Genomic DNA, 144179 nt, shown 5'->3' on the forward strand with positions numbered 1-144179 from the left:
AGAGATCGGACCATAGGTGGCGCAATAACAGTAGAAAAGGTCTCAAAACACAAGATTTATATGGTAAATGGCCTCAAATTGTTTGGAAATGCTCATATATTCACACAAACGCTAGATCTTCATATCATATGATAGATCTCCTCATTCTGAACAACTTTGCCTTTGGGACCAATGTTGTCAATAAAGCTGTTAATTAAATATTCAAGATTAGTTAAAAATGTTACTTTGGCAAATTAGTCCAAGGCTTTAAGCTGAATATCAATAAAACCACTGAAGTACAATTCTCTAGACTCTGAAGGTCAATAATTATCAAAAACATGTTGAACAATTGCATTTGGACAACTATAAACCAGTAATTTTATAATATGTTCTTGTCATAGTGCACACAAAGGCCTATTAATACAAAAAGAAAGCCCACAAATGATCAAAACTGTGTAAAATGATGCATAATTTCATTCTAAACAAGCATGCAAAATTTAAGAGAGATTGGGCAAAAAAAAATAACACTATAACAGTTATGTTTAAAAACACATTGTTGTTTGAGTAAATGCAATTTATAACCACTAGATGGCAGCGGAAGACCAATAATGGGCTCATTCAGCTAAGTTAAACAGTACTGTTGAAAGGATTCATTAATTCATGCCTAAACAATCAAAAAACACTGTTACAAAATTTTAAATCTCATTGAGTTAAAGTTTTCCATTTTGTTTATACATATATATCAGTTTTTAAATGTTTGCCACATTATGATTACAGTGAAACCTAAAAAGGACATCTAAACTCTGAAAAACTAGTTTAATCATTTAATTTCAGTGCATGTGTCTGACTGTGACTACCTCAGAGGCCTTAAATGCTTGAACCCCGGTAAATGCTGCTTGCAGCTTTAATTATTATTATTATTATTATTCTTCTTCTCCCCTAAAACTGAACGTGCAGCCCAAACCGTAAGGCCTAGAGACTTGAAATTTGGCCAGATTGTAGAGCTCAATTTGGGGAGAACCTATCAAAGTCTCAGCCCAATCGGCCAAAGGGGGGCGCTACAGCGCAAAAAACAAAATTTTCAGACATTTCTGGCCATAGATCGTAAACCGCTTGACGTAGACTCAAAAACTATGCATCGTTGTGATCCTTGGGTAAGTACGGAAAAAATTGTTCTGTGCCTTTTTTTACTCTACGACGCACCGTTTTTCCGCAAAATGGACCTAAAGCTCAAACCTACTTTTGCGAACTAGTCCTAGGATTTTCAACCAATCGGAACCAAACCACTGCAGAAATATTCCCTGGACCATCAATATCAATAATTATCAAAAAAAAGTTGAAATTTCGATTCTTACGCGAAACAGTACGCCAAAAAGCATGTATGCTAACGTTAGCCAAATGTTATTTTGACTATAACTCTTGAACGAAATGAGATATCTTCACCAAACTTAGTACACATATGTATGAGCTGAGTCTTTGGTCAAATAAAAAAAATTGCGCCTCTCTGCCACTTGGGGGCGCTCTAAGGTAGAAAAAACACATAAATGGCTATAACTAGGCAGCTGTTGATTCGATCGACTTGAAAATTGGTTTGCAGTGTCTTGGTCTGAAGGGGCACAAGTACTTATGAGGACATTTGCATATCTCAAAAAACATGGCCGCCATTGGCCAAAAATTTTTAAGCACCTATTTGAAGGGGTTAACGGAAGTTGATCGGAACGAAACTCACTGGGTACGTTCGACTCATGAACCTTAAGGTCTGTAAGAATTTTGAAAGAAATCGGCCACTAGTTGGCGCTAATGAGATTTTTTGGCTCAGTAATCACGTGGCGTAACACAGATTCACACAATATGCATATCATTTGATAGATCTCCTCATTATGCACAAATTTGCCTCAAGAACTATGGCTGTCAATCAAATCGTTCATTAATTATTCACAAATATGTTAAAAACCTACTTTTGCGAACTAGTCCTAGGTCTTTCACCCAATCAGAACCAAACCACTGCAGTAACATTCTCTGGACGCTGTAGATCAATAATTATCAAAAAAATGTTGAATTTTGTCCTTTGGTTAGCTGTAACCAGGTCATTTATAAAAAGGGGCGTGGTCACATACAAACAAAAGCCTATAAAACCTCAACAGAAACTCAAAACTTTACGAAACTTGGAGAAAACATGTAGCGGATGTCTCTGAACAATCATGCAAAGTTTCATGGAGATCAGGCCATAGGTGGCGCTATAACAGTATAAAAGGCCTCAAAAACACAATATTTATATGGTAAATGGCCTCAAATTGGTTGAAAATGCTCATATATTCAAACAAACACTAGATCATATGATAGATCTCCTCAATCTGAACAACTTTGCCTCTGGGAGCGAAGATGTCAATCAAACCGTTCATTAATTATTCAAGAATATGTTAAAAACCTACTGTTGCGAACTAGTCCTAGATTTTTAGCCAGATTGGAACCAAACCGCTGCAGTAATATTCTCTGGACTCTCTAGATCAATAATTATCAAAAAAAATTGAATTTTGTCCTTTGGTTAGCTATAACAGGCTAATATAGAAAAGGGGCGTGGCCAAAATACCCAAAAGCCTATAAAAACTAAACGAAAACTCAAAACTTTATGAAACTTGGTGAAAACATGTAACAGGTGACTCTTAACAAGCATGCAAAGTTTCATAGAGATCGGAACATAGGTGGCGCTATAACAGTAGAATAGGTCTCAAAACAAAAGATTTATATGGTAAATGGCCTCAAATTGTTTGAAAATGCTCATATATTCACACAAACGCTAGATCTTCATATCATATGATAGATCTCCTCATTCTGAACAACTTTGCCTTTGGGACCAATGTTGTCAATAAAGCTGTTAATTAAATATTCAAGATTATTTAAAAAAGTTACTTTGGCAAATTAGTCCAAGGCTTTAAGCTGAAAATCAATAAAACCACTGAAGTACAATTCTCTAGACTCTGAAGGTCAATAATTATCAAAAACATGTTGAACAATTGCATTTGGACAACTATAAACCAGTAATTTTATAATATGTTCTTTTCATAGTGCACACAAAGGCCTATTAATACAAACAGAAAGCCCACAAATGATCAAAACTGTGTAAAATGATGCATGATTTCATTCTAAACAAGCATGCAAAATTTAAGAGAGATTGGGCAAAAAAAAAATAACACTATAAAAGTTATGTTTAAAAACACATTGTTGTTTGAGTAAATGCAATTTATAACCACTAGATGGCAGCGGAAGACCAATAAGGGGCTCATTCAGCTAAGTTAAACAGTACTGTTGAAAGAATTCATTAATTCATGCCTAAACGATCAAAAAACACTGTTACAAAATTTTAAATCTCATAGAGTTAAAGTTTTCCATTTTATTTATACATATTTATCAGTTTTTAAATGTTTGCCACATTATGATTACAGTGAAACCTGAAAATGACATCTAAACTCTGAAAAACTAGTTTAATCATTTAATTTCAGTGCATGTGTCTGACTGTGACTACCTCAGAGGCCTTAAATGCTTGAACCCCGGTAAATGCTGCTTGCAGCTTTAATTAGGGGTTCAAGCACGCAGTGCTGAAACCCTATTGTTTTTGTTAGGATTTTTAGGGGTTCAAGCACGCAGTGCTGAAACCCTATTGTTTTTGTTAGGATTTTTATTATTATTATTATTATTCTTCTCCCCTAAAACTGAACGTGCAGCCCAAACCGTAAGGCCTAGAGACTTGAAACTTGGTCAGATGATAGAGCTCAATTTGGGGAGAACCTATCAAAGTCTCAGCCCAATTGGCCAATAGGGGGCGCTACAGTGATCGAAAATGCGTTTTAGCTAATAGCTCCTAAAGCGCTTGTGATAGAGCCAAAAATTTAACATTTCTGGAATCCTTGGGTCATGCGAAATGAAAAACGGTCAATCTGATTTTGGGTCTAGGAGGCCTCGTTTTTTCGCAAATTTGACGTATGTCCAAAACCTACTTTTGCGAACTAGTCCTAGGTTTTTCGCCCAATCTGAACCAAACCACTGCAGAAATGTTCTCTGGCCAGTGAATATCAATAATTATCAAAAAAAAAGTAGAAATTTCGACTCACTGTCGTAATGGGATGCCAAAATGTTCGAAAGTCGAGGACCAATTTTACGCAACAGGCTATAACTCATGAATGAAATGAGATATCATAACCAAACTTGCTGAACATTTTTATGAGCTAAAACTTTGGTCAAAAAAAAAAAATTGCAGACCTCTGCCACTTGGGGGCGCTATAAAAAGAAAAAACACATAAACGGCTATAACTAGGCAACCGTTGGCTCGATCGACTTGAAAATTGGTATGCAGTGTCTTGGTCTGAAGGGGCACAAGTACCTATGAGGACATTTGCATATCTCAAAAAACATGGCCGCCATTGGCCAAAATTTTTTAGGCACCTATTTGAAAGGGTTAACAGATGTTGATCGGAACGAAACTCGCTGGGTACGTTCGACTCATGAACCTTAAGGTCTGTAAGAATTTTGAAAGAAATCGGCCACTAGTTGGCGCTAACGAGTTTTATGGCTCTGTAATCACGTGGTGTTTCACATATCAACACAATATGCATATCATTTGATAGATCTCCTCATAATGCACAACTTTGCCTCAAGAACCATTGCTTTCAATCAAATCGTTCAATTGTTATTCACAAATATGTTAAAAAGCTACTTTTGCGAACTAGTCCTAGGTTTTTTGTTCGATTGGAACCAAACCACTGCAGTAATATTCTGTGGACTCTCTAGATAAATAATTATCAAAAAAATGTTGAATTTTGTTCTTTGGTTGGCTTTAAAGGGGTAATTTAGAAAAGGGGTGTGGCCAAACACACCCCAAAGCCTATAAAACCTAAACGAAAACTCAAAACTTTATGAAGAAAACTTGGTGAAATCATGTAACAGGTGACTCTTAACAAGCATGCAAAGTTTCATGAGGATCGGACCATAGGTGGCGCTATAACAGTAGAAAAGGTCTCAAAACACAAGATTTATATGGTAAATGCTCTCAAATTGTTTGAAAAAGCTCATATATTCACTCAAAAACACTAGATCTTCATATCATATGATAGATCTCCTCATTCTGAACAACTTTGCCTCTGGGACCAATGTTGTCAATAAAGCTGTTAATTAAATATTCAAGATTATTTTAAAAAGTTACTTTGGCAAACTAGTGATAGGGTTTAAGCTGAAAATCAATAACACCACTGAAGTACAATTCTCTAGACTCTGAAGGTCAATAATTATCAAAAACATGTTGAACAATTGCATTTGGACAACTATAAACCAGTAATTTTATAATATGTTATTTGCATAGTGTACACAAAGGCCTATTAATACAAACAAGAAAGCCCACAAATTATCAAAACTGTAAAATAATGCATAATTTCATTCTAAACAAGCATGCAAAATTTAAGAGAGATTTGGCAAAAAAAAAAAAACACAGTTACAAAATGTTAAATCTCATTGAGTTAAAGTTTTCCATTTTGTTTATACATATATATCAGTTTTTAAATGTTTGCCACATTATGATTACAGTGAAACCTGAAAATGACATCTAAACTCTGAAAAACTAGTTTAATCATTTAATTTCAGTGCATGTGTCTGACTGTGACTACCTCAGAGGCCTTAAATGCTTGAACCCCGGTAAATGCTGCTTGCAGCTTTAATTATTATTATTATTATTATTCTTCTCCCCTAAAACTGAACGTGCAGCCCAAACCGTAAGGCCTAGAGACTTGAAATTTGGCCAGATTGTAGAGCTCAATTTGGGGAGAACCTATCAAAGTCTCAGCCCAATCGGCCAAAGGGGGGCGCTACAGCGCAAAAAACAAAATTTTCAGACATTTCTGGCCATAGATCGTAAACCGCTTGACGTAGACTCAAAAACTATGCATCGTTGTGATCCTTGGGTAAGTACGGAAAAAATTGCTCTGCGCCTTTTTTTACTCTACGACGCACCGTTTTTCCGCAAAATGGACCTAAAGCTCAAACCTACTTTTGCGAACTAGTCCTAGGATTTTCAACCAATCGGAACCAAACCACTGCAGAAATATTCCCTGGACCATCAATATCAATAATTATCAAAAAAAAGTTGAAATTTCGATTCTTACGCGAAACAGTACGCCAAAAAGCATGTATGCTAACGTTAGCCAAATGTTATTTTGACTATAACTCTTGAACGAAATGAGATATCTTCACCAAACTTAGTACACATATGTAGGAACTGAATCTTTGGTCAAATAAAAAAAATTGCGCATCTCTGCCACTTGGGGGCGCTCTAAGATAGAAAAAACACATAAATGGCTATAACTAGGCAGCCATTGATTCGATCGACTTGAAAATTGGTATGCAGTGTCTTGGTCTGAAGGGGCACAAGTACTTATGAGGACATTTGCATATCTCAAAAATCATGGCCGCCATTGGCCAAACAATTCGCTGAAAATCAATAAAACCACTGAAGTACAATTCTCTAGACTCTGAAGGTCAATAATTATCAAAAACATGTTAAACAATTGCATTTGGACAACTATAAACCAGTAATTTTATAATATGTTCTTGTCATAGTGCACACAAAGGCCTGTTAATACAAACAGAAAGCCCACAAATGATCAAAACTGTTTAAAATGATAAATAATTTCATTCTAAACAAGCATGCAAAATTTAAGAGAGATTGGGCAAAAAAAAATAACACTATAACAGTTATGTTTAAAAACACATTGTTGTTTGAGTAAATGCAATTTATAACCACTAGATGGCAGCGGAAGACCAATAATGGGCTCATTCAGCTAAGTTAAACAGTACTGTTGAAAGGATTCATTAATTCAGGCCTAAACAATCAAAAAACACTGTTACAAAATTTTAAATCTCATTGAGTTAAAGTTTTCCATTTTGTTTATACATATATATCAGTTTTTAAATGTTTGCCACATTATGATTACAGTGAAACCTGAAAATGACATCTAAACTCTGAAAAACTAGTTTAATCATTTAATTTCAGTGCATGTGTCTGACTGTGACTACCTCAGAGGCCTTAAATGCTTGAACCCCGGTAAATGCTGCTTGCAGCTTTAATTATTTATTATTATTATTATTCTTCTCCCCTAAAACTGAACGTGCAGCCCAAACCGTAAGGCCTAGAGACTTGAAATTTGGCCAGATTGTAGAGCTCAATTTGGGGAGAACCTATCAAAGTCTCAGCCCAATCGGCCAAAGGGGAGCGCTACAGCGCAAAAAACAAAATTTTCAGACATTTTTGGCCATAGATCGTAAACCGCTTGACGTAGACTCAAAAACTATGCATCGTTGTGATCCTTGGCTTAGTACGAAAAAAATTGTTCGTGCCTTTTCTACTCTACGACGCACCGTTTTACCGTAAAATGGACCTAAAGCTCAAACCTACTTTTGTGAACTAGTCCTAGGATTTTCAACCAATCGGAACCAAACCACTGCAGAAATATTTCCTGGACACTCAATATCAATAATTATCAAAAAAAAGTTGAAATTTCGATTCTTACGCGAAACAGCACGCCAAAAAGCGTCTATGCTAACGTTAGCCAAATGTTATTTTGACTATAACTCCTGAACGAAATGAGATATCTTCACCAAACTTGGTACACATATGTAAGAGCTGAATCTTTGGTCAAATAAAAAAAATTGCGCATCTCTGCCACTTGGGGGCGCTCTAAGATAGAAAAAACACATAAATGGCTATAACTAGGCAGCCGTTGGCTCGATCGACTTGAAAATTGGTATGCAGTGTCTTGGTCTGAAGGGGCACAAGGACTTATGAGGACATTTGCATATCTCAAAAAACATGGCCGCCATTGGCCAAACAATTTTAAGCACCTATTTGAAGGGGTTAACGGAAGTTGATCGGAACGAAACTCGCTGGGTACGTTCGACTCATGAACCTTAAGGTCTGTAAGAATTTTGAAAGAAATCGGCCACTAGTTGGCGCTAATGAGATTTTTTGGCTCAGTAATCACGTGGTGTAACACAGATTCACACAATATGCATATCATTTGATAGATCTCCTCATTATGCACAACTTTGCCTCAAGAACTATGGCTGTCAATCAAATCGTTCATTAATTATTCACAAATATGTTAAAAACCTACTTTTGCGAAGTAGTCCTAGGTTTTTCACCCAATCAGAACCAAACCACTGCAGTAACATTCTCTGGACGCTGTAGATCAATAATTATCAAAAAAATGTTGAATTTTTTTCCTTTGGTTAGCTGTAACCAGGTCATTAATTAAGAGAGGCGTGGTGACATACAAACAAAAGCCTATAAAACCTCAACAGAAACTCAAAACTTTACGAAACTTGGAGAAAACATGTAGCAGATGTCTCTGAATAATCATGCAAAGTTTCATGGAGATCGGGCCATAGGTGGCGCTATAACAGTATAAAAGGTCTCAAAAACACAAGATTTATATGGTAAATGGCCTCAAATTGGTTGAAAATGCTCATATATTCACACAAACACTAGATCATATGATAGATCTCCTCAATCTGAACAACTTTACCTCTGGGAGCGAAGATGTCAATGAAACCGTTCATTAATTATTCAAGAATATGTTATAAACCTACTTTTGCAAACTAGTCCTAGGTTTTTAGCCAGATCGGAACCAAACCACTGCAGTAATATTCTCTGGACTCTCTAGATCAATAATTATCAAAAAATTGTTGAATTTTGTCCTTTGGTTAGCTATAACAGGCTAATATAGAAAAGGGGTGTGACCAAAATACCCAAAAGCCTATAAAACCTAAATGAAAACTCCAAACTTTATGAAACTTGGTGAAAACATGTAAACGGTGATTCTTAACAAGCATGCAAAGTTTCATAGAGATCGGACCATAGATCTTCATATCATATGATAGATCTCCTCATTCTGAACAACTTTGCCTTTGGGACCAATGTTGTCAATAAAGCTGTTAATTAAATATTCAAGATTATTTTAAAAAGTTACTTTGGCAAATTAGTCCAAGGGTTTAAGCTGAAAATCAATAAAACCACTGAAGTACAATTCTCTAGACTCTGAAGGTCAATAATTATCAAAAACATGTTGAACAATTGCATTTGGACAACTATAAACCAGTAATTTTATAATATGTTATTTGCATAGTGTACACAAAGGCCTATTAATACAAACAGAAAGCCCACAAATTATCAAAACTCTGTAAAATAATGCATAATTTCATTCTAAACAAGCATGCACAATTTATGAGAGATTGGGCAAAAAAAAAATAACACTATAACAATTATGTTTAAAAACACAGCGTTGTTAGAGTAAATGCAATTTTATAACCACTAGATGGCAGCGGAAGACCACTAATGGGCTCATTCAGCTAAAGTTAAACAGTACTGTTCAAAGGTTTCATGAATTCATGCCAAAACATTAATAAATTAACTGTTATAACATTTTAAATCTCATTGAGTCAATGTTTTCCATTTTGTTTATACATATATATCAGTTTTTGCAACTTTGCCACATTATGATTACAGTTTAACCTGAAAATGACATCCAAACTCTTAAAAAGAGAAGACTTGCAATAAGTTTATTGTCACCTATCACTTATTTCAAATACCTATATCTGCAACAGAATGTGTGTGCATGTATATGTGTGTCTGTGTGTATGTGTGTGTGTGTGCATATGCTTATAGAGTATTAATATATTAGTCTAATCATTTACTTTCAGTGTGTGTCTGTCTGTCAGCCTGTTCTCCATTTTGGATGTGTTTAACTGTCTTCCATACATCCAGGTTGGCTCAGACCACCTCAGAGGCCTTAAATGCTTGAACCCTGGTAAATGCTGCTTGCAGCTTTAATTATTATTATTTTTCTTCTCCGCTAAAACGCGTTGTGCAGCCCAAACCGTAAGAGCTGGAACCTTGAAACTTTGCCAGATGGTAGTACAAAAGTCGAGGAGAGATTCAGAGAGTATGACCCCGATTGGCCCATAGGTGGCGCTATAGCAACCAAAAGCGCTAAACTGGTCATAACTCCTAGACCGTGTGTCGTAGGCTCAAGAGTCTTATATCAATGGAAAGCTGGCTACCTAAAGATCAAAATGTATATCTCCTATTTCATTTCTGGTATGCAAATTCTTCCACCATTTTGAATTTTGTTTAAAACCTACTTTTGCGAACTAGTCCGTGGTTTTTTGCCCGATCGGAACCAAACCAGTGCAGAAATGTTCTATGGAGTCTGAACATCAATAATTATCGAAAAAAAGTAGAAATTTCCATTCACGGACGCTAGGGGGCGCAAAATTACCATTGTGGGAGGAGTCTATTTTACTAAAATGGCTATAACTCCAGAAGTCAATGAGATATCTTCACCAAACTGGGTACAAATGTAAATGTGTTCAGTCAGGGGTCGCAGTAAAAAAACCGCATGGTGGCGCTATAACATAAAAAAAACTTAAAACAGGCTATAACCACTTGACCGTTAGTCCGACTGACTTGAAAATTGGTATGCAGTGTCTTGGTCCAAGGTACCATGTGTATCTATGAGGACATTGGCGTATCTCAAAAAGCATGGCCGCCATCGGCCAACGAACTTTGAGCACCTATTAGACAAGGTTAACGGAGGCCAATCGGAAAGAAACTCAATGGGCATGTTCAACTCATGGCCCTAGAGGTCTCTAAGAATTTTGAAACAAATCGGCCACTAGTTGGCGCTAACGAGTTTTATGGCTCTGTAATCACGTGGTGTTTCACATATCAACACAATATGCATATCATTTGATAGATCTCCTCATAATGCACAACTTTGCCTCAAGAACCATTGCTGTCAATCAAACCATTCAATTGTTATTCACAAATATGTTAAAAAGCTACTTTTGCGAACTAGTCCTAGGTTTTTTGTCCGATCGTAACCAAACCACTGCAGTAATATTCTGTGGACTCTCTAGATCAATAATTATCAAAAACATGTAGAATTTTGTACTTTGGTTAGCTTTAAAGGGGTAAATTAGAAAAGGGGTGTGGCCAAACATACCCCAAAGCCTATAAAACCAAAACAAAAAGTCAAAATATTCTAAAACTTGGAATAAACATGTGACCGATGACTCTTAACAAGTATGCAAAGTTTAATGTAGATCGGTCCATAGGTGGCGTTATAACAGTAGAAAAGGTCTCAAAACACAAGATTTATATGGTAAATGGCCTCAAACTGTTTGAAAATGCTCATATATTCACACAAACACTCGATCTTCATATCATATGATAGAACTCCTCATTCTGAACAACTTTGCCTCTGGGACCAATGTTGTCAATAAAGCTGTTAATTAAATATTCAAGATTATTTTGAAAAGTTACTTTGGCAAACTAGTCCAAGGCTTTAAGCTGAAAATCAATAAAACCACTGAAGTACAATTCTCTAGACTCTGAAGGTCAATAATTATCAAAAACATGTTGAACAATTGCATTTGGACAACTATAAACCAGTAATTTTATAATATGTTCTTTTCATAGTGTACACAAAGGCCTATTAATACAAACAGAAAGCCCACAAATTATCAAAACTGTGTAAAATAATGCATAATTTCATTCTAAACAAGCATGCAAAATTTAAGAGAGATTGGGCAAAAAAAAATAACACTATAACAGTTATGATTAAAAACACAGTGTTGTTTGAGTAAATGCAATTTATAACCACTAGATGGCAGCGTAAGACCACTAATGGGCTCATTCAGCTAAGTTAAACAGTACTGTTCAAAGGTTTCATGAATTCATGCCAAAACATTAATAAATTAACTGTTATAACATTTTCAAATCTCATTGAGTCAATGTTTTCCATTTTGTTCATACAGATATATCAGTTTTTACAATTTTGCCACATTATGATTACAGTTTAACCTGAAAAAGACATCTAAACTCTTAAAAAGAGAAGACTTGCAATAAGTTTATTGTCACCTATCACTTATTTCAAATACCTATATCTGCAACAAACTGTGTGTGCATGTATATGCGTGTGTGTGTGTATGCTTACAGAGTATATTAGTCTAATCATTTACTTTCAGTGCGTGTGTCTGACTGTTAGCCTGTTCTCCTTTTTGGATGTGTTTAACTGTCATCCATAAATCCAGGTTGGCTGAGACCACCTCAGAGGCCTTAATGTGCTTGAACCCCGGTAAATGCTGCTTGCAGCTTTAATTAGGGGTTCAAGCACGCAGTGCTGAAACCCTATTGTAATTGTTAGGATTTTTATTATTATTAGGGGTTCAAGCACGCAGTGCTGAAACTCTATTGTAATTGTTAGGATTTTTATTATTATTATTAAGTTGGCTTGAGAAAGCCAACTTACTGAAATCCTATTTAAACTTCTTCTTATTATTATTATTTTTCTGACTGCAAATTTTTGGACACTAACTCCTCCTAGACCGTTCAAGCTACATACTCCAAACTCGGGTCAGACCTTCATACTGTTCTGACTTGGTGTGCTATATCTTTTCAGACTGGTTTGAGTTACGGTTTTCTTACCTAAAAATCATAAAAATCCCATAGACTTTCATTGACAGGATGTTCAGATGACCCAAGCTCCAAATCCCATTAGACTCACTCAAGCTTTGATGCTAATCAATTTAAACTCATTCAAACTCATCTAATCTATCTATCTATCTATCTATCTATCTATCTATCCTAATAATATGCTAATCATGCTAAAATCATGTTAGCAACATGCTAGTCGCATGCTAGTCATGCTAGAAACATGCTAGCAACATGCTAATCATGCTAGAAACATGCTAGCAACATGCTAGTCGCATGCTAGTCATGCTAGAAACACGCTAGCAACATGCTAATCATGCTAGAAACATGTTAGCTACATGCTAATCATACTAAACTTATGCTAGTCGCATGCTTGTCATGCTAGAAACATGCTAACAACATGTTAATCATGCTAAAATCATGCTAGCAACATGCTAATAATGCTAACAACATGCTAGTCGCATGCTAATCATGCTAGAAACATGCTAACAACATGCTAATCATGCTAAAATCATGCTAGCAACATGTTAGTCGCATGTTAATCATGCTAGAAACATGCTAATCATGGTAGAGACATGCTAGCGACATGCTAGCAATATGCTAATCATGCTAAAATCATGCTAGCAACATGCTAGTCGCATGCTAGTCATGTTAAAATCATGCTAGCAACATGCTAGTCGCATGCTAGTCATGCTAGAAACATCCTAACAACATGCTAATCATGTTAACAACATGCTAGTCGCATGCTAGTCATGCTAGAAACATGTTAATCATGCTAGAAACATGCTAGTGACATGCTAGCAATATGCTAATCATGCTAGAAACATGCTAACAACATGCTAATCATGTTAAAATCATGCTAGCAACATGCTAGTCGCATGCTAATCATGTTAGAAACATGATAACAACATGCTTATAATGCTGACAACATGGTCATGCTAGTCATGCTAGAAACATGCTAATCATGCTAGAAACTTGCTAGCGACATGCTAGCAATATGCTAATCATGCTAGAAACATGCTAGCGACATGCTAGCAACATGCTAGTCATGCTAGAAACATGCTAATCATGCTAGAAACTTGCTAGCGACATGCTAGCAATATGCTAATCATTCTAGAAACATGCTAGCAACATGTTAGCAATATGCTAATCATGCTAGAAATATGCTAGCAACATGCTAATCATGGTAAAATCATGCTAGCAACATGCTAGTCACATGCTAATCATACTAGAAACATGCTAACAACATGCTAATCATGCTTAAATCATGATAGCAACATGCTAATCATGCTAGCAACATGCTAGTTGCATGCTAATCATGCTAGAAACATGCTAGCGACAGGCTAATCATGCTAGCAACATGCTAGTCGCATGCTAATCATGCTAGAAACATGTTAACAAAATGCTAACAACATGTTAATCATGCTAGAAGCATGTTAGCGACATGCTAGCAACATGCTAATCATGCTAGACACATGTTAGCAACATGATAATCATGCTAGAAACATGCTAGCAACATGCTAGTCGCATGCTAATCATGCTAGAAACATGCTAACATCATGCTAATCATGCTAGCAACATGCTAGTCGCATGCTAGAAACATGCTAGCATCATGCTAATCATACTGTTCTGACTTGGTGTGCTATATCTTTTCAGACTGGTTTGAGTTACGGTTTTCTTAAAAATTAATATTAAAAATCATAAAAATCCCATAGACTTTCATTGACAGGATGTTCAGATGACCCAAGCTCCAAATCCCATTAGACTCAATCAAGCTTTGATGCTAATCAATTTAAACTCATTCAAACTCATCTAATCTATCTATCTATCTATCTATCTATCTATCTATCTATCTGACTATTTCTATATATCTATCTATCTATCTATATCTGTCTATCCTAATAATATGCTAATCATGCTAAAATCATGCTAGCAACATGCTAGTCGCATGTTAGTCATGCTAGAAACATGCTAGCAACATGCTAATCATGCTAGAAACATGCTAGCAACATGCTAGTCGCATGCTAGTCATGCTAGAAACACGCTAGCAACATGCTAATCATGCTAGAAACATGTTAGCTACATGCTAATCATACTAAAATAATGCTAGCAACATGCTAGTCGCATGCTTGTCATGCTAGAAAAATGCTAACAACATGTTAATCATGCTAAAATCATGTTAGCAACATGCTAATCAAACTAGCAACTTGCTAGTCGCATGCTAGTCATGCTAGAAACTTGCTAGCAACATGCTAATAATGTTAACAACATGCTAGTCGCATGCTAATCATGCTAGAAACATGCTAACAACATGCTAGTCGCATGCTAGTCATGCTAGAAACATGCTAGTCGCATTGCTAATCATGCTAGAAACATGCTAGCAACATGCTAATCATGCTAAAATCATGCTAGCAACATGTTTGTCGCATGTTAATCATGCTAGAAAAATGCTAATCATGGTAGAGACATGTTAGCGACATGCTAGCAATATGCTAATCATGCTAAAATCATGGTAGCAACATGCTAGTCGCATGGTAGTCATGCTAGAAACATGCTAGCAACATGCTAATCATGTTAAAATCATGCTAGCAACATGCTAGTCGGATGCTAGTCATGCTAGAAACATGTTAATCAAGCTAGAAATATGCTAGCGACATGCTAGCATTATGCTTATCATGCTAGAAACATGCTAACAACATGCTAATCATGGTAAAATCATGTTAGAAACATGCTAACATGCTAATAATGCTGACAACATGCTAGTCGCATGCTAGTCATGCTAGAAACATGCTAATCATGCTAGAAACTTGCTAGCGACATGCTAGCAATATGCTAATCATGCTAGAAATATGCTAGCGACATGCTAGCAATATGCTAATCATGCTAGAAATATGCTACCAACATGCTAATCATGGTAAAATCATGCTAGCAACATGCTAGTCGCATGCTAATCATGCTAGAAACATGCTAACAACATGCTAATCATGCTTAAATCATGATAGCAACATGCTAATCATGCTAGAAACATGCTAGCGACATGCTAATCATGCTAGCAACATGCTAGCAACATGCTAGTCGCATACTAATCATGCTAGAAACATGTTAACAACATGCTAGCAACATGTTAATCATGCTAGAAGCATGCTAGCGACATGCTAGCAACATGCTAATCATGCTAGACACATGTTAGAAACATGATAATCATGCTAGAAACATGCTAGCAACATGCTAGTCGCATGCTAATCATGCTAGAAACATGCTAACATCATGCTAATCATGCTAGCAACATGCTAGTCGCACGCTAGAAACATGCTAGCATGATGTTAATCATGCTAGCAACATGCTAGTCATGCTAGAAACATGCTAACAATATGCTAATCATGCTAGAAACATGCTAGTCATGCTAGAAACATGCTAGCAACATGCTAATCATGCTAGAAACATGCTATCAACATGGTAGCAAACATTCTAATCATGTTAGAAACATGCTAACAACATGCTAATCATGGTAAAATCATGCTAGAAACATGTTAGTCGCATGTTAGTCATGTTAGAAACATGTTAGCAACATGCTAATCATGGTAAAATCATGCTAGAAACATCCTAGTCGCATGTTAGTCATGTTAGAAAAATGCTAGCAACATGCTAATCATGCTAAAATCATGCTAGCAACATGCTAGTCGCATGCTAATCATGCTAGAAACATGCTAGCAACATGCTAAACATGCTAAAATCATGCTAGCAACATGTTAGTCGCATGCTAATCATGCTATAAACATTCTAGCAACATGCTAATCATGCTAGTTGAATGCTAATAATGCTAGAAACATGATAGCAACATGCTAATCATGCTAAAATCATGCTAGAAACATGCTAGTCGCACGATAGTCATGCTAAAAACATGCTAGCAACATGCTAATCATACTAGAAACAATGCTAGCACCATGCTAATCATGCTAAAATCATGCTAGCAAAATGCTAGTCGCATGCTAGTCATGCTAGAAACATGTTAATAATGTTAACAACATGCTAGCGAACATGCTACTAACTTGCTAATCATGCTAGCGACATGGCTAATCACTTGCTAATTATGTTAGCGACATGCTAGCAACATGCTAATTATGCTAGAAACATGCTAGTCACATGTTAATCATGCTAGAAACATGGTAATCACGCTAGCAACTTGTTAGTCGCATACTAATCATGCTAGAAACATGCTAGAGACATGCTAGTAACTTCGTAATCATGCTAATGACATGGTAGTCACTTGCTTGTTATGCTAGCAATATGTTAATCACTGTCTTTTTTAAACTTCTTAAACTTTTAAATATTTTTAAACTTTTCACATTTTCAAACTTTTCAAACATTTCAAACTTTGTAAACTTTTCAAACTTTCTGGTCAGGCTTTCTCAAGCCAACTTAAAGTTTGTCTTGACAAACTTTTTTATCTAGTTCCCATAATGTGATATATGTAGTTTTTTCAGAATAACAAATAAATGGGTATAAATTAATTGTTGCCATATGGCAACTCTGTACCATAGAGGGTTAACTTATATAATGTTACAAACTAAAGCCTTATTGAAAAGTGTTACAAGAATTATATATATATATATATATTGTTCTTTGTGTGTGTGTGTGTGTTTTTGTGTGTGAGAGAGACTCACATTAATAAATGCCATAAAATTATTGTTTGTGTAAATTAATATAATTAATTTCAATAACTGAAACCTTATTGAAAGTGTCACCAAAGTTTTATGCTGGGTGTGTGGGTCTTGATGGTTTGGATTAACCCTTTCATTGCTGTATCCCTTAAATCGAATCTGCTAAAGCGTGCCCAATCCTGTTCCTGGCAATCGACTGTTCTGCAAAGTTCAGCTCCAATTCAAATCAATCAAACCTATCTTTAATTTTCAAGCGATCCTGAAGATCTTAATTAGTTGCTTCAGGTGTGTTTGATTAGGGTTGGAGCTAAACCTTGCAGGACAGTTGATCGCCGTTAACAGAGTAGGAAGAACCTGTGCTAGAGGGTTGTTGTGTATGTTCCCGCTGGGCACAGTTTTCCTGATGCCACCGGGGTGGCGTTTATGCTGACAGTTCGGGCCCGCCATCACTGCCTGCAGCTTTTACGTGTTCAAACTAATTTCGGAAATTTTAAATACAAGTAACAATGATGAAAAATATAATAATAATAATAACAATAAAAAAATATATATATGTCTTAATGTTAAAAACATTAACAAAACATTTCTTAATGTTTATTTTAATGATGACACACATCAGAAGGCATTCATCTTTGTTTAGAATGGCAATGTGGGAAGAAATGTAATTTTGCTTATTAAATACCTCTAAAAATGTGAGTTTGCCTTTGAATTGAGTTCTAAATTGTTCTAAATTTAGTTGCTCTAAATTTCTTATTTCCTAAAATGTTTTTCTTTTTCCCCCTCCATTGGCTAATACAGAACCACTTTTTCTAAACTCTTCTCATAATCTGCAATACAAACATAAATCTTGACCAAACGGTTAATCTAACTTCCAAAATGAACTCAAACCCCCATTACATAATGAACTTTTATTTTATTTTTTTTTGTTTAAATTATTATTTTTACATAAATCTGTACATCTTTAGAGAATATGTGTATCTTTTCACTTTATTGTTATGTAACATACATTAAAGCATAGATAACAATGAATATGCAAATTGGTTGCATATCAGTGCAAATAATTGTAAAAAAAAAAAAAAAAAAAAAACACCTGAAATTCCAGAGCTGCAAATATAACAAATATAAACAACATGTAAATTATAATGACTCATACTGTATGTACTGTACTATGAGGGTTCTTGTACTCTGTCACTCTTTTTTTTCCTTTCCCCATCCGTCTTCCTTGATCAACATTTTCAAACAAAAATGTGCTGCACCTTCACCTGTGCTGTTTCATGTGAATTATGAAAGACAAGTAAAAAAAAAAAATAAAAAAAAAAATAATAATATATTTTCTGATTTAGGGAGATGGTAATTTAAGGCAATTTGTGTAGTAGCAATTAAAAAATATTCACAGTTTGGTCCGCACACACTTCTTTTTCACTATGTTAAGAGTTTTGAAATTATGACTTCTGTATGAATTAAACTATTGTGCATCAAAATCATGTATTAACCATTTTAACCAGTATAATAATCGATTTTCAACAATTTATTGTTTCTGTGAACATGAACTCAGGGCTTACTGTTAAACCATTGTTATCATTAACAGTGACACATAACTCTCACATGCCTTTTGTACATGTTACAAAGTCTTGTGCTTTCCTAGAAGGCTATTTGGCAAATGCAGTGATTTTCTGAACATCTTGATATGACCGAGTGTTATCAGTGCAATGATCAGACAGCTGCTGCAGTAAAGTGCCAACACAGTCCTCTCCTCTGGCAAAAAACACTTTGACAGCCGGATGTCTGACCTGGAGAATGTGCCCTAGAGGAAGTGACAGAAATACAATAACATTAAATAAATATGAAAATTCATGAAACTTAAACTCTAAAAACAAATATTTGCTATTTTAATTAAAAAAGCAACAGAATGAAGAATCAGTTAAATTATATTTCACTTTTTTAACTTTTCATGTCAACTTGAAAGGGACTCTGTAACTATGTAAAATGACAGACCTGAAAATAAGTTTGAACTTAATTTTGTGGAAAGTGTATCAATTCTATGAAATGTCCAGTAAAAAGAATTGTAAACTTGAGAAAACTTAATCTGAACCATTCTGTGAAGTCTGGAGCTAATTGATCTGAAATTAAACAAATAATTGTTGTGTATAGAACTACTTACAGAATAATTGAAACATTCTCAACTAAAAGATATGAAACTTATAAAACGTAAAAAACATCTGCCACAATTGGAGATTGGGTATCTCGCATAGATCATATCAAGTATGAATGAATGAATGAGTAATTTATATAGCATTTTATTTCGTATTGCTGTACACCCAAAGCTCTTTACAATCATATGGGGGGTGTGCAACATCAACTTGGATGATGCAATGGCAGCCACAGTACAACGGCACCAGTGTGCTCACCACACACCAGCTACAGGTGGAGAGGAAAGAGTGATAGAGCCAATCTAGCTTTCCCAGGAGGTCTCCCATCCAGGTGCTAACCAGGCTCAACCCCTTTTTAGCTTCAGTGGGCAAGCAGTGTTGGGCTGCAGGGTGACATGGCTTCTGAATTCATTTAATACATTTGGTATATTTTCTACCCAGCAATAATGCTTGAGACTGGGGAGTATATGTCTAAAGGGGAAAAATACACACCACAGAGAACAAATAATCTCTAGATAACTTTCTAGATTTGCTATGGTATTTAGCATTCCCCTGTAAATAGCATCCAGTGGGCATAATGGTTAAACATTCATGTTCATAGTCATGTTAAAGAGAGTTGAAAGAGCACCATATGACAGAAATTTGATTGATTACCCCCTCATATAAATTCTATACGCCTCCACCACCCTAACTGGACACCTGATCATGTACATCCTCCGCCCATTTAACTAGACATCTCTTTGTACATCTATTTATCCATCCCACCTATTCAAATTCATTTATTACCCCTCATATTGTTTGGGAATGTGTTCTTGTGCAGAACATTGAAACTTTTCAAAACTTTGTGCTTTCAACTTTCAAATGTTCAATGATGTATTGGTTGGTAAAATTGGGTTGATTATTTAAAGTTTTTAAACAAGTTTTTTTTTTTTTTTTTTACACACATTTGAAGAAAAACAGCAATATAAATAAAATTAAAAAGTCAAGACAAGCATTTACGTATTGTTGAACGGAAAGAGTTGAAATATCTAAAAGACAATGTATCAGACACATTCGTTAAACAACAACACACAGCAGTTGTCAAAATCTTGTAGCCTAACATTACAATTGTAAAAAGTTAGAGTTTATTACTGATACAAAGTTAAATAAAATAAAATAAAAAGAGCCAAGTAGCCTATCTTATGGTGATCTAAAACAAAATGCATCAGACATGCTCGTTAAACAAAAGCATATGGTAGTTGTTAAAATCTTGTAGTCTAACAAATTATTATTATTATTATTTTAAGGTAGAGTTCGTTACTGATACAAAGTTAAAGAAAAGAAAAATAGCTGAGCACCTTACGCTGACCTACACCAAATGTGGTAATACTTTTTAGCATACAAGAACACATAAGTATAATGCATTATAAGCAATCTAGTAACTATTAGTATCTAACAAGAAAATAGTAAGTGATAGTGCTTAGTCAACTGTGGTAGTTCACAATTAGCTTATCAGTAACTAATATTTTTTAACTCCCCAAGAACTACAAAGAACTACTACTAAGAACTACTATATACTGGTTCATAATTAGTATTAATAATGTATAATGTATCATTTATTCTAAAATGAAGGTCATGGTAGCCCACTAGTAATGACTCCAGTATTACCAAATTCTTCACAAGAAATTACTAATTATTGGGATCAATAATTAGTATTGGGTTTATTGGGATTTATTCAAGTATTCTAAAAGTGACTAACGTGCTTAATTCTCTAGTAATGACTGAAATCATTGTAAGCTTTTGAGGGTTTTGTAAAGTTTTGGATAGTAATTATTCAGATGTTATTACATCTTTCTAAATGAATTAAAAACCATGATCTTCACTTTAGAATACTGATCCAAATAATCAGCAATTAATTTGGAAGGATGTAGTAAAACTTCAGTCATTATTATCCAAAACCTTACATATATCTCAAAATCTTACAATGATGTTGGCCAATATAAGGGAGTTGTCATGCTTTTCACTTTAGAATACTGATTCAAGTAATTAGTACTTCCTTTAGAAGGATTTGGTAATACTGCAGTCATACCTAGTGGGTTACCATGATCTTCAACTTAGACAGTACTTTAAGTGGACAAAAAGAAGTGCCGGTACTCACCCCCCGATTTATTTATATTAATTATTAAATTATATTAAATAAGTACTTTTCAATAATGTATGGACCACAGGGAGATGCCAAAGACCACTAAATTACCTGCATTTAATACTATACCGATCCATGCAGAATCGCAAAATTTCTGACCACCGCATAATCAGTGTTCATTATAACACTTTTGCGTTTAAGCCAAATACACGCTGAAAATAATATTTTTTACTGACATCTAGACATAAGTCACTATTCTCTCCACAATCACTCATGAAATCGGCTGTGTTTTCTCTGCATTAGCACCATTTTGACATTACTGTTGGAATTTGTTTACTGGATCCTTGGACTTTCCAGGAGTTTAAAATAATCTGATTGCAAAAGCATGCTTCTAATTTTAAGATATTATTTTCATTATAAAGTACTAAATCAAATTAGTAATAAGTAATTATTAATAGATAATTAATATTTGACTGCTCTGCACATCTCCCCTGCACTGTAAAAAGTGTTTTTTTTTTACTTGTAAATAAAGATAGCATCAGTTAAGTAAATTTTACAAACAAATTCTATTTTATCTTTTTACTTCAAAATATCACATTTAATTCAATAAGCTACTTGAGGTTTAGTTTTTATTTAATTTACTTAAATACATAAGTAAACTCAAATTGAACTGCCTAAGTAGAAATTAAAGTTTAAAGTATATTTTATTTGGAACCGTTTATGTTTACAAGGATTCTTTAAGTAAATATCAAAGTTATGATCCCATATTTGAATGAATAATTAAAAATGTTTCACTGTTTTATGGTTGCTTGTGTTGTTGTGATGAATAATGAGAGGATGCAAGATGCAAGTTAACAAGTTCATGATAAAAATGAGAGTTAGAGTGAAGACACAGGCCGGGGACAAACAATCAGGTGGTGGTGGTGAAGCAGGGACGAGATGATGATCCGGTGGTGGTGCGGTGAAGAGCGTGAAGAGAAACCCAGGAACCGTGGAACATCCAGACGACCCGAGGAATTGACGAAATCCAAACGACACGAAGAACTGACGAAATCCAACGGAGAACTGGGCTTGACGAGACACAAGAACAGGACGCACACCAGGGAACAACCACAACGATCTGACAATGTGAGAGGAAATTTACTGATATATATATGGAGGTGAAATCAACGACAGCTGGTGACACTAATCAACACAACGAGTAACCACACCCACACAATTACACTCACACAGACACCTCAGTGTGAGACAGCCGATTCATGAACCGTGACAGTACCCCTCCCCTTAGGAATGCCTCCTGGCGTTCCCAGACAACCTTACCTGTTGATTGTAATCATCAATAAAGGAATGATCCAGAATGTCCCTAGCAGGAACCCAACTTCTCTCCTCCAGACCGTAACCCTCCCAGTCCACCAAGTACTGAAATCCGTGTCCCCTCCGTCTCGAGTCCAGAATGCGGTTTACCAAATACGTGGGTTCCCCATCTACGGGTCGCGGTGTGTGGGGGGGGGGGGGGGGGGACCGGGGCATGCGGATTAATGGGAGAATAAAACACAGGCTTGATTTTAGACACATGGAAGGCGGGGTGAATTCTCCTGTACGCCGGAGGTAGTTTGAGTCGGACTGCCACCGGACTAATAATTTTGGTGACAGGAAACGGGCCAATGAATTTGGGAGCTAACTTGTTAGACACGGAGTGTTGAGGAATATTCTTAGTAGAAAGCCACACTTTTTGACCCACGACGTAAATGGGAGGCTTTGACCGGTGGCGATCGACCTTGGCCTTCATGCGCCCCCCTGCTTGGAGTAGAGTCTCACGGGCTCTAGTCCAAGTACGGCAGCACCTCTGGACGAATGTGTGCGCGGAGGGGACCGCGACTTTGGATTCCAGACTCGGAAAAATTGGTGGCTGGTAACCTAAACTACACTTAAATGGCGAGAGGCCCATGGATGACACTGGCAACGAATTGTGGGCGTACTCCACCATAGAAAGCTGTTGGCTCCAGGATGAAGGATTCTTGGCAACCAGACATCGCAACATTCTCTCGAGTCCTGATTGGCTCGCTCAGACTGACCATTGCTCTGGGGATGATAGCCCGAGGACAGACTGACCGTGGCCCCCAGTAATTTACAAAATTCTTGCCAAAATTTGGATGCGAATTGGGAACCCCTGTCAGAGACCACGTCCATCGGGAGGCCATGTAACCGAAAGATGTGATCTATGACTGTGACCGCTGTCTCCTTGGCTGAAGGTAATTTGGGCAAGGGGATGAAATGTGCCGCCTTCGAGAACCGGTCCACTATGGTTAAACCAACTGTCATGCCATTAGAGGGCGGGAGGGCGGTGACAAAATCTAGAGCGATATGGGACCAGGGTCTCGAAGGGACAGGCAGTGGTCGAAGTAACCTGTCTAGGGGTCGGTTAGATGTCTTACCAGTGGCACAGACTGAACAAGCCAAAACAAAATCGTGAATGTCGCGAGCCATAAGTGGCCACCAGAATCGTTGCTTAACTAGAAAACTAGTGCTAGTCACTCCTGGATGACAAGCCACGTTGGAACAATAACTCCATCGAATAACGTCAGACCGTAACCCCTCCGGCACAATCAAACGACTCCGCGGGCCACCAGGCGGGGGCGTTACCCCTTCTAAGGCTGTCTCGACCTTCGATTCGATCTCCCATACCAGAGTGGAGATGACAACTTTCTCAGGTAAAATACACTCGGGAGTGACCGGGCATTCGGATGGATCAAAAATACGAGATAAAGAGTCAGGTTTGATGTTCTTAGACCCCGGGCAGTACGAGAGAGCAAAATCAAAACGTCCGAAAAAAAGAGCCCACCGAGCCTGCCTGGAGTTGAGTCTTTTAGTTGATCTGATGTATTCAAGATTCTTATGGTCGGTCCAAATGATAAAAGGTACCCCAGAACCCTCTAACCAATGACGCCACTCCTCCAATGCTAACTTAACTGCCAACAACTCTCTGTTACCAATGTCATAATTACGTTCGGCAAGCGATAATCGATGAGAAAAAAACGCGCAGGGATGCATCTTATCGTCTGAGGAAGCACGTTGTGAAAGCACTGCTCATACTCCCACCTCTGACACGTCGACCTCCACCACAAACTGATGTGTGGGGTCAGGGGTGACAAGAATGGGAGCCGAAACGAAGCGACTCTTGAGGTTGGTGAACACTGCCTCGGCAGTGTTCGACCACCTGAACGTCGTTCGGGGGGAGGTCAAGGCAGTCAGAGGTGCGACTAGTTGGCTGAAGTTCCGAATGAAATGCCAGTAAAAATTGGCGAACCCCAGAAACCGCTGTAGGGCCTTACGGGAATCTGGACTTGGCCAATCTACCACAGCCTTAACCTTGTCAGGGTCCATGCGCACTCCCTCAGAAGAGATGATGTACCTTAGGAAGGGAACATACTGTGCATGAAACGAGCATTTCTCCGCCTTGACAAAAAGCCCATTCTCTAAGAGTCTCTGGAGCACTCATCTGATGTGTTGAACGTGTTCCTGCAGAGACGAAGAGAAAATCAATATATCATCAAGGTAAACATATATGAATTGATCTACCATATCTCTCAACACGTCATTCACGAGTGCCTGGGCTGTTGGAAAGCCCGAAGGGCATAACCAAATATTCAAAGTGCCCCCTGGGGGTATTAAAAGCGGTTTTCCATTCATCCCCCTTCCTGATGCGAACCAAATGATATGCATTGCGTAAGTCCAGTTTTGTGAAAATGGATGCTCCCTGCAACCTCTCGAAAGCTGAAGACATCAACGGCAAAGGATAAGAATTCTTTACCGTGATGTTGTTCAGCTCTCGGTAGTCAATGCAGGGCGAGTTCTATCAGTCCGTTCAGTGTCTCTGGTAAATCCATGGCGTAAATCTCCTTATAAACGCGGTCAGCCAGCCCATGCAGGAACATATCCCACTGCGCTTCCTAGTTCCAACGGCACTCTGCGGCCAGGGTGCGGAACCGAATGGAAAAATCAGCCACCGAGCCTTCTCCCTGTCGCAGTTCGGCGAGTAATCTGGCCGCCTCCTTACCTGCCACTGCCCGATTGAAAACTCTCCTCATTTCTTCGGAGAGTGCCTGGAACGAGGTGCAGCAGTTGTGTCCGTTCTCCCACACCGCCGTTCCCCAAAGCGCTGCTCTTCCTGACCGCAGGGTGAGTACAAACGTTACCTTTGTCTGTTTGCTCTGAAAAGTACGTGGTTGTAAAGCAAAATGCATGGAACATCTCGTGAGGAATGCTCTACAAAATTCAGGCTCACCGGAATATCCCTCTGGTGTGGGTAGGCGTGGCTCTGGTCCTTCCACTGCCGCCGGCGCTGGTGGTGGGGGAACGGGCGGCGTTGGGAGAGCAGTGGGAGTCCGTAGAAGCTGTACCTGTTGGGTGAGCTCGGACACCTGCTTCACGAGTGCTTGTACCGCTCAACCTGTGCCTGAGATATTTTCTTCCTGTTGGTCCATACGTGAGATACTGTGAGCGATGAAATCCTTGAGCTGAGAAGTGCTTGCTGCATCCATGTTTGGTCAGATCGTTCTGTGATGAATAATGAGAGGATGCAAGATGCAAGTTAACAAGTTTAATGATAAAAATGAGAGTCAGAGTGAAGACACAGGCCGGGGACAAACAATCAGGTGGTGGTGGTGAAGCAGGGACGAGATGGCGATCCGGTGGTGGTACGGTGAAGAGCGTGAAGAGAAACCCAGGAACCGTGGAACATCCAGGCGACACGAGGAGCTGACGAAATCCAAACGACACGAAGAACTGACGAAATCCAACGGATAACTGGGCTTGACGAGACACAAGAACAGGACGCACACCAGGGAACAACCACAACGATCTGACAATGAGAGAGGAAATTTATTGATATATATAAGGAGGTGAAATCAACAACAGCTGGTGATACTAATCAACACAACGAGTAACCCCACCCACACAATTACACTCACACAGACACCTCAGTGTGAGACAGCCGATTCATGAACCGTGACAGTTGTTAGTTGCTTAGTTTAGTTATTGTTTGTTTTAGTAACATACTGTTTTGTGACACCTGGAGTATATTTTTTTTACTCAAATGACCCATTGATACTCAAATACTATTCACTGATTGTTACCGTCATTGTGTGCGGTGTACCAAGTATTGAAGTCTCTGTGTTCAGTTGGCTGTTCATTTTATTGAGTGGGTATATTATCTTAAAAAGATAACAGCCTGTCTACATGCTTTCTTGCATGTTTGCAAGTGAACCACTTTAATAGCATGGTGGTTTTCCAGTGTTACCTTGTTAGAGTAATTTGTAAACTTGCAGATTTTATTTAATTCTATGCTTTAGTTTTACTTAAAATATGAGTGCAGAATTTGCAAAAGAAGTAAAAAAAAAAATCACTTTTTTTTTACAATGATAAGCATTAGATAACGTAATTTATATATATATATATATATATATATATATATATATATATATATATATATATATATATATAAAAGAATCAACAAAATTAAATGGGAATTTCCAAGTAAACTTAACTTAAAAATGTCTAATTAAACCTACTTATAATTATGTTTAGGCTTTTACTTGGCAAATGTTTGTAAATTTATTAGCCTTTTCTGAGTGAAAAAAACTTTCCAAGCTTTTTTCAAGTAAATCCTACTCCATATTTTTTACAGTGTGCTCAAAAAAAAAAAAAACACACACAATAACACATATAATGATAAGGTTGAAAACAGCGGAGTAGATTTTTTTCAGGTTTCTTTGATAAGTAGAAAGGTCAGAAGAACAGCATTTATATGAAATAGAAATCTTTTGTAAAATTACGTCTTTATCATTACTTTTGATCAATTTAAAGAATCCTTGCTAAATAAAAGTATTAATTTCCATAATTGTTTTTCCAAAAAATAAAAATTATACTGACTCTAAGCTTTTGAATGATGTAGTATATAATGTTGCAAAAGCTTTTTATTTAAAAAAAAAATGCTGATATTTGGATCCTTATATTCATCAAAGAATACTGAAAAAATGCACTCATATGTTTTAAATATTGATAATCAGCAAATCAGCATATTATAATGATTTCTGAAGGATGAGACATTGAAGACTGGAGTAATGATGCTGAAAATACAGCTTGGATCACAGGAATAAATTAAATTGTAAAATATATTAAAATAGAAAACAGTTATTTTAAATAGTAAAAAAAAATCACAATATTACTGCTTTTGCTGTATTCTGGATCAAATAAATGCAGGCTTGGTGAGCAGAAGAGACTTCTTTAAAAACATAAAAAATCTTACTGTTCAAAAACTGTTGACTGGTAGACTATATATATTATGTTATATTTTAATTTTTATATTATATTGTAATGTTTATATATATATATATATATATATATATATATATATATAATTTCCGTCCCCCTCACTTCTGAAAAGATGGCTACGCCCCTGCATTATAGCCTACTGTTTTATTGTTGTTGTGCTTTTTAATAATAAAATAACAATGAATCAATCTTTTGTTTTAGTATTAAAAAATGAAAAGTGTATAGATATAAGCAAAACAGACGATTATCTTTTCTTGTAAAATGTGACACCATGATCGCGAATTCAAAGTCAAGTTCAAGTTCAAGTTGAGCATTTAGTCATTCTGCTACGTGTGGACATACAGTGGAACAAAATGTTGTGCCTCCCAGGACCATGGTGCTACATAAATACAGACATACCAGTTACATACGTGTCGTCCGCCTGTTGTCCATGTTGGATATACCTGTTGTGTAGGATTAATAAAGACTCTCTCTCGATTATCATCGAATCTGTGTTCCTTCTGGCAGCGTATTGTGACAGAAGACCTGAGGTACAACTGTTTCATTTCCGGTTTTCCTTAGTCCTTTTTCTTTCCGTTGTGTTTTATGGATCCCCTCCTTCACCCCAAATTCCATCTGCTCCTGCTGGAGCAGGAAGGACGTTCTCTCGAGGACAATATGAGACCTACTGCTAGCTAACACCACCAACTACCCGGACGATGCGCTCTGCATGTTCTATAACATCAGCCTGAACTGAGTGCAGAGCACTGTTGTCCGAAGAAGGTCCTCGGGAGGAATTTGCCACATTCGTTGAGTGGACTCTGGTGAGAAACGGGTCACATCTCACCGTCTGCCTGATGGAGGATCTCGCCAGGTCCACTCCGGACCTAGAGCCCAGCCCACCATCTCTGCTGGACCCGTCCAGCCCTCCTTCACTCCAGTGAATGTGTCCTTCTGCGACTGCTCCTCTAGAATGTGTCCTCCTGTGGCTGCTCCTCGAAAATGCCCATCCTCCCACCAGCTCCTGCCTCCTCCACCGCTGTTGTCTGGCAGCCACTCTGATTGCCCTCAGCCCACCACCATTGCAGTATGAACTCCGCGGGACTGCAATCCTCCGCCTAGGACCTCCAGATCCTTCCCATCACCCTAGCTTTCCATTCTATGTTCTCTTAAACCCAGTTTCTGTCTCCCGAGTTTGGTTAATTGACTAGTTCCCAGGTGTGTCTGGTTTCTTTCCTACGTGTTCCATGTCCCCCCATTAATTTAGTGACTCCATGCACCTGTCTGCCCTTCATTATCCTTTCTTTAAATACAATAGTCTTTAAGTTTAGTTTTGTCACAGAACGATCTCACCCTCATGGAAGCAGCGAGCACCAATACCCTCACGGACTTCATGCACCACAGCGTCAAAAGAATGGATCAGCAGCATGAGAGCATCTCGAACACCAGACGCGCTGTCCAAGCGCTGGTGGCACAGGTGTCCGAGCTCACCCAGAAGATCCATCAACTAACATCTCCCACTGCGCCCATCGCAGTGCCAGTGGAACGAGGCGGCGCAGTGGGATCGATACCTGCATGGGTTAGCCGACCGTGTTCAGAAAGAGATCTACCTCCTCGAGCTGCCCCCCACTCTCAACGGACTCATAGAGTTGGCTCTACGGGTCGACGCACGGATTAATTGCCTGGGTCGCCAACCCAGTTCTTCTCGCCCCACCATCTCTCCTGCTAGGGGGCGCTTGAGTCAAGAGAACACGGTTGGTTCCGTCGGCGACCACGAGCCCATGCAGGTGGGTAGAGCTCGGCTGTCCCGGAGGGAGAGGGAACGGCGGAGGTCCCAAGGACTGTGTCTGTACTGTGGAGGTTCTGCTCATAACACCTACTCATGCCCGGTAAAAAGAGCCAGCCCGATAGTAAATTTGAGGCTACTATCGGGTGGGATCTCCGCTGAGAAGTCCTCATCTACATCATCGACCCTCCTTCCGGTGAAACTGCGGTGGAGGAATCAATATCACGAATGTCACGCCCTTCTGGACTCCGGAGCCGAAGGTAACTTCATTGATTCTTCACTGGCACATCACTTGAACATTCCTGTCCTTCCTGTGTCTCTCCCCATCCATGTCACTGCACTCAACGGCCAGGAACTGCCTCACATCACACACCATACAGAACCCATCACACTGCTCACGTCTGGAAACCATCACGAAACCATATCCTTTTTCCTCATGGACTCCCCTGTTGCTCCCATTGTTTTAGGTCACCCCTGGTTAACCAAGCATAATCCACGAGTGGAAAGGGGTTCTAACACTGTCACATTGTGGAGTGAAAGATGTCATGAGTCTTGTCTGGTTTCTGCTTGTCCTGTTGCCCCTGTTTCTGTCTTTCAGAAGGAGAACATGGTTTTGCCAAACGTGCCCGTTGAGTATCTGGACCTGAAAGAAGTGTTCAGTAAGTCCCGTGCTGCTTCTCTCCCTCTGCATCGTCCCTACGACTGTGCTACAGACTTAGTGTCAGGTAAGTCTTTGCCTAAGGGCAAGTTATACTCTCTGTCTATTCCCGAGAGGGAGGCCATGGAGAAATACATTTCTGATTCCTTAGCCTCTGGGTTCATCCGTCCTTCCTCTTCTCAAGCGGGGGCGGGATTCTTTTTTGTGGGTAAGAAGGATGGTTCTCTGCGACCTTGCATTGATTACCGAGAGCTGAACAACATCACGATAAAGAATACTTATCCGTTACCACTCATGTCTTCAGCTTTCGAGAGGTTGCAGGGAGCATCCATATTCACAAAACTGGATTTACGTAATGTTTATCATCAGGAAGGGGGATGAATGGAAAACCTCTTTTAATACCCCTAGAGGGCCCTTTGAATACTTGGTGATGCCATTCGGGCTCGCCAACTCGCCCGGGGTTTTCCAAGCACTCGTGAATGACGTGTTAAGAGATATGGTAGATCAGTTTATATATGTTTACCTGGATGACATACTGATTTTTTCTTCATCTCTCCAGGAACACGTTCAACACGTCAGGCGAGTGCTCCATAGGTTACTTGAGAATGGGCTTTTTGTCAAGGCGGAGAAATGCGTATTCCATGCACAGTCTGTTCCTTTCCTAGGGTATATCGTCTCGTCCGAGGGAATACGTATGGACCCTGACAAGGTTAAGGCTGTGATAGATTGGCCATCTCCAGACTCCCGTAAGGCCCTACAGCGGTTTCTGGGGTTCGCCAATTTCTATCGACGTTTCATACGTAATTTCAGCCAACTAGCCTCACCTCTGACAGCCTTGACCTCTCCCAGTACTCTGTTCAGGTGGTCGGACACAGCTGAGGCTGCGTTCGCTTACCTCAAGAACCGCTTCGTTTCGGCTCCCATCCTTGTGGCCCCTGATCCCACACGGCAGTTTGTGGTGGAGGTCGACGCGTCAGAGGTGGGGGTAGGAGCAGTGTTGTCCTAACGTGCTGCTTCGGACGATAAGGTACATCCTTGCACGTTTTTCTCTCATCGACTATCTCCTGCCGAACGCAATTATGACATTGGCAATAGAGAGTTGTTGGCCATCAAATTGGCATTGGAGGAATGGCGTCACTGGTTGGAAGGTTCAGGGGTTCCTTTTATTGTTTGGACCGATCATAAAAATTTAGAGTACATTAGAACTGCCAAAAGACTCAATTCTCAGTACTCAGGCTTGGTGGGCACTTTTTTTCGGTCGTTTTGAGTTTACCTTATCGTACCGCCTGGGTTCCAAGAATGTCAAACCCGACTCTTTATCACGTCTTTTTGATCCCTCCGCCCATCCGGTGACTCCCGAGTGTATTTTACCTGAGAGATTAGTGGTCTCAGCACTCTAAGGGAGGTCGAGTCGAAGGCCAAGACGGCCTTACAAGGGGTAACGCCCCCGTCCGGCTGTCCACCGAACCGTTTATTTGTGCCGGAGGAGTTAAGGTCCGAAGTTGTCCAGTGGGGTCATTGTTCTAATGTAGCTTGTCACCCAGGGATAAGTAGAACTAATGGGTTAGTTAGACAACGATTCTGGTGGCCACGTATGGCTCGCGACGTCCGCGATTTTGTTTTGGCTTGCTCAGTTTGTGCCAGTGGTAAGTCATCTAACCAACCTCCTGATGGGCTTCTTCAACCACTGTCTGTTTCTTCGAGACCCTGGTCCCACATCGCTCTAGATTTTATTACCGCCCTCCCGCCCTCTAATGGCATGACGGTCATTTTGACCGTAGTGGACCGGTTCTCGAAGGCAGCACATCTCATTCCCTAGCCCAAATTACCTACAGCCAAGGAGACAGCGGTCACTGTCCTAGATCACGTCTTTCGGCTTCATGGTCTCCCGGTAGACGTGGTTTCGGACAGGGGATCTCAGTTTATATCCAAATTTTGGAAAGAGTTTTGCAACTTGTTAGGAGCGTCAGTTAGCTTGTCTTCGGGTTATCATCCCCAAAGCAAGGGACAATCTGAGCGAGCCAACCAAGATTTAGAGAGGATGTTGCGATGTTTGGGCTCCAAGAATCCTTCTTCCTGGAGTCAACAACTCTCTATGGTGGAGTACGCCCACAATTCGTTGCCAGTGTCAGCCACGGGCCTCTCTCCATTACAGTGTAGTGTACCAGCCACCAGTCTTTCCCAGTCTGGAAACTGAAGTCGCGGTCCCCTCCGCTCACGCATTTGTACAGAGGTGCCACCTCACCTGGACCAGAGCCCGCAAGACTCTGCTCCGGATGAGGGAGCGCACTAAGGCCAAGGCTGATCTCCACCGGTCAAAGCCTCCCGTTTACGTCGTGGGTCAAAAGGCGTGGCTTTCTACTAGTAACATTCCTCTGCGTTCCGTTTCTAATAAATTAGCTCCTAAATTTATCAAAGTGTTTGCACTTTGTGGTGAAATCTGTGTGTTTCTTGTCTGCACTGATTAGCTTGTGGGCGTCTCCGTTAATTGTCATCAGCAACAGCGGTCACTCATTACTCATCCACTATATATTGGCTTGTCTCACATCTTGTGTTTGTGAGATCGTTGTTTAATGTCAGTTACCCTGTTTGTTGGCTTTAGTGTTGTCTGCGTTGGATGTCTGTGTTTTTCCCCAGAACCTCATCCACTCTCCGCACATCCACTCAGCCACGGACACTTACCTTCGGCTCTATTCCCCGCAGTTCCTGTGCCATCCTCTCCTGCTGCCTACTCACCGTCCTCATCCAGACTACTCACCTGCTCTCCGCCATCAGCCGGATTCCTCACCGCCTCACCACCACCACGGAGTATCGTCTTCTCAGCCTCATTTGTTCCTGTGTGTCGTATTGTTCATCTCACTTCATTAAAACTGTTAACTCGCATCTGTTTCCTGACTCTCCTTCACCCCACCGTCACAGTATGTTAAGTCAAGTCAAGTCACCTTTATTTATATAGCGCTTTAAACAAAATACACTGTGTCAAAGCAACTGAACAACATTCATTAGGAAAACAGTGTGTCAATAATGCAAAATGATAGTTAAAGGCAGTTCATCATTGAATTCAGTGATGTCATCTCTGTTCAGTTAAATAGTGTCTGTGCATTTATTGGCAATCAAGTCAATGATATCGCTGTAGATGAAGTGACCCCAACTAAGCAAGCCAGAGGCGACAGCGGCAAGGAACCGAAACTCCATCGGTGACAGAATGGAGAAAAAAAACCTTGGGAGAAACCAGGCTCAGTTGGGGGGTCAGTTCTCCTCTGACCAGACGAAACCAGTAGTTCAATTCCAGGCTGCAGCAAAGTCAAGTTGTGGTTTTTTGATGAGAGGCTTAATAACAGCCAGTTTGAAGGTTAGACCCCTATACCATCTAAGCTCCTAAAAGAGGTGCTTCCAGAAGTCATAGATCCTCTTCTGACTATTATTAATTCCTCATTGTCATTAGGATATGTCCCCAAAACCTTCAAACTGGCTGTCATTAAGCCTCTCTTCAAAAAACCACAACTTGACCCCAAAGAACTAGTTAATTATAGACCAATCTCGAATCTCCCTTTTCTGTCCAAGATAATAGAAAAGGTGGTATCCTCACAATTATATTCCTTCTTAGAGAAAAATGGTATATGTGAGGATTTCCAGTCAGGATTTAGACCGTATCATAGTACTGAGACTGCTCTCCTTGGAGTTACAAATGACCTGCTCTTATCATCTGATCGTGGCTGTATCTCTCTATTAGTTTTATTGGATCTTAGTGCTGCGTTTGACACAATTGACTACAACATTCTTTTGCATAGACTTGAACACTTTGTTGGCATCAATGGAAGTGCATTAGCATGGTTTAAATCATACTTATATGACCGCCATCAGTTTGTAGCAGTGAATGAAGATGTATCATATCGATCACAAGTGCAGTATGGAGTACCTCAAGGCTCAGTACTAGGGCTGCTACTCTTCACGCTTTATATGTTACCCTTGGGAGATATCATCAGAAAACATGGTATTAGCTTTCACTGTTATGTTGATGATACTCAGCTCTATATTTCTTCGTGGCCCAGTGAAACACACCAATTTGAAAAACTAATGGAATGCATAGTCGATAAAAAAAACTGGATGACGAGTAATTTCTTACTGCTAAATTCTGAAAAAAACAGAGGTGTTAATTATAGGACCTAAAAACTCTGCATGTAATAACCTAGAACACTGTCTAAGACTTGATGGTTGCTCTGTCAATTCTTCGTCATCTGTTAGGAACCTAGGTGTGCTATTTGATCGCAATCTTTCCTTAGAAAGCCACATTTCTAGCATTTGTAAAACTGCATTTTTCAATCTCAAAAATATATCTAAATTACGGCCTATGCTCTCAATGTCAAATGCAGAAATGTTAATCCATGCATTTATGACCTCAAGGTTAGATTATTGTAATGCTTTATTGGGTGGTTGTTCTGCATGCTTAGTAAACAAACTACAGCTAGTCCAAAATGCAGCAGCAAGAGTTCTTACAAGAACCAGGAAGTATGACCATATTAGCCCGGTCCTGTCAACACTTCACTGGCTCCCTATCAAATATTGTATAGATTTTAAAATATTGCTTATTACTTATAAAGCCCTGAATGGTTTAGCACCTCCGTATTTGAATGAGCTTCTTTTACATTTTAATCCTCTACGTCCGCTACGTTCTCAAAACTCAGGCAATTTGATAATACCTAGAATATCAAAATCAACTGCAGGCGGCAGATCCTTTTCCTGTTTGGTGCCTAAACTCTGGAATAACCTACCTAACATTGTTCGGGAGGCAGACACACTCTTGCAGTTTAAATCTAGATTAAAGACCCATCTCTTTAACCTGGCTTACACATAACATACTAATATGCTTCTAATATCCAAATCCGTTAAAGGATTTTTAGGCTGCATTAATTAGGTAAACCGGAACCGGGAACACTTCCCATAACACCCGATATACTTGCTACATCATTAGAAGAATGGCATCTATGCTAATATTTGTCTGTTTCTCTCTTATTCCGAGGTCACCGTAGCCACCACATCCAGTCTGTATCCAGATCAGAGGGTCACTGCAGTCACCCGGATCCAATACGTATCCAGACCAGATGGTGGATCAGCACCTAGAAAGGACCTCTACATCCCTGAAAGACAGCGGACACCAGGACAACTAGAGCCCCAGATACAGATCCCCTGTAAAGACCTTGTCTCAGATTACCACCAGGACAAGGCCACAGGAAACAGATAATTCTTCTGCACAATCTGACTTTGCTGCAGCCTGGAATTGAACTACTGGTTTCGTCTGGTCAGAGGAGAACTGGCCCCCCAACTGAGCCTGGTTTCTCCCAAGGATTTTATCTCCATTTTGTCACCGATGGAGTTTCAGTTCCTTGCCGCTGTCGCCTCTGGCTTTAGACTTTACCCATTTAGATATTTATAAGAAACTCAAGAAAGCACAAATGTCAGGGCATGACAAAACTTCTCCAGGCCCCAAAAATACCCTTAGACTTCAGAGGGTTAAGGGATAACTGTGTAGGCCAGTATTGTTTTGGCGGAAACTTTAAGCATAGAGTAAGTTAAACTTACTAAATATTGTTATTTATCTAGTTATTTAATCACTCAAATGTTTACAATCTTTGGCTTGAAATACTTAAATTATGCCATTGTTTTTTTTATTTTGTTTTACATTTATAATAATATTTTAATTCATAACTTGATGTTCAGTCATGACATATTTTGTTTAATTTATAAAAATGTTAAAGTTTATAAATAAGAAGAGTGTTTATTCAGTCATGGCTTATTGTTTTGTTATTTAACATTTTAAAATTTAATCATTTAGCGGACGCTTTTATCCAAAGCGACTTACAAATGAGAACAATAGAAGCAGTCAGGTCAACAAGAGAACAACTACAGTATACAAGTGCCATGACAAGTCTCAACTAGTCTAGTATAGAACACATAGCCATGTTTTTTTATTTTTTATTGAAAAGACAAGAAAAGGAAAAGTGCTAGTGTTAGTTGGTTAAGTGCAGGCGAAAAAGATGAGTCTTTAGATGTTTCTTGAAAATGAGTAAAGACTCAGCTGTACGAATTGAGATTGGGAGGTCATTCCACCAGCTGGGCACAGTCCAGGAAAAGGTCTGTGAGAGTGATTTTGAACTGCTTTGGGATGGCACCACAAGGCGTCGTTCACTTGCAGAGCGCAAACTTCTGGAGGGCACATAAGATTTAACCAGTGAGTATAGGTAAGTTGGTGCCGTGCCAGTGATCGTCTTGTAGGCAAGCATCAGTACCTTGAATTTGATGCGAGCGGCTACTGGTAGCCAGTGTAACCTGATGAGGAGAGGAGTAACGTGAGCTTTTTTCGGCTCATTGAAGACAACCCTCGCTGCTGCATTCTGGATCAACTGCAGAGGCTTGACAGTACATGCAGGAAGGCCCGCCAGGAGAGCATTACAATAGTCCAGTCTGGAGAGAACAAGAGCTTGAACAAGAAGTTGGGTTGCTTGCTCTGACAGGAAGGGTCTAATCTTCCTAATGTTGTATAAGGTATAACCTGCAGGACCGGGTCGTTGTAGCAATGTGGTCTGTGAAGCTTAACTGATGATCCATCACAACTCCTAGGTTTCTGGCTGTCCTAGAAGGAGTAATGGTTGATGAACCCAGCTGTATAGAGAAGTTGTGATGAAGCAATGGGTTAGCTGGAATCACCAGGAGTTCTGTCTTCGTAAGGTTAAGCTGAAGGTGATGGTCATTCATCCAGCTAGAAATGTCACTCAGACAGGCTGAAATGCGAGCATCTACCGTCGGGTCATCTGGCTGGAATGAGAAGTAGAGTTGGGTGTCATCAGCGTAGCAGTGATAAGAAAAGCCATGCTTCTGAATGACAGATCCTAATGATGTCATGTAGATGGAGAAGAGAAGTGGTCCAAGTACTGAGCCTTGAGGAACCCCAGTAGCAAGGTGGTGTGACTTTGAAACATCACCCCTCCAAGACACACTGAAGGATCTGTCAGAGAGGTAGGACTTAACCCACAGGAGTGCAGTTCCAGAGATGCACATCTTTCTGAGGGTGGACAGGAGAATCTGGTGATTAACAGTGTCAAAAGCAGCAGACAGGTCCAGTAAGATGAGTACCGAGGATTCTGAAGCTGCTCTTACTAGTCGCAGGGCTTCAGTAACCGAGAGCAGAGCAGTCTCAGTTGAGTGGCCACTTTTGAAGCCAGATTGGTTGCTGTCCAGGAGGTTGTTCTGTACAAGGAACATAGAAAGCTGGTTGAACACAGCTCGCTCAAGTGTCTTTGCAATGAATGGAAGAAGGGATACCAGTCTGTAGTTTTCAAGAAGTGCTGTATTTAGAGATGGTTTCTTGAGCAGTGGGCTTACCCGAGCCTGCTTGAATGCTGAGGAAAATGTTCCAGAGTGAAGAGAGGAGTTGATAATGTGAGTAAGCGAAGGTATGACTGAAGAAGAGATCGCTTGAAGGAGGTGAGTGGGGAACGGATCAAGTGGATAAGTAGTAGGATGATTGGACAGGAGAAGTTTGGAGACATCTCTGAGAGTGGGGAGAAGGAGTAGAAAGAGTGTGCGTCGGTCATTGTGAAGTTGTCCTCAGTCTGTGGTGTGGAGAATTGGTCACTGATGGATCTTGTCTTATTTGTGAAGAAAGCTGCAAAGTCGTCCGCTGTAAGAGTCGATGGAGGAGGTGGTGGCGGCGGATTAAGAAGAGAAGAGAAAGTCTTGAAGAGTGTCCGAGCATCACAACAGTTGTAAATTTTGTTGTGGTAGTAGAATGTTTTAGTCATAAAGACATTTGCAGAGAAGGAAGAGAGGAGAGACTGATACACACTGAGGTCGATAGAGTTTCTTGATTTCTGCCATTTCCTCTCTGCAGCCCTGAGTTTAGAGCGATGTTCACGGAGAACCTTGGACAGCCAGGGGGCAGATGGGGCGGTGCGTGATGGTCTAGACAACAGTGGGCAAAAGTTGTCCAAGCAAGATGTTAAAGTGGAGCAAAGAGTGTCCGTAGCGCTGTTCGTGTCCAGAGCAGAAAACTGAGAGAGTGCAGGAAGTAAGGATGAAACCACAGAAGATAGGCGAGATGGAGAGAGTGAGCGTAGGTTCCGTCGAAAGGTGACCTGCGTTGGAGTGTGAGGAACTTCAGGAGTAAGTGCTAGGTTAGCAGTAATGAGGAAGTGGTCTGAGGTGTCTAGTGGAGCAACTGAAGAGTTTTCCACAGAGCAACAGCGCGTGTAGATGAGGTCCAGTTGGTTGCCTGATTTGTGAGTCGCTGTAGTAGACACTAGCTTGAGATCAAATGAGGTGAGCAGAGTTTTGAAGTCAGCAGCCTGGGGCTTATCTAGGTGGATGTTGAAGTCACCAAGCAGTACCAGAGGAGTACCATCTTCAGGAAAGTTTGATAACAGCACATCCAACTCCTCCAAGAAGTTTCCCAACTGACCTGGGGGACGATAAAGGACCACAAAGTGGATTTTAACAGGGTGGGTTACAGTAATGGCATGTGATTCAAATGAACCAGTACCTGTAGGTGATGGCTGAAGATCAAATTTTCCATTGAGTTTTCTTTATTTTCATGACTATGAAACTTGTAGAGTCACACTGATGGCATCAAGGGCTATTTGACCAAGAAGGAGAGTAATGGGGTGCTGCGCCAGATGACCTGGCCTCCACAGTCACCGGACCTGAACCCAATCGAGATGTTTTAGGGGTGAGCTGGACTGCAGACAGAAGGCAAAAGGGCCAACAAGTGCTAAGACCATTTCAGGTGACTACCTCTTGAAGCTCATCAAGAGAATGCCAAGAGTGTGAAAGCAGTAATCAAAGCAAAAGGTGGCTACTTTGAAGAACCTAGAATATGACATATTTTCAGTTGTTTCACACTTTTTTGTTATGTATATAATTCCATATATAATTCCACATGTGTTAATTCATAGTTTTGATGCCTTCAGTGTGAATCTACAATTTTCATAGTCATGAAAATAAAGAAAACTATTTGAATGAGAAGGTGTGTCCAAACTTTTGGTCTGTACTGTATATATATATATATTAAGTCTCTGCACGGCTCTAGTTCTCAACTAAACGTGTGGGAAAAGCATCACTAAATTAGGCCAACTTGATAAAATTTACATTTTTTTACATCAATTTGTGCTTTTTCAAATGTTTATTAAAAGTACAAACATTAATGAACAAAAATCTGAAAAGAAGAAAATATTTCACTTTTTCGGCCAGCATTTTGTGTTTACTGTTCTAATTGAAATTTTGGTTTTCAGCATAGCATTTAAAAACACCGTTCCGTTTTTTTTTTTTTTTTTTTTTGTCATGCTTAAAAAAGAAAAACTAATTGACACAAAAGTACACGGACCCATAAATTATGCCTTGACTTGTTTTCTAAAATTGTGTAACAACACATAAATGTTAATCTTGACTTGCTTTACTGTTTCTGGAAAAGGCAGCCATTACACTGAATCGTTTGCTTTTATGATAGATGTTTATTTTTTTTATTTTTCTTTAATGTGTATGAAAATCTTCCCTTGATCACACTCGTTTTACCAACCAATAGCCTACACCATTTCACATTTTAAAGTTTAAAGCACATGGTTTTTGAGTAGTTCAAAACCACATTCCCAAACAACATGAGGGGTCATAAATTCCTTTGGATTGGAGGAGAGGTGGGTGCATGGAATTTTTATGATCAGTCATCAATCAAATTTTTGTCATGTGGTCCCCTGTAAAGTCTCACGTTCTGCATTAAATAAATTTGCACTTTGCACACTAACTTGATATGACTACTGAATTTGACTACCGGATATGCATAAACTGAACTGAGCTGACTGAACTAATTCCAAATCATGTAAATTGAAGTAATGGTTGGTTTAATGTTACATAATGTTTAATGCTTTCTGGAATACTCCCTGGCTTTTTCTTGTGAAAAATACAATTGTCTGTTTGTTAAATGCATTTAGCAGGGTTGGGTCTTGGTCTGATCATGTTTGGATTAATTGAATGACTGATTAATAATTGATGTTTATTGGCTACTACCATAAAGGTCATATGGATTTATTTAATACTTTATTGTTCTTTGTCTTTCTTGGAGCTTGAAAGCCTTTTGTCATTAAAGAAAAAAGTGTAATTTTAACATTTTACAAAACTTCTCCGTTTGCATTCCATGGTAGAAAATAAGAGCTCTGAAACAGCATGAGCGTAAACAAAATGTAGGCTTTATTTACCAGGATGAAGCTGGGGTTGTTGCGATTTCTCCAGCTAAAGGATGGGATACTGATCTCAGGATAGAGGTTTTCATGCAGTATCTCACAGCCATGGTGAGTGTGGCCACTGAGAATTAGCCGGGGCTTGAACCACCACAAGAGCTGTTATTGGAAAATATTGTTGGCTTTTAATGTTCATATATGTAATGTTCATTTATGTAATGATCTTAATTTTTAAATAGATTCATTATGTAGTGTAGCCAGAAGTAAGGTCAAAATGTAGAACATAACTTTTAAAAGTATTTAAAAGTTTGTGTTTACTGAGCATTGTTGTTTTACCTTTTTGGAGGCATTCTTAGATATAACATCATAACGCTCCCGAAATAGCTGGTACCGTTCATCCAGAGGTGCTGCGTCTACACCTGTACACATGGCATCACTCACTCTATATAGAGGGTAATGCTGGGATCAAAAATACCATTATTACAGTGAAGAAAATATTACTGCAATTTCTAAAGCAATGCATTTATAAGAAATACCAACTACATGTGCATAATGCATTACCCTGATAGATACAGAAAAAACACACACAGTCTCACCTGTAGTAGAACAGGTGCTGCTGGGGCAAAACTCTCTGTGTTCTTGCACTGGTCATAATGATGCTCACCCTAACAAAGTAAAGAGAGTTAAATGTAAACAAGTTCAACCACAATGGAATCAGTTAATGCATACAACATACCATCAAAATAAAAAAAATGGAAATTATTCTAGAACAGTGGTTATTTATCCTGTGTCACGCTGTCTAGTCTCTGTTTCCCTGGGTGTCCACTAGTGGGCTAACTTCCCCTTAGGCACTTCACCGTAGGCACTAGAATTCCTCTAGTCTGGTCCTGTCTTCACAGTAATTGCACTCCTGTTAATTGCACCAGGTGCAGTCACTTGATTGTCATTAGCCTCCTTATAATTACCTGTCTTTCCCTGTCGTTTGGATGGAGTCCTTACCCTTCGTGTATGCAGCATTCTCGTCATCCGAGTTTCCCCTTCATCTTCTCGTCTCCCGAGATTGACCCTAACCTCTCGTCTTCCGAGTTCCCCTTTCTGTTCCCTCCTTTGTTTATTTGTTTGTTTATTTTTTGGACTGTCTGTTTGGCTTTGACCTCTGCTTGTTTGACCACGAATTGGATTACCTTGTATTAATAAATACCAGCAATTGGATCTCGCTCTCTCCCCGTGTCTCTCTGCTGCACGAATCGTCACATCCTGGTCTTGGGGACCCCCGCTCTGCACAGTTATCCCTTACCTGACACATTCAGTTCAGTTTATGAAGCTCTCTCTTAATGAGCTAATAATGTCAATCAGATGTGTTAAAGGAGATATGCTAAATTTTGCAGAGCAGGGACCAGGATAAAGAGCCACTGTTCTAGAATTATGATTCAGAAAAATGTTAGTCTGTGCACCTTGTAGATATGCATTAGGACCATCCTGTCAAGTTTGGGGTCTCTATGATTTAGTCTATTATGACAGTACCAAAAAAAAAAAACCCCGAAGTGAGAGAGAGAGAGAGAGAGACAGAGAGAGAGAAGTGAACCAATATTGCCTCAAGCAACAATGACTGTGTACAATCTGCAAATCAGAAAAAAGCACAGCAATGAAGCAGTTAAAGGGGTCATGAATTGAGACCAAAATTCCCTTGATCTTGAGACATATAAGTGGTCATTATGCTTTAAAACATCCTGCAAGTTTCAGAACTTAAAACTTTCTTGTTAGTCTAAAAACATCATAAACTGAAGCCAATCTTCCAAAATGACAGTTTGTGGAATATGCCAGTTTATGATGTAATAGTTTGGCTAACACTTTATTTGCAGAGAAAGATCATCGTCTGCTTCTACAGGTGCTGGTCATATAGTAAGAAAATCCTCAAATTAAGAACAGGGATACCATGGTTCTTTAACCAGGTACTGGTAGATTTGGCACTGTGTGCAGGTGTCAAGTCCTGTTGGAAAATGAAATCTGCATCTCCATAAAGTTGGTTAGCAGCAGTGGTGGAAAGAGTACTGAAAATTTGTACGAGTACAAGTACTGTTACATTGATGAAAAAAAAATCAATTACAAGTAAAAGTACTGGTGTCAAAAAAGTACTTAAGAAACAGTAAAAATTACTCCTCTCAAAAAATACTTATAGTGCAAGTTACTTTTTAGCTGGCAATATTTAGTTACCAAAAAATATTCAAAGATCTATGTGGATGGACAATAGCAACTTTGAACAAAACCCAGTTTTATCTTATTGACAAAGTATGTTATTTAGTGGTCATAATTTCTAACTTCAATACCTTGGTTGGATATGAGTGGTTAAAGGTGTCCTATTATGCTCTTTTACAATGTCTTGAATTTGTTTTGTGGGTGTACTAGAACATACTGTCATGCATGGTGGTTCGAAAAACACATTATTTTTCACATGATTTACATTATTACAATACATTTCTCCCCAGCTTGGCACAAATGTCTCGATTAGTTCTGGGTTTGATGAAGACCTGCCTTCCGAAAAACAAAATGTGTTGTGATTGGTTAGCTGTCCCAGTGTGTTGTGCTTGGAGGATCTCCCTTTGGAGTGGACTTTGAGATTTGTAACTTTGTAGATCTTTGTTATGCCCAAACATACACACTACACATTGACTAAAATTCAAAAAGTGAAAAGCAAAATAGGACCCCATTAAGAATATCTGTTTGTTACATCTGAGATCATCCTTCACCACTTCTGGGACCTAATGCTCTAATGTTGCCCCCTAAAAAACAACAAACTGATTCAGCTAAAATATTAGTGTTTGATTTCATGATGTAGAATCATTTTCAACACCATTGGCAAAACTACCACATACTGTATACTGCCATATACCTGTAGATATATATATATATATATTGTCCATCCATTTTTTAAGGCACTCATTATTTCAAGCTTTGAAATTGGTTTAATCCATGTCTTCAAGTACACAGTCAGTAATAAAATTCTAAAACAAATGACCTCAATTCAGTTTGAGGTATTCAAAATATGCCCACACTGAATTTTTACAAGCAAAGATTTAAGAGCCATATACAATATGTTAGGCCTATTTTTGTAGATAAATGGAACATCAGATGGCTTTGACCTGCAATGACTACAATGTAGTGATGCAGTAGACAGGATACTTTGACTCCCTGACTGCGGGTGTCGCTGTTGGACAGTGTTTTCTCTGCTTCCTGTTTGCCTGCTGGCCTTGCTGCAGCTGATCATAGCTCTGTGTAGCTGTTTTTTCTCTAGAGTCTTTATCTTACTATTACTCTCTATTGTTGAAAATGTGATAAAATATAACTTAATTCACACCATATTTCTGATATTATCAATCTTATCAGATTCATTTTGATTGTTCACTTTTATTTTATATCCGTGAGTGCTGTGCACCTGCATTGCGTTAGCACTCATTAGCTTGTCATTAGTGTTTTCATTCGAACCTATCGCTGTTTTCTTTTCTCCTCTCCTCTCTCTCGCTCCAGTTTTTCACAAGTTCATCAAACAACTGTGGTAAGAATATTTCATTAAGCACGATGAGTAATGGCTTCTCCTGCTATTGTTATTTGCACCTCTTGCCACATGTACAGTTTATCTATCTCCAGGGCCGTCGCTAGTGGGGTGAAAGGTGGTGACGATTATAGGGGACCACGGCGATCTCAACCGCCTGGCTGCTGCGTGTCGTTACGAAAGCGTATCATTTTCACATGTTATTAAGCATTGCCACTTGCCAATTTAACCTTTCAAAAGACTTTAAAGCATTCAAACACAAGACGCAGAAAAGCTGAACTGAGTAGCTGGTAACTCGCGCCCTGTTTTCGGTGCCCATGCGGAGAGAGAGCCGCGTCTCACAGACAGCAACACTGAACCAAGCTCTCCTTTGTGAAGTTCTCCTTTAAGTTCCTCCTGCACCTGAACGTACAAATACAAATTGCATTTTAAACAAACTGAAAAGGATGTGTAAGAGCCCAATTCAGCACCGCGGTGTTCTTGTGTTCAGGCTCACGCAGAGAGAAGCATCTCTTAAAACACTTGAACACCGAATTTGTCTGTTTTTGCTCTTGCACCAACAAATATATAAAAAAATATGTTAAAATACCCGTCTTGGATAGTATGTGTGAAAAAATTGCCGGTTATGTCTTAAATAAAAGTAAACAGTTGAGAAAAAAAAATTATATGTGTATTATATTGGATGCATTCATTGTGTTACTGCCACATTTTCGTTTCTATTCATTTTCTGTATTTTTATTATTATTACCGTTAAGTGCCACTAGGGGGCGCTGTAGCTTAAGAGTGAGCTTTGTATGCAGAGAAGAGGTTAATTTCCGCAGAAGAAGCGATCTCTCAAGAGAAAGAAAATGCATGACTAAAGCGTGGTCACTAAGCTAAGTCTAAGAGAAATAAGAGAAACAAAAAGAAGAAGAAAAAGACTGAAACTAATTCCTCTCTCGGTACTCAGCCAACGAGGTATGTTTTTGTATGTTGTATTTGTCAAAATAGTTTTATCTGTCAGATTTCTTTCTTTAAGCTAATTATTGTTTGTTCTGTGCTTTTAGTTTTCACGGTGTGTTTATGATCCTGACTAAGCTGGATTCAATAAATCCATCAGTATGAGAAAGCCACTTGTGTCTGTTGGTACCGGGAGGAATTACAGTGAAAACTCGGACTGATCTGCACGCGGGTGGAGGCGAGGCGGCATGATCAAAGGAGCAGCAGTCTTGCCACAGCGTGATCGACACGTGCACAGAGCGGGGAGCGCGCACGGGACCAAAGCACACGATTTGAAGAGCAACACTTTAAGATAAGGCCATAAGATGTGTCGACACTCATAAGTTAAGTGTTTGTCTAAACAAGGAAAGCAAAACACAAGTTCAAGGTTGATTAATCAAACTGTGAAAAGTGAAAGTAACGTTTTGCTATTCCTAGTTTTTGTTTATTAAGCCACAGTGTAAGTTCTAAAGCACCTAAGTTTAAGCATCAGTACTTTTGTTTTATTGGGCTATTTGTAACAGTAATGTGAATTCTGTATTTCATGTGAACAGTTTAAATGTGAATAACTCTTATTTGAATACGTTTAAGTTGAGAGTAATTTAAGTTACATTCATATTACTGCATTAAGATTCAGTGTTACATTTTTATTTTATTCTGCCTTTATATTTTAACTGCCTGTAGTACTGCGGTGACTTTTAGTTAACGTAAACGTTTTGCTGTTTAGTGACAAGTGACAAGACGTTAAAATGACTGATCCAAATACACCACTAATTAGTGCAGAACCCCAGAGGGAGTCTGAAGAAACCCAATGTACTGATCTTAGTGAGCAGCAAGAATCAGTACAACTAAGAAGTCAGAGAGTGAAAACACTCACAGAAAAGGGAAGAGAAATGCAGGATGAGAGGATTAAAGGACTCCAGCAAAGATTTAACTACAACTATGAAAAGTGGAGAACACGTGCAAAAGCATCCAAGCTACCCCTCTCTCAAACAGGACCCTTGAATAAAGACATACTTGAAGATATTATTGGTGATGTTAGAGGTCTTTGTGCAGATGTCACAAAAGTTTATGAAGAGTTACGTAAGCTCACCCCACCGGATCAGGAGTCACGTCGCAGAGTAGATCTGTGTGTGGAGATCTCAGGTTTCCTCATGAATAAAGCAACCAGTCGAGTGGAAGGAAAAGAGGAACAAGATTGGCCGGAAGCAGGCTCCCTCTTTCAAACTGCAAGCAGTAAGTTAAGCTCCTTCAACACCACTAAGAACTCATCTGAGCATTCACATAGATCCTCTATAAAACGTCAAGAAGCCGCAGCAGAAGCAGCAGCGAGTCAAGCTGTTCTAAAAATATTAGAAGAACAAGAAATGGAACAGCAAGAGATAGAAAGACTAGAAGCTGAAGTCAGGAAAAAAGCAGTAGAACAAGAAACATTGATTAGACAAAAGCGCTTAGAAAGAGAGGCAGAAGAAATTAGACTAAGAATGAAGAGAGAAGCAGATGAAGTAAAGTTTAAGGCTCAACAAGAAGCAGAGTATGCAGCTCTGCAGAGAACACTTGATGAAAATAAAAGAAAAGTACTGCACCTGGAAAGGTCAAAGATCTAAAGGCAGCACAAGCAAGGATGCAGGTTTATGACCAAATGAGTGCAGTAGAAGCACAAAAGATCGATGTAACAAAGATTAACACAGAAATGAAAGACGCTGAACATGTAAGCTTCCCATCTCTGTTTGAACAAGTCATACCCCAAGCTGCAGCCACTCCTATAAGTGATAGTACATCAGATCTTGTTAAAGTGCTACCAAGTGCACTAAGTGCTAGCCGTATCCCTGTTCCGGAACCTACTGTGTTTTCTGGGGATCCCTTAAGTTACAGTAACTGGAAACTGTCATTTCAAACGCTGATAGACCAAAAAAATATCCCGGACACGGAGAAAATATTCTACCTTCGGAGATATGTGAGTGGACCGGCTAAGAGAGCGGTTGAAGGATACTTCCTGCTTGGAACTGAATCTGCATATGCTGCTGCATGGAAGTTTCTGGATAAAAGATATGGAAATCCATTCACAATCGCAAAAGCCTTTATAGACAAACTGCATGCATGGCCCAAAATGACCTCAAGGGAACGTTTCGAACTAAGAGACTTTGCAGATTTCTTGAGCAGTTGTGAAGCTGCTACAGCTCACATCAAGTCCTTAGAGATCTTGAATGACTGCAATGAGACCCGAAAGATACTTTCCAAACTTCCAGACTGGCTTGCTGCTAGTTGGAACCGCAAGGTTATTGAAATTGAAGAACAAACAAATCAGTTTCCCACTTTCAGCCAGTTTGTTGAGTTTCTAACGAGAGAAGCTAAGATTGCCTGTAATCCTGTTACATCTTTACAGTCACTAAAACAATGTGAGCCTAACAAATCAGACAAACCGAAACTTACAAAACAGAAAGAAATTGGAGTTAAAACACTGATGACGACTTCACAAGAAAAGATACAACTGGTATGTGTATTCTGTAAGAAGCCTAAGCACAGTTTACACAAACGCAGAAGTTTTCTGGAAAAGGCTGTGTCAGACAGAGTCAGCTTTATTAAGTCAGAAAGGCTATGTTTTGGTTGTCTCAAACCAGGCCATCATTTGAAGAAATGTACCAACCGCAATATTTGTGAAAGGTGCAGTAAAGGGCATCCAACTTGTCTTCATGAAGATAGTTAAAGACAAAGGAGAACAAAGGCAACCACTAGCTAATCAAAATCCAAGCAACGAAAGGTCAAGTCAAAGCCACCGAGCTCAAGAACAAGTTACAGCCATGGCTACGACTAACCGAGTCGCAAGTCAAGAAAATAACCTGTTAAACTAGAACTGTCTACTATGTCTTCCCAGACTACAGTTGTTCAGTCCGACAGACTTCAAAATCTTCAAGTTCGTGGCCTTAACTCAAGCAAAAGAATCACTTTACCTCCTACATACACACGAGAATTCATTCCAGCCAACAAAGCTCACATTCCAACTAATGAAACAGCAGCCATATGGCCGGCAGCCATATCACCCTGGAGGCCAAGACCGGTTTCCCACTGAAGCTAAGCAGGGCTGAGCCTGGTCAGTACCTGGATGGGAGACCTCCTAAAGAAATCTAGGTTGCTGCTGGAAGAGGTGCTAGTGAGGTCAGCAGGGGGCGCTCACCCTGTGGTCTGTGTGGGTCCTAGCGCCCCAGTGTAGTGATGGGGACACTATACTGTCAACAAGCACCGTCCTTCGGATGAGACGTTAAACCGAGGTCCTGACTCTCTGTGGTCAGTAAAAATCCCAGGATGTCTTTCGAAAAGAGTAGAGGTGTGACCTCGGCATCCTGGCTAAATTTGCCCATTGGTATCCGACCATCATGGCCTCCTAACAATCCCCATATCTGCTGATTGGCTTCATCACTCTGTCTCCTCTCCACCAGTAAGCTGGTGTGTGGTGGGCGTTCTGGCGCACTATGGCTGCCGTCGCATCATCCAGGTGGATGCTGCACACTGGTGGTGGATGAGGAGATACCCCCTGTCTAGGTAAGCGCTTTGAGTGCCTAGAAAAGCGCTATATAAATGTAATGAATTATTATTATTATTAAAGCTTGGCCACATCTGGAACACCATCAATCAGAAATCGCACCTTTGCAAGATTGCGAGGTAGGATTGTTGATCGGATACAACTGCTCACAAGCTCTTCTCCCGAGAGAGATTGTGTCAGGCAAGGAAGGCGAGCCATACGCTCAGCGCACCGATATTGGTTGGAGTATAGTTGGACATACCAATCCCTGCCTAAACTATGGAGATGCGATTGGAATTAGTCATCGCATTATTGTCAAGAAAGTCATCCCAGAGCTTAAGCCCTCTCTAAAGCTTCAGAACAAAGTCCACTATGTCAATAGGACAACAGTAAAGGACATCACCCCTTCGGACATTATCAAAGCACTTGAAGGAGACTTCTCTGAAAGAGCCATTGAGGGCAACCCTGTGTCACAAGAAGATTTAAAGTTTCTCACAAAACTCAAAGAAAACATCACACAGAATGAGAGCGGCCACTCTGAGATGCCACTACCGTTTCGTGACGAAAGACCCACATTACCAGACAATAGAATATGTGCAATGCATCGCCTAAAGTGTCTGGAAAGGAGATTAAAGAAAGACAAATCATACTACAATGATTACACAAACTTCATGGATGACATCATCTCAAGAGGAGATGCTGAAAGAGTCCATGACGAAGAGTTGAATAACACTCCTGCATGGTATATCCCCCATCATGGGGTCTATCACCCACACAAACCCGGAAGGATCAGAGTAGTATTTGATGCCTCGGCCAAGTACCAGGACACTTCTCTCAATGACCATCTCTTAACCGGTCCTGACCTGACAAACGCATTGGTTGGTGTTCTTTGTCGTTTCCGCAGAAGTTCTGTCGCATTCATGTGTGATATAGAGCGGATGTTTCACCAGTTCCATGTCACAAAAGAAGACCAGGATTACTTAATAAAAAAAAATTTCTTTGGTGGCAGAAGGGAGATTTGGAAGCATCACCATTAGTTTACCGTATGAAGGTCCATCTTTTTGGAGCAGCGTCTTCTCCAGGCTGTGCCAACTTTGGCCTGAAACACCTCGCGGCCCAAGGACAAGGTCAATTCAGAGAAAACACCATACACTTCATACAGAGAACCTTTTATGTTGATGACGGTTTGGCAAGCATTCCTACTGAAAGGGAAGCCATTCAGCTCATCAAAGACTCAAGGGAGCTCTGTTCCAAAGGAAAGTTAAGACTCCATAAATTTGTGTGTAATAGTGAGAGAGTTATGTCCACTATTCCAGAAGAAGAGTTTGCCACAGTGAAAGACCTTGACCTGTCTCTAAGTTTACCACGCATTGAAAGAACTCTTGGAGTTGAATGGTGCGTCACTTCAGACACTTTCAAATTCAGAGTTCAAGTCAAGTTGAACCCCCTTACAAGAAGAGGTGTACTTTCTACTGTCGCCTCCATTTACGATCCCCTGGGGTTTATTGCACCGTTCGTCCTCTTTGGAAAGAAGATTCTCCAGCAAATGTGCAAGGATAAGGTTGGGTGGGACCACGAGCTTCCAGAGCACTTAAAATCCCAGTGGGAATCCTGGATTAAAGACTTTCCAAGTTTAGCCAACATGCAGATTCAAAGATGTTTAATTCCTACAGATTTTGGTTAGGTTAAAAGCTACGAGTTTCATCACTTCGCAGACGCCAGTGTCAATGGATATGGTGCTTGTATTTACCTGCGAATCATTAACCAATCAGATCAAGTTCATTGTTGTTTGGTAATGGCCAAGTCAAGAGTCACACCTACTAGTGTCACAACTATCCCGCGACTCGAACTCTCAGCAGCAGTTGTTGCAGTTAGAGTCAGTGATCTACTCAGGGCAGAACTTGAAATCCCAGACATTGCAGAGTTTTTCTGGACAGACTCCACCGTTGTTCTCGGCTACATAAATAATGATGCCAAAAGGTTTCAAGTCTTCGTAGCGAATCGGATACAAAGGATCAAGTCAAGCACAAGGCCAGAACAATGGGCGTATGTCGCATCAGAGCAGAACCCTGCAGACTACGTTTCTCGAGGCTTAACCGCAGAACAACTGAAGTCCTCTGAATGGTTTGAGGGGCCAGCATTTCTCTGGGAGAAGAACATTCCTGATAGAGATGTCAAGGTGGGAGAGATCAGGGAAAATGATCCAGAACTTCGCAAAGCCTCTGTGTATACCATCAATGCAAAGGAAGAGCAAACTATTTTCAGCAGATTTGAGAAGTTCTCAGAATGGTCCAGATTGATAAGAGCATTTGCAATCTTGAGAAGAAAGGTCAAGGAACACAAAGGTGATATACAAAGGACCAAAGAAAGTACAACTTTGGAAGAGAGAAAACAAACAGAACTGGTTGTCATCAAAATTGTTAAAGAGAAAGCTTTTGCAGAAGAGATAAAGAGTCTAAAATCAAAGAAAACAGTTTCCAAGACCACAAATCATAAACTGTACAAACTAAGTCCATTTCTGGACGAAAAAGGAATCCTCAGAGTGGGTGGACGTTTGGGTCAAGCTGTACTACACCCGCATGTAAAACATCCAGCCATACTTCCCAAGGACAGTCATATTTCAACTTTGCTGATCAGACATTTTCACTCGAAGGTTCAACATCAAGGTCGTGGAATGACTATGAATGAGTTGCGTGCAAATGGTTGGTGGATTCTTGGGAGCAGCCGTGCAGTTTCATCATACATCTTCTAATGTGTCAGATGTCGCAAATACAGAAGGAAAACGGAGCATCAAAGTATGGGAGATTTGCCAGTAGAACGAACGGAGCCTACCCCGCCTTTCACTTATGTCGGAATGGATTGTTTTTTGAACCATATACGTCAAAGATGGACGAAAGGAGCTCAAGAGATATGTACTAACCTGTCTATGTTCACGAGCCATGCATATTGAAGTAGTAGACGACCTGAGTACAGACGCATTTCTAAATTTATTGCAATAAGAGGAAATGTGCGTCAATTGAGATGTGACAGAGGAACCAATTTCATTGGTGCCCAGAGAGAACTCGCAGATCTCATGAAAGAAATGAATCAGGAGAAGGTAAAAGCACTTGGATGTGAATTTCTCCTGATTCCCCCTTCGGCAAGCCATATGGGTGGAATATGGGAAAGACAGATCAGGACCATCCGTAGTGTTCTTTTAGCCATCCTTGACCAGTCAGCAAAGAGACTCGACAGTACATCCTTGAGAACCTTGTTGTACGAGGTCATGGCGATTGTCAACAGTAGGCCACTTTCCATCGAGCATTTAAGTGATCCAACAGGTCCTGAGCCATTAACGCCCAACCACATTCTCACTATAAGGTGACCATTGTTCAACCTCCTCCAGGAGAGTTTATGAAAGAAGATTTGTATCTTCAAAAAAGATGGAGAAGAGTACAATATTTAGCCAATGAGTTTTGGATCCGTTGGAGGAAAGAATATTTGCTCAACTTGCAACCAAGACAGAAGTGAAATGTACACAGAAGGAATCTGAAGATAAATGATGTAGTGCTTCTACAAGATGACATGACACCAAGTAATGAATGGAAGCTTGTCAAAGTCACTGATGTCTATCCAGGAACTGATAAAAAAGTGAGAAAGGTTCGACTTTTGGTTAGTAAAAGGACATATGACAAACACAATAAACTTGTGACTAAGACAGTCTCATTAGAACGACCTATTCATAAGGTTATTGTTTTGCTAGAAGCAGACTAAGGGTTTGTGTTTATTTTCATGTTCAGTTTGTCAGACTGAATGTAAGTCATAGAAATCCCACAGTAAGAGTTGTGAGATTGGTGGGAGTGTTACTGCCACATTTTCGTTTCTATTCATTTTCTGTATTTTTATTATTATTACCGTTAAGTGCCACTAGGGGGCGCTGGAGCTTAAGAGTGAGCTTTGTATGCAGAGAAGAGGTTAATTTCCGCAGAAGAAGCGATCTCTCAAGAGAAAGAAAAATGCATGACTAAAGCGTGGTCACTAAGCTAAGTCTAAGAGAAATAAGATAAACAAAAAGAAGAAGAAAAAGACTGAAACTAATTCCTCTCTCGGTACTCAGCCAACGAGGTATGTTTTGTATGTTGTATTTGTCAAAATCGATTTATCTGTCAGATTTCTTTCTTTAAGCTAATTATTGTTTGTTCTGTGCTTTTAGTTTTCACGGTGTGTTTATGATCCTGACTAAGCTGGATTCAATGAATCCATCAGTATGAGAAAGCCACTTGTGTCTGTTGGTACCTGGAGGAATTACACATTGTCTCTTAAAGTGACCACGCCTAATTTAGCTATTAGCTGCTGTAATGTTAATCCAATAAACGAAGAATGAAAAAATTAAAATGAAAGAAATTTAGATTTTTTTTTACTAGTATGTGCAGGACATTATTAATTAATGTATGTAAGTGAGTATAGCAAAATAAGAGGTAGCGCTGTAATCGGGCCTTAAAAGTTAGGCCCGACAGGACCCGAGCCCGACAGGTTTCGGCCCCAGCATGGCGAGTACATTTTGATTGACAGCTTTTTAAAAGCCCGAACATGTTTACAGCCAGACATTATTCAAATGTGTGCACACACACAGCTCTTTTTCCTTGTGTCAAGAATGAGTCATTTATACATGTTTTAACGTAATTTATTCATAACTAACGTAGACTAGACCACTTGGAAGTTGGAATAAAGAAATAAAATAAGTCCTCTGTAACATCTTGACATCTCAGCACTCTAAATAGGCATAGGGTCATTTAGCCCGTAAATAGACCAACGCACCAATAAAAACAAGTCTTTTTTAACAAATTAAATTAAGATACATTTTAAATTAAGATGGGTATTTGGCAATAACGAAATTAAGATAAAAGCTCCGCCGGATTTGCTTCGCCACTAGCAGCTGACATTTCATAAAAGAATAATGCCAACATTAGCGTAAATTCTCTGTCCACATTATGCATTTAAGACTCAATGAATATTTAGTTATCATTTGAAAAACCTTTACTCACAGAGATTAGGCTAAGCCTAAATCTTTTTGTGGAGGAAAATGATTGAATCCACTGTAGATGTCTTCACTCATTATTCTCATTATAAACATGGTCAAAACTTTTCCACAACTCAGACTTTACTTTAGTTGCTGGTGCAACCAAAACGTAATCGCCAGAGGAAAGCCTCCGTTTCACCTACTCAGCATCCATTTTCGCATCTTTCTCACGCTAATGGAAACACATCACATGACCGCTCCTTTACCTCGCGAAACCCGTCGACCGACCCGACGGGTTACCGACCGAACCCGTCGGGTCCTATCGGGCAAAGATCTTCAGCTCTAATAAGAGGGGCAGCTGTGGCATAAGGGTTAGAGAGTTGGACTTGTAACCCAAAGGTTGCAGGTTTGAGTCTCGGTGCTGGCAGGAGTTGTAGGTGGGAAGGAGTGAATGAACAGTGCTCTCTTCCACCCTCAATACCCATGGCTGAAGTGCCCTTGAGCAAGGCACTAAACCCCAGTTGCTCCCCGGGTGCTGGCTATATAGCTGCCCACTGCTCCATGTGTGTGTGTGTGTGTGTGTGTGTGTGAAACTCTGAGTTCTTGTAATATTTCATTACCATTTTCTAAACTATAACAATAGTTATAAATATATAAACTGATAATGTGAGAAATGTTGAAGGTGTCTGAATAAATTTCGGTTTGACTGTATATTTAATTTTACAGTGATATTTTACAGTTAATTATTCGGTTTCTGTACCTGGACACTTACAAACTTGAAAAAACTTAAACACTGTGTAAATAGCAAAAACAAATAAACAAATGAACATACAAATTAAACACTTTCACATGTGATAAATGCAGGGAAATAGTTAGGCTGACAGAGACTATTTCAGAATTAGAGACAGACATCCAAACTCATTGAGGACAGTAAGAATGTTAGGGCTTTAGATACGGCTTTGGATGCGTCTAGCTCAGGGATTCCTGTACATTGTTCGGTTCCGGCAACAGAGCCCCTGCAGCAGGGCAACTGGGTGACAGTGAGGCAGCGTAGTCGTGGGTCAAAACACCGCTCTTCTGTTCCGATCAAAACATTAAACCGGTTCTCCCCACTCAGTGATGCACCCACTGAGAAACCTGAGGAAAGTGCTCTAGTTACTGGTGATTCTATTGTACGGAACGTGAATATAGTTACACCAGCCACCATAGTCAAATCTTTACCGGGAGCCAGAGCGCCTGACATCTTGGCAAATTTAAAAGTGCTGGCTAATGCTAAACGTAAATGCCGGTGCTAATGATGTTCGACTTCGCCAGTCGGATCACTAAAAATAACATTAAAGAGGTGTGTGAACTTGCAAACACGATGTCAGACACTGTAATATGCTCTGGTCCCCTCCCTGCTTACCGTGGTGACAAGATGCATTAGCAGATTGTCATCACTCAATGGCTGGATGTCTAAGTGGTGCCCACAGAATAACATAGGTTTCATAGACAATTGGGGTGGCGCCACTATTCTCTCTAGAAATATGGCAAATAGTCTTAGTGTTTATACTTGACTAACTGGGGCCCAGGTCAGAAGCAGACAGACTGGCTAAACCGAACGCCTGCTAGCTGCCTCACGTCACAGAGGTCAGCTAATTCTCAGCACATAGAGACTCTTTCACCTTGATATCACACTATAGAGAATGTGTCTGTTCCCCGAACTAGAAAATACAAAAAACGTCCAAACCAAGTTAAGATTAACAATTTAATTGAGGTTCAACAAATAAAAAACAGATGCAATATGGATAAACAAATGATAAAGCTTGGCTTATTGAATATCAGATCCCTTTCTACGAAAACACTTTTTGTAAATAATATGATCACTGATCATGATCTAGATGTGCTCTGTTTGACAGAAACCTGGCTAAAACCTGATAATTACATTATTTTAAATGAGTCCACCCGCCAAGATTACTGTTATAAACATGAGCCGCGTCTAAAAGGCAAAGGGGGAGGTGTTGCTTCAATTTATAACAACGTTTTCAGGATTTCTCAGAGGACAGGCATCAAGTATAACTCGTTTGAAGTAATGGTGCTTCATATAACATTATCCAGAGAAACAAATGTTAATGATAAATCCCCTGTTATGTTTGTACTGGCTACTGTATACAGGCCACCAGGGCACCATACAGACTTTATTAAAGAGTTTGGTGATTTTACATCCGAGTTATTTCTGGCTGCAGATAAAGTTTTAATAGTTGGTGATTTTAATATCCATGTTGATAATGAAAAAGATGCATTGGGATCAGCATTTATAGACATTCTGAACTCAATTGGGGTTAGACAACACGTTTCAGGACCTACTCATTGTCGAAATCATACTATAGATTTAATACTGTAACATGGAATTGATGTTGATAGTGTTGAAATTATGCAGCCAAGTGATGATATCTCAGATCATTATTTAGTTTTGTGCAAACCTTATATAACCAAAATTGTAAATTCTACTTCTTGTTACAAAATGGTATATAAGAACCATCACTTCTACCACAAAAGACTGCTTTTTAAGTTATCTTCCTGATGTATCCAAATTCCTTAGCATATCCAAAACCTCAGAACAACTTGATGTAACATAAACTATGGACTCTCTCTTTTCTAGCATTTTAAATACAGTTGCTCATTTACGCTTAAGGAAGGTTAAGGAAACCAGTCTGACAACATGGTATAATGAGCATACTCGCACCCTAAAGAGAGCAGCTCGAAAAATGGAGTGCAGCTGGAGGAAAACAAAACTAGAGGTATTTCGTATTGCTTGGCGGGAAAGTAACCTATCCTACAGAAAAGCATTAAAAACTGCTAGATCCGTTTACTTTTCTTCTCTTTTAGAAGAAAACAAACATAACCACAGGTATTTATTCAATACAGTGGCTAAATTAACGAAAAATAAAACCTCAACAAGTGTTGACATTTCCCAACATCACAGCAGTAATGACTTTATGAACTACTTTACTTCTAAAATCGATACTATTAGAGATAAAATTGCAACCATTCAGCCGTCAGCGACAGTATCACATCAGACAGTGCACTATAGACCCCCTGAGGAACAGTTCACTCATTCTCTACTATAGGAGAGGAAGAATTGTATAAACTTGTTAAATCATCTAAACCAACAACATGTATGTTAGACCCTATACCATCTAAGCTCCTAAAAGAGGTGCTTCCAGAAGTCATAGATCCTCTTCTGACTATTATTAATTCCTCATTGTCATTATGATATGTCCCCAAAACCTTCAAACTGGCTGTTATTAAGCCTCTCATCAAAAAACCACAACTTGACCCCAAAGAACTAGTTAATTATAGACCAATCTCGAATCTACCTTTTCTGTCCAAGATACTAGAAAAGGTGGTATCCTTACAATTATATTACTTCTTAGAGAAAAATGGTATATGTGAGGATTTCCAGTCAGGATTTAGACCGTATCATAAGTACTGAGACTGCTCTCTTTAGAGTTACAAATGATCTGCTCTTATCATCTGATCGTGGTTGTATCTCTCTATTAGTTTTATTGGATCTTAGTGCTACGTTTGACACAATTGACCACAACATTCTTTTGCATAGACTTGAACACTTTGTTGGCATTAATGGAAGTGCATTAGCATGGTTTAAATCATACTTATATGAACGCCATCAGTTCGTAGCAGTGAATGAAGATGTATCATATCGATCACAAGTGCAGTATGGAGTACCTCAAGGCTCAGTACTAGGGCCACTACTCTTCACGCTTTATATGTTACCCTTGGGAGATATCATCAGGAAACATGGTGTTAGCTTTCACTGTTATGCTGATGATACTCAGCTCTATATTTCTTCGCGGCCCGGTGAAACACACCAATTTGGAAAACTAATGGAATGCATAGTCGATATAAAAAACTGGATGACGAGTAATTTCTTACTGCTAAATTCTGTAAAAACAGAGATGTTAATTATAGGACCTAAAAAAAAAATTGCATGTAATAATCTAGAACACTGTCTAAGATTTGATGGCTGTTTTGTCAATTCTTCGTCATCAGTTAGGAACCTAGGTGTGCTATTTAATAGCAATCTTTCCTTAGAAAGCCCCGTTTCTAGCATTTGTAAAACTGCATTTTTCGATCTCAAACATATATCAAAATTACGGCCTATGCTCTCAATGTCAAATGCAGAAATGTTAATCCATGCATTTATGAACTCAAGGTTAGATTATTGTAATGCTTTATTGTGTGGTTGTTCTGCACGCTTAGTAAACAAACTACAGCTAGTCCAAAATACAGCAGCAAGAGTTCTTACTAGAACCAGAAAGTATGACCATATTAGCCTGGTCCTGTCAACACTTGAACTGGCTCCCTATCAAACATTGTATAGATTTTAAAATATTACTTATTACTTATAAAGACCTGAATGGTTTAGCACCTCAGTATTTGAATGAGCTCCTGTTACATTATAATATAGAATATCAAAATCAACTACGTGCGGCAGATCCTTTTCCTATTTGGCGCCTAAACTCTGGAATAACCTACCTAACATTGTTCGGGAGGCAGACACATTCTTGCAGTTTAAATCTATATTAAAGACCCATCTCTTTAACCTGTCTTACACATAACATACTAATATGCTTTTAATATCCAAATCCGTTAAAGGATTTTTAGGCTGCATTAACTAGGTAAACCAGAACCGGGAACACTTCCCATAACACCCGATGTACTTGCTACATCATTAGAAGAATGGCATCTACGCTGTATCCAGATCAGAGGGACACTGCAGTCACCCGGATCCAGTACGGATCCAGACCAGATGGTGCATTGGCACCTAGAAAGGACCTCTACATCCCTGAAAGACAGCGGAGACCAGGACAACTAGAGAAACAGATACAGATCCCCTGTAAAGACCTTGTCTCAGATGACCACCAGGACAAGACCACAGGAAACAGATGATTCTTCTGCACATCTGACTTTGCTGCACCCTGGAATTAAACTGCTGGTTTCGTCTGGTCAGAGGACAACTAGCCCCCCAACTGAGCCTGGTTTCTCCCAAGGTTTTTTTCTCCATTTTGTCACCGATGGAGTTTCGGTTCCTTGCCGCTGTCGCCTCTGGCTTGCTTAGTCGGGGTCACTTCATCTACAGCGATATCGTTGACTTGATTGCAAATAAATGCAAAGACACTATTTAAACTGAACAGAGATGACATCACTGAATTCAATTATGAACTGCCTTTAACTGTCATTTTGCATTATTGACGCACTGTTTTCCTAATGAATGTTGTTCAGTTGCTTTGACACAATGTATTTTGTTTAAAGCGCCTATATAAATAAAGGTGACTTGACTTGACAGGATATTTATATGTACAAATCAGACAAATATCCAATTCCAAAACATTTCTACCATAAATTTACATTGTAAATAAATTAAAGTTCCATTTTTGATTGTTGAAAGACTTTGTGGTGCATTTCACTTACACCAATAAAACTTCTAAAATGATTTTTATCGGTTAGGTGTGGATCTATTCTGAATAGTTGATAACTTTTCTAATATCATGAAGAGATCGCGACTGCAAACAGAACCGCACAAGCAGTTCATTTGTATAAATTGGGTCTATTTGAGAGCTCGCATCCAGATTTCTGAGATTACATGACATCGCAATCATGTTACAATAAAGTGCTCGCCATATTTGCACAGGGAGTATTAAAATTATGCGGAATACCTGCAATCCCGCGCAGACATTCAGAGTGTAATTGACAGGAGACGGATGATTGTCAAATTCACTCGGAGAGAAGAGAGAGATACAGATTGTATTGGTGTATATTCAGATACTGTGGAAAATTAATAATGGAACCGTGTCAGATATTTCAGTATCAGTATCAAAATATAGATATTTATGATAACAGTACCATGTAGTTTGTTTATCCAAGCTCTGAATCTATAAATGATGCTGAGCTCCCTCGCTGTCTGATTAACTCTTCACCTGCTGCAGCGGCTCTTTTCCTGATTTAGATATCAGCGCTTTTATTGGTCCATTTATGATTGGATATTTTTATTGGCTACTGAAGTGCTGTCAAAAATTTGAATATCAATTCAAATTGTGAGCGTACTCAGTAACAAACTGTGATTTAAAAGTAACAATGTAGATTATTTTGCTTAATTTGTACTTAAGTACAAGTAAAAGTACAGCTTTAAAAATATACTCAAAAAGTAAAAAAAAAACTACTTAATTACAGTAACGGGAGTTGTAATTCGTTACCTCCCACTGGTCAGCAGCAGGAAGCATGAAGTGCTCTAAAACTTCCTGGTATACGGCTGCGTTGACCTTGGACCTCAGAAAACACAGTGAACCAACACCAGCAGATGGAATGGCACCACAAACCATCACTGACTGTGGAAACTTTACACTGGACCTCAAGCAACGTGGATTGTGTACCTCTCCTTTCTTCCGCCAGACTCTGGGACCCTGATTTCCAAAGGAAATGCAAAATTTACTTTCATCAGAGAATATAACTTTGGACCACTCAGCAGCAGTCCAGTCCTTTTTGTCTTTAAATGCTTCGGACGCTGTCTGTTGTTCAAGAGTGGCTTGACACAAGGAATGCGACTACTGAAACCCATGTCTTGCATACACCTGTGCATAGTGGTTCTTGAAGCACTGACTCAAGCTGCAGTCCACTCTTTGTGAATCTCCCCCCACATTTTTGAATGGGTTTTGTTTCAGAAGAAACAGCCGAGCAACAGACCCTGGTAAATATGTGCTGAAAGTGGCGCTTGGTTTTGCGTTTGCTTATCGTGGGACTGCCCGGTTTCGATCTGCCAAATAGTGAGGCATGGCCAAAGCCAGTGAAAGTATTTAATTAGCTGTTTATAAAGCACTTGTCAGAAGAAACAGCCGAACAACAGAGAAGGACAGCAGCTTGTAAGTGTTTTGTCTCGTTTTCTCATTAAACTACTGTGTGATCGTCATTGCTAGAAAAGTTTTTGGTTTAAATTGTGTGTGTCTTACCCTGGTAAATACGTGCTGAAAGTGGCACTTGGTTTTGCGTTTGCCTATCGCGGGACTGCCCGGTTTCGATCTGCCAAATAGTGAGGTGTGGCCAAAGCCAGTGAAAGTACTTAATTAGCTGTTTAGAAAGCACCTGTCAGAAGAAACAGCCGAGCAACAGAGAAGGACAGCAGCTTGTAAGTGTTTTGTCTCTTTTTCTCATTAGACTACTGTGTGATCGTCATTGCTAGGAAAGTTTTTGGTTTAAATTGTGTGTCTTACCCTGGTAAATACGTGCTGAAAGTGGCACTTGGTTTTGCGTTTGCCTATCGCGGGACTGCCCGGTTTCGATCTGCCAAATAGTGAGGCGTGGCCAGCCGACTTCAATCACAGGTAATCAGGCAAATACAAAAGCGGTAGGTTTCACCGCGGTCACGGCAGCCCTCGTGTGAATCCTCCTCGTGTGAAGACCGACGAGGGTAAAGACCATCGACTCTACCTGCGCGAGGGCACTAGAGTATTGCTTTTTTCGCTCTTTCTTTATTGTTTGTATAGCTTGTTCTCAAATATCTCTTACACTTGTAGTCACTATGTGCTTTCAGATCTCTACTATCACTACTAACACTTGGAGAGCACACTACGTACATCGCAGGAAGGCCTGTCTGACAAACTTACGGCCTGTCCCTCTGACCTCTACTACTACGCACGCTATTCCAGTTGGTCTCTGGAACTGCCAGTCTGCAGTTAACAAAGTAGACTTCATTTCTTCTATTGCTACTCATTCCGGTCTCAACCTCATGGCACTGACTGAAACTTGGATCAAACCTGAAGACACTGCCACTCCTGCAGCCCTCTCCACTAATTTCACTTGTTCCCACACTCCTCGTACCACTGGGAGAGGTGGAGGTACTGGTCTCCCTATATCAAAAGAATGGAAATTTGATCTTCAGCCATCACCTACAGGTAATGGTTCATTTGAATCACATGCTATTACTGTAACCCACCCTGTTAAAATCCACTTTGTGGTCATTTATCGTCCCCCAGGTCAATTGGGAAACTTCTTGGAGGAGTTGGATGTGCTGCTATCAAACTTTCCTGAAGATGGTACTCCTCTGGTACTGCTTGGTGACTTCAACATCCACCTAGATAAACCCCAGGCTGCTGACTTCAAAACTCTGCTCACCTCATTTGATCTCAAGCGAGTGTCTACTACAGCGACTCACAAATCAGGGAACCAACTAGACCTCATCTACACGCACTGTTGCTCTGTGGACAACTCTTCAGTTGCTCCACTGCACACCTTAGACCACTTCCTCATTACTGCTAACCTAGCACTTACTCTTGAAGCAGCCTACGCTCACTCTCTCCATCTCGCCTATGTTCTGTGGTTTCATCCTCGCTTCCTGCACTCAGTTTTCAGCTCTGGACACGAACAGCGCTACGGACACTCTTTTCTCCACTTTAACATCTTGCTTGGATAACTTTTGCCCACTGTTGTCTAGACCAGCACGCACCGCCCCATCTGCCCTCTTGCTGTCCGAGGTTCTCCGTGAACATCACTCTAAACTCAGGGCTGCAGAGAGGAAATGGCAGAAATCAAGAAACTCTACCGACCTCAGTGTGTATCAGTCTCTCCTCTCTTCTTCTCTGCAAATGTCTTCACGGCTAAAACATCCTACTACCACAACATTAACAGCTGTTGTGACGCTCGGACACTCTTCAAGACTTTCTCTACTCTTCTTAATCCGCCTCCACCACCTCCTCCATCGACTCTTTCAGCGGACGACTTTGTAGTTTTCTTCACAAATAAGACAAGAACCATCAGTGACTAATTCTCCACACCGCTGACTGAGGACAACTTCACAATGACCGATGCACACTCTTTCTCCTCCTTCTCCCCACTCTCAGAGATGGATTTTTTCCAAACTTCTCCTGTCCAATCATCCTACTACTTGTCCACTTGATCCGATCCCCACTCACCTCCTTCAAGCGATCTCTTCTTCAGTCATACCTTCGCTTACTCACATTATCAACTCCTCTTTTCACTCTGGAACATTTCCCTCAGCATTCAAGCAGGCTCGGGTAAGCCCACTGATCAAGAAACCATCTCTAAATCCAGCGCTTCTTAAAAACTACAGACCGGTATCCATTCTTCCATTCATTGCAAAGACACTTGAGCAAGCTGTGTTCAACCAGCTTTCTATGTTCCTTGTACAGAACAACCTCCTGGACAGCAACCAATCTGGTTTCAAAAGTGGCCACTCAACTGAGACTGCTCTGCTCTCGGTTACTGAAGCCCTGCGACTGAAAAGAGCAGCTTCAAAATCCTCAGTACTCATCTTACTGGACCTGTCTGCTGCTTTTGACACTGTTACTCACCAGATTCTCCTGTCCACCCTCAGAAAGATGGGCATCTCTGGAACCGCACTCCTGTGGGTTAAGTCCTACCTCTCTGACAGATCCTTCAGTGTGTCTTGGAGGAGTGATGTTTCTAAGTCACAACACCTTGCTACTGGGGTTCCTCAAGGCTCAGTTCTTGGACCACTTCTCTTCTCCATCTACATGACGTCATTAGGATCTGTCATTCAGAAGCATGTCTTTTCTTATCACTGCTACGCTGATGACACCCAACTCTACTTCTCATTCCAACCAGATGACCCGACGGTAGCTGCTTGCATTTCAGCCTGTCTGAGTGACATTTCTAGCTGGATGAGTGACCATCACTTCCACTTAACCTTACGAAGACAGAACTCCTGGTGATTCCAGCTAACCCATTGCTTCATCACAATTTCTCTGTATAGCTGGGTTCTTCAACCATTACTCCTTCGAGGACAGCCAGAAACCTAGGAGTTGTGATGGATCATCAGTTAATTAGCAGATTAGAGTGTGGCACCAGGTGTCTTCAATATTAAACCTTTTCACAATATTCTTATTTTGAGATACTACATTTAGGATTTTCCTTAGTTGTCAGTTATAAACATCAAAATGAAAAGAAATAAATGTTTGAAACATATCAGTCTTTGTGTAATGAATGAATATAATATACAAGCTTCACTTTTTGAATGGAATTAGTGAAATAAATCAACGTTTTAACAATATTCTAATTATATGACCAGTACCTGTATTCTTTTCTGCAAACCTTCATCAACAGCCAAAAACAAAGAATGAATACATGTTGCACGTTAAACTCACAGCGTTTTTGCAAAGCAGCATTTACTGTAAATCGGGTCACTGCAAACAGTCAATAAGCTGCTTAAGTGTAAATTAACAGTGCTGCTGTTTACTCTGAAATATGCAAGACAACAAGCAACTTTTAATGAAGAGTTCTGCTTGTCCATCACTCATCTCAATCACCACTTTTCATGAGAATTTATACTAACTCCTAACTATACTACATTCCTTCCCTTGTTAAAATTTAAGTCTACAACTTAATTTATTTACTTAATAAATAATCAAACACACACACACAAATAATTTATTCTTATTTTCTTTTCATGCTAAACAAAGAAGGGTTTTAATTAACTAACAAAACTATTACTTCAAGTAACCATATCCTTGATTTCCATTACACGAGAGTAGATGTTAAAACTTCATGCTGATTTGAACTTGGCTCTCGCCAAGATAAGCACCAACTAAGACGTAGCTTTACAGTAAACTAATGTGATCCATATGTGTCTCCATCCATTTATGTTTCCTTCCATATGATGATAGATATCCTTCTGTTTGGTATTGACGGCTGAAGTGTAATGCTGGCTCCAGGGATCAGCTTATTTCCTGGCGCATCAGCACATACAACGGCTGCGATGCTGGCTCCGGGATCAACCATATTGCGGCCTCCCCAGCGCATCACCATGACAACTGTCTGGATTGAGCTAAGTAGGGTACATCTCTGGGGTCTTCAAGTGGGCACCTTCCATCCTCAGTGTTTCGTCGACTAGCCCACGACACCTCAAGAGGGCTCGACGGTGATGCTGGCGTCCCAGCATCACCCCCCTCCGTCCCCCACTCAACTCAGCCCAGCTTACTTTCCTGTACATCAGCGATTCTTTCTTTCTATTGTGCTTGAGATCCCCAGCCAGAATCTTTTCGTCTCAACCACAGCCAGTTGCTGCTCCTCTCTGCTGCTTCAGCTAAGTTCTTCACTGTGCGACGCAACTCTTGGCCGCTGAATCCGACGTCTCTGAGAAACCGGGTTGTAGAGTGTGCCACAAATCCTCGACAACCCACTTCCACTGGGTAAACCCGGACTCTCCATCCTCGCTGTTCCGCTTCAGTGGCTAGTTGAGCATACCGCAGTTTCTTCCTCTCATACGCCTCATCTACAGCATCCTCCCATGGCACTGTTAACTCTATCAGGTGAACGAGGCGTGCTGATCCAGACCACAAGACAATATCTGGTCGAAGGTTAGTGGTGGCAATCTCAGGTGGAAAAATAAGCCGTTGACCAACATCTGCCAGCATTTTCCAGTCTCTAGCAGCTTCCAGTTGTCCTGGGCGAGAATTGGTTTTAACACCTTTTCTTGGTGGTTGCTCTCCTGGGCGTAGGAATGTTGTCTTTTGGGTGTAATGTTTTGATGGAACAGGTGGCAACTTATTGGTCATGTTACGCTTGTCTTCCAATGCTAAGGCCAAACATCGCAGCACCTGGTCATGGCGCCAAGTAAACCGTCCTTGGCTAAGAGCCACCTTACATCCTGTCAAAATATGCCTTAATGTTGCAGGTGATGAACACAAAGGACATGAGGGATCCTCTCCTACCCAGATGTTTAGGTTCTGTGGTGATGGGAGAACATCATATGTTGACCTGATGAGGAAACTGATCCTGCTCTGTTCCATTGACCATAGGTCTTGCCAGCCAATCTTGCGTTGTTCCACACTCTCCCACCTCATCCATTCTCCCTGCTTGGCCTGGGAAATGGCCTTTACACACCTCATCCTCTCCTCCTGCTTTTGCACCTCGTTGACTACCAACTTCCTCCTTTGAGCTGGGGCTGCCTTGTGCCATGTAGGAGGAGCTGAACTGAGACCAAGACCCCCTCTTCCATGCTGAACTTGCCCAATGATATCACCAATTCGAAGGGCAGCCTTTGCATCTTGCACAGCTTTCTTTGCCGCCCACTTTCTTCCAGTTTTCAACACAGGTGCTGCTTCCCTTACGCATTTGTCGCGTGACTCTACTAATGTCATTTCCAGTCTGACCTTGGCGCACTTAAATTCCTTTACCATAAAGTCCCACTCTGCTGAGGCAGCGTGGAACTCCCAACCATTTCCTGATGTATGAACTGATTAAAGCTTCCAGCTTCTCTACTGTTGTCAAAGAAACCTCATACACAGTCAGTGGCCACAGCAACCTCGGCAGTAGACCAAACTGAAAGCACCAGAGTTTTAGTTTGCCTGGTAGAGCGCAGCTGTCTATGCTCTTCAACCCTTCCACTGCTTGTTGTCTAACTTCTCCCACTCGAACTGTGTCCTTTAGATCCCCGTCGTACCATCTCCCAAGACTCTTCACTGGCTTCTCAGACACTGTTGGTATTGCCTCACCATTAATGAAGAATGTTTTATCTACTACTTTGCCTTTGATTATAGAGATGCTCCTTGATTTAGTGGGCTTGAATTGCATTCGTGCCCATTCAATATTATTGGTTAATTTGCCCAATAAACGATTAGTGCAGGCTACTGTTGTAGTCATGGTTGTCATGTCATCCATGTATGCTCGAATTGGTGGTAGTCGCATTCCAGAAGCCAAGCGCTCTCCTCCGACTACCCATTTTGATGCCCTAATGATTACTTCCATTGCCATGGTAAAAGCCAGTGGAGAAATGGTGCATCCTGCCATTATTCCAACCTCTAGGCATTGCCATGTAGTGCTGAATTCTGAAGTTGAAAAACTAAATTGCAAATCTCCAAAGTAGGCTTAAACTTGGTTGGTTTCTTCACAAGACGACCACCGTCTCATGTTTAAATCTTCTGTATTCAAGTTCAAATGGGCTGTCTTGTTCAGAAGGACTTATCTAGTGCTTTTGAAATTTGAGTTCAACTTGCTTTGCTCCATGTTCACAATGTGGACTACAATCCCCACTTTGAAGGAATGATCCTTTGCTCTGTTTGTTTTATCTGCATAGTCTTTCATTTTCTCCTTGTACAACTGATGAAGTATTTTGACTTTTTGTGTGCTGTTTTCTTGTAACTGGTCCAAACTTGGCAACTTTGTTCTAATATCTCTAGAAAACATGAGAAATGCTGGAGTTTCTCCTGAAGCATGATGAGGAGTGGCACGGTAAGAATTTTCAGAAGCTCCTCTTTGCACTTTTTATTTTCACACTTGCACACTCCAAATGCCATTCTGAGGTATTGATGGAACCATTCAATCTTCCCATTACTCTTAGGATAATAAGGTGAAGCACGTATGTGCTTAATACCTCCATTCTTAAAGGGTTAGTTCACCCAAAAATGAAAATTATGTCATTAATTACTCACCCTCATGTCATTCCAAATCTGTAAGACCTCCTCCGTTCATCTTCGGAACACAGTTTAAGATATTTTAGATTTAGTCCGAGAGCTTTCTGTCCCTCCAATTAAAATGTATGTACGGTATACTGTCTATGTCCAGAAAGGTAATAAAAACATCATCATAGTAGTCCATGTGACATCAGAGGGTCAGTTAGAATTTGTTGAGTTATCGGAAATACATTTTGGTTCAAAAATAATAAAAATCACGACTTTATTCCGCATTGTGTTCTCTTCCGGGTCTGTTGTGAGCACGTTCACAACACTGCAGTGACGCTGCAGTCGACAAATTCCTCTGAATCATCTGAATCATTCTCTTGCACATTTCTCTTTAAATCCTGATTCATCTCTATATATACGTTTTCTGTTCTGCATCTTTTTTTTTCGACACATCCTTACAAAGTGACCGATTTTCTAAGAGTACAGGCATTTTTCTTACTTTGCTCCGTATTCATTTGAATTGTGCGTGACCAACCCGCTTCAGTTGCTGTATGCAAGTATACTGTTTAGGGAAGTGGACTTGACAGTCTTTCAAATTGTTTGACTGCTCTGACACCATCTTTGACTCTGCTTGTGCTTGCTAAGATATGTGTGCTCTTTAATGCTTTATCCAAAGTTAATTGGATAAATTTTGCAACAATTTATCATGCAGCCATTTGTCTGCTCATTTCTACCAGTTGATCTGTCAGCATATTGGACTCCAAAGCTCTGAACTTGCATGTTTTGGCCAGCTCTCTTAATGAGTTCACAAGTGATTCAACTGTCTCTTCCGATGATTGAGCTCTCTGTCTAAATTTATGACCTTCCATGACAACATTTCTCAGAGGAGTGAAGTACGCATCCAATAACATCCACAGCCTGTTCATATGTATTTTTTTATACCTTGAAAATTGGTGAATATCCGCTGTACTGGTGCTCCTATACAATTCAGCAATGTAGCTCATTTCACCTTGTCCTCTGCTTCTGTTAATCCACTCTCTATATTGTAAGGAAGTGTAAAACTCTTTCCACATCTTATACTCCATGTATAAATCCACAACTAAGAGGTTAAGTGGTTCAGGCAGCATTAACTGTGAGAGGCCATTGCAACATTTTTATGTTCTGATCTCTTTCTATTCAAAAGTCTGTCTAAATGGCAGATTTCCCTTTTTGATAATCGTTGCCAAATTTGTAGTGATGCCTGTGACGAGTGGGGCGGGCCCGAGAGCCATGGGAACGGAGCGATGCCGTTGGAGTGATTGGAAATGAGCGCTACTTACCGGTCTCGATTATCACGGAGGAAATCCAGAAGGATAAAGGAGGAGTTACTACAGTGAAGGACGAGAGAGGACCATGCCTGGGTTTTATTCTTTGTTTTTTTGTTTGTGCGTGGCAGTCATCCATGACGGGGTTCCCGCCTCCTCCTTGCTGTGACTACAAAGGTTTTTACATTGTTACATTAGTGCCGAAACCCATGAGGAAGGAGGGACATGCTGCTGAAGATTTTCACCCAACAGAAGAGTTCAACCAGCTGGCGAGGGGTCTTTGGCAGCATGTCCCTCCTTCCTCCTGGGTTACGGTGCCAATGTAACACCATAAAACACCTTCATAGTCTCGGGAAGGAGGAGGCGGGAACCGGCGAACATTCAAATAAAACTTTAATTACAAAATAAATCACAAAACAGCGCGACAGCCCCCTAATGGACGGCTGCCGCGCACAATCAAAACCAAACCACAACATAAAACCCAGGCCTGGTCCTCTCTCGTCCTTCACTGTCATAACTTCTCCTTTATCCTTCCGGATCTCCACCGTGGGACTCGAGACCGGTGAGTTGCACAGGTGTCGCTCATTTCCAATCACTCCACCGGCCTCACTCCATTCCCACGGCTCTCGGCCCTGCCCCACTCATCACAATGTAACACTCAAATAAAAGAAAAACATCGTTGGTAGTTACTTTTAAAGCAACTTTTTAATGAACAGAGTTCTGCTTGTCCATCACTAATCTCAAACACTTCATCTCGCGCTTCTCGTACATACTTGTACATTCTCATGAGAACTACAACTATACTACACCATCAAAACATCTAAAAATCAGCAGGTTATTGTAAAAAAAGAAAAATCCAGTAATTACAATTACTGATGAAACAATTATATTTATATTATTTATTACCTGAATGGAGCAGTTAAGAGCATGTGAGAGTTTGTGTAACTCCTTTTCCACACGTTGGCAGATGGGGCAGTGATCGCCATGTAATGCAACACTATTCACCAGCAAAAAACTGTGAAAAAAGAAAACAAATATATAATAAAATAATACAGAGAACCAATTAGATATTTCTGTTTAATTTCATTTTTGAGCAAGTGTATAAATCTTCACAAAACAATGACAAAGCATTGAAATGCTTAATACATTAAAGCAGGGGCAGACTGGGACCAAAAGGTGGCTGTTTTGATGTAATTTATTAATTGAATATTTAAGTATACAGTTTGGGGATTTTAACCAATAGGGCAACTGATCCTCCTTTGAAAAAAAAAAAAAAATCCGTGCAGCAGCAGTTCATTTAGCGACTCCTATTAAGCAATACATGCTCATCATCACGACTCAAACATTCTCCTAGAACTCACACTTTGCATTCAGTTAACAGATCCATACGAATCATGCATGAAATAGAAGTTTATAAACTCAAACGATAGCTTTATGTGCTTTACAGATGAACTTGAAGTCTTTATGTATTCAAGATGTTCAATAATAGATCATCTTTGGGTAATATCTCGGTAATACAAGTTCATGATCCGATTCGTGAACAGTGTAGTATTATCCTTGAACAGTCCATTTCAGTAAAAGAAACCAACACCGCATTCCACAGTTCAGAACGATTCCCCATCGAACCATTAGTGTGTCATAAAACACAGTCATGGTGCCAAGATGGCTAAAGGAGATGTCACCCCCCTCTTCTCTTCTTGTGCCTGTCTAATCTCATACCAGCGATATCAGGACAGCAGGAAAAGATTTCTCTTTGTTCCCCAAACTTAAGACCAAATGACCAAGAACCCCTGTGGTGACCCCAATGCATAAATCCCCAGCCTTATCAGGAATCAGGAAGGATGCTAAGGCATTCCTTTGGCCCAGGATCACCAAAAAACCTTAAACCAGGGAACACCTCCTTGCTGCAGCTGTAAATTCCAGAGACTTTGTCTCCACATTTAAATTTAACCCACTTGTGGTTTAATACAAACAACGGTCTCAAAATTGCTTCCAATAAGCTAAATTGATTACCAGTTTTTACCATACATATATTTTAAGTATCATGTATGTTTTACATAACCTGTGGAATTATTTCTGTGTGTTTAACTTTCATTACAGCCTATTCGTAGGGTTTTCTACCTCAGTTATAGGAACTAATCACCAGAAGTTGCCTCATACATGTGTATTCTTTGTATTATGCATGCTTTATATTACTCAAGTTAATTTTTGTGTGTTAAACACTTATCACGGCTAAATCCTTATTTACCTCCACCTCACCCTTGTCAAAAAATCCTATTGGAATTTCACTTTGTCCTATTGGATCTTACTGGATTCTTAGAATCCTATTGGACATTCTGATTGATTTTAATGGAATTTCACTTTGTCCTATTGGATCTTACTGGATTCTTAGAATCCTATTGGACATTCTGATTGATTTTAATGGAATTTCACTTTGTCCTGTAGGATTTTATTTGTTGTTTAGAATATTATTGGACATTGTGTTTAATTTAATGGGATTTAATTTTTTCATGTGATCTTTTATTGATTTGTATTGGACATTGTGATTTTTAAATGGAAATTCAATTGGTCCTGTAGGATCTTATTTGATTCTGTTAATTACTTTTTAAGAGTAACTTTACTTTTTTAGAGTAGCACTGTGTGTGTGTGTGTGTGTGTACTTGTAACCCATAAAAATGCAGCCTACATATACACAAATATAAAAAAATTTAATTCATAATACAGTAAGGCAAATATTTTACATGATATAATATCCAAATAAGTTAAAATGTATTACATGTGACTAAGAATTCATAGAAACACAAACTTCTTTAATGGTATTGCCGTGCCGCTTACCCTTTAAGAAATCCGAATGTAGTGCGCGTGACACTGTAGTGTGCATAATTTGAACGGTCGGTAACGGTCAGGTGAGGAAGCTGAGAAATCGAGTGATTAACGTTGTTTAACTTGTTAAAAGTTTATTGAAAGACGCTAAAAAGGAAGAAATGATACTTATCTGAGCTGCATCCCAAACAAACCATTTTGGGTGAAGTAACTATATCTGTTGGTGAGTTGTTGATCTCGTTACTGTAACGTTATCTGCTGATTAGTACAGGAGTCTGCCATTACATAGCAAAAGCTAATTTAACAACTGATATTAATGAAATATTAATGTATGCCGTTTATAATAAAATGTAATTGTGTAAAACACTGAAGTAGCGAGTACAAAATGCTCTGCTTTACGGTTTTGTGTAGCGCTTTATTTGTATTGATGGATTAATATGTTCTGTTGTGCAGGTCAGGTTTTATGTTCCAGTTAAAAAGTTTGACATGATACAGTTCTCCCGTGAATCGTGATATGTGTGTGTACATGGAGAAGACACGCATGACAAGAAAATAGATGGCGAGCCTTTGTCAGTGAGAGGACCTGTTACCATACTGTTGTATTTACGGAACTTCCGCATAAAGATAAGCCAATACTCGTAAACTTCCGGTACATAAACATCTCCTGCCTAGTTCTTGTCAGAAATTCTTCAAATCTTCATAAATAATGATAGCATAACAATAATTATAGATGATGGCATTAACATACAGTTTTATGTTATTTAACATCACATAATTGTATATGCCAAGCCTAGTAATCCCAGGCGATTACCTAGACACGTAACTACATTGAAATGCTGACAACTAAACACTATTTTATTTTTACACACTGTTTATAGGCCAGTGGTTCTCAAAATTTTATACCAATTACATGCATTAAAATTCAGTAGCGTAGTAGGCCTAACTATTATTATATTTACTGTTGTCAGCCACTTTAACATTGTTAATATATATTTTGAACATTAACATTAACACTACACTGTGCTTACAAACAGGTAAATAAAAAAAACGGAAATAATGATTAAATTAAAATGTGTTGTACATGTTAAATAAAAACTGTATTGTACTTAATCTTTATTTGAGTAGAGTTGTTTTTACATTTAAAACTGAAAGTGTAATTTAAGTTATTTTCGGGGGTTATCAGGAGAAAATGACTCATAACGCGTATACGCGTTAATCGACTCATGAGGGTTAAATTACCTCATTTCTTGGTTTGGATTTCCAACTAAGCTACATCATGACCAGGGTTGAGAATTTGAGAATGACCTCACCAACTGTCAGGAATGAGCCATTCAAGAACTTTTCCATATCGCCCTCAACGCAACTCTGTTGAGAGGTTTAATAGAACACTGCTCCAGATGATGAGAACACTTGCAGAGAAGAAAAAGGGAAAATGGAAGGAATATCTACCACAGATTGCACATGACATGAAGTGACAGGATAGTGTACATTTTATGTACTCTATGGACAACACCCAAGATTACACATTGATCCTGTGTTCAAAGTGACCAATGGAAAGAAAAGTAACGATCCAAGAGGATCAAATGGCAGAGCGAATGGCAGAAGCTTACCGAATTGCCTCAGAGAACAGAAAATTGTACTATGAAAGGAAGTCCAGAGGACTTGTTCTTCAGCCTGGTGACAGCGTACTTGTGAAAAACCTAAGTGAGATTGGTGGACCAGGAAAATTTAGATAATTTTGGGAGCAAATTCTGTACATTGTCAAGGAGCGGATAAATGATGGACCAGTCTACCGAGTGGTCACAGAGATGGACAGCTCAAAATAAAGAGTTCTACACAGGAATCTGCTGCATCAGGTTAATGATTTACCAGTAGAAATACTAGAGGGAGCATCTAATCAGAAGTCCAAGAGAAATCAAACAAGACAACAAGATGAGATTGGATCACACTGTGACTATGATAGTAATGAGGAACAGGATGACAAGAACTACTTTTGGTTAAGGGTACGAGACACGCGAGAGAACGACCAAAGACTCAACATTAACAAACCTGGTGAGGAACCTGGCTGTGATTCTCCACAACAATACCATACACAACCTGAAAGAGAAAGAAAAAGACAGGACAGAGACCCTGGGAGCACAACATAGAGAGAACAAGAAACCTACCCGTGATACTCTGCGATGACAATCCTGTGAACAACCTGAAAGAGAAAGATCAAGAAAACAGACAGAGATTTGGAGAGAACAACCTACAGAAAATTAGAGACTTACCTGTAATCTTCCTGATTAGAATAAACTTACCTGTGAAAGACAAGTGACATGGGCACGAACTGAAGAAGATGAGTTACAGCTTGAGGGAGAATGTAGTCAGATAGATGAAGGTGATAGACCTAAGCAAGAAGTCTTTAAAATACCTATCTTGGCTTCAGATGAAAAAGAGCAAATAAGCCTTGTCCGAAGAGCCACACATGACATTAACTTATGAAACACTATGTCAGATAACAATTGATAACAGATAATATATCCGACAGTAAACAGTTTGGAGACTTATGAGAAAAATCAGACACTGTACTGGGGGTTATCATCGTTCCACATTACACCTTAAGTTAGTGCAACTTATCGTATCCTTACACCACAAGTCACATTTCCAATTTGGGTACCTCCCATGACAATCGATTACTAGAAGAGCGAAGATAAATGAGGTGTTATGATGAAAGATCATGTTGGCAGGATCCATCTTTGTTGGGGAGTGTGTGATGTTTTTTTTTTTATTAATAATATTTATTTATTTATTTATGAAGAGTTTATTGTGCACACAGTCATCTTTCAATTGTCACCAGTAAAGACTGAGTTTGAATCAATACAGCCCTGGCCACCAGAGAAAATATGCTGTGGGTTACCATGGTGCTGCACGTTGTGTTTACCTCAGACACTACCATAGACAGTAAAAGAAATGGACACAGCGACCCCATTGGATTCAACAGAGAAAAATGAAGTCAATTAGATGCAAGCACTTCCTGGGGGTCGGGCCTACTGCGCAGACTCAAACTGAGCTTGATGATGTAGATGTCACGTGAGCAACCTGTAAGTCTTCTAACCGCTGTGCCAAGAGAAATCTGAATCACCCACCGAATCTTCCAGAGAAGGCGAGCGTGAACAGGAGCAAATTTTGGTAAGTATTCTGATTAATTATCTCCCTTGACTTTATACCTCCATGTCCCCATGATAGCCTCATAGACAGTAAAAGATTACCTACGAGCTTTCTTCCCTGTCCATACGGTAATTTCTCTACTGTGCGACAGAGATTCGCTGGTTATGACGCAATCGTTAGCCTATTTTTTACAAAAACTGCTTCTATGGGAACATAACGTAAGATACAACTTAATGGAGCCTTTTATACATTTTCGTGTTTCTTTAGAAATAATTAATGGACAAATGGAGTCTTTAAACGCCTCAGATGTAAAGTTATTTGCTGTCAAAGTGACGCAAAAATGAATGGGAGTCAATGGAATGCTAACAGCAGGTGGGGGTCCGCTAGCCAATGGCGGCACCCAGGGGTGCTTCAAAAAAATATGAAACCCTGCCCCCCTGGACACTACCAAGCTGCTCCTGTGGAAAGACACTTTGCATGTGATTTTGTTTCTCCTGATAATTGGGGTATGTTCTCATTAAAAAAAATAAATCAAAAAAATAAAAGGAGAACATGTGTCATAATGAATGTAAAAAACATAATGGTACACATTTCCTATGTGTCTGAAAGCACTGGTTAGTTTATTAGAGTCATCCAGATGAATGTCCTAATAAAATGACATTTGGTTAGAGCTATATATATATATATATATATATTAGGGGTGTAACGGTACGTGTATTCGTACCGGACTGTTTCGGTACAGGGCTTTCGGTACAGTGCACGTGTGTACCGAATGACGGAATGCAATATTTTGTGCGTGGAACATAAGTAAATTTTCGTGTTTCCAAACGAACATATTAAGTGGCGGAAGTCTCCGCGTTCAGCGCAAATCCCGCCCTGCAGCTAAGACCAGGCTGCGACCTTGCAGAACACGTCCTGGAACCCCTGACACTGGGGAGGAATAGGAGTGACATGCGGTGAGTCTGGGCTTTCCACTGAGGTGGAGCAGATGGAAAGGTTGGTTTGGACTGAAATAGGGACGGGCAGATCCTTTAGACATTGCTGCATACACTCCGCACTCCACTTGTGGATTTCTCCAGACTTCCATGTAGTGGTGGGTTGATGTTTGGAGAGCTGGGGTATCCCAGGATGATGTTCACGACAGCCTCCTCCAGCATCAGTAGCGAGATCCGTTCAGTGTGGAAGGACCCATTATGTAGAATGACCTCTGGCGTGTGGTGCCACACCAGCCCCTTGCCCAGTCGCTTTCCTTGGACCTTGGTGATCTGGTAGGTGCTGTCATTTTTGCACTGGGGAATTTTGAATCCAGCAAGGCTGCGTGAGGAAATTACTTTTTCTGATGAAAGAATTGGTTTTGATACATCTACATGAGGAATGCAAGATACATCTGGAGGGATTTGGATAGTACTCACCGCTGGGCGTGGTGGACGAACAGGGCAGGTGCGGAGCTGGTCCTCATTGGATCCACAGTAGAGAGAGAGGCCATGGGTGAGTCGACGGGACCATTCCGTGGAGGATAGATGGTAATTATCCGTGATCATGGGCTCTGGTGCTGGAGATGTAGAGGCTGGGTGAGGCAGTTGCAGTGAGTACGGATTCTATATGATAAGCGGTTAGATGTAGAGAGATGCAAGTATGCTTTAGGAGGTAGCTTTCGAGACCCACGGCATCCTCATAGATGGACATCTGTTGATGTAAGACAGGGTACAGGCCTCAGTGGAAGACCGAAAGCAGAGCAGCCTCATTCCAGTAGCTGCTGGCAGCAAGGGTGTGGATGCGAATCATGTACATGTGGATTGATAAATCCACTTGCTGTAGTTGGAAAAGCTCATCATGCACTTGTCGTAGCACTGAGGTTTTTACTCACTCCGAGAATGCTCCGTCAGGAGCACAAATTATGCCAACTTATTTAATTAAACATAAATAGCTTTACAGATATGTGGATCACATACAAAGTTTAAAATGGCGATGGACGAGTCGGACAAGCAGGTTAAAGCATGTTGCAAAGTTGTACAGTTTGTTTATGCTCTAAACTAATGTGCTGCTACTTTGCTGCATGCGGACAAAGCACACAAGCTCGCACATAACATACAGATCGTGTGCATACATTCAGGAATGAAGAAAAACAGAAAAGTTACAGCATATTCTTTCTGTTTCTGAAGTGACTACCCACAGCTTTGCCATAGTAGAGACGCTGCACAGACAAGTAAGCTAAGCAAGTTAAGCAGTCATTTAATCTGGACTTGGGCTAATTGTAATGTTTCAATAAACCATGTTAAAATATTTCTTCTAGTATTATGCATTTATTTTTTGTTTAATATAATTTCTGAAACAGAACTTTTTTTTCAAGTATATTGAAATAATTTATCCGTGGAGTGAAGGTGAAGAGGTGTTTCTGATCAGTGGAGCGAGGAGCGGGAAATAGTGAATCCAGGGCGGAGTTGGAGCAGAGTGATTATTGAATGCTTGAAGCACGGAGGGGAAATTGTTGCCACTCCACTCCCGCTCACATACTCTGACACCTGCATACAAATCCTTCCCAGTTATGCAATTTATTGGTCAATTTTGGTAATTTCACAATTTACCAACATAACTATAATGTTTCAACTTCATACTTTCTTATGGAATTTTTATTTATTTATTTATTTCAAGTAAAGTAATTTTCAAGTCAAAGTCTTGCTTCATAAAAACAGAATGTTGATTGTTGTTTCTTTGACTGCACATTCTTCAACCCACATTTGGGTTTCAGCCAACAAGGGCTGTGGCATAGCACAGAAGTGCAATAAGCAATAACGGGTCGGCTTTAGTCTTGGGGTAGCACACTCACTTTACACATATTTGTTGCCACCTGTTTTTGCAGGTGTTTAACCGACTTGTAAAAGTCAATATACTGATTTGAAACTATCCTTTTTTTTAAAAAAAAACTCTTGTCTTATATTCAGAACAATATGGTAAATAATTTGAGATTAAATACAGATCAAGGTAATGAATAACTTGAAATTTTCCTGGACATAAATGCAGCATTTGACACTGTTGGTTTCAAAATATATACAACAGAAAGGCAATTTTTGGTGACTGTACAGTAGGTAGACAACCAAAATGTGTAATTCCTCCGCGCGTACCAAGTTAGTCGCGTTAAAATCATTCGCGAAAAACTACTGCTAGGTGGCGCAAAGGGACAGATTGCGGACTGAATGTAATTGTAAAATTAAAAGAAGACATAAAACAACAATAACATTATAATATGAACAATAACATCGTTAAAAGTGTCACAGTGTCTTGTCTGTGTATCCCTGGGTGTCCACTAGTGGTCTCACTTCCCCATTTATTCACCCCACTGCAGGCACTACATTTCCCACAAGCCTATGTCCAATTCATCACTGTTAATTGCACACCTGTTAATTGCACTCAGCTGACTCCTTGTTTTATGTCACCCTGCTTTCTCGTGTTCCCTAGTGCTTTTAATGTTTCTTGTTTTTGTGAATACTGACCTTTTGCCTGTCTGGACTACGATTATTGGATTCTCCCTAATATACACTGCAAATTGGATCTCTCTGTTTGTGTGTACGTTTGTGACAGAAAAACTCCATCATGCCCAGATCCAGCAGTGTGGGATTTCGTATCTGTTCTCCAGTCACCATGGAGGAGCGGAGGGGGAGGCTCTTGAACCTAACCACCCTCCATCCAAAGGGGAGTGAGTTGGGTGGTTTTGCTCAGATTTTTTGGACAATGGCAGTAGGGCTGGGGTATAATGATGAGGCACTTAAAGACTTATTCAACGCCTGCCTGGATGACCTTTGCCTGAGTGGGAAGGGGCTGGACTTTTGGGGGTTCACCAGTTACCTACACCATTGTCCTCAATGGGATACACTGACCACACCCATCTCTCCAGACATGATGGCTGACTCTATGCCGGTGTCTCCAGAAAAGATGGCCGCCAGTCCAGAGCCACTGCCTAAGATGGCCGCCAGCCCAGCGCCACAGCACAAGATGGCCACCAGCTCAGTGCCACGTCACAAGATGGCCACCAGCCCAGCGCAACGGCACAAGGTGACCGCCAGCCCAGTGCCACTGTACAAGATGGCCGCCAGCCCAGCGCCACTGCACAAGATGGTAGCCACAGTAGACTTTCCAGACTCGAGTCATGTCCCCTTGGATGCTCCAGAGTTGAGTCAGGTCCCCGTGGTCCCTCCAGAGTCGAGTCAGGTCCCCGTTGACCCTCCAGAGTCGAGTCAGGTCCCCGTGGACTCTCCAGAGTCGAGTCAGGTACCCGTGGACTCTCAAGAGTCGAGTCAGGTCCCCGTGGACTCTCCAGAGTCGAGTCAGGTCCCCGTGGACTCTCCAGAGTCGAGTCAGGTCCCCACTGATTTCCCAGAGTCTAGTCAGATCACCATTGACCGTCCTGAGTCGGGTCAAGTCACCATTAACACCCATGAGTCAAGCAAAGCCACAGTTAGACCTCATGAGTCAAGTCAAGTCACTCTTGATCTTCATGAGCAAAGTCGAGTCATGAATGATCTTCATGAGCAAAGTCAAGTCACCAATGATCTTCATGAGCAAAGTCAAGTCACCAATGATCTTCATGAGCAAAGTCAAGTCACCAATGATCTCCATGAGTCAAGTCAAGTCACCAATGAACTTCATGAATCAAGTCAAGACACAGTTGATCTTCCTGAACAAATTCAGGTTACCAATAACCTTCATGAGTCAAGTCAAGCCACAGTTGATCTTCCTGAATGAAGTCAAGCCACAGTTGGTCTTCCTGAATGAAGTCAAGCCACAGTTGATATTCCTGAACCCAGGCAAATCACCACGGATCTACCAGAGCCTCGTCATGTCTCAGCTGAACTTCCAGAGCCTCGTCACGTCTCAGCTGAACTTCCAGAGCCTCGTCACGTCTCAGCTGAACTTCCAGAGCCTCGTCACGTCTCAGCTGAACTTCCAGAGCCTCGTCAAGTCTCAGCTGAACTTCCAGAGCCTCGTCAAGTCTCAGCTGAAATTCCAGAGCCTCGTCAAGTCTCAGCTGAACTTCCAGAGCCTCGTCACATCTCTGCTGAACTTCCAGAGCGCTCGTCCTATCCTGTCATGTCCATGTAGGCCATCCATGAACTCACCGCCTGCCCTGTCATGGCCATGGTGGCCATCTACCATCTCATCATGGCCACGGAGTCCATCCTTTACCTGTTCATGTTCTCTATTTCAGCCTTACCTGACCAGACTTGCTCTCCTGTGCCATCGACCCCACTGTGGTGATTCTCTGCTCCGCCCTGGTGGGCTTCTGTCTCATCCACACGGCTGTGATGGTCCTCTGCTCCGCCCTAGGGGGTTTCTGTCTCGTCCACACGGCTGTGGTGGTCCTCTGTGCCACCCTGGTGGGCTTCCATCTCGACCGCACGGAGGTGGTGGTCCCCTGCGCCGCCCTGGTGGGCTTCTGTCTTATCCGCGCGGCTGTGGTGGTCCTCTGCGCCTCCCTGGTGGGCTTCTGTCTCATCCTCACGGCTGTGGTGGTCCTCTGCTCCGCCCTGGTGGGCTTTGGTCCTGTCTGCTCAGCTGGGGTGGTCTCCGGTTCCGCCAGTGTCGTGCCGGTGGGCTCCAGCTCCACCTGCTCCACCCTGGATTCCTGCCCTGTCGGCACTGCCCTGGACTCCTGAACTTTCTGATCAGCCCTGGTCTCTTTGTTTGTTTTTGTTTTTTTCACTTTGTGTATCTGTTCCCCTCTATGGACCTGGCCCTCCGTCCCTCCCCGTGATCCTCCACCAGTCCACCTCCCTCCTGGTCTCTTTGTTTTGTTGTTGTTGTTTTTTTTCCCCACTTCCCATCCCTGTTCCCCTCTATGGACCTGGCCCTCCGTCCCTCCCCCTGATCCTCCACCATTCCACCTCCCTCCTGGTCTCTTTGTTTTTTGGTTTGTTTTGTGTTCTGAAGAGCATCTGGTAGCTGCTCCTTAGAGGGGGGGAGGGGTAATGTCACAGTGTCTGTGTATCCCTGGGTGTTTACTAGTGGTCTCACTTCCCCCTGTAGTCATCCCACTGCAGGCACTACATTTCCCACAAGCCTATGTCCGATTTATCACTGTTAATTGCACACATGTTAATTGCACTCAGCTATTCCCACTTTCATCGTTTCACCTGTCTATATATACCCTGTTTGTTTCTATCAGTTTCATGGAGTCCTTGTTTTATGTCACCCTGCTTTCTCGTGTTCCCTAGTGTTTTTCGTGTTTCTTATTTTTGGACTGCTTTTGTGAATATTGACCTCTTGCCTGTCCGGACTACGATTATTGGATTCTCCCTAATAAACACTGCAAATTGGATCTCTCTGTTTGTGTGTACGTTCGTGACAAAAAGCCATTAAAAGTTGGATAGTCTTAGGCTACGGTCTCATCAAAGATCTTATGCTTGCTATTGTTATTAAACAGTCATAACATTACATTACATTATATATATATATAACTAATTCTTGAGATAGGGGACAAAAGTACTCTTGAAACGTGATAAACAAAAAATCGATACTACGTTATTTTGAATTAGATATCTACTTAAACACGCGTCTCATCTATTATACCATGAAAAGGAACAGGTTTTTTGTTTAACCACTTTTTGTTTTTTTTAAGAATTGTTTTTATTAACATATGCTCTTACAAAATGTAAATGTTGTGTAGGAAGGATCCACAGTTTGATACACAGAGTCATATTTTACAAAAGGAATATACACAAATGTATAACCTTACATACCATACAAGGATGACAATTTTCAATTTTTAAACATCAGAAGACAAAACAGGAAGAAAACAAAACACAAATGTTATACATACCTATATGAGGGCTCATACTAGCATGGTCAGTCAAGTCTAGGGAAGGCAGAATGTCTGTGAATGGGCCCCAGATTTCTCTAAAGGCTGCATGCTTCCCTCTCACAATATATACTATATTTTCGGGTGTGGAGTAAGACACAAACTCATTAATCCAATGTTTTACTGATGGTGAATTTTCAGATTTCCAGTTGATCAGAATATTTTTTTTTACTGCAGTAGTTCAGTAGTAGTTCACATTAATAGAGCTTGTGTCGCCCAGGATCCATAGTTTTGATCTAGAAGATCATCATCGGTCGTTTTACATCTCTGACATTTGGAGAAAATGTTGCTGTCAATTTTATGTAACCTGTAAGGATTGTAGTATGTCCTATGGAATATATTCAATTGAATTTGCCTGTGTTTTGTGGAGGTTAGCACAGTCTGTGCTTGTTCCAATAGATGACGCCAATCTGCCTCCTCATAAACACAGGCTAAATCTTTTTCCCATTTCCCTTTTGTATATGTTTTATCATAAACCAGTAACTTTCCATTGATGATGCCATATATAGAAGATATTATTCCTTTCGATGATCCGTGTAATTTGTTACATATGTGAGATTCAAGCTGAGTTTCTTTTGGGATATATGGGAATGTTTCCTTGGATTTCTCCTTAACCCAGTCTCTAATTTGTAGGAATTTGAAGAAACTATCTTTGGGAAGGTTGAATTTTTCATTTAGTTGTTGAAAGTTAGCAAAAGTATCATCAATGTATAAGTCAGCAAATGTTTGGATTTCTCTTTCCCTCCACCCCCGCAACATTGAGTCAGCTATGTTGTGTGAGAGGTTAGGATTACCCCACAAAGGCCCTTTTAAGAAAAGAAATACTTGTGTCGAGAAGTGAGTGAGATTCTTGTCAAGCAGCAAATGTGTTCAGTATTATTGAGTTGTTTGTGAGTGTGGTTAAACCTTTTTTTTGTGCTTATGAATGGAATATCCTTTAATGCCATAGACTTCATCTCATGTTGTTCTACTGGGACCCATCTAACATCACTGTTCTATGCAAGCAGCCAGATCCAAATCGATCTGTACTGAGATGCAAGATAATAATTGTGAAAATATGCTTTGATGCGCTTGTTTGAAAACTTGTGATTAAAGTGGTCAAAAGCTGCAAAAGCACTTTGCAGACGCGGCGCGGTACGTGCGACGGTAGAACCACCGTTTTGGATGGCCACCCACTGTATTTCAAAGACATTAAATATTATGTAGTGTTTCAAAAGTATAAACTCTTGGGAGACTTTTATTTTCATTAAACATGCTCCCTTTAGGCAATATATTTCAGAAATATAACATGAATTAAAAAGAATTTGTATAATAATAATAATAATAACAATAATAATTATTATGTTATTATATTCCATTGAGATATTATTATTATGGTCCATTGAGAATGAGAAATTATGTTGTTAAACAACATATCTCATTACTAGGACATAATTTAGTGAAAACAATAATTTGTGTGTGGCAGCAATGTGTCACCGTTCTTTTCCTACCTTTTCTTGTAACTCGATAAAATCCATGGAAATGAACGTCAGTCTGAGATGTTTATTTCACAATCATTCTGAGCATTATTCCTACTTGCTGGCATTCCTATAAATCCATAAGTTGTTTTTATAGGTTAGGCTATTTTCATTCAATCCAGTGTAAAAATAGGCTAAGTATGTCTTGCATCCTTTAATGTTAGCAAACATTGCAAATAAGCTGCAATTTACGTTTAACTTTTCTTATCTTGTTGTTATGGTCAGGAAAAATGGAATCACATTACTATATGTTATAGCCTTTGAGCCAGATCAATAGATTATATACAGATGTTACTATAATAATTTTGTTAATGGTGATCAGCACCTAAATATGGTATATAATGTGGAAATTACTGGCTTTTGCCTTGGCATGACATCTCACTTTTTGCAGACAATGCAAAGGTAGAGTACAATAACTTCAAAATAGTGGTAAAAATCAAGTTTGAGATCATTTTCATTAAAACATCTAATTACCAAATTTCCAGTGTCCAACCTATAGTTAATTTTTTCTGGATGAATACAAATATTTAAAGCAATTTTTCTCCGTTTCACACTCGATTGCTTTTTGTAGGACAGAGTGGCAATCCTCTTGTTCTTTAAGTGGCCATGCCCTTAATTATGCAGAACTGTAAGGCTTAATATAATTTAAAAAGATGAGTTATAAAAAAATACACCCCGCTCACTGTTGTTATGAAGGGCAAAATTATCTGCATAGACCAAAACCACTTTTTGTACCAATACCTGTATAAAAATCTTGACAATTTTTTTAATCTAGTTAATAATTCTTACTTGACTCCTTTAATGGTGAGGATCCGTGCTGATGTCACATTAAACACTTGTTCAAACCGCTCCAACTTCTGCTTAGTCATTCTGCCAAAGGGACGAGAAAGACAAGGAACCACACCTTAGTCAAATCAGGCTGCGCGCACACACATATACACACAGACACGCTAAAAGTCCCTTGAATGTACAATGACCTGATACCACAACCTGTCTGTCTTGTATTTTTTTTTAAATAATAATAATAATCATCACATCAAAGTAAGAATTAAAATTAGCCAAAAAAAGGTGATTAATTTTAAATATCATTCAATACTGCAAATACTATAAATGTAATGTAATTTTTGTAATACCATAGCAATGAAAACATGCTTTATCATAAACATTGACTCATGGACAATGTGTGAGCATGAAAACCACACATGAACGACACATTTGCCCTGAAGGTTAATTGTAACCCTCAAACTCACTCGTGATGGAAGCCGATGTCATGATTTCCGATAAGAACCACAAGCTCTGTGTCACTAGGATGACGGAAGATCCGTTTAAAACGTCTGACGTCATCTTCCCAGTCCTGATTGGAGAGTTAAAGCACATTTTACACAGCATGTCTTAATGGCTGATGTCAGTGAGCAAAATATTAAAGGGGTGGCTCAGGTGTTGTTGTTTTTTTTTCTCTAGGTTTGATTGTGTTTATGGGGTGCAGTCTAACATGTATTAAAGGGATAGTCCACCCAAAAATTTAATTATGATGTTTATCTGCTTACCCCCAGGGTATCCAAGATATAGGTGACTGTTTCTTCAGTAGAACACAAACTGAGATTTTTAACTCAAACCATTGCAAATTTGTTAGTCCTGTTATGTCAGTGGATGAGAATCACAGCTTTGAGAGTCATAAAACATACACAAACAAAACCAAATTAAACCATGCGGCTTGTGATGATTAATTGATGTATAAAGACACAAAACGATCGGTCTGTTTAATTTTACCTCTGATTTTCCTATTATGAGTTCACAGCTGAATGGACATTTCACTCGCTGGCTGCAGCACATTTGCATATGCTGTACTGCTGGAATTCGTGATTGATTGACAGCAAATTTTAAATATTAAATGGAACGATAAAATAACGTTATTAACCGGTTAATGGCCATTTCAATTTTTCGATTCTGTTCGGAACTATAAAATATGATTTTGTTTCTGTTTCTGTTCCTGTCATAATTTCGTTCGTTTCCGGTTTTCGTTCCTTGAACCGGTTCAGAGCCCTGCAGTGCATTACTATCTCTCAATGCAGGACCATTGACACTCCCAGTTGAGATTGTAGATAAGAGTCAATGGTCCATTTGAGAGATAGGTGGCAGTAATGCACTTATAAGTCTGCAATCCGCTGTAAAGCAAGAAGACGACAACGACGCCTCATGCACATGCTGAAGAAGAATCGATGAATGTGCTCGGGAGAATTCAGACTTTGGGGTTAAAAAAAAAAAAGTATAAATCCAGTACAGTTTCTTGCACAGACCCATCGTTTTGTTTGTTTTATGACTTTCAAAGCCGTGATTTCCATATAAACCCGGTTCTGTCAACACTGCACTGGCTCCCTATCAAACATCGTATAGATTTTAAAATCTTGCTTATTACTTATAAAGCCCTGAATGGTTTAGCACTGAAGTATCTGAACAAGAGGATCGTGCACAACCTGTGCAAGCATGGCTTTTAATGCTAGGCCTATGTTTTTTTGTTGGTTGTTGTATCATAATACTAATGACGCTGTCATTTGTAAATGCTACTGCTTATGTTACCTTTTAATATATGGTTTTATCCTGAATAAAATATACTTGCATCTTTATTCAGTTTAAAAACTGTACACACTGATTTGATCAACTGTACCCTCCCATGGATTTGTAAATTATTCCCTTTATTTAGAAATCAATGCCCACTGATTTATCTAATGCAAAAGATTCTGAAAAATAAAAAATATATATATATTTATTTATTTATTTATTATCAAGATACCACCAGACAAAATACAGTCATTAACCCTCTGAGGTAGACAAGCTGATGATTTGTGCAACCCTCCTATTAGGGCTGCAATAAATGATTATTTTGAAAATCGATTAATCTAACGATTATTAGACTATTCGTCGATTATATAAACTAATCATCAGTTATTTTATTGATTCTACTTGCTGCATGAACTGCAACAGACGTCTACAAAGGATTGGGATTCTTGAAACAAAGTTACTTGCTGGACTTTCAAAAAAGATGGAACACACACATCATCATGGACCCCCTTAGCATATAGCCGATGAGCCCTATGAATCTAGTGAATCTCAACAGTTTATACCAAGTATACAGACTAATCGATGGCACAAACCCAAAGGTACTCATGGTAGATTGTCACAAGTATCTTGTATTGCTCCCATACCATCCTCTACCCCAGATACGGCTATGACAAAGCTTGCAAACACTGGTATTCTACCACCTCTATACAATTTAAGAACAGATTTAAAGCATTAATGAATGTGGGTGAGGAATCCCCAAATGTGACTGGACATGGATTGTATCAGCCAGCAGCTAACATCGCTACTTATAGGCGCTCAAGGTCAAGCAGACAGCGGCATTCAGCTCAGAGTGCAACCAAGCCCAGGACTCTTATAGTGGGCAACTCCATTATTAAAAACATCAGTAGCAGGACTACAACTACTTGCTGCTTTCCCCAAGCAACTGTCTCTGATGTGAACAACATCAGAACATTCTAATGAAGCATAAGACTGCAAATCCAATCATCATCCATGTGGGGAAGAATGATATTTGGAAAAAGCAGTCAGAACTCCTTAAACACTTTGAAACACTTCAAAGACTTGATGTTCAGTTGTTCATCAGTGGACCACTCCCAGCAAGGGGAATTAACATGTATAAAAGGAGTCAACTTCATTGACAACTGTTTAAACTGGATGACCTCCACTCAAACAAACTTTGAGTGATAAAGGACAATATCTATTTCTCCCTCCTTCATCCTCCAGTAGTGTATGGCAATCCACCAAAACTGATATAAAGTTCTGTCATCACTCATACTTTGTCCAGGTGTGTATGTGTGCCATTCAGAGTCATCATGTGGTTGACACATACCACACAGCCACAACAAGCACTGCTCATAGAAACTATCCTGGCTGATCCCTGCCAACAGAGCTCATCACAGACTAGGGCTGTCACTTTTTATTTGATATTCGAATATGCATTCGAACATGACGTGAAATATCCGTAATCGAACTATAAATAAAATATCCGGTTTTTAAAATGCCATGTGTAGCGCATTTTTTACAGTCTTAGACCGTTTGTTTTTTATTTTATTTATTTGACACCATATCACAGCCACCGGAAATACCAGAGCCAGAGCCCTGCTCACCAGACACAGTGTCCCTCTCTCCAGCATCTCCACTTCTAAGCTTCTCACAGAAAATGATGGAACTTGGAACGTGTATGCTGAACTGCTGTAGGTGAACCAAAAACAACTGATGCCATCTCTCAATGTTATGTGTCGGGTCCCCGCTATGATAGCAGCAACTTTCACAAATTTTTACAAAACAAGCAGGAACCCAGTGTGTCTGTAGCTTTCTCTATATCTGTTTTATCACATTATAGAAAGTCTAAGGCTTTCTCAAGCCATACGGCTGACCCATCTAAATCTGCGGCCTATTATGCATTCAAACTAAGATTGCTGTAGAGACAAAAAGTAATGCCTTCAAGTTAACATTTTTAAACATATAATAATTTTTGATCAGTGTCTTAATAATGAAAACCTAGATTTTATGTTTCTAAATGAAACATGGCATGACAGCTGCTGTGCAACAGGCCTCAATGAAATAGCCCCTCCTAACTTTACTTTTAGAAGTGTGTGAAGGTGAAGGTGTAGCTGCTCTATTTAAAGATATCTTTCAATGCAAGTGTCATTTGGTCAGTACTTGTATTTTGAATATTTAGGTATTGTGCTGAAAGGTGTTCCATGCATTCTGTTTAACATTATATAGAGGCCTCCAAAATACTCTCCAGCCTTTGTTGAAGAGTTCACAGAAATCAAAATTACAAAATAAATTATAACTGTTTTAAACACCTTTGACATGATTCAGCATGTGCATGGACCCACACACAATCGAAGACACATTGCAGATTTACTGATCTGATCACTTCTGTATTTTTTTGATATATGGATCCCTGCTACCACTGAATCTAGATGTATCTCTGTCTGAATGAGATTCATTCACTCATTATTAGCATGTAAGGGAAACAGGTCAATTTAGACAAAGGGAATCATTTAAGAATTTAAAGGGAATTTGGACAGAATCACTGTTTTATGGCTGATCACTGAGATGGCCAGCAATTCATAGAACGACACGAATAACTCTACCTCTAAGGGACAAGTCTCTTTTATCTTTTCAAAGGCAGGGTTAAAATTCAGGGAAAAATTTTGTTCCCCTTTCGAAATGAAGTAATTAACACAAATTTTTTTTTGTAGTGTTTTTTTTTTTTTTTACTATATACTATCCACAGATAAAACAGAGGATTTTTTAAAGACTATAATTTCATTTTTATATATATATATATATATCATGGTACAAACCCTTGAACATTAGAAAACTGAATAGTTTGAATTGCCTTATGTATCTGGCTCAATTTATTTTTATTAATTTTTTTTTTTTATATATAAAGCTGTATCATCCGCTAGTTGACTAATTAAAATACTTTTATCAGCCATATGAATTCCTTCTTGCTTACTAACCTTAATAAAATGACAGAAGGCTTGAGCTATAATAAGAAAGAGATATATGACCTCAATAAGGTCAGAGTAATCAATGAGGTCAAAAACATATGGCTTAGAGAAAATAAGGGCAAACAATTTATAATCATTATTAAGGCTGATAGGTCTTCAACTGTCTAAGAGAAGAGTGTCCTTTTTAGGTTTAGGTATTAAACAAAACTTATAATGGTGGTGGATGAGGAGATACCCCCTTACTATGTAAAGTGCTTTGAGTGCCTAGAAAAGCGCTATATAAATGTAATGAATTATTATTATTATTATTATTATTATAAGATTTTTTACAAATTTCTTTAGGATTTTCTAAGACAACCCCTCCAATATATAACTGACAAACATAATTATGTTTAGCCCTATTTATCTCAAGCAAAAAAAAAAAAAAATAGGAAGACATCTTTGCCTCGACCTTGTAAAAGCACCTTCTGCCCTTAATTTATACAACTTAATTTGCAAATCAACTAAACAGGTTTTCTGAATATTGGGCAAATTCTCAGGTAAGATCTTGGAAAAAGACAAGATTTCACTAACAATATTAGCTTCTTCAAGACATTTTATTTTAGCCAAATTAGCACTAAATTTTCTGAGGTAATTCACAATTTCATACAGATTTTAACAATTCCCAATTTAGACCAACAAAATGTTCTTGCTTAGCTTTGCTCCGATAAAAACCAGTAAGTTTTTTCAGCTCTGATCTAACCTCATTATGATTATGTAACGGACTGTTCATTTTCCAATAAGAAGAGCCCTTGTTAAACCTAGCATCAGGAGAAGACATCATTTTAATAGAAACGGCCTTAAGATCTGTTAATGGCATTGCAGAGATAGCAATATAAATATTCTATTATCAAAAATCTATTTGTGAATGTATAGATAAGTAAGCTTATCTTCCAAAACAAATAATAACTGATCATTCTCAGATCTAGAGATATACCCATAATAATTAACTCTAGTGAGGTGTGTTTGAATGAGAAATGTGAAAATATTTTCAGTAACTGACAACTTAAATTCTGCTCTGCACCCCACACAAACTGACTCCATTCCACAAAAGAGGACTGTGGCTGCAATGCATCCTCATTTGGATTGCTGTTAGTATTGCTTTTGAAATTTTTGCCAAAAAAAAAAAAAAAAAGATTGTGATTGAACTTTTTTTTACATTTATATTAGTGACCAATTAAACTTGACCTCACTGATTTACTGATCACATTGCTGTGTGTGTTTTTACCTTTTTTTATATAAATGAACACACACCCGGAGCAGTGGGCAGCCATTTATACTGCAGCGCCCGGGGAGCAGTTGGGGGTTCACTGCCTTGCTCAAGGCCACCTCAGTCTGTAAATTCACTTCCCCACCTACAATTCCTGCCGGTTCGAGACTCGAAACTCACAACCTTTGGATTACGAGTCTGAATCTCTAACCATTAGGCCAGGACTTTCCCACACCAAAATGTAGGCTTATCTTCACATTTACATCATGAAAGATACATAAGGAAATTTCCGAAAACTTTAGAATATGGTGTCAGTGTAGGACATGAGCATTGGAAGATGGGAGGTGGTGGTTAGGTTAAGCCGTGGGTAGCGATGTCCCCTTTTGAAAGTCTAGTTTAGGGCTCCCAAAATGCTTGGCCCTGCAGATTGTTATTCAGTGTTTTTCGCAGCTCAGAACTTGTTTATTGCACATGTTTTGAGTTTAGCGTGCATTTGAGAACGCAACAGCCACCGTTTAGGCTTTATTTTTCTTGGCAGATGATTACAGCACTTTACTAGATTTGTAGTGAGACACATTTTTGTAAGCATGATTTCACTGAAGCTCGAGTTTTCCATCAAAATAAAAGCTCTACTGTCGTTTTTGTCAAAAGCTAAAAAGTGCAGTATGAATTGACAGCCAGCGGCAGTCCAATTCAAAATATCTCTTTCAAGTGTAGAAATTTGGAAATGGGTATTGAAATTTCCTTACTTTACAGTACAGCAAAAATAATACACCTATGACATGTTCATTTTATTGTCAAATTATGCTGCCCACTGTTTTAATGGAAGGCAGGGCCGAAACGATTAACAACACTGTCAACAGTAAAACTACAAATATTTTGTTGTGGAGTAGTCGTTTGATCTCATGTGACCTAAAGCCTGGGACACACTAAGCCGGCCGTCAGCCAATGTCAGGCCATCAGTATGCATCTGTCAGGATAGTTTGTATGATGCTGTAACGGATATGCAGTTCAGCGATTCATTGGTTCTGAACTAATGAATCACGGTTCGTTGAATCTAAAACAATGCAAACCCAAAGCTTGTAGATTTTGAATTCAGGCATATAAACCCAACTCTCTCTAAACTAAATGCCTGGCCTGGCGCCAGCCTGGCTGGATTTAAATTATTTACGACACTCTGGACGAGAAATTCCACAGTGACGTGAGCAGCCTCAAAGGAGAAACAAAACACATTCCACAACACACACATAAGCACACACACAAGTTTGTGTGTTGCATAAAGTGGATAATCCTGTTAGGCGAGGATTATAATTTGCTGACTTGTAAATGTGAAATGTTTTTGGAATGAATCATGATTTGTAACCCTACCCTCCTGACCAGCTCATAAAACTTTATGATCCCACTGGGAAAACAGGACAGTTAGGTTAACTCTTAGAAAAGAGAATAGTACCCTTTTATTTTCTCAATGTATTCTAAATGTATTGAGTATTGCCTTTTTGTGCAGTAGATGTTTCCCCATATAAATTGGAGTATCTGCAGTTTTATCGTGTGTTAAAGGTCCCATGACATGGATTATTTCCTTTTCTTTAAATGCTTTTTTGGTGTAGTTATATTGTTAGTATGATTTTTAGTCATTTTTTAATTTAGAAATAAAAAGCATTTTTATATCCTGATCCTGATCGCGGACAATCTTTATTTGTTCACGCAAACAGAGGCGTGAACCAGTCAAGCCATAAGAACTGAAACCAGGAAGTTCCTCCCTCTCTTGCTCTCTTGCTCCTCTCTTGCTCTTCTTCGCGCTCTTGGTCCGCTCTTCTATCGCCGTTGATCTCGGCACGGTGGCTGAGAGAACAGCCGTTCTCATGGCTCCTTCGGGAGCTTTCATCTCCGTTGTTTTCATTTCTTTTACTTACTAATTTCCTCTCTACACGAGGAAGCCGAATTCTGAATCATTACGTTTGTTGGACCTTTCAAATATCATGCGATTCCGCAGCAGCCCCGAAAGACACGAAAGAACACGCCTAGCTACAAAGGACCACGCACGCTGGTCTGGCGAGTCACAAAGAGACCACATGCAAGTATCATTCTCTATGGAGATTTAAATGCTGCTTAAAGTTTGTCTATTACCTTTTCAAGGTGTTTTGATTCGTTGTTGTCTGTCAAGGGTTACTGTCTGTGAGTTTGCATAACTGAGCGTAATTCTGTGATCACGCCTAATTCTCTCACCTCTCTCTCTCATCCTCTCTCATTCATTCTCTCTCTCTCTCTCTCTCCCTCATTTGGATTCCGATATGTCTTGTACAAAGTTTACTGTCTGTATTGTCGTACGCGAATTTACTCTGTGTGATTTGTAGTTTGATGTATTATTAGTTCAATTATTAAAAGCCAATATATATATTCATGATTGCCTCTGTCTGAAATGCTCACATCACGAGTCAATGAAATGTCTGATCTTTAGCTACAAGCTCTTTACTTTTTAGTAACCGAAATTTCATAATGATAGGATAATGTTTTCATGGCCAGAGAATATTTTTCCTTGAATTATAAGAAGTGATGACTTTATTGAAAGTTGATAAGTTAATCTTACGGCCGTTTGCTGGACAAACCACTGTTTGATTTGCGGTAATTTACAGTAAGAGATATCACTATAATTGATATGAAAAATGGAATATTGACATATTAATAAGTAAATTAAAATGAGTTATTGATATGTACAATTGACCTATTTTTCATCTTCAATAATTTTAATGTAACTGTCATATGAGATATATATATTAATCATATTCCTGATTAATTATTAAAATTCTCTATATAACATTTGAGTTTATTAAAATGTACAACCCAGTGCGGCTACAATGCGTTCAACTCGTGGGCTCTCGTCGGGCTCACGTCAGGCTCACAGTGGCAGGAATAAGACATCAGGGCTGTTGGGACCATCAACGAAAGTAAGAAGTCTGATTGGATGTTCAGCTTAGCAAACGAGTCAGTGCCGGAGAATTCAAATGAAAGTAATGAAAATTAGCACATAAATGAAGGCTGTTCTAATGTTACATGATCTTTCCCAAGCATTCCAATATGTGAATATCATAAAAACATGAGCCACTTAAAATGAAGAAAGTTATTAATATAACTGATATTCAAAATGGTAAGCAAGTGCTGCTATGTTTACGTTTTATATATCTGCATATATCTCTTGTAGACTTGTTTCCATTTCTTATTTTAAATCATGAATACATGCTATTGGGCAGCTGTGGTCTAATGGTTAGAGAGTTGGACTTGTAACCGGAAGGTCACAGGTTTGAGTCTCGGTGCTGGCAGGAGTTGTTGGTGGGAGGGAGTGAATGAACAGCACTCTCTTCCACCCTCAGGGCACTAAACCCCCAGTTGCTCCCCGGGTGCTGGATCTATAGCTGCCCACTGCTCCGGGTGTGTGTTCATGGTGTGTCCACTATTTACTGCTGTGTGTGTGTGCACTTGGATGGGTTAAATGCAGAGCACCAATTCCGAGTATGGGCGACCATACTTGACAAATGTCACGAGTCAATTTTTTTTACAGCACAATTGTTTTACAATATATGACTCCTACTGTCATAGGAATAACAATAATATTTCATTTATTCTTATTATTATTATCATAATTTTATTCCAATTTTATACACAGCATAATCTCTCATAAAATACCTTATAGTTTTATGATAATCAAAACAGTCCTGAGCTAGATAAACCTGTGATCTCTCCAAAAACATCTGCTATCTATCATTAATGATTTTCCCCCAATAATAAAAATATTTTATCATTAGCTAGCTCTACACTGGAGAGCTGCTTTATAACAGAAAATCAAGTTGTAATTCTAATTGAAAGCGACCTGGTTTTTTTTAGGTTTAATACTGCTTGATCAAAATATATCTAATGGATAAACTACTATATAAATAAGCTATCTATACTATATACTGTATATGAACTACTATATAAGTGTATAAATAAACATGACTAGACTTTTTTGGAGTACCAAACTGCAGCACTTGTGCAAACATCCACATCACTGTAAACAATGGGTTCTGCTTTCACATTGCTGACAGTTTTTGTTGAGAGGAAAGTGTGCAGCATATATTTACATATTCATGCTTCAGTTTTGGGTCGGCAACGTTGGACCAAAAAGCCATGTTAGAACACATAGCACAGACTATAGCCGACTGCAATCTAGCCTGTGTGTTCGGCGCCTATGTGAGAGGAATCAACTGTCTGTATCAGCAGGTATCAATAGTATTTATTCATGATTTAAAATAAGAAATGGAAACAAGAATACATGAGATATATGCAGATATATAAAACGTAAACAAAGCAGCAATTGCTTACCATTTTGAATATCAGTTATACTGATAACTTTCTTCAGTTTAAGTGGCTCATGTTTTTATAATAACATTCACATATTGGAATGCTTGGGAAAGATCATGTAACATTAGAACAGCCTTCATTTACGTGCTCGTTATCATCACTTTCGTTTTAATTCTCTAGCACTGACTCATTTGCTAAACTGAACATCCAATCAGAGTTCTCACTTTCGTTGACGGTCCCATCAGCCCCATTGTCTATTCCTGCCATCGTGAGCCCGAGGAGAGCCCAGGAGTTAAACAGACAAAACAAACTAGCCTGTCAGATGCTCACCGATGGCCCGACATTGGCCGGCGGCCGGCTTAGCGTGTCCCAGGCTTTAGGTCACATGAGATCAAACGACTACTCCCGAACAAAAATATTGACTGTGACAGTTTTAATTAATCATTTCAGCCCTGTCTTCCATTAAAACAGTGGGCAGCATAATTCGACAATAAAAAAAATTGTCAGATTGTGCTACCATCATCATATTCATGTGGTTTGAGGCTTCATTAGTTTCCATACCCTAAACTACCCTTAAAACTATGTAAATATAGTGTTGTAAAATTACAGGCTTGTTCAGTTTTTTTTTTTTTTTTTTTTTTTCTGACAACAATGAAAGAACATAAATTACTCTGTATTTTTTTATTGTACAAATAAATGCAACATCATTCAAAACTGAAAAAAGGTCTACTTTTATTTGTGTACTGTACACCTCCAATAACAACAAAACAGTGGTTTTGTAAAATAATGAAAGCAAACGGCACACTTTATGCAGTCTCAGTCTCTGTTAACTTGTCTCTTAAATGCATCACATAATGAATTCAGTGAATGTTTAACACACAAAAATGAGAAATGTGTCTATAGAAAGCATTAAGTCTAGGGCTGGGACAGCGCGTCGAGGTCATCGATGACGTCGACGCAAAAAATATGTTGACGCAAAAAATATGCGCATCGATTCGTCGACCTGTTTTTATTTCTCTAAAAAACGTTTGCAAAACGTTTACCTTATGTGCGCTGAATATACGTGATGGCCGGATCAACATTCTGTCCAACGTTATATAAACAAATCCAGGGGTTTTTCTGCATTGATCTTTTTTTTTTTGGCGGCTGTCAAAGCGTTATTTGATCGGTGAGTGATGTAGAATAGAATGACTGTGCTGCGCCTGACAGGGCGCGTACGAGAGAGAGCCCCGGCTGTGCGCGCGCACTCACAGTCTTCAAACAACACGAGCGCTTCTTGCTCTCCCTCTCCCTTGTGCATATTAATCAAAATCATTAAGCACGATAGAAAAAGGGCAAAACACCAAAGTTTCACACGCGCTCGCGCACTCACAGTCTTCAAACTACACGAGCGCTGTCTTGCTCTCTCTCTCTCTCTCCCTTGTGCATATTAACCAAAATCATTAGACACGATAGAAAAAGGGCGAAACGCCAAAGTTTCACGTGGAGCATTCAGAGATTTTTTTTTCTCCATGACAGGCTGCTGGCTCCCACTGTTAATTGTTTTTTTTTTTTTTTTTGGGAAAAGCACTCTCTGTATTAGCTTAAAGCCCTCAAGTTTACATTGGTTACTGTATTCTTTCAATTGCTCTAAACAAGTATTTTGGGTGACCTTTTTTATTGAATGCTAGACATCAAGTTGTTGTTATTTTCATCTGAAAGAAGAACTTTTTTTTCAGTAAGCTAGGCCCTATGTGTTCAGTAAGCTTGTTTCAGTAAGCTATGTGTTTTCAAGGCTTCAAGGTTTTATTGAATGCTATCTCTATACAAGTGCAAAGTAATGCATTCTTAGTCAGTCTTTTATTTTGTAATTTTAAGAGCAATAAACATATATTGCAATGTTAAGGAATTCATGTTTTTTTCATTCAGATATGTAAATCAACATGTATAAATTGTTAGTAGTCAATTAATGGGGAGATAATCGAAATCGAATCGATCTGGAAAAAATTAATCGTTAGATTAATCGATGCATCGAAAAAATAATCGCTAGATTAATCGTTTAAAAAATAATAGTTTATCCCAGCCCTAATTAAGACTCTACTTTTAAATGGTTATATCAGAAAGAAATATTCTCTGATAAAGTAAACTACATGAAACCAACGAGAGGTACAGTCTTATCTGAGCTCATTATCTGTAATGTGGTTACATCCATGCGAAACACTGGCTATTCATACGGTAATCACCCATGTGTTCCAAGCAAACATGTAAACACCCCCATCATCTCCAAAACAAAGCAGTGAGATTAATCAGGTTAATCTACAATACTTTTCTTTTTTGAAAGAAGACACGCTGCTAGGAATAAACTTTGTATTTACCGTAGAAGAAAAATAATATATATATATTTTTTTATCATTATACCAGTTGGGATTTCCCCAAACTATAATTCAAGAATAAAATGTTTGAAATCGAATGAAACATATCAAAATATGCTCTAAATTTTGCACGACGCGGATGCTTTTGTTCAGACCAATGTTTATTGTGTAATGCTCTGTCTGTGAATAAATGCTCAAAAGTAGATGTTTATGATGTGCTTGACAAAAGCTAGTTTATCTGATATAAAATGCTATTTTAGTGCTGTATTATAGTATAGAAACATAAGTATGTCTATGATTACAAAATAATGTTTTAATATACTTAATGCTCCTGATATCAACATGCTCACTGATGTTTTTTAGTGACCAGAGACCAGCACTACAAATGAGTCCAGCCGCTGTACCAACATCAGATGTTCACCTGCATTGGGCTGATATGCTACATGGATATGTCAAAATAAGCTACATGACTACTGATGAGGGTTTTTTTTTTTTTTTCAGTGCATGGAAAGCAGCAGTAAACACAATGGATATGCCAGTTATGGATTTACTAGTTTCACCAGCTGAACAGGAACTGTTTCCAGCAATTGCACAATGGTGACTGTTTATGTTTCTGTGCTTAGACTAGTGTGCTAAATAATGTGACTTTGACCTATGACCTATTATATATATATTGTTTTGTAAATAAAATACAAACGATCCAAAATCCCATTCTCTTAATTTCCTCAGATTCTTTCTTACCTGCCTCACAGTCACATTCCACACTGATGGCCTAGGTGAAGGGTTTTGTTTCTAACATCAATATTCATTGTCACTCCCTCGCATACAGCCTTACTAACACAAAATGTGTGTTACAAAACATAAATAATTACATTGTTTTCTGTGAATTGTCACACCAATTTGTAGCAAAACTCCAGTCTTCCAAATCCAGCTCGCAGAAGTCATATAAACAAATGTTTTGTGTGTGTGTTTTAGGGCCTTATTTTAGGGAGTTTGCGGATGATCTAGTCAAAGACTATATAATATCCAAGACATGTCACTCATATAATTTTTAATGGGGAAAAATGCAACACTCAATATGGCCACTGAATTTGTGCCTGACTTCTGAATGAAACAGCCAATCACTAATCGGTATAAAGTCAGTGTGTCACTGCAGCTGCCGTTAGAAGTCCCAGTTGTTATAGAAACAGTCAGCATCCTGAGACGTTCTCTTAGGTTCTCTTCAGTTCTGCTTAATGGTTCCGGTTCCATTAAAATCATGAAACTATTAAAAAAATATATAGTGGTAAGGAAAAATGCACAATACTCAACTACTCAATGGTCAGTACTGCTTACTGTCAACTTAATTTAAGGGTTGGCAATGTCAAAATTCAACATATATTACAGTATACAGATCTTCATAAGTAGGGTTGGGTATAGTTTGAAATGTTCCAGTTCTGATTCTGGTTCCATTTAAAATAAATAATGTTTTGTTTTTTTTTTACTATTTTACCTTCATTGAATGTAATGTTGCTGGAAGGTAGTAAGTAATGATGAGTAATGCTAGTCCATCATTCAGCATATGCTTCAAAGTTTATGTTTTTTTACACTATCAATAACATTTTGCTTTTCAAGCAGGAACTAGCTGGTTGGACAAATAGTCCCGTGAAGGCTAAGACACTTGTTCATTTCCCTAAATTAATGAAATATAAACTGTTATACTTATAGCCATGTATAAACATACTCCATAAAGCCCCTATTTTACAAATAATAATGCAGTCAGGAGATGGTTTGATGCAATGATTGGTTTGAGTGATTTCCACATTTTTCCACCTGTACACTAAATCTAAACCTCATACTTACATAACAATAGCAGTCTATTTATTTAATGGTCCAAGTTGAAGTCTGGGGTTGCACAGACTAATTGACTAGTCGACTTCAATGCTCTACCATGACGCTTTAAGCTTGACGTCAACTAGTCGCTGGTCCTATAGAGGGCGCAGGAGGATAAGAAACATTTGAAGCACTTCCACATTTACGCTCGGTTTCCTAACAGTTAAAATTACAAATAAATGTACACTCCGAAAGCTCCACAAGACACGTGTGGTTATATAAAGACCTTGTCTCAGAGGAGCACCAGGACAAGACCACAGGAAACAGATGATTCTTCTGCACAATCTGACTTTGCTGCAGCCTGGAATTGAAATACTGGTTTCGTCTGGTCAGAGGAGAACTGGCCCCCCAACTGAGCCTGGTTTCTCCCAAGGTTTTTTTCTCCATTCTGTCACCGATGGAGTTTCGGTTCCTTGCCGCTGTCGCCTCTGGCTTGCTTAGTTGGGGACACTTCATCTACAGCGATATCGTTGACTTGATTGCAAATAAATGCACAGACACTATTTAACTGAACAGAGATGACATAACTGAATCCAATGATGAACTGCCTTTAACTATCATTTTTGCATTATTGACACTGTTTTCCTAATGAATGTTGTTCAGTTGCTTTGACGCAATGTATTTTGTTTAAAGCGCTATATGAATAAAGGTGACAATATTACTGGATGCTCGAAATTTAACGCGAGCATTCTAAACAGCTTATTGTACAGATAAGTTAATCAACATTCTAATCTAATGCGCTGCCACACTGTAACGTACGCACATAGGCAACAGACAATAGCTCTTACGTCGTTTATCTATATCTGACTTAGAACGAGCAAAAATTTGTGAGAAATAAAATGAACCAAAGGCAAAGGGACTGATAAAAATGAGCTGTTATAGGAGCAATAGCCACGTGGGCAGCGCTGTGTCATATGCCATAGCTGTTCACAAGGGGTTTGTCACAGCTCCAGACTTATTTGTTCATTAATGTTTTCTTGCCTATTGGTAGTTCAATGACTGTTTTCTTGCCTATTGGCAGTGTCGTCGGGGTAAACGTTTTGGTCGCTGTTGGACCTGCGGGTGTCACTGTTGGACAGTGTTTTCTCTACTTCCTGTTGGCCTTCTGTAGCAAATCGTAGCTCCGTGTAACTGTTTTTATTTTATTTTTTCTCTAGAATCTTTATCTTACTATACCTCTCTGTTTTTTAAAGTGGTAAAATATAACTTAATTCACACCATATTTCTGATATTATCGATCAATCTTATCAGATTAACTTTGATCGTTCACTTTTATTTTATATCCGTGAGTGCAGTACACCTGCAAAGCGTTAGCACTCGTTAGCTTGTCATTAGCGTTTTCATTCGAACCTATCGCAGTTTTCTTTTCTCCTCTCGCTCCAGTTTTTCACAAGTTCATCAAACAACCGCAGTAAGAATATTTCATCAAGCACGGTGAGTAATGGCTTCTCCTGTCATTGTTACTTGCACCTCTTGCCACATGTACAGTTTATCTATCTCTGTCGCTGATGAGGGATTCACATGTGATAAATGCAGGGAAATAGTTAGGCTGACAGAGAAGATTTCAGAATTAGAGACACGCATCCAAACTTTAATTGAGGACAGTAAGAATGTTAGGGCTCTAGATACGGCTTTGGATGCGTCTAGCTCAGGGATTCCTGTACATTGTTCGGTTCCGGAAACAGAGCCCCTGCAGCAGGGCAACTGGGTGACGGTGAGGCAGCGTAGTCGTGGGTCAAAACACCGCTCTTCTGTTCCGATCAAAACATTAAACAGGTTCTCCCCACTCAGTGATGCACCCACTGAGAAACCTGATGAAAGTGCTCTAGTTATTGGTGATTCTATTGTACGGAACGTGAATATAGAGACAACAGCCACCATAGTCAAATGTTTACCGGGAGCCAGAGCGCCTGAAATCTTGTCAAAAATTTAAAAGTGCTGGCTAATTGTAAACGTAAATACAGTAAGACTGTTATTCATGCCGGCGCTAATGATGTTCGACTTTGCCAGTCGGAGATCACTAAAAATAACATTAAAGAGGTGTGTGAAAAATAAAATATCGCAATGTCATTTTTTCCCAATATCGTGCAGCCCTATTACAAACTGCTAGATCTGATTACTTTTCTTCTCTTTTAGTAGAAAACAAACATAACCCCAGGTATTTATTCAATACAGTGGCTAAATTAACGAAAAATAAAGCCTCAACAAGTGTTGACATTTCCCAACACCACAGCAGTAATGACTTTATGAACTACTTTACTTCTAAAATCGATACTATTAGAGATAAAATTGCAACCATTCAGCCGTCAGCTTAGGGCTGGACGATTATAGCCTTAAATCAAAACCTCGATTAATTGAACATTTTGCCTCGATTACGATTATTGAATGATTATTTTGTTTTTGGTTTTTTTTTTTTTTTTGCCCTCATAGTTCACTGACAAGGTTTGTACTGTAAATATGATTGACTATCAGCAGTTATTATATCTATGTTCTTAACATTTCCTACTAGGGTTGGGTATCGTTTGAATTTTATCGATTCAGATTCTTATCGATTCCTAGTTTCGATTCCAATAAGATAAATCCAATATAAAAAAAATTAAGTCAAACATTTAGATGTCAAACATTTTTTACAAAGCATTCTGTTGCAGCTGAATAACATGAGCAAAAATAAGCAGCCTACAAAATTCTGCAAGAGGAATTTTGCCTGTGATTAAAAAAAAAAATCCATAGCAAAAACAACTAGATTAATATAAATTTCAAATATTAAAGTGTTAAAGACAAGTAATAAGATAGGTCAGTAATTAGAAAGGATCAAACAAATCAATAAGCAATATCATAAATAAATACAACTAAACAAAATTTCAGGTACAGAAACTGTAATTAAAACTTTAAAAACACTGTTTTCTTTTTATGAATAAAATAAAGATTAATCAAGTAAAGTTATTAAATATATTCAGTCAAGATCAGTGAATGATTTTCTTTTGTTCTTTGATTAACATTAATGACAGGCAGCGCGTTTATTAGGCTGTTGTCTCTTTAAGCAAAAATACTGCACATGTGTGTTTTCTTTCTCATCTGTTTATGTTCACGTAAGACAAAAACGGCTCAGTTTATGATGATATACTGATGTAACGTTAGTTTTCTGTATCGTAGTTTCGACTCGGAACAACCTTTTCTACAGTTAAAATACACAGAACAGTCCGAGAACGGACACAAACCAGGAACCCAGCGCGACCGCCGACCGCTGCTCTCTGTGCACGCGCTTGTGCTTCATGTGCGCTGCACACAAACATAACATGCTATAAAGAAGTTTGAGATTCTAAGCTACTTTAGTGATAAATCACAGGACAGCGCTGACAAGTTACTTTGTGTTCCTCTGTGCACACGATCTTCACATCTACTGTTTATATGAGGGTTCGTGCCACAATGCAGCTGCGCGAAATGGTAGCTCGATATAATAATACACATCCGTTCATCTAATCGCTTGAATGTCCAAACCATAAAACAAATACAAATGACAAAGTTTAGTGAAGACGCAAGGCTCACCGCTCACATCGCTTTGCTTTTATGCCACTGACTGGACGGGGCAGAGTCATGTGACTACCCACGCGCTAGTATGCTTTTAAGGGGGAAGTGTTAACAGGATTAAAAAAACGAAATAACCGACATGGGAAAATTACGTCGGTTAGAGGTTATGAATTTCGGTTTTGATTATTTTTCAATTAATCGTCCAGCCCTACGTCAGCTACAGTATCACATCAGACAGTGCACTATAGACCCCCTGAGGAACAGTTCCACTCATTCTCTACCATAGGAGAGGAAGAATTGTATAAACTTGTTAAATCATCTAAACCAACAACATGTATGTTAGACCCTATACCATCTAAGCTCCTAAAAGAGGTGCTTCCAGAAGTCATAGATCCTCTTCTGACTATTATTAATTCCTCATTGTCATTAGGATATGTCCCCAAAACCTTCAAACTGGCTGTTATTAAGCCTCTCATCAAAAAACCACAACTTGACCCCAAAGAACTAGTTAATTATAGACCAATCTCGAATCTCCCTTTTCTTTCCAAGATACTAGAAAAGGTGGTATCCTCACAATTATATTCCTTCTTAGAGAAAAATGGTATATGTGAGGATTTCCAGTCAGGATTTAGAACGTATCATAGTACTGAGACTGCTCTCCTTAGAGTTACAAATGATCTGCTCTTATCATCTGATCGTGGGTGTATCTCTCTATTAGTTTTATTGGATCTTAGTGCTGCGTTTGACACAATTGACCACAACATTCTTTTGCATAGACTTGAACACTTTGTTGGCATCAGTGGAAGTGCATTAGCATGGTTTAAATCGTACTCATATGACCGCCATCAGTTCGTAGCAGTGAATGAAGATGTATCCTATCGATCACAAGTGCAGTATGGAGTACCTCAAGGCTCCGTACTAGGGCCGCTACTCTTCACGCTTTATATGTTACCCTTGGGAGATATCATCAGGAAACATGGTGTTAGCTTTCACTGTTATGCTGATGATACTCAGCTCTATATTTCTTCGCAGCCCGGTGAAACACACCAATTTGAAAAACTAATGGATTGCATAGTCGATATAAAAAACTAGATGACGAGTAATTTCTTACTGCTAAATTCTGAAAAAACAGAGGTGTTAATTATAGGACCTAAAAACTCTGCTTGTAATAACCTAGAACACTGTCTAAGACTTGATGGTTGCTCTGTCAATTCTTCGTCATCAGTTAGGAACCTAGGTGTGCTATTTGATCGCAATCTTTCCTTAGAAAGCCACGTTTCTAGCATTTGTAAAACTGCATTTTTCCATCTCAAAAATATATCTAAATTACGGCCTATGCTCTCAATGTCAAATGCAGAAATGTTAATCCATGCATTTATGACCTCAAGGTTAGATTATTGTAATGCTTTATTGGGTGGTTGTTCTGCACGCTTAGTAAACAAACTACAGCTAGTCCAAAATGCAGCAGCAAGAGTTCTTACTAGAACCAGGAAGTATGACCATATTAGCCCGGTCCTGTCAACACTGCACTGGCTCCCTATCAAGCATCGTATAGATTTTAAAATATTGCTTATTACTTATAAAGCCCTGAATGGTTTAGCACCTCAGTATTTGAATGAGATCTTTTTACATTATAATCCTCTACGTCCGCTACGTTCTCAAAACTCAGGCAATTTGATAATACCTAGAATATCAAAATCAACTGCGGGCGGCAGATCCTTTTCTTATTTGGCGCCTAAACTCTGGAATAACCTACCTAACATTGTTCGGGAGGCAGACACACTCTTGCAGTTTAAATCTAGATTAAAGACCCATCTCTTTAACCTGGCATACACATAACATACTAATGTGCTTTTATTATCCAAATCCGTTAAAGGATTTTTAGGCTGCATTAATTAGGTAAACCGGAACCGGAAACACTTCCCATAACACCCTATGTACTTGTTACATCATTAGAAGAATGGCATCTACGCTAATATTTGTCTGTTTCTCTCTTGTTCCGAGGTCACCGTGGCCACCAGATCCAGTCTGTGTCCAGATCAGAGGGTCACTGCAGTCACCCGGATCCAGTACGTATCCAGACCAGATGCTGGATCAGCACCTAGAAAGGACCTCTACATCCCTGAAAGACAGCGGAGACCAGGACAACTAGAGCCCCAGATACAGATCCCCTGTAAAGACCTTGTCTCAGAGGAGCACCAGGACAAGACCACAGGAAACAGATGATTCTTCTGCACAATCTGACTTTGCTGCAGCCTGGAATTGAACTACTGGTTCCGTCTGGTCAGAGGAGAACTGGCCCCCCAACTGAGCCTGGTTTCTCCCAAGGTTTTTTTCTCCATTCTGTCACTGATGGAGTTTCGGTTCCTTGCCGCTGTCGCCTCTGGCTTGCTTAGTTGGGGACACTTCATCTACAGCAATATCGTTGACTTGATTCCTAATAAATGCACAGACACTATTTAACTGAACAGAGATGACATAACTGAATCCAATGATGAACTGACTTTAACTATAATTTTTGCATTATTGACACTGTTTTCCTAATGAATGTTGTTCAGTTGCTTTGACGCAATGTATTTTGTTTAAAGCGCTATATAAATAAAGATGACTTTGACTTTGACTAATGACATCATCAGCGACTAATCGACTTCGACTTTCATCTCATAAAAGTCGACTTAAAAAAAAATCAGAGGTCATTCAACCCCTAGTATGTAGACTATATTAATGACAATATGGGACAAATATAATGTTATTTAGTGGCGGCAGGTGCTGTGCGCTGCCATTACATGCACAGTTAGACAAAACCATGTAGCAGTTATCATAGGCACGAGTTTGCGTACAGTGGTTAAAAAACGATGTGCGTCAGTGTTGGCAGTTAAAGATGCGATGCGTCTGTGGAATGTGCGTCATTGGAAAACAATGTGCTCAGTAATTAAAGAGGCAGGGCAGCGTTTCTGTTATTTAGTTTTGAACTTAGAAATTGCTCATTGTTCTTGTTATAAAAAGAAAAAAAAATATATATATATATATTTCGGTACGTTTTAGATACAGCAAAAAGAAAAAATTGGCAGATAAATTTCCTTGATTTTTAAAAAATGTTTCATTTATTAAAACTAACAAAGTATGTTTTTTTTTTTTTTTTACATTGAACAATGATGGAGCTATTCTTTACCCATCTTCTATAGTGTTTTCTTAGCAGCATACTGTATAAAACAAAAACAGCTCCTTATAAAAAAAAATGAAAATGTTATATTATTGTAGTAGTTATGAACAAATACAAAGATGTAACTTTTTATATGGAACTCTATAAATCTTTATATTGAGTGTGTTTCTCTCAATTGGTTCTCTATAGGGCTAATGTTTTTTGGAACAACGCAGGAATTACTGTCTGTCTGAAATGGGCTCAATTGTAACGGGGCTCAATTACATTAAGCATGTTCTTAAAACCTACGTTTTCCACTACAGAGTAATGGGCCTTTCACACAGGACGCCCTATATATGCCCTTCAGATACAACGCGATTTGCGCTGCGCTATGGCGTAGATGGAGTTTTAAAAACTTTTAGCGGGAGCTCTATCATAGTCTGTTGTTCCTTGAATGGAGATATGTCTCCATGACACAGTTTTCCTGACGATGTCCCTATACTACCTCAAACTTGTATCGTACAGCTCACACAGTACTGTCCTAGCCGTTCATTCATTTTGATTTCCGTGCTTGTTTTGGATCCTATTGGTCGCGCTGGTAATCGTCACAGAGCGCAGCGGCAAAAGTTGAACTATTTTGAACTTTGACCGCGGCGTGCGCGCAAGCACGCAAATGATGCGCACCGCTGCACTTGCGCTTTGGTCGACGCAGCAACAAAACGTCCTTGCGCGGAGCAAGCCATTGAGATGAATGGGTTTTATAGCGCAGTGCAGCGCCGCGCATACCGCGCCCTGTGTGAAAGGCCCATAAGGCGCTCGATCACTCAGTACGCGCTGAAGGCTCGTTGCAAAATGGCTAATGCAAGTATTCCCGCTGGTGTTTTTTTTTTTGTATTCCCGCTGATGTACCCTAGATGCGACATATCGTTGTTTTTTTTTATCCACCATTCTCTTGCCATCACCATTATAGCTTACAGGGAATCCAAAGTGCACCCAAACACCAGACCTGTTGGTTATTGGAGGATCTTCTATTTCTGGTCTGTTAAACGCTTTGGCCATTTTGCAATGCGCCTTCAGCGTGTATTACTGAGTGAGCGAGCGCCTGACTGAGTAGCCTAACATAAACATATAAGTTGGTGTTTTTTTCTTCTTCGGGGGTGTCAGGGGCGTTGCCTGTTATGTCGTTTGGGTTATTGGGCTACCTTGTTGAACGCATATCATTATATTTCACTTTTTTTTTTTTTTTCCAAATATAATTAATTAGTCCAACGAACCTTTCGGTCCATAATGCGTATCGCGTACCAAACCGAAATCCTCGTACCGAACGGTTCAATACAAATATGCGTATCGTTACACCCCTAATATATATATATATATATATATATATAAAAATAAGAACCAGTTTTTAGTTCCTAACCCTATTTATGGTACAGTTGTTGTCAGATTGTTTTGGTGATTTCAAATATGAAATTTAATTGTAAGCCTAGTGAACAGTTTTGGATAATTTGATGTTTCCCAATGCAAAGAGATAGAAGTGGCACTTGCATGCCCAAGAAGCATTTCAAAGATGGCCGCCGAGTGACATAACTTGTCTTAAAAGGTCTTTAATCTAGTGCTGCTGTCACCCACAAAAGAGGGTCTACAACAACACCGGGACCTCCTGCACACCTTATGTCAGATATGGGCCTTGTTAGTCAACCTTAAAAAGACTAAAATTACGATATTCCAAAAAGGGGCCAGTTACGAAAATCAACATGCCCTTTTACACATACCTCAGAATAAACATCAGTCACAAAGGAAACTTTAACAATGGTTGTGAATGACCTGAAAGACAAGGCACAAAGAGCTTTTTACGCAATAAAGAAAAATATAAAACTTGAAATCCCAACTGGAATCAGTTATAGAACCAATTGTACTCTATGGATGTGAGGTCCTGGGTCCACTCACAAACAAGACAAACAAGACCAAATGGGAAAACACCCAATAGAGATGAAAATCTCCACACAATGCCTGAGCAGAATTAAGGCAGTACCAACTAATAATTACAATTAAAAAATTAATCCATTAATCCATTAAATTTCATGTGCACCTAAAAAGCAGCCATACTTAGACCCTCCACCATAAAGAACCAAAATACCAAGAAAAGAACCCAGAGAAAAGCCCCCTCAGCCAGCTGGTCTCAGAACTGACTTTACTATCCAAAACCCCAGCCAGACTAAATCAAATCATTGAAACACAGAAAGAGAAATATCTGAAACACTGGACAGAAGCAACAGTTCAACAAAGCAAATTATGATGCTATCTATCTCTAAAAAGAGAATATAAATTGGCAGAATACCTAAACACAGTGACGAACCCTAAACTAAGAAAAGTCCTGACCATGTACAGACTCAGTGACCATAACCTCACTATAGAGACAGGCAGACACAGATAGACCTGGCTACCAAAAGAAGACAGATCATGTCCACACTGCACACAACATGAAGTGGAAACAGAACTGCACTTTTATATTACATTCTACACAAATTAGGCACACATTTTTCCTCCAAGTCACAAACCGGCACAAAGACTTCAACCTGATACAAAAAAAGGACAAAATGCCATACATTCTGGGATAAACCTCAACAAGCTCTAACCTGGCTGCAAGGTACATCAAGTCCTGACATGATAAAAGGAAAAGCAGTAGAACAGAACCAAAAGTCACAGCCGGAACAAAAAATTGTACAACACACATAAACTGACATGGCAAGACCCAGTCCTTATCCTCTCTTTATTATAGTTTTCATTAGTACTTTCATTTTACTGTATACAGATATATAGACTCTATATATTAAATACTTCTATTCTTATGTATATTTTGTGTTAAATGTCTATTTAAATGTCTCTATGCTTTGGCAATGTAAAGATATTTTTTTTACCATGCCAATAAAACTACTTGGATTTGATAGAGAGAGAGATTTTGTGGAGCAGCAGCAAGAAAATTGCCTACTGATTGTTATATCTTTAATGTTGTTTTAAGAAAAGACATACATTCAGTTTTGATGAACTGAAGATTAGACTTCCTACAACCAATATTACTTGAAAGAAGATTTTTAATTTACAAAAAAAAAAAAAAAAAAAAAACAGGAAGAGGACAGCTAGCTTAGAGTGGCCCAAAAGGTCACAACTGCCTCAAAAAGAAAAGAAAGAGAATAAAGAAAACTCTCAAAATACAGATATATTACACAAGGTCTGCAGTCAACTACCTTTATTTTGGGTAAACATTTGTAAGGGACTTTCTCCAAATTAAAGGAAAAGCTCAGCTGAACAAGACCTTCCCTAATACACTAAAACAAGCAGAAGACAACTCCATCTCCACCCATAAAGCTACAAATGAGCAATCCAGGGATGACAGTGAAGTTGAGAGAGATGGAGGTGGAACTGGTACACCTGAGAGAAGAAGTGCATGGAGCAGTGCAGCAGACTGATCCAACAGAGAAAGATAAAGATTACAGGAAAGAAATAGCCATGTTAAAGGAAGAAAATCAGGAACTGAAAAACCAGAAAGAGGAGTACACCAAACAACTATCTGTAATGAGAGCAGAAATGACAGAGCTAAGAGAAGATGGAAGAAAAACAAGTAAAAATGGAAAACAACCACCAGCTCTAAAGCAGAAAATGACACAAACAGGAGAAGAACAGCAAAGTTTAGTGTAGACGACTCCTCCAACAACCACAGCCATCAACCCCAGCAGCCCTCCTCCACCTGACTCCTACAAACACAGTCCCAGATTGTACTCCTGATGGACTCGAATAGCAAATTTGTTGATGAGAAGAAACCATTCCCCAGAAGAAACATCAAGAAAATATGGTGCCCAAACACACAGAAGGCCCTGGAGCTCTTGTGTGAAGAGCAGCGGGGTTCCCCCAGCCATATTATAATCCACACCGGCACCAACGACTTGAGCTCTCAACAAGAGAGAGTAGCTACAGCTCTCATTAATATAGCGAAGAACGCATTCTCCAACTTCCTCAACTTCAGAATCATCCTCTCCACCCTGCTGCTGATTTCCACCCAGATACCATCAGGCATATAAATGTCTAGAGACTAGAGACTGTGCCCTAAAGCCCAATGTTTACATGGCTCAACACCTCACCCTAAATCTCAACAACCTTTACGACCATATCCATCTCCACAGAAGGGCAGTTCCCATCTTTGGCAAGACCCTAAAGGACATCGCACTGAGCCACAAGCCACTACAGAGACACTCTTCAATTCACCTGTGTGTGTGTGTGTGTGTGTGTGTGTGTGTGTTTCTATATTTATTTTTTAAAGAACCTCTTAGAGATCTCATTATTTAACGTATTTTTGACAAAACAATTACAAATAAAACATTTACATTTATTATTTATACATTTATTTTAAAAGATATTCTTAGATAAGTATCATAATATTTAAAATATTCTACTGATGTTTGTCTTGTTTTTGAAATAACAAAGGTGATTAATGGGCTCATATTCCTTAATCTCATTTTGTAATATTCAAGAACATAGGTCCTCCATTTTTGGTGTTAAGAGCCAACATTCAGATTTCAAAAGCAAAATTCTGAATTCTGACATTACAATACTTTGTCATCACACAAGGAGTCAAATATATTATAAACACCTGCCACTGTCCTCATATCACCTCAGAAAAAATTTACAACTTGTGACAACAAACAAAAGTGGAAATAATAATAATCAAAAATAAAAACAAAAAACAGCAATAAAAAGTGGTTTTACAAAGAGTGTAAAAGAATTAGTACAACAGTATGAAATCTTTCAAATAAAAAACATAGATATCCTTACCAACCAAGAATTCTGCCTTCAATATCATGAAGCTCTTAAAGTGTAAATCAAACTCTATAACAACGCTCTACATTTGCAAGTAAATTACTCACAAATGAGACTAAATATTACTCTGCGATTAAATTATGTCTATCGTTACACATTGGCAAATAAATTATTAGATCTTACTCGCCAGTGTGTGTGTTCAAAGCTATTATAAATTTAGCACAGATATATTTTCACTCGCTGAACACTGACTTCAGAGTGTCATTCTCCATCAAGTGATCTGTACTTTTCAATTCATCTCAATGGACACACTGTAAACTCTATGCGAAGGCGCATGACTCACTGTCACGTTGCTGATAGCGCTGTTTCTCACACATGCAAAGAGAGAGATCGAGAGTTTTACCATGCTGAATTGACACACTACATGTAAACTATATTCTTTGTTGTATTTTGTGGTGCCCGAGAGAAGTTGGTTCTCTTAGTTTTGTTGTGATAGTATGTCGTGGCCACGAGATGTTAATTAGAGGGGAACATTATATTAACTTGTGGGGATGTCATATTATGTCGAGGCAACAAGATCATTTTGTCAAGGTAACAACATCTTATGTTGAGGGAACGACATCCATTTCTTGTGGCCACAAGTTTAATGCGCAAACAAACCATGACCATAGCAACCCAGGATTATCAAAAATTTATAATCTTTTTTATTAATATTAAACATTTCATTTTAATATTTGTATATTATTATTATTACATTAACTTACATTGTAAAAAGTGAACATGGGTCTAAGTTGGATTACTAGAACTATTTGAGTCTATTTACTTCGTATTTCTGCTTTCCTGATCGTAATTGATTATTGTACATTCATTCAACTTGAGCACATAGAAATTCACAGATACTCAAATATCTCACTTTCACTCAAAGTATAATTTCCCTTTAAAAGGATCTCCGCGTCAGACATTTTTTTCTGACGTCATGACGCATGAGCCCGATTTCAACTTCTGTTGCTCAACTGACAACCGCCATTTTTTCTCTCCAGGCTCGGATGAAAAAGGTAGGTTGGAAGTTTATTTTAATTAATATACTCGAAAATTCTACTTTTGGACGTGTGTTTTAGTTGTTTATGAGTTTATTGATGTTGTTTGTGAACATGAATACTAACGAAATCGTAATTAACCGAATTTCTGAACGCACATTTGCAATATAGCGTTACTGAACATGTTATATGTATACAATATGTTGCATTTACTCGTTTGTTTTATAAAATGTGTTCAGTTTGGATCTTGGGAGTGTGTGTAAAGTTATACAATTATTTTTTAAATTGATGCCTCCTTAAGTTAACGTTAACCGTCTGCGCGCGAGATATTGGAAATGCATTGGGCGGGAAGTGCTTGGAGAGCGGGATAAAATGCTCGAAATTGCAGTAAAGTGTTGAGTATGCTTTTAATGTAACGTTTGTCTGTTCTTTTATTTGTCTTTGAAAACGTTAGCTCTGATTTATTCATCGATACATTTTTTCGCTCAGAAATATGATGATGATGAATGTCATTGGGTGCGTCTCAATCAGCTCCCCAGTTAAGCAATCAGGGCACTGGTCCGGGAGTTAGCCCACTGACTGCTTCCCTGATCAGTGCCCTGACTGAAAAAAGGAAAAATGAAAGTGATGTCAAGGAGAAAATGGCTCTCACGTTTGCTTACAGACAGCAGGAGGTAGTGAACCAGGAGCTCAGTGTCAGGGATTTCAGGGTGAGGTGGCCTGCGCTTTTCAGACATTATGAGGTATTGAAAAAAGTTAAAGTTCTAGTTTTACTGGCTAAATACATTATTTGAGTTGATATAATACAATTTTGCATGTGCAGTTTGAGGGTTGTTGACTTTTTTTTCTGATTTCAGATTAAAAGCATTGTCAGAATAGTCCATCTGCCATCAGTGGTTCAAACTTAATGTTATGATGCAACAACAATACTTTTTGTACGCGAATAAAACAAAAATAACAACTTTATTCAACAATCTGTCTCCTTTATGTCTGTCCACATCACAGTATCGCCATTTTGGAGAAAATTACTACCCTAACTGAACCAGATATCAAATGTCTCCTCTTTGCAGAGGAGTCTGTCAAAAATAACAGAGACACTACAACAGCTCCTCGACATAACAGAGACATTCAGTCAAACATGGGTTCTTAAAATTAATCTAGGAAAAAAAATATTTTTCAAAAGAAACCCAGGTGCAAGGAAAATAAATACACTTTCAGAGCAGGAAACCAGGTCCTCCAACACAACCATGAATACACATATCTGGGACTACAAACTCAGCTCAACAGGGCAACTCCAATCTGGCTGTGAATGAACTGAAAGCAAAGACACTGAGAGTCTTCTACGTGATCAAAATTACAATTCAGTATGAAATTCCAATTCAAAACTTGCTAAAAAAAATTCCTAAAAGCAATAATCAAACCAATTGCTCTTTATGGAAGTGATATATGCGGACCTCTCAAAACCCAAGATTTCTCCAAATGGTAAAAAGAAGAAATTGAAATTATGCATAATTTTTAAAAGCATCTTAAAAGTTATCAGTGCAACCCCAAACAACTCAGGCAGTGCTGAATTAGGAAAAGACCCCTTCATACTGGTGAACCCGATGTTTCTAGCATGACCCCATGTCGCTATCATGTTTCTAGCATGATTAGCATGCAACTAGCATGTTGATAGCATGATTAGCATGTTGCTATCATGATTTAAGCATGATTAGCATGTTGTTAGCATGTTTCTAGCATGATTAGCATGCGACTAGCATGTTGCTAGCATGATTTTACCATGATTAGCATGTTGTTAGCATGTTTCTAGCATGACTAGCATGCGACTAGCATGTTGCTAGCATTATTTTAGCATGATTAGCATGTTGCTAGCATTTCGCTAGCATGATTAGCATGTTGCTAGCATGTCGCTAGCATGTTGCTAAAATGATTAGCATGCGACTAACATGTTGCTAGCATGATTTTAGCATGATTAGCATGTTTAGCATGCGACTAGCGTGTTTCTAGCATGATTAGCATGTTTCTAGCATGTTTCTAACATGACTAGCATGCGACTAGCATGTTGTTAGTATGTTTCTAACATGATTAGCATGCGACTAGCATGTTGCTAGCATGATTAGCATGTTGCTAGCATGATTAGCATGTTGCTAGCATGTTTCTAGCATGACTAGCATGCGACTAGCATGTTGCTAGCATGACTTTAGCATGATTAGCATGTTGCTAGCATGTTGCTAGCTTGTTTCTAGCATGACTAGCATGCGAGTAACAAGTTGCTAGTTTGATTAGAATGTTGCTAGCATGATTTTAGCATGATTAACATGTTAGCATGTTTCTAGCATGACTAGCATGCGACTAGCATGTTGTTAGCATGATTTTAGTATGATTAGCATGTTGCTAGCATGTTTCTAGCATGATTAGCATGTTTCTAGCATGACTAGCATGCGACTAGCATGTTGCTAGCATGTTTCTAGCATGATTAGCATGTTGCTAGCATGTTTCTAGCATGACTAGCATGCGACTAGCATGTTGCTAGCATGATTTTAGCATGATTAGCATATTATTAGGATAGATAGAAATAGTCAGATAGATAGATAGATAGATAGATAGATAGATAGATAGATAGATAGATAGATAGATAGATAGATTAGATGAGTTTGAATGAGTTTAAATTGATTAGCATCAAAGCTTGATTGAGTCTAATGGGATTTGGAGCTTGGGTCATCTGAACATCCTGTCAATGAAAGTCTATGGGATTTTTATGATATTTAATATTAATTTGTAAGAAAACCGTAACTCAAACCAGTCTGAAAAGATATAGCACACCAAGTCAGACCAGTATGAAGGTCTGACCCGAGTTTGGAGTATGTAGCTTGAACGGTCTAGGAGGAGTTAGTGTCCAAAAATATGCGGTCAGAAAAATAATAATAAGAAGAAGAAGTTTAAATAGGATTTCAGTAAGTTGGCTTTCTCAAGCCAACTTAATTATTATTCAAAAGAGAGCTGTGATTTTCCAACAGCACCTGATCCGAGTGCAGTGCAGTGATCCGAGATCCGAGTGCAGTGATCCGAGATCTTACCAGGCTGAAGCCCTGCAGTGGCAGGAGAAGAAACTTTAGAAGAATGCCCTTTTACAGCTGGTGCTCAAACTACACCCAAACCAGCACAGCACAATCCGGCCAAACCAAATCACACAGTTACAAAAACAAAATGTAATTGCTTATTGGAAAGATGCCACTACATTACAAAGGAAGATGAAGCTGTATTTCGACCTGAAAAGAGACTACAAACCAGCAGAATACCTGAGCTGCGTAAAAGATCACAAATTAAGAAGAACACTAGCATGTTGCTAGCATGTCACTAGCATGTTTCTAGTATGATTATCAAGTTACTAGAATGTTGATAGCATGTTTCTAGCATGTTGCTAGCATGTTTCTAGCATGTTGCTAGCATGTCGTTAGCGTGGCTAGCATGTTTTGCTAGCATGTTTCTAGCATGATTAGCATGTCTTTAACATGTTTCTAGCATGATTAGCATTCGACTAGCATGTTGCTATCATGATTAGCATGTTGTTAGCATGATTAGCATGTTGCAAGTATGTTTCTAGCATGATTAGCATGTTGCTAGATAGATAGATAGATAGATAGATAGATACGAAATATTAGATGGTGAAGATAGATAGATAGATAGATAGATAGATAGATAGATAGATAGATAGATAGATAGATAGATAGATGATAAGAAAAATTAGTTGAGAAGATAGATAGATGCAACATTTCAGCAGGTGTAGAATTTATTATCATAAAGATGTAACCAATATACCGTTTATAAAACATTATCTTAGGTAAAAAAAAATAAAAAAATTAAAAAAATAAAAAATAAAACACATTTGTTCATTTTCAAATACACCCATCTAGAAGCAGGCATAATATGGTGCCATTTCACTGTCCATTGCTGTTCCCTTCACTTGTATAGTAATCATTTTAAAAAAGAAAATAATTATTAGTCAAAACAATATTTATAACTTCCAGCAAACATGCCATACTAGGTTTTACTCCACTATGTCTTTGTTATAGAAACTGTTCCACCACCCGTAAGCCATCCTCATGAGGGATGTTAGTATACTGTATAAACTCTGAACATCAAGTGTAGCGAGAAGAACAGCATCGACAGAAAAATCAACAGCATACAATGGTTCAATAAAATCCATAGAATCTCGTACATAGGATGGCAACATAGGCACAAATGGTTTAATGAAGTAAACCACAAAAGAAGAAATATTATCAGGTAAGACTACCAATAATACTTACAATAGGACGAGACTTCAAAGGGTATCCAAACCCTTGTGAACCGTAGTCAATGTATATGTATATCAAAGGTGTATTTTAGCTGAATACTCAATTTTTTTATTTTGCTGTAACTTGTAATGAATATACATTTTCAATTTAGTAGTAGGGTCAGCACGTAAACGTACATTAAAAACGCATACTGTTTTCAATATTGTTTGGATATTTAGAGTGATTATTGACAAAGTCCCTTTAAGACAAGTCATGTCACTCTGCGGCCATCTTTGAAACACCTCTCGGGCATCCAAGTGCAACTTCTATCTCTTTGAATGGGGAAAAATCTAATTCTACAAAACTTTTAACTAGGCTTGCGATTAAATTGCATATTTGAAATCACCAAAGAAATCTGATAACATCTGTGTCATAAATGTTTTTCATTTTGCTCAAAAAGAGTTATAAAAAGCGTATTCCAGCTAGATCTGCCAGTTGCTCGTCTCAGAACGCTGACTGTTTCTATAGCAACTGGGATGCTTCTAACAGCTGCAGTGACTCACTGACTTTACTGATTAGCGATTGGCTTCTTCATTTTGAGCGTTGCATTTTTCCCCATTCAACACTATATAAGTGACATGTCTTGGGTGTTCTATAGTCTGTGTTATTGATGTGTAATTTTTTTTTAAATATATTTTTTATGTTTATTCTAGTTTCCCCCCCCCCCCTTTTTCTTTTCTTTTCTTTTCTTTTGTCTTTTTGGGTGCAGCACTCCCCTCTTGTGAATCAATGATTCAAAGCCCCATTCATAAAGAGAAATAGCCATTTACGTCATTCCTGAATGAATCAGCATCTCGAATGTATGAATGACTCAAAGACATTTACATTTTTTAATGAAAATAAATAATAAAAAATAAAAAACTTTAAAGGAATAGTAAACCCCCCAAAAATGTAATCATGTCATCATTTACTCAAACCTGGATGACTTGTGGAAAATAAAAGAAGGTATTTTGAAGACTGATGGAAACTGCTGTTTTGGTTACCAATGACTTCCATTGCATGAATGAGATAAAATAAAAAAAGGACATGTTTCTCAAATGATCTCTTTTTATTTTCCATATCTTATGTTAGCCTAAACGTTTATGTTTAATAAACGGTTTTAATAAATTTTATGTTGAATCGAATAAAATATTTTTTTTTCTAAAACTTTCAATTTATAATGTCTACTTAATACTTTCTCATTAAACACAAAAATTGCATTAAATAATCTTTTAGTTTCACAGCCAAATGTAATTTGCGATTAATTAAATTAAATAATTTATACATTCTGTTATTAATTAGATTCAAAATTTTAATCAGCCCTAATTTATATATATTTTTTAGCTAGAGGTTTTTGTTGTAGTATCTAAATCATAATTTAAAATTGTAAAGTTTAATTGGTGTCATACCATACAAAAGTTTATTTATTGGAATATAAGATAATACAGATAAAAAACAAGTAATTTTTTTTTTGGCAATGGCAGTAAAAATCTGGCCAAATGTGGAAAAAATTTGAAAAAATTCTTAACGTTGAGCCCCAAGCATAATTTCACAAAGCTAAAGTCAGACCATTCTGTTTTTGCTTCAAATGCATTTTCTGTAGAAGGTATGAAATGTGGACATGATATCTGTAAGAAAAACAATAATAATAATAATAATAAATTAATTATTAATTATAATAATTATATTATTATAAAATGACAAAATGACAAATTGTCTGCTGCTTTGTGATTGTTTGTTGGTTGTAAATTGTAACATTTACTGTACCTGACTGGAGCTCCACTTGCCCTCATCAAATACATCTCCTAAAATGAAGACAATTTCTGGATTTAGAAGCCAAAGTGATGTCTGGAACGCCCTTTCCATCTGCCATTCTCTGTGAAAAATTGTTACAATATTCTTAAACAAAAATGCAAAGCGGATGGTATTTAAAATGACTTTTTGCACAATGTAAAAAAAATGGCCTTGTAAATCTTTCAATCAAAAAAATTACAAATTTAAATTAAAATTCCTAACTATGAGCTATCTGATCAGGACGGTTAGTTGACGTACTGTTTTATCTGTAACCTAGGTGGTAACAGTTCTGTCCTTAAAAAAATTGCTACAGCAGTAAGATGGTACAGTGTTTATATCAAAAACATTTTCAAACCATGGCACATATTTTTGCTAATGTTTCTAAATAAACGAATTGAGCGATTTTAAGACACCATATCCATACCTTCTGAGTTTGTCGAGCCAGTGTCCTTTGATGGCCCCTAGTAAGTGAGTATCGGAGAGAAATAACGCCCGTAAAGGTAAATGTGAATTTACAGTCTCAATATGAGGCCATGAGCATCGCAGAATAACAGGATAATAAATCACATATTCACACAATACAAACACGCCGACAAACGTGAATATCAGCAATGCAGCTAATCTACCACTCGATCCGTACATCAAGATCATTACATTAACCAGAGTTTTACATCCAAGTACAAAATACACCCATAAAATCCGCTGAAAAAAAAGAAAAGTAAATTCGTCTGTCACGTGCCTGAGGCAAGATCCATCTATAGGCTTCATTCGCACTGAAATTTCATTTTTTACAAACAACATCAAAACGGAAGACGCATTGCAATATAATTCCTCATACACTCGCTGTATATTTTAATAAGGAAAAATAGCATATGGCAGATCACGATTTTAAAATCCTCTCAGCGGAAGCACCGATGTTGTCAAGAGCAGTTTTGCTAAACACAGACAAACGTCACAGCTGTGCGTGCGTGTGCTGAACAGTGAACATCTGAAAGGACACAGTCCAATTGATTACATTCCCTGCGCGCTTGAAGAGTGCCATCCAGTGGTCAGTCATAATATAAAGACTTTACTTTACAGAAATGTAAAATGTCCCCAAAATGGGTTTGTGAAGTCTTTAAAGGTATGTTCGGTTCACTTAAGGTGCGTTCATTCCTCCCTGCCTCCTAAGCACGGGATATCCATTGAAGTGGACTTCTCTGATAATAATCGCTCATTTGGAATGCCCTTGAACGCCATCAAAGTAAAGGTAATAACGGGGCCACCAATGCTCAGCATCGGTGCTGGGCGTATCCGGGACCCCCCATAACAAGTAAAAGATTTATATATATATCAAGCAATACAAGATATTATTTTAGTAAAAAAAAACAAAAAAATGAATTACACATCTGATTAAATTCAAGCAGTTAAGGTACAATACATTTATTTTTATTACTTATTTACAATCATTCATGTGACTTAAGTATGTTTTTTAACTAGTTATCATGTATCTTTAAAATCACATCTAAAACCTGCCATAAACGTGATAATTTAGTGCTTATTTGGATATGTGAGGCTAGCTATAATATGGAGAGTAATAAACCTTGGGAAGAGAAAAACTTCTTACTGACTTTTTTGAGGAGAAATTTTCTCTTTCTACTGTATTTCCATGTAGGGGTTTTGTATTCATCATATATTCTACATTTTTCATTGAAAGCAAACCTCATTTGAAGCTGTAATAATAGCATATTTGTGGAAAGAATTTGGCAAAAACCCAGTGCATATGTGAGTTTGCACTCAGAAGAGCTAAAGGTTTCTATTTTCAACTTTGAGCAAAAATAACAATCACAAAAATTTATTTTGATTTATTTAACACAATTACCAATCAGATGTGTTTATGTTGGAATCAATGTATCGCTCTAAACACTGGTGTTCGCCCAGTTCTGCATTTTGCATGCTCCCAAAACATCTTATTATAAAAAGTGTAGATGCGATGTACAGTACATATGAGATTCACTGATGGTGAAATGGCAACAGTTCAAAGAGTAAGTGTGCTGGATGTGAGGGGTCCAGAGTGATTTTGCCAGCCCTTTTTCTCACTCAGGATGAGTACAGTTCTTGAATAGAAGAGAGGATTGTACCAATGATTCGCTCAGCAGTCCGGACTACCCTCTGTAGTCTTCTGAGGTCAGATTTGGTAGTGGTAGCTGAGCTGAACCAGACAATTACTGAAGTCCAGAGGACAGATTCAATGATGGCGGAGTAGAACTTTTTCAGCAGCTCCTGTGGCAGGTTGAACTTCCTCAGCTGGTGAAGGAAGTACAGTCTCTGATGGGCTTTTTTCACAATGGAGTCAATGTGAATGTCCCACTTCAGGTCCTGAGAGATAGTGGTGAACAGGAACCTGAATGACTCCACTGCAGTCACAGTGCTGTCCATGATGGTGAGTGCAGGGGGGGCTCTCCTGAAGTCCACTATCATCTCCACGGTTTTGAGCATATTGAGCTCCAGATTGTTGAGACTGCACCAGACAGCCAGCTCTTTAACCTCCTGTCTGTAAGCAGACTCGTCACCATCCTGAATGAGGCCGATGAGTGTGGTGTCATCTGCAAACTTCAGGAGCTTGACAGAGGGGTCTTTAGATGTGCATTCGTTGGTGTACAGTGAGAAGAGCAGTGGGGAGAGAATGCAGCCCTGAGGAGCTCCAGTGCTGATTATACGTGTGCTGGATGTGTATTTTCCCAGCTGCTGCCTGTCTGTCAGGAAGCTGTTGATCCACTGACAGATGGAGGTGGGCATGGAGAGCTGAGTTAGTTTGGGCAGGAGGAGGTTTGGAATGATAGTATTAAAGGCTGAGCTGAAGTCCACAAACAGGATCCTCAAGTTAGTCCCTGATCTGTCTAGGTGTTGCAGAATATAATGCAGTCCAGCGTTTACTGCATCGTCCACAGACCTGTTTGCTCTGTAGGCAAACTGAAGAGGATCCAGCAAGGGTCCGGTAATTTTGTCCTGTGATTTTGGATTTCTTTGGGAAGGGACTTTGCACAGCTCCAGTGATCTGTTGAATATCTGTGTGAAGATGGGGGCCAGCTGGTCAGCACAGGATTTCAGACAGGCTGGTGTAACACAATCTGGGCCTGGTGCTTTTTTCCTTTTCATCCTCTCTGATGTGAATTGCAGGTGTGGGGGAAAGGGTGGTTGCGAGGTATAAATGGTGTGAGCAGTTGTGTGGAGAGGTGTTCAGGGCGGGTGTGAGGTGTTCTTTCAAACCTGCAGTAAAACTTGTTCAGATCATTTGCCAGTTGTTGATTCTCCACAGTGCTGGGGGGTGGTGTCTTGTAGTTGGTGATCTCCTTCAGACTTTTCCACACTGATGCCGAGTCGTTGGAAGTGAACTGAGTCCTTATGTTTTCAGAATAATTCCACATATAAATGCGGAATGGACTCTTGAAATTGCAGTGACTGACAAAGTGATGACCATATTTGTTCCTGAATATAGCAGCCTTTTTGAGTGAAATGATTAAAAGGGTCATATGATGTGATTTAATATTTTCCTTTTTCTTTGGAGTGTTACAAGTTCTTGGTGCATAAAGAAGATCTGTAAAGTGGCACTAAAATCTCAAATCCATAATAATTTTGAATCAATAACTGAAACCTATGATCGGACCACAGTGACCTATCTGTGGGCAGTGTTGGGAAGGTTACTTTGGAAATGTAATAGGTTACAGATTACAAGTTACCCTGTTTAAAATGTAATAGTAGTGTAACTTTTTCAATTACTTTATTAAAGTAATGTAACTAATTACTTTTGAGTACTTTTTGATTACTTTTCTAAATTTGTGAAAATTAAAGAATAATAAATAAAAGCATATACATCAACTTAAATACAGTTATCTAATAAGTATGTGACGTATTCTGTGTAAACTCCTGAAACATTGGTGCTTTTTTGAAACTGCTGTCTCTGTATATGATGATAGTTTTCTCAAAATAAGTAAAATGCACATGAAGTGACACAGAGCAGTTCTAGAAATTATGTTTATGTGCTCGTGTACTCCTATATTGAGATGGCAGAGGTTGAAAACACTGCGAGCTTCAGTAGGCCTATGTGTAGTAAATGAAACCATGTCTTTGCCATTAATTTACAGGAGGGGCGGACTGGGAAAAAAAATTCAGACTGGAAAATTCAAACTCATACAAACAAATTAATTGACAAAACTATTGTTTGTATGGACCTAACATAAAAAAGGTTTAAATCTTTAATTTGGGGACATGCAAAATAATTAAAATTTCTCTCCTGAACTGCACCTTCACTTCCATTTTTTTCTTCAGTCTCTTTATTTTGCCCTGTTATCCATCTCTCTCGTGACTTTAATACTCAAGATTGAACAAAACTATACTTTACAATACAATACTCTACAATACTACAATATCTTTATAGAAAAATCCTAATACTGTACACGAGTCATGTTTTTCCCTTACAAAAAATTACCATGCTTTTATTAGCCTATATAAAAGTAAAATAACCTTTTTTTTTTTTTTTTTTTGCAAATGGATTTGTATTTATTTTTAAATAAATACATTTGTAAAATAATTTTACATTTTTGGTTATCACAGTTAAACAATAGTAACCATTTTTTCTGGATTTATAGTTAAATATTAAAATGTTAATTTTCGTAAGGGTTGTGTTGTTGTTTGTCGTAGCTCCCCCTAAACCTATAAAAAAAAATTGGAATTTTTTTTCAGCTAAATTACTACTGTAACATTACAACAGATAATAATGATGTCCTTCATATAGTATTTTGAGTGATGACTGATGAGCAACGTGCTGCTGCTTGATTAAAAAAATAAAAAAACAAAGACAAAAAAGCATCTTTACAGATGAAACTGACCTGAAACCCTGAACAGTAGCTCCAGCTGTGCGCTTCCACAGTCTATTCTCTCTCTCTCTCTCTCTCTCTCTCGCATTGATTACTCTGAGTCTGATCCAAACCGTTAGGCGCGGAGAGCGCGCGAGTCATGACCAACAATTCATGACTTATTAGAGATTTTATTATCAAATGGCGGATTCGCAAATGATCGCGTTAGTTCATTCGGCAGGCAATTATACGGGATCCCGGTTCTCCCGGTGTCCAGTCCGCGCCTGATTTCCACAGACACGCAGAATATGCAAGTAATATATTGCATTCTTGGAGCTTTATATTCACAGACACTAGTCGATGTCATGTTTTGATTCAAGTGTACTGACCTACTTTTGATTTAGTCATCCAAAATGTGGCATATTCCGTCCGCGTTAGGCATTTCGTTTTAATGACTGGATTCTACGAACCAGACTGTATTTCCGCATCCCGGAAATTATTAGGGCGGTATGTCTCAGAATAGTCAGTGCAATTTGGGAAAGAAATCAGTTAAATCTGTATGTGGATGTGTGTAAATATTCAAATGTAATCCCCTTTGTAATCGTAAAAAATTTCATAAGTAACTGTAATTTAATTACTAATTTTTTCTTAGTAACTGTAACTAATTACAGTTACAATAATTTTGTAATTAAATTACGTAACGCCGTTACATGTAACTAGTTACTCCCCAACACTGTCTGTGGGTGACACACAGATTGTCAGGTCTGGTTAATGGGCCTCAGTCAGAAACTCTTAAATGTTTCCTATTCAGGGCTCGACATTAACGCTTGTCCGCTTGTGGATTTTGTGAAGGGCCAAGTGAAAGAGAATTTTACTTGCCCGACCGAACAAGTAACCTGATCAAAATTTTAATAACAAACAATAACTACACAAACAGCTGTGGTGGAGTGTGTGTCGAGTTTCAAGTTCCTTGGCATCTACATCTCAGATGACCTCACATGGTCCCATAACACCTCCACCCTGGTCAAAAAGGCACAGCAGCGCCTTTACTTCTTACGGAGCCTTAAGAAAGTTCACCTAAGTCCCAGGATCCTTGTGGAACTCTACCGCTGTACCATTGAGAGCATACTCACGAACTGCATCTCAGTATGGTACAGCAATTGCTCCGCAGCTGACCACAAAGCACTCCAGCGGGTGGTGAAAACTGCTTAACGGATCACCGGCACCCAAATAACTTCCATTGAGAACATTTATCATAAGTGCTGCCTGGGCAGGGCAAGAAATATCATCAAGGATGCCTCTCACCCTAACCATGGACTTTTCACCCTCCTTCCATCCAGCAGTGATTACAGGAGCCTACGCTCTCGCACTAGTAGGCTCAGGAAGAGCTTTTTCCCCAAGGCTGTGACACTTCTGCACACCACACCACCAATCTAACCTGCACCTGCTCTTTTACTGCACTGGTCACAGTACTTTACATACATGTATTTGCACTACTCATATTTTGCACAGACTGCACACTATTCTAGCTATTACACTATAAACTGTCTAAAGTTGTTATTGTACAAAGCACAGTAAACTATTTCTATTAAAATCATTGCACTACTGTTATTTTGCATATAATACATTGTTTAACAATACTTTTGCACACTCATCCAACTGTATTTATTACCACTGTTCTCACGTTGCTGCTGTTCATAATGTGTATATAATCCTACATTGCTCTGTTCATAATGTACATACAATCCCTACATTTGCATTCCTATTTATATTCTGTATATACTCTGCTCAATACTGTATATAGTAACTCCACTGTACATTCTGTATATCATAGCTTCACTTACTCTGCACTTTTATGTATATAAAACGTACTCGGTTACTAACGTAACCTCGGTTCCCTGAGATGAGGGAACGAGTACTGCGTAAGCTAGCTTACGCTATGGGAAAAGGTCCCCTTTTCTCGAGAATATGAAGCCAAAAATTATCCTTAATTTTTAATAATGTAAAACGCAGTGCTGCAGCACAGCAGACCTAAGCGAAGCAGCTCGCGCGCTTATTGGCTGTGCTGTGGCAACTGCAGCAACCTATGGTGAGGCGGCGGAGAGGAACGAACCAATGGGGGCGCTTCGCGCCCATTGGACGTCAGAGCGCGCCAAAATAGGCGTGGCTGGAACTATATAAGCCGCCGCTTTGCAATAGGGATCAGGTTTTAAATCGACTGAAGCGATCACCCGATCCGAGCACATAGCACGGCAGGTTACGCAGTACTCGTTCCCTCATCTCAGGGAACCGAGGTTACGTTAGTAACCGAGTACGTTCCCTTTCGAGAGTACTCTCGTACTGCGTAAGCTAGCTTACGCTATGGGAACACAATGTAAAACGCCGTGCGTGCTCGGGAACTTCGACCTGTCACAGCCCGAGGCGAGAGCCCGGGGCTTTATAGCAGGAGAAATCCCAGTCCCAACAGCAAACCTTAGTGAGCTTTATATAGGGAACGAAAAAAGGGGGACGTGATAAGGCTTGGCACGTCTATATAGAAAGTACCCTGGCCTGCAGGGCAGGGACTTGCAGATTATAGAATCTAATAAATGTGGACGGAGAGGCCCAGCCTGCCGCCGCACAGATATCATCCAGTGGTATCCCGCAGGACCACGCCCATGATGAGGCCATACCTCGGGTGGAATGGGCTCTGATGCCGAACGGGCAGCGAAGGCCCTTAGATTTGTAAGCCAGCGAGATTTTGCTTCGTGGTGGCGAGACCTCGGGTGCGCCCACCAAAGCATATGAAGAGCTAGTCCGACCTCCTGAATGAGGCGGAGCGCGCAATATAGGTTTTGAGAGCCCTGACGGGGCAGATGAAGCTCGTGTTGCTTTCGTCGCTTTGCGAGGAAAGGGCTGACAGCGAGATGACCTGTGCTCTGAACGGTGTTGAGAGCACCTTGGGGACATAGCCGTGTCTTGGTCTGAGAATGACTCTGGAGTCATTAGGCCCAAATTCGAGACAGTCAGCGCTTACAGATAGCGCATGTAAATCTCCCACTCGCTTGACTGAGGCCAGAGCCAGTAGAAAAGCGGTTTTGAACGAAAGAAGCTTCATGTCGACAGACTGAAGCGGTTCAAAAGGGGGGCCCTTTAAGGCCTGTAGGACCGTAGACAGGTCCCAGGAAGGGATTGAAGGGGGTCGGGGAGGGTTCATCCGACGAGCTCCCTTAAGGAAACGAATGACCAGTTCGTTTTTTCCCAGTGATAGGCCGGCCACCGGAGCATGAGAAGCTGCAATGGCTGCCACATACACTTTGAGCGTAGACGGGGATCTGCCCGCATCTAAACGCTCCTGTAGGAAGGAGAGTATCTCCGTCACGTCACATAAGTGAGGGTCTAGGTTCCGTGTCCCGCACCAGGTGGAGAACACTGACCATTTCTGCGCGTAAAGGCGCCTGGTTGAGGGCGCTCTGGCTTCCGTAATGGTCTTTAACACTCCCTCAGGGAGGTTCCCGGGCACCCGTTGAGGGGCCATACATGAAGGGCCCAAAGTTCGGGGTGGGGATGCCAGAGCGCGCCCTTCAGCTGCGTGAGGAGATCTTTCCGCAGCAGTATTGGCCATGGGGCTGTACTGGACAGCTGCATCAGCTCGGAGAACCAAGGTTGGGTCGTCCAGAGTGGGTCTACTAGCAGCATAGCACATCTGTTCTTCCTGACCCGATCGATGACCTGCGGTAGCATCGCAACCGGTGGGAAGGCATAAAGCGGGCGTCTGGGCCAATCGAGGGCCAGCGCGTCCCTGCTCTTTGAAAAATATATTGGGCAATGAGCGTTGTCTTCTGAGGCGAAGAGGTCGACCTCTGCCCTGCCGAAGATGCTCCACATCAACTGAACCGTTTGTGGGTGAAGAGACCACTCCCCAGGGGGAACATTCGCCCTGGAAAGCATGTCCGGGCCCCGGTTCAGGATGCCAGGTACATGCGCTGCCTTTAGCGAGCGCAGGTTGTAATGTGCCCATGTCAGAAGACGTTCGGTCAGGGTGTGCAAGGTTTTTGACCTGACACCACCCTGGCGATTTATGTAGGCCACCACTGACATGTTGTCTGATCTGACCAGAACGTGGTGGCCCTTTAAAAATGGGAGGAAAGCTTTCAGGGATAGTTCGACCGCTATCATCTCCAGACAGTTTATGTGTAACAGTCGCTCCGGGCTCGACCAGAGGCCGGAGGCAGACCTGCCCTCGTACAGGGCGCCCCAACCGAGGTTGGATGCATCTGTCGAGACTACTTTCCATTTCGAGACAGCGCCCGTGCTTACGCCTAACTGATACCATCTAGTATCGGCTATTTTCCAAGGGGCCAGAGCTGTGATGCAGCCGTGGGTCACCTTGATGCGCGCGCGGCCGGAAATCCAGGCGCGCGCTGGAACACGGTCTCTCAGCCAGCGTTGTAGTGGGCACATGCGCAGCAGGCCCAGTTTGAGAACCGCAGAGGCTGATGCCATCAGACCTAGCATTTCTTGAAATCGTTTGAGCGGGTAAAGAGACCCGGCTTTGAACGACACGGCTAGATGCTGAATAGTGAGAGCGCGTTGTGACATCAGACGCGCTGTTCATGTCACAGAGTCTATGTCTATCCCCAAAAAGGAAATCCTCTGGCTGGGAGACAGAGCGCTCTTGACAGTGTTGATCGTGAGACCCAGGCATTCTAAATGGCTGATGATCCAGGATCTGTGTGTCGTCAGTAGTTCCTCGGAATGGGCTAAAACTAGCCAGTCGTCGAGGTAGTTCAATACTCGCACTCCCCGCATTCTCAGGGGTGCGAGAGCGGCATCCATGCACCGTGTAAACGTACGGGGCGCTACGGAGAGGCCGAATGGAAGAACCATGTACTGATAAGTCTGCCCCTCGAAGGCGAATCTCAAGAATGGCCTGTGATGAGGTGCTATTTGAATGTGAAAGTAAGCGTCTTTCAGATCCACTGAGAAAAATCAATCCCTCGGGCGAATTTGCGCGAGTATTTGTTTGGTAGTTAACATTTTGAACGATCGCGTCATAAGCGCTTTGTTCAAACGTCTGAGATCTAGGATGGGTCTGAGACCGCCATCCTTTTTTGGTACGAGGAAGTAGCGGCTGTAAAAGCCTGACTCGCGCTGCGCAGGGGGGACAGTTTCTATCGCCCCTTTTGCAAGAAGGTTTATCAGTTCGGCGCGAAGGACGTGTGTCATTTCGCTTTTCACTTTCGTTTCGACCACGGCGCGAAAGCGCGGCGGTCTGAGAGCGAACTGGAGCGAGTAACCTCGTTTTATTATATTCAAAACCCAATTTGATATGCCGGGGATGGCCTGCCATGCAGCGGCTCGTGCGGCTATGGGTTGAATGTGCTTCGGGCACTGGCCGCCTGTTATGAGGGGACCAGTAGCTCGAGTATGCTGTGCTTGGGACACTGTGGTGACAGCGCTTATTTGTAGGGTTGCGCACTGAGAAGTGGGCACGCGCGCTACATTTAGAGCACCTCCGGCGCGAGCGGGAAGGTGGGCATGAAAGGGGACCCGAGTGTGTTTTTGTGACACTTGTTGGAGTGTGTATACATGTAGGGGTGCGTACTGTGTAGTGGGCACACTGCCTACATAGAAAAAGCTCTTTTTGTGCTTTATTGAGGTCGCCGTGAAAGCGGCGTTTGTGTGCAGGCGTGCGTGCATTGTAACAGGCTCGTTTACTGCAGTATAGACATCTCCAACCGCCTTTAGTGAGGGGATTGGAGGAAGTATGTGAGGTTTCTTGTGTGGTGGTCCGGCCGCAGCGGGACTTAACCACGGTCTTTTCAGCACGAAGGTCAGGAGGGCTTCGGAGGCTCGGGGTTCAGCACAATCCTGGGCCGAGGTCCCCGTCTCTCTGGCGGTTTGCGGCTCATTTCTACGGCGTCCCGCAGCAGAGCTAGAGCGTTTCGGCAGGAAGTGTCTCATTGCTTGTGACGTCTTCTGAGCCTCAGTGAAGCGTTCAGCGAAACCTTTAACCGACTGGCCAAAGAGGCCGGAAGGAGAGATAGGAGAGTAAAGAAAGGCGGATTTGTCGGCGTCTTTCATCTCCGTGAGCGTGAGCCAGAGGTGTCGCTCTAAAACAGCGAGGCTTGCCATGCTTCGGCCGATCGCTTGTGCTGTGGTCTTTGTCGCACGCAGGGCTAGATCAGTAGCGCTGCGGAGATCTTTAAAATCATAGGTATCTGGGGCAGACTCGTCCAGGTTACGGAGAAGTATGGCCTGAAAAACCTGAAGCACAGCCATGGTGTGTAGAGCCGAAGCAGCTTGACCAGCGGAGGTGTATGCTCGGCCAGCGAGAGCTGAGGTGGTGCGGCACGGTTTGGATGGATGCACGGGCTTCGACCGCCATCCTGCGGCTGAGGGCGGGCAGAGGTGTGCAGCAATTGCCTCCTCGAGAGGGGGGAGGCTCTCGTAACCGTGGTCTCGGGCGCCGTCGACAGAGGAGAGCGCTGACGAGACAGAAGTTTTCAAACGTGCGGAGAATGGGGCTTTCCACGACTTCGTGAGTTCATCGTGAACTTCCGGGAAGAAGGGGGCGTTTCTTTGCGGAGGGGCCGAAGGGCGCCCCTGCAAGAACCATTCGTCCAGCCTGCTTTTAACGGGCTCGTCTGGAGAAGACAGTCGAGCTGAAGGTCGCTGACAGCCCTTGTAAGCACGCGAGTAAGCTCCGTGTCGATATCAGCGCGTTGTCCGGTGCAGCTGGGGGCTGTAGAGGGGGGGGGTCCGCAATGGAGCCCGACCATTCCTCACTACTGGACGCGGTGAGAGAAAGGCTGTCGTGTCTGTCCTCTTCCGCCTCAGGCGCTCCGAAGGAGAAGGGGGCGCTGGTGAGCAGAGACTGGCGCTGCTCGTCCACGAAGAGGACAGGCGAAGGAGAGAGAGCGGGCGAGGCACGCGGGGAGTGTTCCGGCGTGAGCTCGCGTGTAGCAGTGTGCTCAGGCATTCTCTGATCGCGGCGTTTCTTACGCGGCACTTGAGAGAGAAGAGGCGGAGCGGGTGGAGCGTCGTGGCTGGTTTGAGCTAATCGAGCCCGCAGGGTCGATATAGCCATGTTGTCGCACTCAGGGCAGCCGCCCTTGGAGAGTGCATTCTCAGCATGCTCGCGGCCCAGGCAGGAGACACAGAGGATGTGGCGGTCCTTGCTGGGCAGAGGGCCTCGGCAGGAAGCGCAGGCCCGAGGCATTTGAAACAACGCCTCGAAATTTGCTCTTTTGCGAAAAAGTGTGATGCAGCGGCAAACACACTTAGCTTTTTAAAGGATATAGTCACGCCGGATGGCGCAGCAGGAAGCGAATGCTGAAGGCGGCGTCGGGATGAAGCACGAGCCGACGTCCTCAGATCTGCGTTGCAGTGCTATCCCGCTGAGAGGCTTTTCGACGGCGTGTAGAGGCTTCTCCGGAGAAGACAGCGAAGTGCAGGTGAGATCGCTGAAGGAGATGAAATCTGATCCCTATGGCAAAGCGGCGGCTTATATAGTTCCAGCCACGCCTATTTTGGCGCGCTCTGACGTCCAATGGGCGCGAAGCGCCCCCATTGGTTCGTTCCTCTCCGCCGCCTCACCATAGGTTGCTGCAGTTGCCACAGCACAGCCAATAAGCGCGCGAGCCGCTTCGCTTAGGTCTGCTGTGCTGCAGCACTGCGTTTTACATTATTCAAAATTAAGGATAATTTTTGGCTTCATATTCTCGAGAAAAGGGGACCTTTTCCCATAGCGTAAGCTAGCTTACGCAGTACAAGAGTACTCTCGAAAGGGAACACTATATTCTTGCACTTCTGGTGGTAACTGCATTTCATTAGCTCTGTACTTGTACTCTGCATAATGACAATAAAGTTGAATCAAATCTAATCTAATCTTAACTAGGGCAGCACCGAAACTTTTGGAAAATTTATTGATAGTATCAAGGTTGCGTCAGTTGATGCTCATGCAGGTCTGACTCAAGGAGAAATCAACACTATAAGTGCAACAACAGACAAAGAAACAGACATGAACAAACATACTGCGGTAGAAAAAATATAAATATTCTTTATAATATATGCAACATCACACGACCAAGAGTGATGTTTTCCCATCTTTCAGCTCGATTGCAAATGTTATATTGATTTTATACAACTTAAATTAAATAAACAGGTAATATTAAATGACTTACATTTTAGACACATTATGGATCGTTTTTGCTCCATTTCTAACAAAAATAGTTCTAAGCAAAGCCACAACAGAACAGTCGCGCATCTCAGAGCAACACTAAACAGTCTTTCGTTTACTAAATTATTCATTTTTGAATGAGTCAATGATTCAGTGAGCCATTTATAAAAATGGTTACTTGCTTCATTTGTTGAATGAATTAGCCGTTTAAACGAATCGGCTGAATCAATGATTCACTCATTAAGACAGTGACTTGCCACCACCTACTGGTGGTTTAATTTCATATTTAAAAGCATCATTGCATTTTTCCAACATTTCATATTTGTATGTCAAAAAAGTTAAACAATAATCTAATAACATTGTTTATGCATTTGGACAGATGGAGTTTGTTGATACTCATTTCATTTGAATAGTAACAACCATCCATGTCTTATTATTCTAAATTGACGTATTGATCACGTGTAAGAATTCAATGTAAATGGAGACAGGTCAAGCTAGGAAAATATTGTCCTTCATAAAGTTTAAAAGTGTAACGGCAATCAATTTAGGGCAAATATCTAAAATATGCAGATTAAAGTAATACCTGATAGAGCACTGATGAGACTGCTTTAGAATAAATTATATTTGTGCCAAAGAAAAAAAAACAAAAAAAATTTTTCTCCCCGGACAAGTAAATTTAGTGAATGATTGATTTACTTGTCCAAAGGACAAGCTCATGTCAAAGCTTAATGTCGAGCCCTGCTATTAGACTATTAGAAAGTCTAATTGTCAACTTTGTTACAATGTCAATTTCATTTCTAATTTTGTTTTGCCTGTCCTCAAAAAAAAAAAGAAAAGACAGATAGTTGGCCAGGGAACTCCTTGAGGAGTCCACAGATTTGCACACACACCCAAACAATCAGTGGTGCATTAAAGGGTTAGTTGACCCAATAATTAAAATTATGTCATTAATAACTCACCCTCATGTCGTTCCAAACCCGTGAGACCTTCGTTTATCTTCGAAACACATTTTAAGATATTTTAGATTTAGTCAGAGAGCTCTCAGTCCCTCCATTGAAACTGTGTCCACGGTATGTCCATGTCCAGAAAGGTAAGAAAAACATCATCAGAGTCCATGTGACATCAGAAGGTCAGTTAGAATTTTTTGAAGCATCGAAAATACATTTTGGTCCAAAAATAGCAAAAACTATGACTTTATTCATCATTGTCTTCTCTTCCGTGTCTGTTTTGAGCAAGTTCAAAACACAACAGTGTAGTGATATCCGGTTCGCGAAAGAATCATTCGATGTAACCGGATCTTCTTGAACCAGTTCACCAAATCGAACTGAATCGTTTAAAACAGTTTGTGTCTCCATTAACTTTTTTAATGTGGCTGACACTCCCTCTGAGTTAAAACAAACCAATATCCCGGAGTAATTCATGTACTCAAACAGTACACTGACTGAACTGCTGTGAAGAGAGAATTGAAGATGAACACCGAGCCGAGCCAGATAACGAACAAAAGATTGACTCGTTCTCAAGTACCATCATGAAAGAAATTAAAAGCAACAATTTGAAATCAGAAATGCATCATGTAACTGTAAGAGTAAATAATTACTATTGCCCCTTGGTAATATTATTAGAAAATACGGGATTAGTTTCCACTGTTATGCTGATGATACTCAGCTATATATGTCAACGAGACCAGATGAAACTTCTAAATTATCTAAGCTAACAGAGTGTGTTAAAAATGTAAAAGATTGGATGACCAATAATTTTCTCTTATTAAATTTGGATAAGACAGAGATATTAATTATTGGACCAAAAAACAGTACACAGAATCTAGTAGATTACAATTTGCAACTAGACGGATGCACTGCTACTTCCTCTACAGTCAAAAATCTGGATGTTATATTAGACAGCAACTTGTCTTTTGAAAATCATATTTCCCATGTTACAAAAACTACATTCTTCCATCTTAGAAACATTGCCAAGCTATGAAATATGTTACCTGTTTCTGATGCAGAAAAGCTAGTTCATGCATTCATGACCTCTAGACTGGACTATTGTAATGCACTTCTAGGTGGTTGTCCTGCATCTTCAATAAACAAGCTACAGGTAGTCCAAAATGCAGCAGCTAGAGTCCTTACCAGGTCAAGAAAATATGATCATATTACCCCAATTTTACAGTCTCTGCACTGGCTACCTATTAAGTTCCGTATCAGTTACAAATGATCATTTCTTACCTATAAGACCCTAAATGGTTTAGCTCCTGCGTACCTAACTAGCTTTATACCACGTTACAATCCATCACGCTCCCTAAGGTCACAAAACGCTGGACTTTTGGAAGTTCCTAGGATAGCAAAGTCCACTAAAGGATGTAGAGCTTTTTCACATTTGGCTCCCAAACTCTGGAATAGCCTTCCTGATAATGTTTGGGGTTCAGACACACTCTCTCTGTTTAAATCTAGATTAAAAACGCATCTCTTTCTCCAAGCATTCGAATAATGCATCTCTTAAATTGTGACTGCAATTGAATCTGATCAAATGTGCATTCTTATTCTTTAGCTTGGGTTAAACTAATTAATTTTACTTTGTTGGAACAGCAGCTATGCTAATGATGTCTCTATTTGTTTCTATGTTTTGCCACGGGATGTAACTACGATTTACACAAGCTCCAGTCTGGATCCAGAACACCTGAGAAGAGATGATGCTGATCCCTAAGACATGGTGTGCTCATGCAATTATAGGAAACTTCAAGATCAAATTGTTCGTGATCAGTTTATTGAAGGCATAGAGTACGATGTGACAAGACTCTGAAAAAACTGTTGTTAGAACCTGACGAATTGACACTAAACCAAGCAGATGTAATTGCACTGCAAGTGGAGGCTGCTCTGGAATTATCCACACTACTTGCTGACACACGCCCCCCTGTGGACGTTTCCACGCAACAGCTGCGATCTTCCTGCCATTCAAGACTGAAGATAACAATGCAGGTTTTCCAGTGCAGCTTGCATAGTTACAGAGAAACCAACGCAGTTTGAGCTTCTGTGGCAACTGTGGCTCCAGTTTGCACAATTCAAGAGGCCAAAATTGCCCTGCACATGGACAGACATGCAGGAAGTGTCAAGAAAAAAAAATAATAATCACTTTGCCAAAGTTTTCCGGTCTGCTCCTGCTACACAAGTAACATGGAGGAGACCCTCACCTGTCCGTAATGACTACACTGAGATCAGGCATGTATCAGCTGGCCAGGCAGCTTTTAGGACATGTACTGTGCTGCTTTAGGAGGTAAGCCTTTCACTCCTGATGGATACGGGAGCAGCAGCATCGTTGCTTAATGCCAGTACATATCCCAAATTTTCTCACATCTGCCATTACAACAGCCCTGCACTTCCCTCTGTGGTTATGACAGCTCCAAGATTGTGATGCTCGGCAGAGAGGATCCTGTGCACCTTGTCTCCAAAAATTTGATTGATGAGGGTCATAAAAGCCATCTGTTCTGGACACCTGTTTGTACACTCCCCCCTCCCCTCCCTGTACACCCCAGTGACTTAAATATGAACTTATGAACCTAAGAAGGAATTTCGGTGAGGGAGGGGAAAGGGTTTTGTGTCTGTGTGTGTTGGGATCTATGTGCTTTTTAAACTCTGAAATGTGAAAATGGTATAAGGGAAGTTTTTATTAAGGTTTTAAGTACACAGTGCATTTCAAGAAAAAGGTTATAAACACATACGAAATGGAAACAATGTAATGATTGTTTTTGTCCTACTTGGAAAAGTGTAAAAACGTTACAAATGAAATAAAAATAAAACTAGGTTGCTGGTTATTTATCTAAAACAACTAAACAAGTCAAAAAACTATCAGATACGTTTCGTTAAGCAAAACGTGAAAAAGATGTGAGCGCTTATAACATTGCAGTTTAAAAAGGTGTAAAAACGTTGCTAAAGTTGTTACAAATTAAATAAAAAGAAAACTAGGTTACCGGTTATTTATCTAAAACAACTAAACAAGTCAAAAACTAACAGATACGTTTCGTTAAGCAACACGTGAAAAAGATGTGAGAGCTTGTAGTATTACAATTTAAAAAGTGGTTTTGTTACCAGTTAGAAAACTAGGTAACAGAGTTTTAGCATTTGTACCTTACCTCATACTAAAAACAAGAAGCAAATGTAAAGAAATGATACAAACAAGAAAAGTTGGCGTTTGTCACGTCGGGGTGAAAAATTAAAACAAAAGAAAAAATATGGTAGGCATTTACGCGGATGTAAAATAAAATACATCAGACAAGATAATTGTCAAATCTATGCAGTACTTTACCACTAACTACAATTTTAAAAATCTAGACTGTTACTGACAGAGAGTTAAACGAAAGATAATAAAAAGAACTCCCAGCAGAATTTGCGATGCCTCCGTAAAACAACCTCACAGCAACGCAGACACACTCAGAATGCTTACGTCCGGTCCCACTCAAACCACTCCTTCTTCCTCTTTCATGCAAGGCTTTAGGTGCATTTACCGCCACCTACAGGGCAGGACTGTACATGCACTCCCCCCACCCACAATTCCTGCCGGCCCGGGACTCGAACTCACAACCTTTCGATTGGGAGTCCGACTCTCTAACCATTAGGCCACGACTTCCCTTAATGAAAACTAACTCAAACATAAGAGATAAAAGATATACAAAAATAAAATTAATGATAATAATAAACTTAGTAGTGATTCTTTAAATACTGTTTATCAACTCTTTGAGATACTTAATCTGTGAAACATTTCTATAGCCACATCTTTATTTAACAAAATCTAAAATGAGATCTGATTTATTTCTATATTAAGTGCTTCTGTAAGTTGTAATCTTTCGTTGTCATATCTTTTACATTTTATTAAAATAGGTTCAACTGTTTCAGGAAGATCACATTTAATACAAAGTCCAGACACATGTTTTTCCTCTTATAAATAATGACTGATTAAGTGCAATGTGTCCAATTCTATGGCGAGATCTTCCTTTCTACCCCCAAAATTCTCCTTTCATTTCCAACTGTTCTTTGAATATTATATAAATGCCGTCCTTTATTCTCACCACCCCATTTAATTTGACACGTATCTTTTTATGTTTATTTTTTTTTTTATTAGCCCTTTTATTTCTAATTTACTCATTGGAGTATTAAATTTGATGTCTGATATTTTAATGTTTTTATCTGGTCCACTACTTTCATTACCTTGATTACCTACATGTGTGGGTATCCATACAAAATAAATATTTGTTTTGCTTGTATTCTGAACAAACTCTGTAAAATGACTGACAAAATGTCTTGTCTAGTAGAAGCTTCACCACTCTTTAAACTTGATAGTACTGAAAATGAGTCTGAACATATGACTACTTTAGGTATATTAATGTGTTCAACCCCCACTGAAGAGCCAAAAATATGACAATCATTTCTGTAGTATAAACAGACGGATGATTAGATGTTCTTTCTGGTATTCTATACCTAACCCTTGGAACATATATAGTTGCTGCTGCTGTATGGACTGTTTCAGGATCTTTAGATACAGTACATCTATGTATATGAGTTACTTTAAAACTAGGTTAGCCTATATGCTCTTTATTTTTAATCTAAACAAAAGTCCTTGATGTTTTATTTTATTTTAATAAGCCACTCACACTTACTTTAGTAGCCTAAATCATTGAATATGTCTTTTATTTTGTTAATATTAACTTCTGGCACGAAATGCTACATTCATAAATGTATGTTTTTCAAAATTCCACGTTTAAAGAGGAATTTGTTATGTATTTGGAGACGTTAAAAGGAATGAAAAGTCCCAAAGCAAGATTTTTGTATTCTTCATTAGAGGACTTTGGTTTCTTAATGTGAAAATCTGTTACTCCCCCCCTACATTTTCTTTATCTTTATATATATTTTTAATTTTTATTTTTTTCTTCAGTGTTGTTTTATTTATTTATTTTACATTTATTTTGTTTTATGATGTACAGATTGTGAACAAACATTTAGTGTAATCTCAGACCGTATTTGTAAATCTACCAGTAATGTATGCCTTTCTGTATCAATGTTCAAAGCAACCGATGTTTTTACTTTAAAATTAGGTTAACCTATACGATTTTATTTTTTTATCTCAACAAAAATTCCTTGTTGGAAAAAAGTGTTGTTTTATTTAATTTTAAATAAGTCACTCACACATACTTTAGTAGTCTAAATCCTTGAATATGTCTTTTATGTTGTCAATATTAACTTCTATCATTGCTATATCGTTGCTATATGAATTAAAACATGCGTTTAGACATACAAATATTAAACAGGAATGAATGTGGTAAGTCAAGATGGGCTTTTCTTGCCAAAGAAACTTTTACAACATTACAGGAAAGGATAAACATTTCATCTCAAGTAGTGCGTAGAAACGCGTCTGGCGTCTGGCATCTGATGTCTTTGTGTTTACTGTTACGACCATGTCAGCGAAGATTGTAAAACATCTAAAGGTTTTTGGGGTTTGCAACTCAACTGTAATCTAATTAGTTTTCCGGGGGTTCTGGTGTTGTAAATGGTGTGCTGCAGGTCAGTTCAGTTCAGTTAAGTTCACTTTATTAGCCATTTGCAGTGTAAAACCACATTGGAAAAGATGTGCAAGAAGCTCAAGGTACAATGTCAACACATAAAAGGACATAACATAAAACAGACAAACAAGTGCCGCATAAAAACTCAAAAGTAAAATGCTGTACAATAAAATCCACTCATAAATTTAAAGTGCCTAATTTAAATCGCTTTGTTTAAAATAGTTACAGCTTGGGGAAAGAAACTGTTTAAATGGCGATCAGTAGAACACTTGACAGAGCGATACCTTCTCCCTGAGGGAAGCATCTCAAAGAAGGCCCCTGCAGGATGGCAGGCGTCATTAACAAGTTTTAAAGCTTGATTCAAGAGTCTAGCTTTATATGTAACCTCCAGGAACGGCAAAGTGCAACCAATGATCCTGCTGGCTGAGCGGACCACTTTATTCAAAGCCTTCTTCTCTTTCAGGGTGAGATTACCAAACCACAAAGTAATACAACTAGTAAGGACACTCTCAATTACACAATAATAAAAATTCAGAAGAATCTTAGTATTTCGAGTAAACTCTTGAAGCCTACGTAAAAAGAAGAGCCGCTGTATCGCTTTCTTAGCAATGCTATTCGTATTAGAGCTCCAGTTCAAGTCATGAGAAAGAGTCACACCCAAGAATTTACATTTCTCAATAATCTGCACATCAGAATCATAGATAGTAATAGGCAACTGATTCCTATTGTGACAAAAATCAATAACAAGTTCGCACGTTTTAGAAGTGTTCAAAAGCAAGTTGTTTTTTTTCCATTGAACAACATTCTCCACCTCCTCACGATAATGAGATTCATCGTTTGAACTAATCAGCCCAATGATAGTTGTATCATCGGCATATTTGATTATCACATTATTATCATTGGATGCTACAAGGTCATGAGTATACAATGTGAACAGTAGGGGGCTCAAGATACACCCCTGTGGTGAACCGGTGCTAACATACAGCTCATCCGAAATACAGCCATTAATTTTGACCCTTTGTGGTCGACAAGTGAGAAAATGTAAAATCCATTTAAAAATGGCATCATCGAGTCCAAGACATTTCAATTTGTGAAAGAGCTTTGTTGGGACCATTGAATTAAAAGCTGAATTATAGTCTATAAATAGCATTCTAGCATATGATTTATGTGCATCAAGATGCTTGTAGACAGAGTTCAAAGCAAAGGAAATGGCATCCTCAACACTTCTGTTTTTCCTATATGCAAATTGTAGTGGGTCCACAGACAAAGGGAATTTGATCTCTAACAAAGTCCAACACCAACCGCTCAAAGGTTTTCATCAAGACAGATGTGAGGGCCACTGGCCGATAGTCATTCAAACACGTCACAGGTGTCTTCTTGGGCACTGGAATTATAATCGATCTTTTAAAGCTAACTGGAACAGTGCACTTCCCAAGTGTCATGTTAAAGAGATCAGTCAGAATAGGAGCAAGTTGCTCGGAGCACAGTTTAAGGACACGAGGAGGAATACAATCTGGACCAGGTGCCTTCCTAACCTTCGTCCTGGACAAGATCCTCTGGACATCCTCCTGAATGATGGTAAAACTCTGCTCATTACAGGCCGGAAAAACTTCAGGTTCAGCATATCCAATTTCAAAACGAAAATAAAACTCATTTAGTTCGTTTGGCAAGGATGGATCAAAATTAGTGATGGATCCTCCTTTAGGTTTCCAAGCGGTGATAGAATTTAACCCTTGCCACATACGTCGAGGGTCCGTCTCCATGAAATGTCCTTCTATCTTAGCTCCATAGGCTCGTTTAGCAGCTTTAATAGACCGCTCCAAAGAGTATCTGGACAACTTATAAGCAGCAGCATTACCAGATTTAAAAGCCATAGCCTGCTGTTGTATTTTCCTATTTACATCCGCATTGTACCACGGGTTCTGACTAGCATGCCGTTTTATTACCTTTTTTGGAACACAGCAATCAATGCAGAAATTGATGTAACCAGTCACTGCATCACAATACTCATCCAAGTTTTCTGAGTGGAACACAGACCAATCAGTAGCATCAAAGCATCCCTGTAGTTTCACTTCACTCTCCTTCGTCCAGCACTGAACAATACATGACGAAGGTTTTGATTGTTTACTCCTCTGTATATATGTAGGAAGAAGTAACACAGAAGAGTGATCTGATTTTCCAAAAGCTGGTCTGAGACTAGATTGATAAGCAGATTTTACATTACTGTATCAGTGATCCAGGATATGTGCTCCCCTAGTTGGGTGTTTAACATGCTGATAGTAGTTGGGAAAGACCGTTTTAAAATTACACTTATTAAAATCACCAGCTACTATAGCCACGGCATTAACATGGGAGTTCTCAAATTTGTGTACAATGTCACTTAATTCATTCAAGGCAGCAGAAATGTCCGCCCGCGGATGTATGTAAACACCACACAGGAACATTACCGAAAACTCCCGTGGGAGATAAAAGGGGCGGCATTTCAAAATAAGACATTCCAAGTTAACGTTGCAAGTTTTGTTCACGATGACACAATCCGTGCACCAAAGTTCGTTAATTAAAAAACACACACCTCCACCCTTCGATTTCCCAGTGCGCTCCTTCACCCTGTCTGAGCAGTGGACAGAGAAGCCCGGCGGCTGGAAAGAAGAATCCGGCACGCCGCTGTGTAGCCACGTCTCTGTCAGACAAAACACGGAGCAGTCCCGGGCCTCGCGCTGAGTCTTAATGCGACTCACCAGGTCGTCGGTCTTATTCGGCAATGACTAGACATTTGCCAGGTAAATGGACAGCAGCGGGATCCTCGACTGGTGGATGCGCAGTTTCACAACTGCCCTCGGTGTCTGTGCTTCTGCCGCTGGTAGCCTGTAGCGTCCCTGCTCAGGGGCTCAAATGTACGGCATGTGTAGCGATACCTCCGCCCAGTCCTTTCTCTCTGCTCCCGACCTCCGCGGCCCGACTCCTGGTCTCGCTTGCCTCGAGTGGGGCACACATCAAAATCAGCACACCTCAGACCAGTATTGACAAAAGACAATCCACTACCTTCCTTAAAGCTTAAAAAAATAGCTTAAAGCTTAAAAAATAGCTTAAAGTGGCAAGTGCATCAAAGACAAAAACAAACATAAAACAGACATTACAGAGGAGAGCTCTTGCTACGGCGCCATACCTTGGCGCCATGTTAAAAAACTCGGCAGCTAAAGTAAAAAAAAAAAAATGTTTGTGTATTCAGTGATCAAAGGGTTACAATTTCAACTTTATTGCTTAGGCCTGTGTTTGCGAGGTTAGCTGAAAGTTCATTTACTGGTCAAAAGGATGTGAAATCTTTTAACAAGTCAGACCATATAGGAAAATGTTGTTTAACAAAATATTGTTAACCTCAACATAGACATACTGAGAATGCAAACAAGTACACACACACACACAGACACAAATGTAAACATACAGAAAACATGAACATGTAACCAAACAAATACAAATATACACTCAAACAAGTACATAAATACACAAACAAACAAAATAGGTCACAAACACGAAAATACCTATATTAGATTGAAAATGAGTTGTCATAAGTTTTCTTTGAAACCAAAAGTGTTTGTTGCTACAAATGTCTCACAGAACTTTATACAATAGATTAGACATCCTTTCTCACTTTCCAAATGGTGTTGTTATCCATGATGTTTAAAATAGTTTAAAAAAAGTATTATTTTTTAGCTTTCATGTAGGATTCATGTCAGCACTCAAATGTTTTTAGCAAGAGTCCAGAGACAGATGAAAATAGATGCGTGAAGAAAAAAATGTAAGAGTTTTTTAATGACAGACTAAATGGTTTCAAAACAATTGAGTTTATGCATTTCTCTAGAATGTGTGTACGGTAACCATTGCATACATGAAGCAGAATAAATACATATCCTCATAAACGCATTGTGGTTGATGTTAAACAATAAAAAAAATATTATTTATATATCATAACTTACTTTCTTTTCAAAACACAATAAACATTCTTATGACTTTTTTAACTGCGATCAACCGTTTTGTTTGGAAAATAAAAAATCAATAAAAACATATTATGTTTCTTAGTTAGAATGCTTATAGTTTGTAGTAAAATCACATATATAAGCTAAAACATTCTTCTTTCAAACCACACGGTTTTCACACACACACACACACACACACACACACACACACACACACACCTCACAAAACTGCCAACAAGGACCTTAAGTTTTTGTTTTAACGTTTAGCTGTAGCTGAGACCTTGGTGGAATTATTTTACGCACAGTTTTGGGGAGGTTACCATGAACTTTGTAATAGGTTATAGATCACAAATTACCCTATTTAACCATATGCAACTATATCAATTTCTATAAAAAGTAATGTAACTGATAACATTTGATTACATGTTTTAAGACTTGTAATGGTTTCAACCATTAATCTTTTGAAACATGTAAACAGGACGGGGTAAACATTAGAGTGCTCAACAGCTAATGACCGTCAGACTTTTCAAAATCCTTCATCACTTAAATTAGGATTGTGATCGTGATTTCATTTTAAAGCACAACCACCACGAAATCAAATTTGCTTGGAGATTAAATACATAGAGTAGTTAGAGTAGTTAAGGTGGTTTATGAAATATATCAATGAAATCTGTATGTGTGTGAAAAAATATTCAGATGTAACATTTTCATAATTAACCGCAATTTAATTAAATTTTACTGTAACTGATTACATTTCATTTTTGTAATCAAATGATATAATTTAGCTATATGTAACTAGTTGACCCCTAACACTGATTATGCATTCTAACAATAATAGATGGTGAAAGAGTTCATTAACTTCTTTAACTTTAAAAATGCGGACAGTGTCGCTTAACTCTAGTTTGGCAAACAAGGGTTTGTTCATAAAACAACCCAGAACCCCGACTTGAAAGCACCGTAACAAGTATAGCCATTGCAGAAATTTATTGTAGAGATGCAGTAATATAAACTTTGGATGCACGGTTGACCAACTTATCACGTTTACCATATTATTACAATGCCCTGCTTACTTAGTTTTATGATGAAATATGTCTGTAAAAATAAACAAGCATACACACAATCTCCAGAATGGGGGCTGATGATGGGGGGGTTCATCATTTCATGATGAAGACAGACTGGATATTCAGACCACAGCAGCAGAACACAATTGTCTTTTTCTAAACATAAAGACAATTATTTGGTTTCAGGACACACAAATCCTAACAGTTCACAAGATAACATAACAACGGTTGCTCCATTACAGCATAGCCAACCCTATTTTAGCCTGTTTTAGCACATGGTTATCGTATTATTGTTGAATATAGTCGTTTAGTCTAAATATGGGTTAACAGTTATTTTATTGTTGTTATATGTATTATATGTTTTTGTTTTACAAAGGGGTTAAATTTAATACGTTTAACTAATACCTCATTCAAGCTATGTAGATCTTCAGTTCAGGGAACTACAATACCCATCATACACCTCAGGCTTCAAACATGGCCGTCGTGGATACGTACTCATAATAGGTGTGTTCGACATCGGCTGCGGATGGATGCAACCGATCGGCGACAGTAGCCGCGTGCAGGTGGGGAGGAGCTGCAAACGGAGATATGAAGCCGGACACGTTGTGGCTCCCATAGTTTGCTGCAATTACGTCAGTCCTGGCAGATCATGTGGCGTTTGCTTACTTGATCGCGTTTAAGATGTGTGTATAAGTGGTGTTTTGGAAGGGTGTCTTCCAAAACAAGATAACATATTGGATATATACTTTAGCAGTATGACATGGTTGTTTCTGCTAATACAAAATGATAAAAGTAACCTATAAAAAAATTCCCTGGTGGGTAATGGTATGTGTTTTTTAAGAAGGTTTCAGCAACAAGATTTACAGTACCCTCCTGCTGAGCTCTTTTTAAAATTTGAAACATAACACCACTGATTTTCATATACAGAAAAGCACAATTCTGTTGGATTTATATTGTGATTTAGACCAACTATTTGAAAGTGAACAGAATGTTGTCAAGTTGTTAAGTTGAAGTTACAGCAGGTTGTTAGCAGTTTGCTAACCACATGCAGGTGAAGTATAAACACAGCAAAATAAACTAGACAATATGAAGAAACCAAACAAATGGAGGAACATAATGTATTATGTATCATTTGTATAGGAGCATACATTTATGAACACATTAGATTGTATGTTTTTAAGATTAACATTTTAGTTATTAAAAATGCTCATTCGAATAGGTTGTGCTGCTGAATACTGTAAAAGGTCTGTATAAAAAAGAAAGTCATGCAAAATAAACATACACAAACTTGATATTGACAATAAAGTAAAGCCAGTAAAACAATATTTAATAAATATGATTTATAAGATGAAGACTACATAAAAACCTATTGAACTGTTTTAAAAGTCCACATGAGAATTTCTCCCAGCCAATCGTGGATCAGTTGTGTCGTCATCAGAACCTGTGCAGCCGCTCTTCAGAAGCTGCGCTGGCTGAGTTCTCCGGCTACTCTCGAATCACTCTCGCGGTACTTTGATGGCACACGTCACAGTCACGTGGCGTCAGCGCTGTATCAAGTCGGACAAAATTTCTAACCGGCATGCACTGCTTCAAGTCAGCCGACGATCGGTTTGCGCAGAGCTCCATGAAGTCGAACAAGCCTATTGTATGTGGCAACGCTCTAAATCATTTGACATCTGATTAAACGCATGCGCAGATAACCTAAATAAAAAGACGCACATTTCTACGCTGTTTGTGAAGTATACGCTCCTTCCATGTTGTGATGTTACAAACCCTCTTTTTTTTGTGATCTGTTTTAGCGATGCAAAGTTCGATTCACTTCTGAAATATTATTCATTTGGACAGTTTGGTTCAATGAACCGATTCATATTCATTTAAATCATTTTCGCAGTTATGTCAGTACACATTTTTTTTCTTCTAACAACTCAACAATTTTATTTCCGTGAATCATCTAAATAAATTTATTGTGTAAACACATATTGGTGGTTATTATCATCTGTTCATTTAAGTTAATGCTGAATCATCTAAATAAAGTTAACTGTGTGAACACATATTGGTGTTTATTGCCTTTTGTTCATTTAAGTTAGTGATTTTTGTGTTCGCAGTTTTAGGCACAGTGCCTCTGTCGTTTGTTTAGCTTAAACATCAGTTTTTAGTCAGTTACAAAGGTGTCAGGCATTAAGTTTTTGTATTTTTAACTAACCTAATTATGACAGAGTTACATGTTTCGGGTGTTTTTGGTGAGTGTAAGCGGTGAAAACTTAAATGTGACTGTCGAGTAACGTTAGCTACTCAAACGAAGACAAATTGCGTAAGTGTTCATCAAGATGCCGAAATGAAAATAAGCGTACAAATATTCATAATGACAATAAGTACAATATACCCTAAAAACACAATAGCCCCTGATAAGTACACCTAAAATTTGCTAGAGTGGTGAGATATTTACATTTATTCATTTAGCAGACGCTTTTATCCAAAGTGACTTACAGATGAGGACGGTGGAAGCAATCAAAAACAACAAAAAGAGTAATGATATATAAGTGTTATAACAAGTCTCAGTTAGGTTAACACAGTACACCTAGCATGGGATTTTAAATAATATAATAAATAAAAAGAAAACAGATTGAATAAAAAAAGAATAGAGCGAGCTAGTGTTAGAGGTCTTCACACACACACACACACACACATATAAATAGATATAAACCGCAATGTTTTTCATAGCTTTACACTTTGAAACCAGAACGATATGTTTCCATGATTTTGTTAGCTCTTTCTGTTTGAATCTGTTTACCGCAGTTTCACCATCCTAATTGCAATAGTTTGGTCTTACGCTTAGGGCCTTATACGAGTCCTTTTCTTAGTTTTTGCTCTCGTGTTAGTGGGTCTCTTTGTACATACAAAGCACTATTTCTGTGAATTTGGGTATTAAAATATTTCTTTAAACATCGTCTTCATTCGAGACGTTTACTTAACATCATTATATTATCCTTTATATTATCCTAGTTTATATCAGATATAATATATGTTGCTTATTATTATTGAATTGTTAACCAACAAACAAAAAAA

The 144179-nt window shown here is 39.4% G+C and overlaps 3 protein-coding genes and 2 long non-coding RNA genes across 6 annotated transcripts; 3 read left to right on the plus strand and 2 right to left on the minus strand.

The window, feature by feature from the left end:
• Positions 1–6679: 6679 nt before the first annotated feature.
• On the minus strand, positions 6680–12301 carry LOC132115945 (uncharacterized). Its single transcript, XR_009425584.1, has 3 exons — positions 12130–12301; positions 9387–9799; positions 6680–6803 (listed from the first exon to the last, which is right to left on the minus strand). It is a non-coding gene; the product is annotated as an uncharacterized LOC132115945 (long non-coding RNA).
• Positions 12302–18688: 6387 nt separating this feature from the next.
• Positions 18689–117249, minus strand: mppe1 (metallophosphoesterase 1). Its single transcript, XM_059524386.1, has 9 exons — positions 116957–117249; positions 116506–116614; positions 83804–83907; positions 83343–83423; positions 69117–69225; positions 41023–41091; positions 40763–40885; positions 40445–40585; positions 18689–18979 (listed from the first exon to the last, which is right to left on the minus strand). Exons 1-9 carry the CDS (start codon positions 117181–117183, stop codon positions 18797–18799), a joined length of 1146 nt encoding a protein of 381 aa, XP_059380369.1. The 5' UTR covers positions 117184–117249; the 3' UTR covers positions 18689–18796.
• LOC132115949 (uncharacterized) lies at positions 44676–52728 on the plus strand. Its single transcript, XR_009425585.1, has 2 exons — positions 44676–44839; positions 52442–52728. It is a non-coding gene; the product is annotated as an uncharacterized LOC132115949 (long non-coding RNA).
• Positions 44798–47788, plus strand: LOC132115947 (inner centromere protein B-like). Of its 2 annotated transcripts, none has more exons than XM_059524387.1 (2): positions 44798–44933; positions 45023–47788. In XM_059524387.1, the coding sequence occupies exon 2, from the start codon at positions 46579–46581 to the stop codon at positions 47659–47661; it is 1083 nt and encodes a 360-aa protein (XP_059380370.1). In that variant the 5' UTR covers positions 44798–44933; positions 45023–46578; the 3' UTR covers positions 47662–47788. The 2 variants fall into 2 exon arrangements, with proteins under 2 accessions (XP_059380370.1, XP_059380371.1); XM_059524388.1 differs by having other exon boundaries at positions 45023–46621.
• LOC132115948 (uncharacterized) lies at positions 48560–52728 on the plus strand. Its single transcript, XM_059524390.1, has 2 exons — positions 48560–52578; positions 52667–52728. The coding sequence occupies exon 1, from the start codon at positions 50270–50272 to the stop codon at positions 51224–51226; it is 957 nt and encodes a 318-aa protein (XP_059380373.1). The 5' UTR covers positions 48560–50269; the 3' UTR covers positions 51227–52578; positions 52667–52728.
• Positions 117250–144179: the final 26930 nt, after the last annotated feature.

Source organism: Carassius carassius, chromosome 35 (genome assembly GCF_963082965.1).
Source record: "Carassius carassius chromosome 35, fCarCar2.1, whole genome shotgun sequence".
Taxonomy (NCBI): Eukaryota; Metazoa; Chordata; class Actinopteri; order Cypriniformes; family Cyprinidae; genus Carassius; species Carassius carassius.

Excerpts from the sequence above, each read along its gene's own strand:
- LOC132115947 (XM_059524387.1), top strand. The coding sequence starts at position 46,579 with ATGCAGGTTTATGACCAAATGAGTGCAGTAGAAGCACAAAAGATCGAT.
- LOC132115948 (XM_059524390.1), top strand. The coding sequence starts at position 50,270 with ATGGCCAAGTCAAGAGTCACACCTACTAGTGTCACAACTATCCCGCGA.
- mppe1 (XM_059524386.1), bottom strand. The coding sequence starts at position 117,183 with ATGATCTTGATGTACGGATCGAGTGGTAGATTAGCTGCATTGCTGATA. Across the intron at positions 116,615-116,956 it reads TGGCTCGACAAACTCAGAAG|AGAATGGCAGATGGAAAGGG; the intron begins GTATGGATATGG and ends AATTTTTCACAG. Across the intron at positions 41,092-69,116 it reads CTCTTAACTGCTCCATTCAG|GGTGAGCATCATTATGACCA; the intron begins GTAATAAATAAT and ends TTACTTTGTTAG.